Consider the following 134172-nt stretch of genomic DNA (forward strand, 5'->3'; position numbering starts at 1 on the left):
GACAACTGTTTAAAACTCCAGAAATACATCGACCAAGGTGGCACTTCCCAGTGTTTGGCACAGCGATTGCAATTGCACTGGCTATGTTTTATATGTGTGTGTATGTATATCATTTTTTACAAGGAACATTTTACAATGAAAGAAGAAACCCTTCTCTGCCTTCTCTTCCACAAATTCTGTCCCTCGCTCTTTCCTCCCCTGGATGAAAGAAGGCAAGAGACCCCAACTGTCTCCATGAAGAAGTAGGAATCACCACAAGGGAAAGGAATGTTCCATGGACTCTCTGATACCTCAAATATTTTTCTCAGTCTCTGTGCTCATGACTGGGACACGTTAGTGTTGGGACAGGGGGAGGGGTCTGTGCGTGGGCAAAGCTAAAGGTGATGAGGAAGAAGAAATAAACATTAAAGATGTCTGTTTACTACAAGGTCGCTGTGTTGTTTCGTAAAAGGAAAGTAAATGTCTTAGTTTTTCTCTAGGAGAATAAAATAATTTATAGTAGTATGATCTGATGTCAGAAAGTAATATTACTTTATGCTGTGTGTGTATGTATATATATAATGTATATTATATATATATGACTTTTCATTTTTCCAATGTATTTGCTACACTGTGAAACCTGTTAACTCCGCTACTCTCACATCGAGCCTGGAGATGAGAAGTCAGGCATCTTTCTTCTATTTTACAAATGAGAAAATCAACTGTGGCCCGCAGCAGCCCAGGGCTTACCTTTTAGCCTTCATGGAGTCAGAAACAGAGATGGTAGAGAAAGCACTATTCCATACACCATTCATTCTGATACCCATCTACTCTTTTTTGGAAAAGAATTACCATTACTTCTAAATTCTAGACTCTCAAGACAGCAAAGTCATTGGTTTAAAAGTGTCTTCAAAATATTGGTTATTTTTATATTTTAATAACTAGGCTAAGAAACCAAAGCTACCACAGGGCAAAAAAATTATTACACAATTAAGTTTTCTCATGATGTCAAAATTACTTGTGTATTTCTGAAAGAAATATTTTGTGTTATGCCCAAGTTGCCCTTGTAGATTGTTAAAGCATAAAAATATTAGTTCAAATCTTGAGCTTCATTGTAACATAAGAGGCAAATGTAATTTATCTTCACTAATAGTGTCAAGAGTTGGGGGCAGTTAAGGAACTTCACTCAGAGCATGGCTTAACAAAGTTGCCCTCCCCCTCTTCCGATCATGTTGGTGAGCTGGGAAGGATATCATGATCATTACAAGGGCCCATTACTGTTTTTGCTCAGGTGGAAGGCACTACATGCTTGTGCTGCACTAGATGTGATAACAATAGTAATAGCTAATGTTAACTGTTTTTCATATACCAGGCATAGTCTGAGGGCTTTACATACAGGTTGACTCATTGAAGTCTCACAACAATTCCATGTGATATTTATTATTATGAGGCTCACAGAGCAGAAATAATATGCCCAGTCACCTAGCCTGTCAGTGGCAGAGCCCAGGTGCCAACCCAGGCAGCCAGGTGCTGAGACTGCACCATGATCTGCTGCTGTGACTGCCTGTCCACTTCTGATTAAGTTTGGGCTTAATTCCTCCTCCCCAATAGATGATGAAGGAAGAGAAGAGTCAGGGCAGCAAAGACTGGCCCACCGTAGAAATCACAGAGCCTCAGGTCTCCAAGGAGCCATCATAGGACATTATCCAGGCCCTTCGTCAGATGCCATTACCTACAGACCAGTCAGTCAGGCGCTGATGTCCATTCTCTCCAAGAGGAAGTTATAACTGCTTCTCTTAATTCATTGCAGTATTTAATTAGCCTTCACTGCTCTGAAGTTCTTCACACCCAACTGAACCAAGACATGTAAGAGCTGGCCAGAGGTTTGCACATTGAAGCAATAGCTAAAATTAACTTTGGACTTCTCTGTGGATTTTTTAAATCCATGTTCCGTTGGCATGGATCGCTGTAATATACAAGCGTGAATAAAATTCATTAAGTTCCAGTTCGCTTTTCAGAAGATGCCATTGAGTATGCAGTGGAAACAGAAAGCACAGCAGTGCCTTCTCCGCTAGATACCTTCTCCAAGTAGTGCTCACTGAAAGGGGCTCTCTACCCACGCTCCATCTTCAGTAGCGCTCACAAGCTCTCTGATCAGAACCCACTGGGGGCATTTTCCCAGCCACAGGTAGTGATTACTGAAACCTCTCTCCTGAGCTGCATCTGGCCTGAATATCAGGTTGCTGGTGAGGAGACATTCACTGGAACTGGCCTTTGGGGCGGTCCTGAACAGGCTGTCAAGACTGCGGAGCAGGGCTCCAGCAACCGGGCCCCTAGGACACAGAGCAGAACATTTCCCTCCATGTTATACGTTCCTAAAGTAGAAATACAAGATGGCCTGAAACTGTGATTCAGTGTAATAAGAGCATCAAAGAGAATGCTGGTGAATTAATAGACCTCACTGACATTCTTTAGGCCCAACAAGTCATGCAACATAGGAATTCCCATGCTTGTCTCGCTAATATTCGTGAAACCATGCAGATTAGAGAAGGTCCTAGTAGTTGAAAAGAGGACATTCAAGGAAATGAGACATGAGAAAAGGATGACATGGGAAAAGGCAAACATGATGTTTTTACTTAGATTGTACCGTGGTGAGGGGCCTGAGAGAGATCACATCCTCCTCTGATCATCCCCATTGGGATCTTCGGCGGCGTCCTCATGCAGTTTTTCCTTTGCACTTGGCCTAGGCCAGCAGAAGGGGAGGTGATGAAAAGGGGAGAGACAGCTCTCCGCCACAGAATAATCCTTTTGCCGATTGCCCTCTGGCTGAGAACTCAGTCACCCAACTACAGGGAACTCTATCTGCTCTACTCCTTCAGTTTAAAAGGAGTTGCCATCCTGTCTCATTTCCCCTTTGAAGTTCTATTTCAATGGGTGGCAAATGGTAGCAACGACTTAGGAATCACTGGGCCTGCATGGGAGGGAGGGCTGGGGTGGTGGGTGATGGGATTCAGACTCCCTGACTGGAAGCTTCTCTGGCCACTCTTTCTGGGTAAGTGCTACATTTTCTCTGCCCCTTTTCATCAGAGGGAAACGATTCTTAAGGTAACATTAACCTCCAGTTCACTTAGAATCACAAACCCTGCCTCTATGTAGAGGCACCTACCTATCCATCTGCCAGCAAAATAAACTAAGAGCAGCTCTTTTTTTTAAGCACTTAGTGATTGGTTACTTTGGAAATAGAGGACATAAAAAAGAAAACTTAGGCAAACTGCTTTCCTTTCCATATAAATGTCATTTCCATAAAATACATTTTTAAATGTAATTCATTAGATGGCAAAGCATGGAGGAAAATGGAAAGATGTTTGAAAGGACTTTTAAAATAAAACTGGGAAAACATGATTCCTTTATAAAACTGCTTTAAGTCTGGTGATAATTTGCATGGAAATAATTCACACTGAATTGTCCAAGTCTTTGCCCTATATATTCCATTCTGCCTTGCAAGATGTTTAGCATTATTATAACTCATTATCTCTTACATAGTCCTAAAATCTGGAGAAAAAGAATATCGTAAAGGCAGCGTGGTTATCACAGTTGCCGTTTGTACTTAACAGTTTTCATATTTACACAAGCAACAGGGTTAGGCAAACATAAATTTCACATTTTCTCAACACCTGCTCTCTCTCCTCTGCCATGGATGAATGAAACTCGAATAAGGCAAGTACAATATCTGCACAATAAAATCTATTTACCTACAAATACCACACACACATCCACCCTGCTACAGGCCGAAGAAATGAGAGAACCTGGCCCTCAGGCACAGACACAAATGATTATTCTCACTTGACAGACCAACTGTACCGCTCTTTCCTTGTATTTCACTCCAGCCCCAGAGGCTGGATCAGGAAAGAGACACTTGATAGCTGCTGTTTCCGTGGTTGAAATATTTGTGAAGTTAACGCATAATCTGAAAGCAGAAGCTAATAAATTATAGGGTGCTAATTGGAACTGGAGTGGAGCTGTCAATCATGTTACCCTAAACACACAGAGACCCTCATAACCTAAAAAGGCAAGGCAGCCTTCAGGAGCAGCTCCCAGTTGTTTCAGCCTTGACCTCCACTGCAGCAGAGACGTCACGTCCAGACAGGGTGGCCACTGGCACAGTCGGCAGGGGTGATTCTGCTCATCGAAGCTCACTTTAACCAGACAGACAAATTCTCTTCTAGGAGGGACAAGTAAACTATTTCACTGAAGCATTAATGTTTAGAGAAGTATATTGTTTGGAGAAATATATTGGGTTTACCAGAATAATTATACATTTGCTAAAACATTACCTTTCATTTGGATTTTTTCACTTTAAAAAATAAGTTAAACTCAATAAGAAAAATATCTGAAGTTCTCCACAATATAATGTCATGTCTACTTCAAATTACAGTATTTCTACGAGTTGCCAGTGTACTTTTATGAAACTAAGCTCCTGTAAAACCAAAACAAAATGTCCAAAAATCCTTTGTCTTACGGAATTCATTGATTTCTCCTAGAAAAGCAGCTTCAGCATACTTCCTATTCCCTTGTTTTGTTGTTCAACCCCCCCCCCCCCCCAGTAAGCTCTCATTCTGCTTTTCCCCCAGTGTAGCAGCCGGTCAGAGTGGCGATGCTCAAACTCCCCTCCCTGACACCATTACCTCCATTTCCCAGCAAAACCACATAACTGAACAAATACATAATTATCACAACATAAGAGAAATTTAGGCTACAGGTGAACTAAACTTTACAAACCGAAACTAAATAGTTAAAATTTTCTGATTTCTAATCAATAGTTGCATGACTCTAATCTAGTTACCAATTAGAAATTTTTTTTTTACCGTTTGTTTTAAAAGTACATACTTTAGTATCTACAAGTATTTACAACTACTAAAGTATTCAGTTAATTTTATAATTTGGAACTTTCACATAAAAATAGTTTTCACTTAGGGAAAGCAAATCAAGTACCTTAAAAATTTTACAAACAGTCTTGCTCCAAGCAACAATTGTAATTGATGGGAATGTCACGAGCTTGTTTATTTTCTAGCTAATTCTCATGACTACAGCCTTGCCCTTGTTTTTGGCAACTATGTTGTTGGCCCTGTGCCAATAATGGTATTATTGAGAAATGGGATGGAAAACAAAACAAAGAAATACTTTTTGTTATTGCTGTTTATTTTTACTAGGTACAATCTTATTTCTTTTATCTTCTTTGAGTGCAATTTACTCAATGTGTAATCTGTCCAATGAAACAATTGGGTATTTTTTCCTTTAGTATCATATGACTTTTTTTTACTGTACCTACTTATTTTTTTATTGTTATTCAATTACAGTTGTATGCCTTTTCTCCCCATCCCTCCACCCCACCCCAGCTGAACCCCCTCCCTCCCCCACCTCCACCCTCTGCCTTGATTTTGTCCATTATTGTACCTACTTCTATGTAGAATTTTCTGATGTCTCTGTAAGCACTACCTAAAAGTTCTATATTATTAGTATTATTCTGCCTTGCTTTGTGGAATGTGAAATCTCCTTTCAGGCAATTTCTCCTCCAAACTTAGAAATTAAAAGAAGGGCACTGACAGACAGATTTTGGTTAAAAAAAAGAAACAGAACAGAGCTTATGATATTCTTTCTTATTTAAAGACTTCATCTAAAAATCACATCCTCGCTTGTACTTCTTTAAAGGAGTAAGAAAAGGATCTAAGGCAATGCCAGACGTATACCTTTAGGGAAAGCAATAATGAGGTTGTATTTGTTTAGAATTGATGAGAAGAACCACTGGTGGAGCAATCGACCCAGCAGGCACTCTGTAGGTTAGACTTTAGCCAGGACTTAATTTAATGCCTGGCTCCCTAAACCCCACTCTTATGGGGTGTGTGCGTAGTGATGCTTCAGGTCTCTCAATACCAGAGTTAACTCAGATCCCGTTTAATAGTCTGAAATGTCTGGGAATTCCATCCTTCTCCAGGGCACAGTCACTACACTGAGTGGCCATGGTCCCCTGTAGGGGTGACATTTCAGTGTATACTATGATGGTGTTAAGTAGACTTCTCTTAGGACCACTTCTCTAGTCAATGGGTGACAGATTTGAAAATTGGCTCAGATCTAGGATCTGAGCAAGGGTCATAATTTTAATTGGAGTGACCACATTGGCCTCCTACTCCTCCATTATTGCTTGATTATAGATGTTAAACTGCCCATGTGTTTTTTCTTAGAGACAACATGCTTTATTAACCATCTGCATAACTCCCTATGGTCAACCCCATTGGCTGCCTCTCCATCATTAAACAGATGAGGTTCCCATGGCTTCTAGTGGTCAAGTACAGCCATCTGGCTTCTATTATTTCAGGGCTGCCCCATACCCATGGATGTTAACAAGCCCAGATCTGAGATGGTCTCTGGCCTGCAGAGAAGACCAGCACTGGGCAATTGGAAGAATGGAAGGCACCACTCATTGAGATGGAGAACACTTGCAGGAAAATGATTCATTTTGAGAGGCAGGGTAGCAAACAGAGGTTCAGTCTGGGGTATGTTAGTTTTGAGATGATTGCTAGAGATGTACAGGAGAACTGAGTGTGCCATTGAAAGGAATTAAGGAGAGGTGTTTAGGTTAAAATGTTGTCAACATCTAGATAAGGCCGAGACTAGCCATTAGACTGGTTCAGCTCAACCAAGGATGTATATAAATAAAGAGAAAGTGCAAGGATGGAGGCCAGAATCACTCCCATGTTTAGACATTAGGGTGCAGGAGGAACCTGCAAACAAAACTATGAAGAAGGGGCTTAAAAAGTAGAAAAATCAAGAGAGATTAGAATCCTAGAAGCCAAGTGAACAAGATGTTGAAGGACGGAATTATGAACTGTGTCAGATATTATTCACAAGTACAGTAACCGCATGTCCCAGTTTGCCTGGGATGGTCCTCATTTATGTCACGCAGCTCATGATTCCTTTTAGGCCTACAACAGCCTGTATGATCTGACCTCCAGTACCACTCTCTCCTCACCTCACTTCACTCTTGGCCTTGGTGGCACTCCTTATCTGGGCCAAGCATGTTTCCATCTCAGGGAGGGCTTTTGAACTTGACTTTTCCTCTACTGCATATTCTTATGACCTATTTTTAAATTTACTTGAAGTCTTTGCTAAGTATCTCTTTATCAGAGTGGCCTTCCCTACCTACCCAATGTAAAATATCAACTACCCTCTCTCTCCATCTTTCTGTCTACATCTTGCCCCTTGATTCATATTTCTACTAGCATTCAGTATCCTCTGTCATGTGCTATATATAGTATGTGTCATATATATTTTGCTTGTTTATTTATTATGTTTTCTCCATGAACTACAATTCTGGAAAGTAAGCTCCATCAAGGCAGACACTTTGTTTATTACTTTCTTCCTAGTGCCTATAACAATGCTTCCTGCATAGTAAGCACTCCATAAATATTTATTGGATGAGTGAAAGAATGAATGAATGGGTAGACTTACAAGTGAACAGGAAGGCACAGCTTATCCATTTTAAGGGAGTTTTTGTGGCCATTAGAAACCTTACCAAAGAATTTTTAAGGGTAAGTGGGAAAGCATATGCTATCATGTTAAGTAAAAATGCTAGATACCACTATTCCATCCATGCAAATAAGCTCACATTTGGTATGAAAACAAACAAAGGGGGGGGGAAGCAGGAAGAAAATGTCCTAAAATATTTACAATAGAGTTCGGGTGGTGTATTTCGACCCATTGATTCTTCAGGTTGTAAAGAAGCCTATAAGAATTGGGATAGGTCCTCTAATTGGGGCATAGCCCTGGCCTACTGCAAAAAGCAAGGTTGGACTAGCTTCCTTTTACCAAGAAGAGGTTAAAGAGCAGTGAATGGCACCTTAAAATTTATCACATTTCCATAAAAATCAATATGCGGATAAAAGGTGGGTTTGAGACAGGAAACACATAATGACAAAATAACTTTTTGCTTCTTTTTGCATATATTCACCACCATTTCAAAGCTTCCAGAATTCCAGGCCCCACCTAAGTCTGATCCAAAGCTCAGAGAAGTCCTCCAACTTCTATCATCTGTCTGTCTAGGTCTTAGGAGACAACTCAGCATCAAAATAGTCTTCTTGAGTCCCTTTTGGCATTAGACCAATTTTCTGGCCTCCTTTATAAGCTGTAGGGGAAGACTTTTTGTGAAATGTGTTGGAAAAGGATGACAAGAAAATCAGCCAATTAATCCATTAAACATGAATACCTACTTAGGCTTTGAGAAGATACAGAGTGTTAAAAGGTACCTACCACCCTCTCTTCAAAAAGCTTGTACTTTACTTAAGTAGATATGATGCATAGAAATAGGATGGGATCACATGTGGTCACTGCCAGATGAGATGCAAGCACAAGAAAGGCAACAGTAATTCTGAGAAGGAAAAGAGGACGGACTTAGGGACAACCTTTTAAAAAAAACTGGGATATGGGCCTATCCGAAAGGATGAGTGGGATTTAGATGAGAAGAGAAGAATGAGGAGAGTGCAATAGGCCAGTGAGGACCAGTATGGATAAGCAATATAGGGCGTATGTGGGGCTGGGGGCAGGCTCTTCTCTCAAGGGTGTTCCCAGTAAAGCATTTTCATCAGAATGATATCGATGTTAATTTTATGTAGGTTAATATTTGTTCACTTGGTTGTGTTAAATTATGAGAAACATTTTTCATTTTCAACTTAAATATTTTCTTATGTATTATTACTTCTCCTTGAACAATTTAAAATGAAAATTAGATTTATTGATTGCTTTTGTATTGTTTTGTTTTTCATTTACCAATTACGGTTTCTGCTTTTATGGGTAATTATTTGTCCCAAAATAATGTTCCCATAATTCCATTTGTCCCAAGTGGAATACTCTCAGGTCATATTTTACAGATAAAAAAATTCATCAGTAAGATTTTATACTCCTGTTAAATTTTAGTGAGAAACACATTTTAACCAGTGCCATTTGGTGCCTCTCCCATTATTTCCCTCTTAATACAAAATCTAACTTTTACAGAATTAACTTACATGGTTTGATAACAGCCATTTGTATTTTATCAATTGCTACTTTTCATAATAAATTTTACCTTTGAGAGTTTAGCCACTATTTCATTTTACATTGAATATTTCTACCAATATTATTCATTATGAATTATAAAAAGGCTACTAATTTGCACTTACACTTTAGCTGAAACATGATATTTTGGGGCTGTTCCTCTTAGATAGTCTATACATTTCTTTACTGTCCAAATTGTACTGAAAACGTATTGTACTGAAAATTCAATTCTTGTGTACATTTCTGACCCCTTTGTGTTTTTCAAAATAAAAGCCCATGGCACTGGTAGAACAAAAGTCCTGGTTGCAAGCAGTGGAAACTGTCTCTGGCTGATTTAACATTTATTGACAGGATATGGGGGTTACTGATAGAATCCCAGACTGGGGGCTGTGGAGCCTGGAGCAATGGCTAGAAGCAGACAGCAGAACTGGCCAGTCTGGTTACCCCAGCTGCCAGAGGCACCGGGCTCTAGATTCGCTGTGCCAACCCTCCTGGCCCTAGATACTGCAGTTGTGCCAGACCATCACCAGGAAAGACTCACTGTGATCCCTGTCCCTGTGCATACTTAGCTCTCAGATGCCTGTGATGGGTGTGTCTGAGGGGTGGGGGCCAGGTCACTTGCCTGCCTTCTTTCAGCAAAGGATTCTAGAGAAGCAAAAGGAGCATAGCTCCCACCCGGAAGATGAAGGCAGAGGAATTCCCTAACTCGGAAAGGGGTGTCAGATGCTGGGCTATCCAAAAGAGTGATAAATGTCCATTAAAGGGTCAGCAGATCAGAGAGAAGATTCTGCCTTGCTCAGCGGAATGCCAGATGTGGCCACAAATCCTGACTTTTACTTGCAAGCTGTTCACCTCAGAATGCATTGACTTCCCTGTGCTCCTCACCATTCAGTCAACCATCTGTGAAGGTCATCATACACCAGGCAAGTTCAAAAATGAACTACAGTCCCCGAGGTAGAAGGGGATATGTGATCTTCTTCCACAGGAGATTTTAGCAAATGTTACCATCAAGATGTGCTTCTGTATATCTAGCAACACCCTGTGAACCCCAATATAGTAAGATGCAGAAAGCTTTCATTAGTGTTGCTATTAGAGCAGTTAAGACTTTCCCTTTTAAATGGGAAGCTGAAAAAAAATGATTGGCTTTAAATCAGAGTGTTTCACTGAAAAATATTTTAAAAGTTCTCATTTGGGTATTTATTATTTCATGTAGTTTCTAAAAATCACAGAGCTTTAATTAACATTGTATAATCATTTATATTCAGTTTTAAGGACAATTTGATACTAAACAGAATCTTAAGTATTTTATATGTAAAATAGATATGGCAAACAAAAACAATTTTCATATTAGCTCATTTCCAGGATAGCACATAAGTCACAGAGACATTTTCATACTACTCAATGCTGAACTTTAGGGTTTAGACATCTTCATGTCCCTACTTTCATTATTTCAAAACCTTCAAAATACAAAATATTTTAGAATATTAAGGCAACATTTTATTATAGCAGGAGCTCTTCAAATGGTTTCTTATGTCATAGATGCTGATTCCTTTGGGATGTGTAGAGTTATTTAGTTATTTTCTCAGCTCCTTTTGGGATGATCTGTAGTTCGGTTGGACCCCTGAGTGTGCTTCTCACCTCCAGGTCTTTGAACAGTCCTGTTTGTCACTAGCCGTCTGTCCCAGACGTTTTGGTTACCATCCAGACTGAAGGGTGGGCAGGTCTAAATGTCCTCCAGGGTAAAGAAGAACAGTTTCCCTTCCAGACTCAGGAGTCTTCCTAAGCTTTCTAAATGCTCGGTGGTCCACCTGAGAATCTTACTAAAGTTCAGACAGTTGGTGTAGGGATTGTCAGAACTGCAACCAAGCGGTCCTCAGAACCAAGATTAGAATTCAGGAACCTCCCAGTGTTAATTCAGAGTCATAGACCACCACCAGGTTTATCATGTTACTAGGGTTTCCTTTCAGTCACTACCTAATGGGAGCGTTTATCTCAACTCTGCATTTCCCAAACAGAGTTGTTAATCAGACCCATCTCCATGTCCACTGTGAGAGAGACAGGCATAGTTCAGGCCTTCAGGCTTGCCAGGAGGGCGGTAAGCCACTTGTTTTTCTTGGCAGATGCCTTTGTCTGCATGTGGTTCCTTCTCTTCTTTCCTCAGGCCACAAGATTCAGATTCCTCAGAGCCTAGAGGACCCTCAGAATTACCTTCACTTTGGCTGCACTCTGTAGCAAGTACCATATAGTTTAACCCTTCTTGGTTCTTGGTCTCCATTAAAGCAATTGACATACCATCATCCAGATTCAAACGAATCATGTTGCCATCTTCATCTGTGAAAAAAAATGTATGTTATTCTAGTATCTATTTGATTTCCTTTATTTGTAATATACAGGCTGTATGAGAATTACAATAACACCAACTGTATACATTGGTTCAGCAAATATTTATGTGGTCCACTAGGGAACACAAAGATAAACAAGACAGGCTCCCTGTCCTCAAGGCTAACGCAGTGCAGTAGGGGAGCAGATATAACGCCGTAGGTGTGATGTGTGCTATAATGACGGGATATATAAAATGTGGTGAGGCGCACAGAGCTGATTCTGCCAAAGCAGGAGGAACGGGCCGTGGTCTTTGTGATAGAAATGAAGAAATTATGGCCCTTTTTGTCCAAAGTGCTTACCCTTCCATCCTGTCATCCCAGCTAAAATATCTATCTTTAAAAATGTGTTTCTTTAAATTAAGTAATTTAATCATTTATGAAGATAATATTTATGGGATTCCTACTACATGCCAGGCTGTGTTCCAGGTATTGATAGCCCAGCCGTGAATGAAACAAACTTGCTTGTTCTTTGGGGTTTAAATTCTCATGGGGGAGAGAGAAAACAAATTCGCAGACCATTAAATCTATGTCAGGTGGTAATAGGCACTATGAAGGAAAATTCAGTGGATAAGCAGGCAAGAAAGTAATGGTGGGAAAAGGGCTGTTAATTGTAGATGAGGTGTTAGCAAAGTCCTCTCTCACAAGGTAAAATTTAAGCTGAAACCAGAATTAAGTGAGAGAATTCTCACAAGGATATCTTAGGAAGAAGATTCAAGGGAGAGAGAACAGGAAGAACCAGGGTCCTGAGGCAGGAGAGTGCTGGGTGTGGACCGAGGAAGGCTAGACAGCAGATGTGGCCGGCCCCCCTCAGCCATGCTCCCGGGACAAGTAGCTATGAAACCATTAGCAGTAAATGGCAAATTTAAAACGAGCATGCTTCTGACCTCCAAAGGCTGGTAGGAAATGGACACAGGCTTGGCAAGTTCTGATGGCAAGATGGAGGGAGGAGGAAAATGACATGATAGAACTTATTAATAATAATAATTGTTAACTCTTACAGAGTACTTCCTATGTTTCAGGCACTATTCTAAGGTATAAACATATAACAACACATTCTCCTATTAAGTAAATACAAGTATTATCCCCATGTAACAATGAGGCCATTGAGGCACAGAGGGGATAAATAATTTACCCAAAATCACACAGCTGGAATTTGAACCCAGACTGTCTGGCTCAAGTCTGTGTCCTCTTATTCACCTTCCCCAAGGGAGAGGGGAAGTTGCTGTGCTATACAAGCGGACCCATGCGGACGAGCAGTGTGCCCTAAAGGAGTCTGTGAGAAGCCCAGAATGTGTGTGTGATGTCGGGGTGGCAGCAGAAAAATGTACGGCCAGAGGGTAGTTGGCCTTCTTCACAATTATGCTCATGCTGTTTTTGTCTTTCTCCACCAAAAGGCCGACCTTCTTACATAGATAAGTATAAGAATTCTTGCTGAAACCTAATAGCAGAGCTTCTGAAATATTTCACATTATTCTAGGTAATCAAAATAATTACTTAGAATACAAGTTACACAATTGTACAAGATGAATACACAAATGTATATTACCTATAATACAAGAGTACACAATACAAGATAAATACACAAATGTATATTATGAGACTTGTTTTTTATCAATGCTTTCTGACCTCTAGGTACTAGTACCTGGATTAAAAAAATACAATCAGAACTACTACTGTCTTTTCATAAACTATATTTGAAAAATCAGAAGTATTTCAGTAGCTAGATGATGGTCCTTCCCTTTCTCCTCCCCATCCTTCCAGCATGAGAGCATCAAAGTGGGGTGAGGCCTGTGGGGCTGCCAGCCTTTAGTGCTGAACCCTGATATACACCCAGGTTGAATTTATTTGAAATGAATTTAAACTGAAATATGAGAAAATGTCGAAGGACTAAGGGAAGTATCATGGTATCTATGTTTTCTCATTGGAATTTAATGGACCTACCTATTTACCAAGTTCCACACCTGATGCAAAGCTTACTTTATTAGAAGAGCATATGAACTACTGTCTCTACTCTGTATTATTATGTGCTCGGGTTTTTTTGCAGACCCTTCAACTGAGGACAAAGAGGATGGCCGAGCTGCAGGCCCACAAGCTCTTTGGCATCATCTCACGTTCAGACATCATCAGAGCATATTTCAAAGCACACAAATGGTTGAACAGTGTTGTAAAACATCTTCCCTATAGAAATATCTTTATCGGATGCCAGGTTTGGTTAGTACTTAAGTGATAGAAGGATCTAAATGTTATGAGCATTTTCAATATGTATTAATTGCTATTGAGAAACTCATAAGATTAGTTATATATGATAATAGCAATAGAAACTATCAAAAGGAGAAAGAAATAAGATGTTTAACTTCAAATAGTCCAGTGGCCCAAAGTATTGATGAAATTAGGCTATTCTTAAAATGTATGCAAAAATTAGGCAAAGAAAAATTTAGGATTTCAACAAAAACTGAAATCTATGGTATAAAGCTAATGACTCACTGCCATATTTTTATCCCATTAAACAGCACGTTGGGAAACTTTCTAATGAAACAGGATTTTAAACTTTTTGCCTATTGGTGATTGAAAAAAAGGCAAATAAATGTTTTATAGAAATTCTGGCACATATGTCCCAGAAAAATCATTAGCTAACTACTTCATTGGTTCCTGATACTTAGAGCAATACTTAGTAACCTGACCCTGGCCGGCTTTCAGCAATCAGTACATCTTATTGCATAAAGAGATGTGGGGGGGGGGGGTGTTTGTTTATTTTTCTTTTAAAAACTACTGAATAGAAAGCCTGCAAGTCAAATCTTAAAACAGAGATTCCGAATGAAGACAGCATGTACTGAGCAACCCTCTCTTTTGGAGAGAAATATTAAAAGAAAAACTTCAAGTAAGACAGGGTATTAACAGACGAGACATATGCCGGCTGACTGGCTATGTTTAGAACAGCAGAGGAGCATTTAGATTTGTTTCCTGTAGAACTCTCTGGGACGGGTGAGGTGATGTTTACACAAATGTTGGGATGAAGTCACTGGGATATTTTTACTAGATGCCCAGATATGTTACTTCTCTCTCTATCCCCTCTCCACCCCATTAGGTCAGTAGGACCATGAGATAGGCATGGTATTATTGCTCCATGTAATCCTAATACCCTCTATTTTTTTCCAAAGAAGTCCTTCCATGACTTTCTTATCTTCTTACATGTGTCCGACAATAACAATAAAGACAGACATCGCACTGCTTTGCTAAATATGCCTACCAGTCTGCAAAGCAGCAAACTGTTCCTAAACACATTCGCTTCCACTAAAAAGGTAATTAAGATTAGGCTTGCCTTGAAGGGACTGTTCCTTGAATTCCATCCTTTGCAAATATGCAAACTCTACCTATCATTCTATTTCTCCTCTCTTCTCTGCCCCTGTGGTTCAATCACTTCTCTATCAAAATTTTCAGTGATTTCCATGTCTCTTACTATTCCTTACCTTCAGGAATTACATGCATTGTAAATAACAGAATGAGATTTTCCCTTTCCCCTAAAATCATGTGTCTGTGGCACGCAATTGTTTGTTTCTATCTAAATTATCAAAGTTTGGTTATATTCCTAGTTAATCTCTTTCTGCATCATTATTCTACATATTAATGTTTGTTTCTCTACATTTTTGAATGCTATTTAGAATTTTAATTAAGTCTGCCAAAACTTGGCACTAAATAAATTTCATATCCAATTGGTGCATCTATTCCAGTAGGCCATAAGTAATAATTTTTCACTCCTGCTAGCTGAGCAGCCCCTACTGATACCAAATCGGGGACAGCGTGAGGGCAGAGCCCTTCCCCAGCCATGACTCTGGGAAGGCCAAGAGCATGGGCTCTAGAACAGAACCAGAACTTCAACCCCGCCTCAGCGGTACAACCGTGGGCAAGTCGCTACACTTCAGTCTTCTCTTCTGTAAAATGTGAAAATAAAAATACCCATGTCGTAAGCCTAGTGTGAGGATTTAATGGATTTACCTACATAGCACAGCAAGTGGCACAGGAAAAAAGGGCTAAAATAAAATTTGCTATTATTGTCATTAAAAGCCACTTCAAAAAGTGTCTTGTTCTGTATATTTACTGTGAGCATTGTCTGTTACTTATCTCAGCCTCCTAGGTGAACTAGGTAATGCAACGTGGTAAGAAGATTTTCTCAAGGGTGCACAGAGATTTGTGGTAGAGCCAAAGGTAGAGCTGACCTGTCAGGGCAGCCTCTGTGATTACGGCAGCCTCTGATTTTTATAAGAATTCTGCACATATTAGAAGGAAAGGATTCAATGAGCAAAGAGTTGGATTTTAAAATATAATACAAGTCAACTGTAAAATCCTGCATCCCTCTGGAACTTCTGCAGCGTTTGATCGCTCCCTCTTCCCTGAGCCCCTCTCCTTTGGGTTTCCATGACAATGCAGTCTTACAGCTTTCTTTCCTCTTCTCCCGCCGGCTTCTCCTCTCCATGCCCCGCCCCTATAATACTTCGTCAGTCCTTCCTGTACTGGCGGTTCTCTGTGTCTCCCTCACTGTTCACTCCTCTTCTTAGTCTGTGCACTTGAAATCAGTGACCTCATCCACACCCCGGACATCAATTACCTATATTTACAGGACAGACCTTTCAGCTGTATACTGGGCTTCTCCACTTATCCCACACCCAGCTCAAGCCAAACATAGCAATCCTGTTCCTCCTCCTATGGCCCCCATTTCTGCGGCTCACCATTATCTCCTTTCTCTTCCTCACCAAATTAGACACCACGTCCTACAGGGTCTAGCTCTTTGGTAACTCTGAGTCCATTTCCTTCTCTCTACACCTGTTACCATTCATTCATTCAGCTTTCATTAGTTTTCATTTCCTACCTGAACTATCCCTCCAGTTTCATCACTTGCCATTTCCCACCCTCATGTGTGATAAGCGACATGCAGATCTGTGCACTCCTCATTCTCTATTATTGCTTGCCTTTCTACACACTGCTCCTGCTATTCTGAAATACAATTTTTTCCTCACCTCCCTGCAGAACTCAGCCTAGAAATAACTTCCTCCCAGTGGCTTTTATTAACTCTCCCTCTACCAGGCGGATTCAGCACCCTTCCTCTGGACTCTCACAGAACATGGATTTCTTCTCAGTGGCAACATGGAATGCCTCCTGGCTTCTAGCAGTAGATACAATATAAAATCATCTGCTCACCAAATCTTTAAAAGTAAGCTTACTTGTAAGGAAAAACATAGTGGAGAACTGAACAGAGAATTTACAACTCATGTATTCCTCTAGATTACCTAAATTTTGTCTCTGAATTCAGCCAATATACATACAAACATACTCAAATGAACATTCCTGTGAATGGCTGTATATGTGTATAAAATACCTGGAAGCATATAACCAAATTGCAAACTGTGGCTAGCACTGGGGAGTGAAGACAGGTAGGAAGCAAGAGACTTTTACTTTTTACTCTGCTTAGATCATTTTAGGTTTTTAAACAATAAACATAAATTACTTTTATGATGGAGATCTCTAGATAGAGTTATAAATAATATAACAAGAACCGTTAGTGAAATTAATTACTGGCAATGTTAAAAAGAAAATCAGAAAGAAATCAGCAATTGTTATGATTGTTGTAAAACAACATAAAATTCTTTTTAAATCTTTAAAAAGATGATTGTGTTTAATTTCATAAGGCCTACAAAAATAATGTTCACAAGCAAATCTGCATCAAAGTTTTATCAGTTAAGTGCTGCTTTTAGAGATAAGAGCAGTGATTTAGTAAGAAAATCATTCTTCCAATGCCAGGTAAGCAAAACCCGGAGCTGCTTGCCTTTCGGATATCTACACATTCAACTGAACCCAGTTACCGCAACTTATCTGTCTTAGGAACAAAAGACTTCATCTACATACTAGCACACCACTCCAGATCGTGGTTCCTCCAACATTGTCACACAGCAGGTTTCACAAATAAGAACCAAACCAAGCGGGAGCAGATTCAAATGGCTTGAGCAAAACAGTATTATTCAGTAGTGAATCAGGATGCTCATCTTTCCTGTGGATAGAGACACAGTCCTATGGGAGGGACAACTCAAATTCACCAGTAGCAACAGAGCTCACTATGAAGCTTTACATACAAAATTAAAGAAACTGACTCTAGTCTCTCAAGGGAAGGAAATATTATTGCCTCTTCTTTTTTTTAAAGCAGCCCAATGAAACACATTGAATTCAGGTGCTTAACACTACACCTTGGGCAAAAATTAATAACAATTTGTTGAAATAATTTTGAAAAATGTTATCAAAAATTCATTCAGAGAAATGCGTTAACTAAATGCTTAGAAAATGAGATGGACTTGATAGCATCTAGAATGCTTGCAGGTATGTTTTTCCGTATCCTGTGCGATCTTCACATAGGTGAGTGTATGTCCAGAACCCTCCACGAGGATGGGGCTGTGTAGCAGTTACAATTCCCCAGGTCCCGGCCCCACTCTCAGAATCAGCTCTGCCCCACAATGAGAAGGCAGGTGGCGACAGTGTGAGACCGTTAACAAGGCTCACCTGACAAGGTTATGCATGCGAATAGAAAGCAGGACTTTTCCAATCTGTCACCTAGCTGTTTATGTCACAGAAGTCACATGATCAGAGTCATATCTCCATTCATGTCACCTATTCAAAGTTACTCAAAATATGTAGTCAGAAACACAGCAAACAAAACGAGCGGCTATACATCCTTTAGTTTCTTATTTTCCCTGTTATTAGTCAAGGTGAAGTTCTCACCACGTGCTGCACGAGTGAGGAGACTCCATGATAGTCACCAGCCAATCACTTCAAAGACCAAGAGGCCTAATTTCTGAGAGATTCTGAGTCATGATCCATCTTGCCAGGTTTGTGTCTAAGCTCTTGGACTTGAAAAAAAAAGTGGGGTGACTGTGAACTAATAACGGGAAGAAGTTCTAAAGCAGCTGGAAAAGATTATTTTAAAATTCATTTTGCTGTAGCCAATTAAGCAATTGTACTATAAATCTGGTTTTGAAAATGAATCAAGTGACCACTGTGTTTTAATTACGTTTTGTACTCTTCATAAAAATACAAGCTTTAGTCTCTCCATCACCATAGAATGGCTCCAGAAGATTCTTCTCTTGATTATTCCAATACTGAAGTGGAGGAATCAGACTAGACTGTAGCAAGGTATGACCCACGACAATAATCATTGCAAAAATACTCAGCAGTTGGAACCAATGGATTAGATACATGCGTATCAACATGGATGGCTGTCAGTGCTTGATGGAAAAAGAAAAGACGCATTACATAACACAACAGCATCCGTGCATACAATGTCCAATTAGCAGGAACATATGCAGAGAAAAAGATAGACATTGAAAATGTTACAATGGTTGTTTGGCAGGGGGAGGAAGAAAGTGGAACAAGAGAGGAATATAGAGATGAAGGGACTAAACAAACAAAATAAAAGAGAAGCCCTGCATAGACCAGTGATGATAATGGACTACAAACTAAGAGTCTACAGTTAACTCAAGAGTCTACAATTAATTAAGTACAATTAATTCTGCACTTGAGGTCCAACCTGCTGTGAAGCGGGGAGGGGGGAGAACAGACCTCATGACAATGTGGTGTAACAGGTTAATTTTTCTCCTTACTACCTGAGATTATAAATGCATGGACCACATCTCTTTTCTTAATTTAGTGCACAAATCAAAATTATTTTCAAAAATAAATTAAATAAGCTCTTAATTGTTATGATGATGATGTAAGTATATTATTTTTATCCACTGTAAAATGTCTTCTACATATACCCCATTTCAACCTTGTTCAGTCCACGATGGAGAGAAAACCAGAACATTCTGACAAATAATCAAACTTACCTTCAAAGCCTTCATTTATGATTCCACTGGGTTTCTCTTCTTCTCTGCACTGGGAAATACTATTTAAGGAGAAATTTCTGAATAACTGAAGCTGGTCTTGAATTTTATGGAAAGTGGGTCTTTGGTCAGGTTCTTGAGCCCAGCACTGGGTCATTAAATTCCACCTGGATGTGTGAGTAAAGGCAGGAAAGTGAACGGCGATTGGATGTCTTTAGGCAACAATTACTGATAACAAAGCCCAGGAAAAGTCATTTTAGAAGAAAAAGATTTTGAGTTATTGCCAGTTTTCCATAATTGATATAAATGAACCAGCACCAAGTTTTTTGTCTCTTATTTAATAGTAACCTGCAAAATTACTACCTTTATTAGATAACAATTTTCTCTTGAAAAGCTGACAATATTTTAACAGTTACTAATCCAGATAGATAGATAGATAGTTAGATAGATAGGTGGAAAATGTTCCCTCAACACATAGGGGAGCTAAGAGCTATAAAAGTTATGGAAGGTTAAAAAGACTTTACACTCATACCGTAATGTCTAAAACAAAATCTAAGATTACTCCCGTCCACACAGACATTTAGTGACACAATCAGAAGCGGAAACCATATTGGATTCTAATGCTTTCCCTCTTTATTCTGACAAAAGACTCAGTTTCCCCAGACATAAATAGCTGGTTGATTAAATATTATCTTTTCCTTACCAGTTGCCTAAGAAATGTCTGTGCAACACTCTTAACCAGTGTCCATCTGTTCACTAAGAAATTAATGTATTGAACATTTGTTACACCAGCAGTGTATCAAGAGCTAGCAATGTGGCAGTGTGGCACCTGTCCTCACAGGAACACATTTGTATTGTAAATGTGAGAAGGTGATAAAATTTGTCTCACTACAATTCATACAAGCAGGAAAAAAATGTAGCTCTTTTATATTGTTTGTAACTAATTAGGTCTTTCTCAGAGCTCTCATCTGGCAGAAAAAAATTAACTTCATTTAATGAACGCAGTTCACAACCTAGTCCAATTCAGTATTTTAAATAATCTTGGTAGGCAGTGCTCAGTCTTTTCTGGGTATTAGTTCAATCTCTCTTATTTTTAGGCTACTTCTACTCCCTCAGTCCTCTTCTCCAAGATAATGTCAGGACACACGTCGGGTGAAAGTCCTCTGTTATGCGCAGGGGCACAGTGAGGCACCCTTTGGACCCCACTGTTCCTTGGATCTTCACAAGTCTCAGAGTGGAAAGATCAGCAATTCCATGGTAATGACTGTTTTGGTCCATCCTGCCGTGGGCACCAGCTGCTATCTGCAGCCTATGATCTCTTTATCTTGTCTTCTCCCCTTCCCCAGTGAACTGGTCTTCCCTTTCCTCTTTCCAGCCATAGCCCTTTCTGTCCAGAGGCTGCACTGCATACTGTATCTGCAGGCAAGGCCCAGGGAACCCATTCCTGTTTCTGCTGCATGCCCACAGGGTGCTCCCTGGCCTAATCTCTAGCTTTCATCAAAAAGCTCACCCATGTGGGAAACAAAGGAGGCTTAAAAGTTTGAACTAGACGTTCTCCGTGTGAACATGCCATTCTACCTCCTTCACGATGCTGGGTCTCCATGTCAATGTGGGGTGTCCCTTGCTTAATGATCTCCTTGCTATCCTCCCACACGGAGAGGAGTGGGCAGTTGCTCCATGCCCTTGATGTTGCCCACACCTAATCTGATTTGACCCTGTGGAGAAGGTTGCAGGACCTAGACATACAACATCTTCACCCTCCTGCCTTTATCTGTCAAGGTCTTTTCTTCCTATGCTTCTCGAGGGCTTGACAGGAGCAGTGTTTCTACTGACTTCCTTTTTTATTAGATAAACTTCCTCTTTTTTATTAGATCATCCTTATATAGACTTGTAGGTTCTAGTCTCCCAAACTGGCATTTAATACACTAACAAGGAGTTAAAAGATTCTAGATAACCCTCTCTCCTCCAGGCTTGGTTTTCAAGTCTACTGCCTTACAATAAAGGTTGAGTACCTGCTCTCTCTCTCTCTCTCTCTTTTTTTTTTCCTGGGTATATTATAAGGCTGATTGGGGGCAGGGAGAGAAAATCTCATAAAGAAACATCAATTGAGAAGTATTTAAAAATATTAGGACTACTATATCAACAGATAAATATAAAATCACAAAATACAAGTTATTTTAAAAAGTGCTAAAGAAAACAATGTAAAATCTAACCAAGATAGAACAGTCTGGGTAAGTTGCTCACAGAAGGCCCCTCTGCAGAGGTGACATTTAAGCTAGAGAACTTTGCTGGAAAATAAGATGCTAGTCATGGGAATAGGGTGGGGAAGGGAGTCAGGGAACACACTAGAAGAAGGTAAAAGCATGTGTAAATTTCTAAATTTGGAAAGAGCTTGGCACATTTTAGAATCTGAACAAAAGCCAGTGTGGCTGAAGAGCTGTCACGGAGGAGGAGAGCAGAGGAGATGAGGTCAGAGGAGGAGGCGAGATCACACAGGTCGCGTAGACCTGGCCAGGAGCTGCACTTATGATACTACAATGGTAAGCTGTTGAAAGTTTTTAACCAGGCATGACTTTTATATTTTTAAAGGATTGTTCCAGCTGATAGGTGTGGAAAATGGGTGGTAGAGGGGCACGTTGGAAGTAAGGGTGTGATTAAAGAAGACTAGGTGGAAGATAATGGTGGTTTGGCCTAAGGCAAAGGCAATGGAGCTAGAGCAAGGATATATTCAATCACAGGTGACAATGATCTGCAGATCATTATGGGTATTGTATTGAAATTAGCTAGTGTCTATTGTAGGAGTTATAATCACCGTTTCATTTTAACGGGGTGTGCAAATTCTCCTTCCACCTCTTTCATTTCTTGACAAGCATCTCAGGTCGGAGTTAGTACTGAACATGGAGGACTATGGAGAAACCTGATACTGGTCTATTTCCTCGTATTGATCTGATGTCTCTTCATATTTATGAAAAGGAATTTACGTTCTGGATACAGAGTGCCAAATTTGGCTCAATTCTTTTAAAAATTAGACTCATGGCTGAAAGCCTATCTTTTATAGAACCTGTGGCATTTAGAAACAGGGCTGATTCAATGATCCCAATGAAGAATGATTAGATTTGAAATAAGATATTTTTAAATATTTTAAGTAATAAAGTAGAATCCTGATAACTAGCCTAAGGGTTGTTTTAGGAGATGTAAGGAGAAAGTAAAGTATAATTCTTCACAGGAAGCATTTTCTTTCTGAAAAAAAAAGTTGTAATTCAAAGATATCAGCAAAAAATAGAATCTCTCAAGACTTCTTACACTTCAATTACACAATTTTTACTTATTTTATTTATTTATGACCTGCCTCATTCTACAAAGGGTTTTAAGACACTGAAAGGACATGATTTAGGACAGAGAGAAAGAAAAAGCAAGAAGGAAAGGGAGAAGAAGATGGCAGCCATGTTTACAGTTGCCACTTAGCCACACTGCACCCCACCCCTTCACACTGCCCTCCAAAAGTTCAGCCTCTTGTTCAATCTGTGCAATTTATTTAAGCAGATATTCCTATTTTTTTATTGACAGAGACTCAGTCTACATTGAATCAAATCATTATTCTCAATTATATGATGGCAAAAACATACGACCTTGGAGCCTATAAAACCTTTCTGTCCCCTGATCCAGGGACAAGCAAGCACTGAATTGCAATACATTAAGCACAGAGGAACTCTATAAAGCAACAGCCACTTAAAAGTAAAGAGTACAACTTGGGCTCTTAATAGCATTAAGCTGGCAGTGGAATAAAATGAAGAAGCTTTCAAGAACTTAATCCTGAAAATGCATTTCCTACAGCCTTCAGATAAATTAATAACAACTATTCTTTTGACATAGAAGTTTTTCCTTACAAATAGGCACTTGTCACAATTCAATATTATGCATTTGATACTTGCACTCACTTATAGTTACAAATACTCAAACATATTATTCTAAATAAGTGTATAGGTACTTTACTGTTGTTAAAATTTTTCTGGGCTGCTTGCTTCAGATCTACACATATACATACTCATTACACTTAAAATATCTCATTTAGCTAAGTGTTCAGACTCAAATTCTTTCATTCACTATGCCAGTCCTTTACTCCCCTTTGCCTTATTCTTTTCAAAATAACATGAGACCCATTAACCATGTTCATTTTTAGTGTCTATGAGTAAAGGCCTTGGATTCATAAATCAATTAAAATCCAACAGAGAAAACTCTGTGGCATCTTTCAGTATTAAGGGGGTGAGTGTCTATAAGAATTTAAATGAGGCCCATAAAATACTGATTTTAAGAACTCCCTTACTCATTATTCCAATCCTGGGGAGACTCAGTAGCATCTGGGCGCACATATTTTTAAGGGGTAAAAATAAGTTGGTGAACCTCATGTTCTCCCATTGTCACTCCATCCATTTGAGGGACTCTCCAGTAATTCTGGTTGCCACTGTGATACATCTGTCAGAGAACCCCAAAGAGCCGTCACTTGAAGTAGATTGCCCTTTGATCCTGTTTCTTCTTGAGAGTGGTGTGGTTGTTTTGTGCACTGAAAGCCGAAGTGAACACCAAGGACTGGGCTGTCCCCCATACATCCCAGGCTACGGGAAGAAGGGGCAATGCTCTGAACTCCTGCATTCCATTAATAGCTGAACACAGCATAGCCATCTCTGGGCTCACCTGACCCCGAGTGCATCCAGGTGCTGAGAATTTAAGCAGTGAATAGAACGTGCAGCATGGCTCAGTGCAGACTTTCAACCCTCTAAGCTGGGCCTGTGATCTCATAGAGCTGCTTCAAATAAAAATCAGTTCCCTCTGTACTCTAAGGAGAGTAGTTAATCTTTATCATGACAACTTAAGGCCTTGGCCAGATTGAATGGCATTGCTGAGAGCTCCATTTCCTAGCACAGCTTGTTTTCCTGGTTGGCAATGAGTTAACCCTTCCTGGGCTCTGAGAGTTATATAGCACGTGGAGAGAGAGCTGGGAGCATTGTTTACTTTTTAATTATTGGTGTTTGAATGGACTGCAAAACCACCAATGGAAAATTTGGCTTCATGATAACTATATTTTTATAAAATTAGAGCATTGTGTATCCAGCTGAATAAAGAAGAATATATTATGTAGAATATTATCTTTTCCTACCTATAATCAGGAATGTTTTTCTAGCACATATTCTCCCTCCTCCTTGCATTTTGGATACTTTTGGATTAGAGAAAAGTTTAACATACCTACATTTTTCTGCTCCACAATAGATAATTAATTATCTACCTCTCTGTTCCCCAAACAATATAAATGAACACATCAATCAAAATATATAACTCAGCGATTCCTAAAGTGCTTATGCCAGGTAAATTTTAACAACACAATGAAAATTTAATGTTATGGAAATTCTGGGAAAAATTTTATCAGTGTTTGATATATAAGTAAAAGATGCAAAATAGTGATTAGTTTGCTTATTATTTAATAAAAGTGTATTTCATATTTAGGTATGCTGGGTTTTTTCTCAAACCTTGATCAAAATTTTTCAAATTGTGTATAATTTCTTTTCCCTAACTTACAGGATTCTTCCCATCTCTCCCCAAAATATCTGAAGCATATTTTTAGGCACTATCATCAAACTTGTTCATGTATGTGTGTAACTAATCTCCCCGCAAATATCCCAGATGCTGTAAAAGCTAAATCATTAACGAGCAGTGATTCAAATCCTCCTCTTCTAGCTGGAAGGTTTAAATAATACAAAAACATCCACCAGGAAAACATCCAAACAAGGTGCCCAGTTCTTAATCATCTTTTGGCTCCAGTCTGAATAACCCTCTAAATAACACAGCATAGTCAAGGCCGGACAGTCCCGGTGTGTATCCGCATACTGCTAATTCCTTCTGCACTTGCCTGTACCACACAGTTTAGCACTTTGTTACATGTTGGCTTGTTATCCAGCTGCTCCATCGGAGTGTCTTTTCCTTCAAAATGCGTTCTGAGATGCTGAAGAAACACAACCCCATTCTAAACACCTCTGAGTGTCACACAGTCCTTGGTATGGTGTTGCGCACATAACAGATAAATTTATACTTGTTGCTTGCATGTTCTTTTAGAAACTTCTTGGGTGAAACTTCTTAGGTAAATCTCCTCTTGGGAAAAGTCTCAAGACCTAATTTTTTCTCTCAAATCAATACGTGCCTTTTCTTGCATGTTTAAAATATTGCAGACAAGTCTGAGGAATCATTTGGCCCCTTGTTCTTTCTGTAGCTGAACAACTTAGACCTTATTCATCAGCCTGTGGGCTGCTCCTTCTTCAGGCGCAACATACCACCCAAACTTTTCATGATATCTTTGTTTTTACCCTGTCGTGGCTTTCTGAATCAAAGCAGCTGAATTTGATACAAGTTCAGTGTAGTTTTCTTCAAGAATAAATTCATTTTTCTAGTCTTGGGATAATGAAAATGCAATGCCTAAACTCATCCAAACCCTGTGGATATACTTTTTACCCAAGAAATTTCTGATTTCAACAAGAGAACCATTCTCCTGAATATCCACGTTAATGGGGCAGTGGGCACACACAGATCTCATCTTGTACCGGAAGCCCAGAGTGTCCCCCTGGGTCACATTCTCTGCGTGAGTGCAGATAGTGTGAACAGTGGCCAGTTCCTTTCCATTTCCCCACCATTTGTCACCTCTCCTTTTTCCTTCCATGGAGACTGAGTTCTACATTGGTGTGACTGAAGTCCCTCCACAGGGGGCCTCTGGGGCCCTTCACAATAGCTGTGCATCCCTTCAGAGTGAGGTCGACATTTTCTGGAATGTCGACAGTCCTACTGCTGAGAAGGGCCTTCCTGCCCGCACCGCGGCACAGAAACTCAAGACAACATTTCTGCTGACGTGGTTCACAAGAAGGTGGATTAGTACTCAGCAAAAATAACTTGGCTTGTTTCCTTTTCTAATTAGATCAAAATCATCTGCTCTTTGAGGATTACAAATTTATTAGAATTCAATAGTGGCCAGAATCAATTTGATGGAGTCACTAATATTCAGTCATTACATGTTAAATTCATAAACAGATAACGATTCATATAATTTTTATTAGTACTATATCCCAATGTCAGCTATATCAACAATTGCAATCCAACTTTTAAACAATATATTCCTACTTAAACAAATCTTTTAATTTGCAGACTAAGATATTAGCCAAATCATATCTTCCAAAGTAAAACAGTATACACCCACACAGACAAAGAGCTTTTATTTATTAAAATTCCCTAACCAGGAGCATAAATATATTCTACTCTTCCAAATTTTTTTGTTTCTGATGCGGTATATGTGTGTGTGTGTGTGTGTGTGTGTATATATATATATATATATATATATATATATATATATATATAGTGAATTGTAATAATTTATATTTTATGCAAGATATACAATCTATAAATACCAGCTTTTATTTTTAAATCCCATACCAAAGAGTCATAGGATTGCACGTGCACATGGTCTTGTTTTAGGGGTACTTATGTTAACGTAATTATAACTTACAGATCATCAGGACAGTTTCTAGGCGGCTCCAGTCTCCCTCCTGTTTGCACATAGTTTAAAACATCAAGGTTAGAATGGGCTGGATAAGGCTGATGGCCAAGAGTTAAAATCTCCCAAATCAGAATTCCAAAAGACCTAGGATATTAGAGAGTTTGCTTTAATTATACATATTACAAACCTCATGTTTACAGCAGTTTCTCCAACGTAATGTTCCAGCAGTTATAAGCCTGTACTCTGTGATTGGAGTGATTGGTTCCATAAAAGGCAAATGGGAGACTTAAAAGCAAGTTGATCACAAGAAAGAGCACAACAAGCAACTGCCTACCAGAAACACTTCAAAGGTGACAGGAAGGCTCAGTGGGGACGTACACACACACACACACACTTTGCTCCTTTTTTCTGGCTGAACCTGGACTGGAGACCTCCATTATGCAGACATACTTAGGGTGAATGAGAAAGCATTTCAGCTTTTTTTTTCTCTCTGAGTTTGAGTGCTAGTAAACATGAAGAGGGAAGGCATGAATAAAAATGGGCAGCACTGAAGACCAACTTTTCCTCATCTCAATTGTGCCTAGGGCCATGTCAGCCTAAAAGTTCTTGAAAAAATCTTTATGTTTTGAGCAGCTGTCATCAAAAGTTTGAGGTCAACAGCAAAAAATACGGGGTCATATTCAAATGCTGAAGAGATTTTCAAACCTCCTCAAAGTCCTAATGTTTTTGAGATCCATGATTTAAAGTTTACTTTAATGACCAAACATCTCTAAATAGGGGGCGTTTAGACACACACTTAGACATTAATTCATAGGTACCAGTTTCTATTAGTCAAAGTCTCTACACTTTGGGAGAGTAGTAAAAAATATCTGAAGTAAATGTAGCTATTGCAATTCACTAGTAAGATGAAGGGTCCACACTGATTGGAGGGAGGAACGAGACCCAGGAATAGTGCCACCTTGGACACCCGCTTTCACTTTAGCTTAAGGCAAATTACAGCCTCTATGGTCTTCTGTTTTCTCACATAAAAGAAAAAGCTTACAAGACATTTTTAAATTTTATTTTATTTTTTAAAGATTTTATTTATTTATCTTTAGAGAGGGGAAGGGAGAAAGAGAGAGAGAGAAGTATCAATGTGTGGTTGCCTCTAGCCCACCCACTAATGCGGACCTCGCCTGCAAGCCACGCATGTGCCCTAGATGGGGAACCGGCGACCCTTTGGTTTGCAGGCCAGTGCCCAATCCACTGAGCCACACCAACCAGGGCCCTTTCTTAAAAAAAAAAAAAAACACCCTCACCTGAAGATAAGTTTATTGATCTGAGAGAGGAAATATGTGTGGGGGGAGAGAGAGAAGCATCGATATGAGAGAAACATCAGTTGCCTCCTGTACTCTCCCCAACCAGGGATCAAACCTGCAATCTAAGTATGTGGAGATGGAACCCACAACCTTTTGGTGTACAGGACCATACTCCAGCCCCACCGAGCCACCCGACCAGGGCTACAACACCTTTTAAGATCCCTTTGGACTCTGACATTGGATGGTTCTGCCCACATTTTTCTGTGTCCTTAGGCTCACCATACATCTGACTGCGTAGTGAAGATTCCATCCATCAGACTTTCTGGAGCCATCCACCGAACAGGGAGCAGACCCTCTCCTCTCTTTCTATAGTAATCATTTTTATAGATGTCCCTCGCGAGTCCAAAGTCCCCAATCTTCACTATCCGTGATGAACTGCTATAGTCCTTCACAGAGACAAGGCAATTCCGCGCTGCCAGATCCCTACGGCAGAAGCTATTTTTAATAATAATAATAATAATAATAATAATAACGATCCAGAGATCAGACAGGTAATACTAGTAGGTCTGTAGAGAAAGGAGACTTTCTTTTAGAATTATTGCTATTTTGAAGGAATAAAAATGTTTAATTATTTTCTTGTTCTACCCAAACTGCAGATGGCTATTGTGCCAATATCCGTGGGATATTGCTGTACCTGTGAATAAAGTGCAGCTGCTCCAGGTAGACACAGCCTTTTGAAATATCTACACACAGGTCTACAAGGTCAGCCAAAGTGAGTAAAGGACCATGAAGCTGTAAGAAATGAAAGGAAGATTACAGGCGCTCGTTCAGTTTGCACAAACTACACATATTCACATACATGTATAAATGGCTACATATATGTGCACGTGCACACATACACATGATGTTTTAAAGAAATGTTTAGTTATGGTTACAAGGATTCAAAGAGGAAAAGAACTAAATTTACATGTTTTCTCTCCAAATAAAGATAAGACTACAGTTAGAAAGCAGAGGCAGCAATAGGACCTTTGTTGGAAACAGGGTACTAGTTCTGACGGACCAAGGTTTGAAACTTAGTTTTGCTACTTACTTGCTGTGTACTTTGCTTTATTCAGTCAGCAACTTTCTCATAGGTATAATGGAAACCATAGACCTGATTTCATGGGATTTGAGATAAGATATATAATCTGGCTGATATATAAAAAGCACTTAATAAACAGTAGCTGCTCTCAGAGTGTTAATAATGAGAGTTTAACCAGCACTCACCAGTTTAATTATCGGCCCAATGTCATGCTAGCACTATAGTGTCAGTCCTGACAATGGGATTCTTCCTCATACGAGCCCCATATAAATTGTTAGCACCACAGACTCTATTTCTAGGTCACGGATTATTCTTCTTTTCTAAGAGAGCCAACACAGAAACTGAGAAACTGAGAACTGAGTAACTGAGCCTGAATTGCCTACAATGATTTCTACATTAAAAAAAAAAAAAAAAAGCCAGTTCAAGTACTTATTAGTACCACGTGGAAAAAAATCAAAGTCCTGGTCAGACACTTCGTAGGCATACTCTCTGCCCCTTGGCATCCCTGAAATTACCCTGGTTCAGGCCTTTATCATGCCTATCTGACTCATCCCAAGCTGGCCCTGTCCCCGGCAGCCTGTGCTTTAATTAGCTCATTCCGCTGGGACCCACTGCCTGTAGGTTTCATGACAGATTCCCGAACACAGCTTCCGTGGCAGCCCCCAGCTGCACCAGCCTCTCTGTACGTCCATCTGCTTCCCTGGTTTCTCCTCTCACAATCTGTGCTGTGGTCACACTAGAACACTAGTTTTTTTTTAATTTCATTTTTAAAAATATTTGTATTTATTCATTTTCAGAGGGAGGAGAAGGGAGGGTGAAAGACAGGGAAAGAAACATAAATTGGTTGCCTCCTGTTTGCCCCCAAATGGGGACCCGGCCCATAACCCAGGCATGTGACCTGACAGGGAACCAAACCCATGATCTTCCGGCTTGCAGGCTGGTGCTCGATCCACAAAGCCACACCAGCCAAGGCGACACTACAGTTTTTTATACTTTCTCCGCAATTCTCAACCTCTCTTCTATATTCCTGCTAGCACTATTGCCTGGAATGCCTTCTTCAGTCTTAATTTCTATACACATTCTTCATGGAGCATCTACAATGGTTCTCAACCTTGAAATCCCTAAATTTCTCATAGACAGGTTTTCTTAACTGCTGCTCCCTCTGCATCCCCAGCAACCTTGTGTCTTTTTCCCAAAGTAGGAAGAATCCTGATATTCTGGGATTTAACATTGCCATGGTCCTATCCAACCACACCTAGGTCTGATAACCAGGGTGGAACTTACTCCCCAAAATCAGTCCCCTGAAGTCTTGTTCAGGTCCACTAGATGCCTCTCATGGCCTGTGGGTGTCTGAGTATCTCATGTAAATGGAGCTCTGCTCTGCTCTTGGCAAAACCTACCTTACTTGTAAAGATTGTCTTCGCAGAGAATCCTGCTCCTGAACTTTTAGCCTGATGGCTAGCACCCTGTACGCTGCTGACAGATTTTCAGAATGCTGACTGCCTGCCTGGATTCTAAATATCACTTGCTCCTGAGAGATCAGTGACGACCTACTGGGATATCTCATCAGCCCTTGTTGGGTTTTCTTGACTCCAGATGCTATCCTGGGCTACCATCTATTATTTCTTGCTAAACCGTCTGGAACATCGAACTTCCTTCCAGATCTATTCCTTGGTCAAACCTTTCAAAACTCATGCAGCTGTAGTTTCAGAGAGCTTTCTGTCTCCTGCCTTGATGGCTTCTTCTCCACAAAGTCTTTCCAGGACTCCTCAGTTGGAAATCATCTCTCTCTGTGCCTCGGCAGTGTATTCTCTACTCCATTTTACTGGGCCCTCCCGCTTTCCACCTTAAATGGGTTATTTATATGTGATGTTCTTCCCTACCATGTGGCAAGTTCCTTGAAGAGCAATATTCTTCAGAGTTGTACAGTAAACACCCAGCAAAGATTCAATGAATTAAATTGTTTTGAATATGTATTTGTATAATTTTGATAGCTTGGTTTCATTTGCTAGTTTTTACTTTTTTCTATCTTAACATAGTCTTGGAATATCAAAGCTAAAAGTAGCCTGAGATTTAAGGCTTTGATTTAATATTCCATTGTATACATGCAGAAACTAAGATCCTGAAAATGAAGGACTATCAGGGGTGTCCAAGCTCTTGGCATCTCTGGGCCACACTGGAAGAAGAAGCGTTGTCTTGGGCCACACATCAAATACATCGTGACGCGTAATCACAAATACATCTCATAATGTTTTAAGTAAATTTATGATCTTGTGTTAGGCCACATTCATTGCTACCCTGGGCCGCATGCGGCCTGCGGGCCATGGGTTGGCCACCCCTGGTATACCAACAGTCTCAGCTCAGGGAAAAGGATGCTTGTGGTAGTTCTTCTGGAATGTGCCTGAGAGCACTTACTCTCTGTGGATAGATGGCTGGCCAAATGAACTCAGCACGATGGGGGCTAGAGCCCGTGGTGTTCCACTAAGGACCCTAGACTTTCATTCTGGCACCGACCACCTAACAGTACCCTGTCCCCTGTGACTGGAGCAAGGGAGACCAAGCCTGGAAGCTGTCCTGGGAAGCTGGCAGGAAGGGCGGTGGAAGAACTGAATATACTTGAGAACTAATCATCACAGCCATTAGGACTCTGGATGTATAGGAAGAGTTTGGAAAAAGGGGCCCCACGTTTTCTTCTAGTCTACCTTAATCCTCTCTTCTCTTGTCCAAAAAAAAAAAACCTTAAAAATATCTACAGATAAGCTTTCTTGTTAAAGATGGAGGATTGATGCATTTTTAGCCCACTCTGCCCAAACCTTACTAAAATGACAGTCCAAGGGAAATTTTTATGATCTCGCAAGGACAGATAGATCAGGAGACTAGGCACAGAACAACAAAACATGGTGGAACAGGGAACACAGGTGGAGTGGAAGTTCAGCAGAGGTGGGAGAAGTTGAAAGCTGAGTACCTACGGAAGAAGACAGAGCTAAGCTGTTCTTCACTGTAGAACCCTCTAAGGGCTCTGGAATTGGAGGTAGCCAGTATCTCTGAATGCTGGGGTGAGGGCAGGGCTCCAGGCGAGAGGAATGTTTAAAAGTTTGTATCAAGGGCTGACTAGATCCTCTATGTCCCCACTGTAGCTGAGGCTTTCCTCTGAGGAAAACATAGACACATACACACACAGAGAACCACAACAACACCAAGTTCAAAAATACCACACGTCACAAGGTGCTCTGTTGAAAATGGAGAGGGAAATTAAATAAGCATCCACATAGTGAGCCTTGAGACCCCCGGCCTCTTTCTTCCTCCTGACTCCCTGAATGGAGGCTCAAGCTTTATTCCTGGACAGGAGACCCGCCAATTCTCCTCTGGTGAAGATGGGCATATGCCAGGAAAGACATCCAGGAGGTGTCATTAAGGGACTCCAAACAGAACAACTGGGTCCCACCTGACAATCCAAATGAAGCTGCTGCAGACACATAGGTTCCAATCCGCTAGTAACTATGAAGGTCCCACTATTAAATATGAAGACCAGCCACACTTTGCCAAACATTTGAGAAAATCTCACATTACAAACAGATCCAAAGAAGAAAGGAGGAAACCAGGACAATGCAGGAACCAAAGTGACTATTTAAAAAACTATAATTAGCATCCTAGGAAAAATAAGAGAAGATTTTGCATGTATAGGGAAAACCCAGATAATTATTTTAAGATGTGGTCAAAATACAGGGGTGAGCAGAAGTAAGGCCTGCTTGAGTGTAGTTGGTAAGATAATAATATGGGTATAATAATTTATAGTTTTAATTTGAACATTCCACCTAAAATGTCATATGGTGTGCTTGAGTGTGATATTGTTATGTTACAGAATTACATGCTTACACTTTTGTAATAAAAGATCTTGTAATAAAAAGGGTCATTATTTGTGCCAGACCTTGTATAAGAATGAGTCTGTAAAATTAAAATTTTAAACTCTATAAAATAGTTTAGGAAATCTACCAGAATCGAGAGCAAAAGGACAAAGAGGAATGAAGAGAGAGCAGCTAATAAAAAAATGATAAAACAAAGCTGTTCATTATTCAACTAAGAGAATTTCTAGAATAAGGAAATAGAGGGAACAAAGGTATTTTTTACCTAAGAAATAAAATGAAAAAAATCCCAGAATTGGAAGGGATGATTTTTCAGGCTGAGTACCAAGATGTGTAAAAAGTACCACAGATAAGGAGAAGTTCCTAAAATTTTCCAAAGAGGAAGGGCAAAACACAGGTCACAGATCATGAGTCTGGGAACCAGAATGACGAAAGACTTCTTAAAGGCACTTGTAGAAGCGAGAAAACAAAGATGTAGTGGATTTATTTTTGAAAACAAGGGGTTTTCAACCTAGAATTAACCAGTTGCCTATTAAAATCCAAACAGATATGTCAGCTGGGTGGGGACATGTAAGTCTAGTGAAGACATAAGGGTGGGAAATATCAGTTTGGGGCAGATGGACATAAAGTACAGAGAAAGATGTGCCTTTTTAAATTTCACACAATCTCTGTTCTCCAGAAAACATGATTCTGGCAGTGAGGGACCTATTTTCCTGTAAAATATAGCAAACAGGCTCAAATAACCAGAAAAATGCCAGAAATTAGTTCAAGGTGCTAATTGTCCTTATCCAACATGAATGATATTTCTTTCCAAGGAAGTATTCTAAGGTTCTCCCATTGGCCAACACTGCAGCCTATTGAATTTAAAGAAAACTAATAGGACATTATAGGGCACATGCATTACAAAACCAATACTGTGAACCTTATTTCCCACCTTTGTCATCCGGGCTTTACGCAAATAGGTGAGGAGGTCTCCTCCCTCCATCAGTTCCAGGATAATGTACTGGGGTTCATTCAGCAGACAAACTCCAAGCTGCTTCAGGATGTTGGGATGATTAAACTTGCTAAATGGTGGAAAGACACAGGCAGGATGATGTGACAGAGACAGAAGTCCTAGTCGAGTGCCTTTATGGACTAGAGCAATCGCTTATCTATAGTGTCCATCAAAAGCCCTGATATTTTTTCTCTGCTAAATGAAGGCCTCCTTTTCCAAGCAAGGGCTGTTCTTTGCTCCTGCCTTGCAGAGGTGATACGGCAACCTCTAGTGGCCAGTGCATATGGATAGGATAAGGTGAGTTTTAGAAGAAATCATGTTTATATTAAAGTACTTTGTGTTTTGGAAAAGAAAGTAATTTTAAGTAATTTCCTTCTTCAAAAGATATTTGAAAACATTATGTATTTGGTCATCACAAGTATGAAGTATTATTCTCTCTTTTTAGAATAACAACTCAGACAGGCTGCAAGTGTTTTCTCAAGATATCTAAGCAAGTAACCCCCAATCTAGTAACTAGCCTGCAGTTCAGGACCACTGCCGCAGGTCTTCCCGTTAAGATGTCTTTGAGCGATTTTTATGCCCAACAACTAATTCTAACATCGAAGACAAGTTTATCAAGACAGGAGGTATTTTCATTGGCACTGTTGCACTCAAAAGAACTCTCTCTTCCTCGACCTGTTTCAACCCTTATCTTACATTGAGAAGACCATACGCATGTTTAAAGCTGAACAGCTTCAGAAGTCACTTGCAAAACACACTTCTCATTGAAGGTAAAAGGAAGGAAGATCTTTTGCCTGAGGAGAGCCTGTGCCCAGGTTTGGAAGACTGGCTTCTGTGGAACACTTGTCATTACGGACATATTTCTGTTTAAACTTCGGCCATGTTCATTTTGGGCATGATTTATTACGCCAGGTGATTTTGAATGTTAAAAGTCCACCAACCAGCTGTAAAAGCTTCCTACCCATACCAAGGGAACATTATTTCAGAGCTGCCTGATACCTCATCAGATGTGCCTCCTTCAGGAACTCAATCTTCTCCTGGTCTGTGGAGCCCTTTTTCAAAGTCTGTGCAACATAAAAACAAGCCAAGGATCAGTGTAGCAGCGCTTTCTGTGAGCTCAGTGGGTTAATGGAGATAATCTTTGCTTTGTTTTGTAATATCCATCCTGAAAGTTCAAAGTAGATAATGGATAATGAATGTGTATTGCTGTGTAAACTATTCAAAAGATAGATTCTGTTATTGAAAGTATTTAAGTAGAAAAATCTGATAAAAGATCTAGTAATATGTACACAAAGTCTCTCCAAAATATAGAAAAATTTTTAAAAGACCAAATTTGGCACCTAAGCTAATTTCTTTTTTTTTCTCCGTGTTTCTTTTTTTGTCCTCATTCGAGGACATGTTTATTGATTTTTAGAGAGAGGGAGAAGGAGGGAGGGAGAGAGGGAAAGAAGCATCAATGTGAAAAAGAAACATTGATCAGTTGCCTTTCTTACATGCCCCGTGGGCCTAAAATATTTACAATCTGCTCTACTGCCTAGGACCTTGAGAATGTGCTTAACTAGCCCACTTCTTCACAGTGTATTTGCAGGGAAAAACTGCTGGGTGTTAACTAATCAGAAACCATAACGGTTTCTGTTAATTTCAGAGTTCATGTAGGAAGTGGAAGAAAAATGTAATTTCTGTAGCCATGAATAGGCTCCTACCTTCTACTAGTTCTCTTTTCCATTAATATTACTCATCTTTTATTATAGTTGCATCCATGTAAGTCCATGTAAATGTGCAGACCTAACATGCCAAGGAGTTGAAAGATCCACATTACCTTCACTGCTACTTTGGTCTCTCCACTTCCAACTCCTAAGACGTCTACTGCTACCCCTTCATACACTTCTCCAAAGGCCCCACTTCCCAGCAGGAGACGCAGGGTGAGTTTTTCCCGGGGGAAGGCAGGAAGACTTTCAATCTCCTCTTGCGTCGGGAGAGTACTAGAAAATAATAATGTTTTTGATCTCCCAAAATATACAGTTTGAAAGTTGGTGTTGTTGTTAGTACTCGAGAGAGTATGAGAAAGAAATCTCACAGCTTTACAACACTGCCGTGCATTCTGCGTGAGATAGTGATGTGGAATTTTGTGTTCCTGTTCCTTCCCCAGGCCGCCATCCAGAATATTCCTTCCTTATTCTGAAACCCAGACAGATCAAGTCACTTTGCTTCTAAGCACCTTCATTTTGAGAGAAACATGCCCTTGTGAGTATCGCCTCAAGTTGGTTTTACAGTTACCAATGCTTAATTTCTTCAGGTTACCAATTTGTATACACAGCTATTGTAAATTAGCAATAAATACATCTGGATTTATGAGCTAAAAAACATCTACGTTAACAATTCCAAACACCTGGTCTCCTATATAAAGCAAAATTTACTATGACCACAAAAATCAACTTTGTTTCCCTCAGGTTAACTCTTAGAAAGCCAAGCTTCTCACCTGGAATACTACAAGGGGGAAATGCATCTGCACTTAAAATGCTTTGAGTCTTTCAAAGAGAATCTTGAATGTTGGATGTGCTGAGTATTTTTCTCAAGGAAAGTCACCTCTGAGTAGCTAACTTAGATCACCTCTGTGTCTACTCCAAATCCTTCATTTTTATGTGTTTAATTACAAATTTTAAGGCCTATGACTACATAACCCCCTTGTGTATGGGTCATATAATGCAGTGTCTTGTATAAAAAGACCTTTAAATATTTTCTTTAATTACGATGAGAAGTTCAAAACTCATCTTAAAGAGTTTATGAAGCCAACCAGCATACAACTTCTGAAAACAGAATTAGACTGCATTAATAGCACACCCACAAGACTCTTGAAATTCCTCTTTTCCAGACACCTCCCGCTGAACCAACCACGTTCCCATCTACTCTCTTCACTGGAGTATTTATCTCCTTGTTTCATTTATTTTTGAACTACGTGATAAAACACTGGAAAACAACTGATTTTTGCTTATTTTCCTTAGGATAGCGTGACCATGCCATTTGCCATCTGCCCCAGGCCACATTTGAGGGTACTAGGGTGCATTGTTAATAACTACGCCGGAAGAGTGGGCGAGAAGCAGGGCAGCCCCGCCCACTCCCCACCCAGGCGCCCACGATGACGACCCCATTACACACCGTATGGCACAGCAGCCATTAGCCAGTCCTACCGCGGCTGCCAGGCCTCGCAGCTCAGCCAGCTCTTTGTCTTCGTTTATGAGAACCGTCAGCCCTCCCTTGGGAGTTTTTCGATTCTTTAGTCTTCTATGCCACACTATAAAGAAAAACAAGCATAATTTACAAAATAAAGCATTGCTTATTTTTCCCATTAGGACATGTTACAATACATTTTAAGCATTTATCTATAAGAACACCACTGGTAAAATAACCAAATTTGATTGAAAAAGATGCCCAAAATAAAAAAACTAATTAGCCTTGGCAAGTATGGCTCAGTTGGTTGGATTTTCGTCCCATAAGCCTAAAGGTCTCGGGTTCAATTCCTGGTCAAGGCACATACATGCCCAGGTTGCGGTGCAGTCCCTCCCTAGTCAGGGAGCACCGGGAGGCAACTGGTCAATGTTTCTCTCTCACATCGCTGTTTTTCTCCTTCCTTTCCGCTTTCTCTAAAATCAATAAGCACGCTTTCGAGTGAGGATTTAAAAATTTTTTTAAACTAATTGAATCTAGGTACAAAGTCACAGAAAAACACATAGCTTATTCTACCTCATTTTTAATCTCATCTCATAATAATATTTAACATATTTTATTGCTATTATAAACAAGTTGAAATATCTTAATATCAGAATTTATTTTTCAAAATCATCCATAAACCAAAGTCAAACCAAAACACACTTGCAGAATAATTACTAGTGAAAAAAATTCATCTCTGAGTCCAGATATGCCCAGGTTATACTCCTCAGTAGACCTGAGGAATGCTTTCGACATAATTAATGGCTATAATGGCATGCCTTATTTAAATGCAGTGTACAACAACACAGAGCATATATCCATTGTTGTTCCATATACACAGATTCAAATACACACCAAGTGTTAGCGGTCCTCCCTAGTTGTGAAATCATGGGTGATTTGTACTGCCTTCTTCATACAATGAGCAAATATTTTCATAATCATAAAAAATAAATGATATTTTGAAGATTAAAATACAATTATGTCAATAAATCATCCATCTATCTTAGAACATTGGCTCAGAAGCTGAAGGCAGCAAGGATGCTTTGTTAGATGACCATGAAAATTTGAACTTCATTCCACAGTAGCTTCCGTGTATAACAGGTTAGAGGTTTATTCAAGGCAAATTCCATCTGAGGCACCACACAGGGATAGATCTTAAGTACTTTTGCTAATGCAATTTTTCAAACCCAAAATGCTCTCATTACCCCTCTTCATTTTTAGAGTCCAAGTTAATGTCCCCCATCTTCAGTGACATCTTCTGAGACGCGTGCAACCTCTACTGATCTCTCATCTCTGAACTTATAAGACTAAATGTGGCTCCTAGCACTTCTGTGTCACTGTCTTGTGGACTTCATGTACCGTTCATTGCCTGTTATTGTTGTTCAACACATATATCGCTATGTATCTTTTCACACAGGTAGGTCTTACCTCCCTCATTACATGGCAAGCTCCGGAGGCTGGTCTTTCACTGCTTTATCTTTCCCTCTGCTCCCAGCATATGGCTAATGTTGCACACAAGATGTGACTGCTCACCACAGCAAAGACTGTCAATGCTTATTTTTAAACCCTTGTTTCAATTTTATATTTATAAGTATGACTGATGAGAGCCTTCGGCACAATACACATTTTAAAACAATTGCTACTTTTCATCACTTTAATAACTCCGTCTTTTCTCATGCACGTACGCACCCCTACTAGTACAACCACATGCACTGTTCCTAAATAACCAGATTAGCTTATCTAAACTGAAAAATCGGTGAGTTCCAAATAGAATAAAGACCTTTCAGTCCTGAGAAAGTCAGATATCCGGGGGATGTCTTGAAAGCACAATAGGTTGTCTGAAATTATCTCATGTTCATCCACTAGAGTTATGCATTTGAACAATGGTGATGTACAAGTAGGCAAGCAAAGGTCAGATGGAAGATCCGTCATGTACTATTCCTTCCCCGTAGGAAAGCAGACAAGCAGTCAAGCCTATATGCCAACTGCCAAATATACTGCAGTCATACGCGTAACCCTGGAGGGGCTGGCTTAGTGACACAAACATCAGCTGTGCGATACTTAGACTCCCTGGAACCACAGGTTAATATCCTGGCAGGGTCAGCTGAATTTTTAGCTTTCCAAGTTAGCAGAAAGCGTTCCATATATTATATGCGTGGAATCTCTGAAAAGAAATCTGAATTCAAGTTTTAATGTGCTCTCCAATTGCTTACGATTTCAATCGGTTTCGGGAAAAATAAAGATTTAGAACACGTAAGTGAAATATTGGCTTTCTTTATCTTGAAGATTTCAATTTTATGTTTGTAACTTTTCCTTAAATGTTCTCTTCCAACCTTTTTATTTATGAAAAAAATAAGCCACAATTTTCTGAATATGTACTTGAGTGGTCTTTTCTGGTAAATATCATGCTTTTCTTGTAATGTTTCATCATGTCAGGGACTCATAATATTAATAATGATAGGGTGACCATACATCTTATAATCCAAACCGAGGCATTTTAGGGATTGAAAGAAAGAGCTACTCACGTTTATGCCGCAAGAACAGGAATGAACCAGGCTGTATGGTCACTGTAATAACCTTATAGGCCCAATATTCGACCAACACTTTTGGAGTTGTCACCATATTTACTCATCATTAAACTAAATCCTTGTAGGAAAAAAACTTTTAGGACTACATCAGTATAAAATGAATAGTGGGAAATAGCCAGTTTTCTATCCACCTAACCTAATTCTTCCGTTTTTCTGATCATTTATAAATGAGCAGAGATTTGAAATAAGCAAATCAGACATCTGAACGTAAGAGTGAAGTAAAGTAAGTAAAAGTAAAATAAGCCAGAAATGCATTTTCTGCAAAGGAGGCCCTGCTCTTTCCAAGCCAGGCTGTCTGCCTGGAGACCCAAACTATCCCGACCAAGGATTCCCTCTGGTCTTGCATTAATCCTACCCCCTTTTTAAAAATATACCCAGAGTAGTTTTTTAATTTATTTCAAACTATAAGCCACAAAACACTTGTTACATAGTCAATCAGAAACAAATACTATTTTAAAGAGAAAGTTCAAGTCGGTATTCCTGCCAGTAGTTTTATCTAAAGTACACCATGAAGTGTAAATATAGATGTATTATTCATAACATGGTTACTCCTATATCCAAAAAACAATCCACAAAGGGTAATGGTTATGAAAGTATAGCCAAAGATAATATTGTAAATTTTATTAGTTTATTTCATGTGGGAGATTAAATAAACTAAGAGATAAATCAATTAGTGTAATCAAGTAAATAATTACTTATGAAAAATAATTTTACTTACCAAAGGTCAATGGGATTATAACAACCAAAAATATCCCAATTATGATACTAAGTATAAAGCTTGTGTCTGGCATCCAAAAACCATCTAGTGAAATAAATGAGAAAAAGAAATTAATTCACAGGATAGGCCAGCTGATCTGCCTGATACATCAGAACTAGACCCTATGATATTTTTGGAGGCAATTAAACCATGTAGCTTGAAATCATATTTATGGTGAAAGTATTTACACCATTGGGAATAAAAATCAATGTTTTTACATTTTTTCCAGAGCGCCAGTTTACCAATACATCATAGGGATGTACCCGTCAAGGTTTCTACTTTAAAGTGACCGAGAAAACATGTATAATCCTTGTAATGAATTTGGGACAAAGAATATCAGTCTTCAAATATATAGTCACGATTATTATTTCTCTATAACACCATACACATTTCATCCCATGGGTACAAAACTGAGGAATATAAACATGAAAACATGGTGTCTTCTCGTACATAGTTTCAGCTCAGTAGAAGAAATACACATGAGCTTGGCAGACGATGGCTTGCGGGCTAAATCTGGCCACAGCCTGATTCCGTACTGCCCATGAGCTAAGAATGATTTTTAAAGTGTTATTAAAAAAAGAAAAGGAAAGAAGAAGAAAAATATGCTACAGAGATCAGATGCAGACTGCAAAGCCCAAAATATTTACTATTTGGTTCTTTTCAGAAAAAGTTGTCTGAACTCTTACGTAGATAACTGACTATAATTTTTTAAAAAGAGAATAATGCAAGTTTTATATAGAATATTGGGCTGTGTGTATATAAGTGCAATTATTTATCTAAGGATTATAAGTTAAACATTATGATGGGTTCATTTAAGTTAGGCCTTGAAGGATGAGAAAAATTTCAATGGACATAAAGTGAGGGAAAGGAAATGCCAGGTAATGGGGTGAATAGTAAGTTTTAGGGTCCTGCATTCTAGGCTGATGAAAACAAAGGCTGAAGACTTAGTGTCTTAAAGCTTTTTACCGATCTGGTATGGACTAGCAAATAGGGATAAATACAAGGAAAGATAAGCCACAAATGCGGGACGAATCATAGAAAGCCCTAAATGCCAGACAAAAGTTTGCACATGGTCCTGAAGGCAGTGAACGGAGAGCCATTCCGGGCTCTTCAGAGGCGGGATAAGTGATCCAGCTGTGCTTTGGCTAGATTAATTGTCAGCATGTGATAAAGCCAAGAGCACAGCCAAAACTCAATAGCTTAAGTTTGGAAAGCCAAAGTGGAAGTAGGGAGATGGGACCTCAACAGATAGAAATCAAGGTGGTAAAGCAACAGAACTTAGTGACTGAGTAGAGGGAAAATAAAACATGGTACTGAGATTTCTAGCCAATGTGATGAGAAAGATGATGTAACATAAACAAATAGGATACACAGTGGAAAATGTAAGTGTTGGGAAAGAGGCAAAGCATAGTTGTAGGCCTACAGTATAGAAGATGAGAGTACTGGGAACAGGACAATAAGGCTGGATAAGGATCAGATTCTGGACAGCCTTGGAAATCTAGGTAGGAGCATGGGACTTGATGAGGTGGACACTAAGCAGTAGCTGATTATTATTGAGGAGGAAAATGATGATGATCTTGATGTTTTAAGAAGAGCACATCAGATGAAATGAACACTTCAGTACTTAATATGATAAGTTATAGTCACCCAATTTATTGCTCGTGTTAACAATGTACTATCTTTATCTCTGAACCTTTGTCTAAGTTAGTATGAGGACAGACATGGTAATATACCTCCAGCTAATAAAATGTTCTCACTGATTCCACTATATTCACCAAATCCCAGATTATTTGCAGCTACTACTCTGAACTGAAATGTTCCTTTCAGGTTTTTGGACTTCCAAGTACAAATGCTACTGCAGGATCCATTAAATGCCATCTTCCACCTTAAATCCTGGTTCAGTGAATCATTTGAAGTGCCCTTTCTGCAAAAGAAAGAGCAAAACCATGAATATAGAAAACATATGAGGCGACATATGTGTTATTCTAGATGCTCACAGATCATTTTAACGACAACTCCAGAGCATGCCCAAGTGCACACTTTACCGTTGATCTCATTCCTCTCAAGGTTTGGCCACAGAACACAGCATAGTCTTATAAAGTCATCCCAGCAATGAATGGAGCCAACCAATCCAGCCCATCAGGAAAATAGTGAGTAAGAGATAGCTGAAGCACCTTTTCCTACTGTCAGAATGTGTACACTTTCTTCAGAATTCCAAACACCTAAGACAATTATTCCCTAATGTTTAATTGGGATTCTTTTTAACCTCACCTGAGAATATGCTTATTAATTTTTAGAGAGAGGAGAAGGCAGGGAGAGAGAGAGAGAGAAACACGGATATGAGAAGCATTGATTGGCTACCCCTTGCACATGCCCCAACTGGGACTGAACCACAACACAGGCTTGTGGTCTGGCTGGGAATGGAGCCCATAACCTTTCAGTTTATGGGATGGTGGCCTCCAACCAACTAAGCCACACTGGCCAGGGCTGATTGGAAACTTCTTATGTTTCTCAATACTTAGTCTCCATATCTATAGTTTTCAAATAGCATATCCAGACAAAATAAAATGCAAAATATAAAATTGATAAGGAAGATGTAACAGCTCAGCTACCAAAGCTATTATGTCTGAGATTCCAAGTTTTATATTGGCCTACAGTCACCTCAAAATCAACCCACATTATTCTCCACATGCAACATGGAAAGAACACAAGAGCTGGATTTAAAAGATGTGACTGGAATGGCTTTTAACAAAATCACAGACTGAAGGTCTTCCTTATGTTTTCTCTGACAATAAGATGTTGAAACTTCTCAGAAACTTTCCAGCAGTTTCAGGACTTGGTACCAAGCCACGACAAGTGTGGAGATACGTAATAGAAGCCAGTTTTGCTGCTACTAACTGAGCAGCTGTCCCAGAAGAGCAACAATGATGGCAAAGGCTGAGCCTGTGAGGGCCTGGGGACAAGCGAGAACAAGTGGAGGGTCAGAGCAGCAGACGGGGTCACAAGGAGCTGAATGTCCTAGGGAGCATCCTGAGTACATCTTTGTGACACGATGACTTTGTACATTTTGTCAAACCTCATAGGTAATGTTATTGGTTAACCCGAACAACTCTGATCCAAAAGAAAGAGACCCTGAAAAATTTATAAAGTATCTATCTCTTCACCGCTATTGGCCATTGAGAAAGAGAAGGAATTCTGACATTGGTTGAGTACTTTGTATTTACAACACACCATACTGGTGTTTTCCATATGTCATTCCATTTCACTGCCTTCACAGCAGCCTATACAAGTAGATATTATTATCCCACTTTACAGATGAGAAAATTTAAGTTTAAACTGGAATAAAGCAAGGAGTTAAACATGCTCTGTATACTAGGTTAAATAGTGATCCCCCAAATTCATGCCAGCCCAGATCCTGTGACTGTGACCTTGTGTAGAAAGAGGGTCTTTTCAGATGTAATCAAGTTAAAGGGATCATACTGGATTAAGATAGGCTCAAAGATAATGACTGCTGCGATGCCCTCTTAAGAAGACAGAGATTTAGGCACAGACACACACAGAGAACACCACGTGATGGCAGGGCCAGCGACTGGAGCCATGCATCTACGAGCCAAGGAATGCCAAGGACTGGCGGCAATCACCAGAAGGTAAGAAGAGGCAGGGAAAGATTCTTCCCTAGAACCTTCGGAGGGTTGGTTGTGCAGACACCTTGATTTTACACCTCTAGTCTCCAGAACTGTAAGAGAAAAAGCGTCTGTTGTTTTAAGCCGTCCAGTAGGTGGTACTTTGCTGAGGCAGCCCTAGGAAACACCGTCTGTTCATGCACTTGACACTGTCACTGCCACGGTATTGTGAGCAATACACAGGGTATACTAGAGTGTTTGACTGACAAAGCAGTTACTTTGAGATACTGAAAGTACAGCAACTCATCTGTTATCCCATAGTCCTGTCCCGAGAGTAGAAACTTGGGGCAAGGAAATGTGAAGTATTTGTGGAGCAGTGCACTTAAGGTGCTACTGAGGGACACACGAAAGGGGTCCTACCAGACCATGGTGAGGCCTGATGACAGTCACCGACCACCATGGCAGTACCGCAGGTCAGAATGTATTTCACTCTGTATGAAAAGCAGTAACAGAAATTTCAAGAAGGTTCCAGTTAGAAAGTGGCTAACGTAATCCTCCGGCATGAGCAGGAAAAAAATTTTAAGGTTATGGGAATGCCAGAGCAAGATGAAGCAAAAATAGATCTAAAGCTCAAGTAGCCAGGACTATAATTATGGAAGTGACTTTTGTCCTTGGAGCTTCTTAAAAGATGGCTTCATAGTCTCGTGAGAGGCGTGTCTGTGGAATTTGGAATTCTCCCCTCATGCTGGCATGAAATCAGCGCATCTGAGCCAGTTAGGGTTCACAGAGCTCCTCATACTGGTGGGGCCTGAGATTGCGTATGGTCATCAGCTGATTTGTTTTCATCAAAGGCACACTTTCAGTCCCCAGGAACACACTGCAAACAGTAATCTTCCCAGTGAATAGAGAGTCTGGTGTGACCTGCACCTGATTTTACATTCAGAAAAACACCTAGCTCATTGACAATTCTCACCAGACAGTATTCACCTAGAGAAAACAAATTAACATCAGACATTTACATGCATCCCATCATCTAATATAAATCATAGCTCGGCTTCTAGAATGGAACAGATATTAAGTAAATATAAGTTATATGTGCCAATCCTGGAATTATTTTGATAAGGTTTTGACAAGCAGTTGCAGATTTCTGAGAAGACTGATGTGATCTGCTTATAACTGGAATGCCAAGGCTGGCTGCTAAGAACTGAGCAAAGAATATAATTATATATTCAAGGTCCTTAAACTAAAGATCCTTCATGTTTACTTATAAAATACATATTGATAAATATTGTTAATTTCGATCTAATAACACCTTACAATTAACTGCTTAGTTCTCTGCAGTTTACAAAGCACTTTTGCTCACAGACATACCTTATCTCAAGGACATAGTACATAAGTCGGCTTCCATTATCATCAGCTTTATCCCACTGTATGGAATTCCTAGTGCCTTCTAGTAATTTTGGGATGCCTGGTTTACTTGGGACTCCAGCTTTGGAAATGAAAGAAAATACTAATTGATATGTTGGAAGTATAAATTTTCTGGACAACATATTTCTACAGACTATATTTACTAAGAGGAAAGACATTAAAGAAATGTTCAGAAATATTCTCATATGAGTGCATATTTTTAAATGAGTGTTTAAAGTTTTTATTAGTGATGGATTCTTATAGGAGTAATAATATATCTTAACTTGATATGAAATAAGTGATACACAAAGAAAATATTGTACGTTTTGAAGCATTTCCCCTTAATCCTTGTAAAGATCAACTTGGAGTTATGGTATACTTTTTAGAATACTAGTTAATTTAAGGTGAGTATATTTTTTAGATATTTTATCTTTAGCATGCGGGTATAGTAGTCAGCAAATAAATATTGTAACATTACTTTCATTTAGTTCTTACTGCAAAACATCAAGGCTAGACAAGAAATCTGAATCCTGAAAGGCAAAATAACTTTGCCCTGTTCAGGATCTTGCAAGAGCAGGTGAGTATTATTTCATTACTGTGTATAAAGACTCCTAACTCGTTTCAGTTTCTTCACTCAAGTTTTAGAAATGATGACTTACTCTCTTAAGAAAAATGTCAACCTCTAGGATTAGTGGAATAAGTGCTGAGAAAAGAATTGAGAAAATGTATAGGGTTTTCTGCATGCTGTAATTACTCACCTTTTGTCTTAAAACTTTCTGAAAGCGAGGTGCTTTTTTTTCCTGTCCCGTAAACCACCACGGCACGGACGCGGTACGAGGTAGCGGGCTGCAGATCCGTGATGGTACAGACATAAGCGGGACCTGGGCTGCATGAAGCTTTAACCTGGTAAAACTCATTGTACTTCCACTAAGAAAAGAAGACTCAATTAACATTTTTGTTTCTTTAAGAAAACTTTCTTAAGCATAGAAATTCGCACACCATGGCAAGCAATTAAACTTTAAATAAAATTTATTTTATATTAAAAAAGAAGAACTTCCTTATGTTTGACCTCAAACATCAGCCCTACCACTGACAGCCCTTGTATTTTTTACAGTAAGCTATAACTGACTTGAATGACAGTTCTTAGGGTAAGTCCAAGGTGGGACATGCACTTCTGGCTATGTGTCATTGGAGAAGATGCAGAGCCTGACTTCTTGATTTCTCTACGTGTATATGTCTATATTATACTTATTGGGATGGCTAAGAATACAATGATGGATCAAAACAAAGATCCCTTCAATTCCACAGATTTATTAATTTCAAAATAATATTTTTACATGCTTTGATTCCATGAAGTAGTGCACAGTTACAAATTGAAACTTTTAGTTTTTCTTTCCCAAACTCCTTCTGTAAGAACACTTCCCAAACATGTAAATAACTCATACAACTCAACACCAAAAAGACAAACAATCCAATTTAAAAATGGGCAGAGGACCTGAATAGACACTTCTCCAAGGAGGACATAGAGATGGTCCATAGACATGTGAAAAGATGTTCAACATCACTAGCTGTCGGAGAGATGCAAATTGAAACCACAATGAGATGCCACCTCACACCTGTCAGAATGGCCATCATTAATAAATCAACAAACAACAAGTGCTGACAATGATGTGGAGAAAAGGGAGCCCTAGCGCACTGTTGGTGGGAAGGCAGACTGATGCAGCCACTTTGCAAAATAGTATGGAATTTCCTCGAAAAATTAAAAATGGAACTGGTTTTTGACCCAGCAATTCCACTGCTGGGAATATACCCTAAGAATCCCAAAACACCAATTCAAAAGAACCTATGCACCCCAGCGTTAATAGCAGCACAATTTACAATGGCGAAGTGTTGGAAACAGCCTAAGTGCCCATCAGTAAATGAGTGGATCAAAAAACTACGGTACATTTACACAATGGAATACTATGCAGCAGAAAGAAGAAGAAAAAATTCTTACCCTTTGCAACAACATGATAGAACTGGAAACTATTATGCTAAGTGAAATAAGACAGTTGATGAAAGACAAATACCATATGATCTAATGAACAAAATAAACTGATGAGCAAAACAGAACCAGAGACATAGAAACAGGGAACAGACTGACAGCTGCCAGAGGACAGGGGATGTGGAAAATGATGGAAAGAAGGGGAAGGGATTAGTCAAAGAACATGTATGAGTGACCCATGGACGTGGATAATGGTATGGGGATGGACTATGGGAGCGAGTGGGTGGGCTGGATGGAGGAGGGCAAAGGGGGAAAAACTGGGACAACTGTAATAGAATAAATAAGAACAAAAATACGTAATCATCCTTATTGCCTGCTTCAGAGTTTTAATATAGAGATATACATTCATTCCCAGGTGTCCTATTATTATAAGATTGGTTCAAAAGAGATAGAAGTTTATGACTAGATATCACTCATTAACCATATCAGAACACAGCCTTCTACTGTGCTCATCAATTAGTACCTATGGAGAGTCACACATGTAGAAATTACTGAATCAAACAATTTCAGCTTCATGATTTCCTAAGTGGTCTTTCTGAAACTTGTGTTGAACAAGTATAAGAATACAGGAAGTTTTGAAACAAAAAGCATTGGGTGGAAGTCATGAGGACTGAAACAGGCAGTCCCTATCTGCTGCCCTTCTCTCCAAACTTTGAAGACTTGGGTGACTTAATGACTCACATTGCTTCTGTAGAGAGCACCCAAGGAGGAGTGCTGTAGGAATGAGTCAGCCCCTGGGGTCCTCCTCTGCCTGGCTGGTGATATCTGACTCATGTCGGCACCTGTCTGGGTCTCTGACTTCTCATCGGTAAAATGAGAGGCTAGAGATCATCCTCTCCAAGGTCCTTCTCCGTTTCATGTCTTTGATCCTGGAAATGAACTTTACATCCCTCCCTTTCACTCTAAACTGAATGCACGAAGTTTACTTCAATAGATATCCAAAACAAGGGTGATCCTCCAATTTCTCCAATGTAACTGTTCTTTATAAGATGACTATTTTTTAAAAAAGCAACACATCACCACAAACATGCTTAATGGCAAAAGTCCCATTAAACTATGCCCTTTGGTTTTATCAACTCAATATTCACTATTGTTTCAATTTTTCACAGTTTTTATCTAAAAGTACAAGATCATAAAAAAATCTTATACAGTAAAATCTAAAAACATCCGGGGAACAACTTCATTTTAAAAGGGAAATGAGGCCATGACTATACTGAATAGTGTTTAAGTTACCACTGAACAAGACATTCCTAACCAATCTTTATAAATGTGGACACACACATATATAATGATGAAAATGAAATGTAGCAATTATAAAAATGTAATAATATATTATAAGTATAGCAATATAAAATTAATGTAGACTTTCCCTAGCAATGAATTAATTAGATGAATGATATTTTAAAATTCAGTGGATATTGTTATATCAGTTAAAATATGAAGTTTTTAGATGAGGAATACATAGTTTACATGCCAAGATCAAAATGGCTTTTCGTTTTACTCTCCAGTTGCTATACAGCCCTTAAATGGTTGAAAGACCATTTCTAAACAAGGTTTTGGGTTCTTGCTTGTACATATCTTCCTTTTTTTTTCATTAGAAAACACCAAATTGCTATGGACTTTAAACCAGAGAACCTTGCTGGTAACATCTAAACTAAGTAAAATATTATGAAATCAGTAAGCCATAATTTATACCCTTTTACATGGAGCCTTTGAAGAGCAAATAAATCTCTCTGGGAATTCTTTCTATCAGAATTAGTCTAGTAGCTCACCACTTCTGTGTGGCAGACCTGAATCAATGAGTGTGGTCACGTATATCGTTGACTTATACAAGAATGAATGCTCTAGAGATATACAAAAGGACTTCCGACTTATGCTGTAGCATGAAAGAAAAACTGGCATTAAAGCTGTATGGTGTGATCTACCTTCTGGAGTTCGAACCAAAATCTGGTGAGGTTAACATCAGATGGGGCCTTCCAATCTAATTGCAAACTCGTGTTCTCTGGAACCAAGGCACACGGTTTCTCCGGTGTGTCAAAGGTTGCAACAGTGACAGGATGGCTCTCAGCACACCACAGTTCCTGGGCATGGCAGGCCAGAACCTTTTTGTAGAAAAAAAATATAAATAAATAAAATTGCTTAAACTTTCCTAAACCTTGTGTTTAAGAATGTCAATAAAAGTGCCCGGTAACCTCACTGTACCTTCAACACGTACAGTTTTCCACCAGACAGTCCTGTGACACAGACAGCAAGCCTTCCATCTGGATATTCACTTTGTCTTAGAGGAGTCTCTGGAATGAGGGCCAGGTGTGAGACTGCCAGCTGATAGCGGACTGACTCCTTAGGTCCATTTGGCTTGGGAGACTCTCTCCAGGATATAACAAGGCTGGTGTCTGACTGCACAGTGGTGTTAATATGCCAAACAGCCTCCGGTACTGAAATAAATAGCAACGCATGACAAGGGATGTTGCAATAGCACTGGAAGATGGAAAGAAGTAATGGGGTCTTGGTTGAGGAATAGTCGTATCATGTGAGCAGAATGAATGACAGATGTTCCGAAGGAAAGCCAGCCTCTTATATAATGGTACGTTACCAGGCTGCCTGAAAGGCTCTCAGTTATATTTGCCTAATGACTAACTCATTCTCTGACTCTAGCTCCAGGACCTGGCCAACGGTGCTGAATAACCAAGTTTGGGTGACTTTTATGAATGTCATCAGAGACATCTGAAAGAAATGCCATTACCTCATAATAACCGCCACCTCTAAACCCACCTTTTTAGATTCTAGATCCATTTACTTTAAGGCAATGATGTTATATTACTTTAAATCTCAGTGGCCTAGTAAAATTCACATAAAGAAAAGGCTTGTTTTTCCTGTCTCACCATGCGTACAGAGACCTATGAATTTATGGGAAGAGGGTGACACTGTGTGGTGAGACCAAAGAATGGGTTTCTTGGCCAAACAGTATTCATTCCAATGCTCAGCTTCTGGTTGCTTTTCATTTGGATGGAATATTATTTATCATCTTCCGGTGTTAGAGCAAAAATCAGGTAATCAAAGTATTTGTCAACCAATACATTTTTATTATGCTTTAAAAAGTTCATATAATAATGATTACTTAATATTCAGGTAACAACAAACAAATGTAGACATACACACCACCTATATCACTAAATTCCACTCTCACAACCCACACCAAGCCCACCACTCACCTCCACTTTTAGTTTTTCCCCAAATCTTTTTTCCCAGAGGCAATTGTTCCAAAGGGTCTGAGTAGTAATTCTTTACAGCTGTCTGTATCATATATGTTGAAAATGGCTGTAAACCTTCAATAAGGGCTATACTCTCCTGAAACTCCTGTAATTAATTTTTAAAAATCAAGATGTGATTCCTATTTTTTGTACAAATGTGGAGAAATTATTTCATCAAAGAGAAAAAATTAAAAGACTTAAAAAAGTTTACTTTTTAAAATTTGGATTGTGAATGACAATGTTCACTGTTCTAACCTGCCTGGGCCTGAGTTGTTTATCTGCAAGAACAAATGCCAATTGACTGGCAGCCTTCAGTCAGTTTTTGTGACATACTCATTTCACATAGGAAGCTAGAGTCCCAGGGGGAACACCGTTTCATTAGCATTGCATTAGAAATTCCGCAAGGTGGTACTGGAAGGATGTGACACATATGTGAATACAATAAAAGATTAGACTACATTATCTACTCATTCTTAGAAACCAAGTTTAAGTGAACGACTTTCCTTAGACCAATGTTTCTCAACTTTAATTATACTCTGGAATCCTCTGGGAAATTTTAATATAATACTGCTTGCTGGGTCCCACCCCCAGGGCTTCTGGCTGAGTTGGTCTGAGGTGAAACCTGAACCCAGAGATTGTAAAAGCTCCAAGGGTGCACAAGGTTGAGGGCCACGGGCTCTGATGCATATTAATCAATGAGAAGACAATACGATAGATGAGCTCTAACAGAGATGTCCAGGACCACAAGGCCAGTCTCGCTCAGCCAGATGATCCAACCTGCCCCTGAACCGGCTCTCTTTAGAAATGTGTGAAGATTAAAATAGACAAAATAAAGATATTAGCTGTACTTTCTGGCAAAGTATACAGTTCTTAACCTCAAATAGATGATGATCAGTTTCACCTTTGGACTTGGTTAAATAATTAGCACAAAATATTGAATGTATATGATTCCATCACAAGGACACCTAAAACATCACTGCCCATGATGGAAGGAACTATACCAATTCATTTATTGATTCAAGAAATATCTAGTGAATTCCTATACAATACCAACCATTGGGTTGGCCGAAATGTATGTTTGTTTTTTTTCCATAAGATGGCTCTAGTAGTGCTTAGTTCTCTTTAACTTCATTTGAAATAATTTTGTTAGATTGTATTGTGACAGCTGTCATACCGGCGTGCATTTTTAAAAAACTTAACAAAATTGGTAAATTTTTGTGCAGCCATTTTAATATTGAAGATGGAAGAAAGTGAGAGACAGTTTAAGCATATTATGCTTTATTATTTCAAGAAAGGTAAAAATGCAACTGAAATGCCAAAAAAGATTTGTGCAGTGTATGGAGAAGGTGCTGTGTCTGACTGAATGTGTTAAAAGTGGCTTGCGAAGTTTCGTGCTGAAAATTTCTTGCTGGATGATGCTCCATGGTCAGGCAGACCAGTTGAAGTTGACAGCAATCAAATTGAGACATTAATTGAGAACAATCAACATTATACTACGTGGAAGGTAGTCAACATAAAATATCCAAATCAATAAAGTTATTGGAGAAAATAAAAAATGTGCCTTTAATTTTATGGAAAAAAACTAAACAGACTTTTTGGCCAACACAGTATTGTGCTAAGTGCTAGAAATACAATGATAAATCAAAACATAGTCCCTGTATAGTGGCACCTTTCACAACATAGAGGAAATAGCAAAAAATATAACATACAATTTTTATATTAGATATATGCTTTGGAGGAGAGATGTAAATGGCAATGTTCTTTCTGTCCAATTCATTTCTTACCCCTCAATCTACAAACTGCTGGAGAGGCTTTATGAAAACAAATCTGTCACTTCCTGGGGGTAATTAGATAACTAGCAAGGGTAACAAACCCAGTTCTTTGGGGACATTCAGTAACTTGTTACAGGTGATCCACCCACTGGTCAGCTTAACTTATTCCCAGACAAGAAGACTAGAGCACTGTATGGTTTAATGGGTCAGCTATAAGAGGCTGCATAATAGCACGTTTCAGAAAATGATACAGAGAATACTGTGACTGAGAATTGCATATCAGAAAGGGGCATCTTATGACAAGATTTAGACTACCAGCTCCAATCTTACCAGCACTCTATATTTTGGTTCAGAGCTGTTTTTCCCACCAGTAACTTCTTTGTAATAAACCAGGTACGTTGGAGTAGGGCTGGTAATGCCGTACCAAGTGAGGTTTGTCCTGAAAGGCGGTAATCTGATTGTGAAGCTGGTGTTAGTGGTGTTAAGTATTGTTGGCTCTGTGATATCTGAAGCTAGAGACAGAAACGCTTTGTCTAAAATGAGAAAAAAAATTAAATATATACACATGTATAAAAGAGAAACAACTGATTTATTTAACATTAAGGGTAATGTAGTCTTTTATTTTTATTTAACTTATAAGATATGACATATTGAAGTGTTGGAAATGTTATTCAGGACAGGAAGACAAGTTTTTTCCATACATTTTGAAGATGCTGTATGCCTCAGAAAAAAGGGAGCAAGGTAACTGGTAAATTCTTACAATTTCCAACAGATGGAGCTAAAGTACTCTTAATAAAGTACATAGTAGCAAAGCTTGTTTTATTTTGAGGGATTTAAATGAATTCCAATTACCAAAACTCATAGTAACTTTAGGACTTTCTTTTGAGGGATGTGTGTGTATGTGTGTGTCTGTTCAAATTTAAACAGATATTACGTGAACTTTTAAACTCTCTTAAATTTCTCAAAGTGGAAAATGAATTCTTACCCAAAATGTGCATTCGATTTATTTATAAACCTTCCATTTTTAGTATTTTGTAACTTGCATAATTTATAAATGAATACATCTAAGCAAAGATTATTTGAGTTTGTTTCATTCATTTCTGTCCCTCTCTAGTGGGGACTTATACTTAATTTGGAATGACTTCATTTATTTATTTATTTTCATTTTTTCCCTCTAATTTTATTGTTGTTCAAGTACAGTTCTCTGCCTTTTCCCCCCACCCCAGCCTAACCTCCAGCCCTCCCACCTCCCTCCCATTTCTACCCCCTCCCATTTCCACCCCACTCATTATAGTCCATGTGTGCTTTATAATTGTTTCTACAAACCCTTCACCCTTTTCCCCTGAAATTCCCTCCCCTCTCCCCTCTAGTCACTGTCGGCCTTTTCTCAATTTCAGTGTCTTTGGTTATATTTTGCTTGTTTGTTTGTTTTGTTGATTAGGTTCCTGTTAAAAGTGAGATCATATGGTTTGTATTTCATCGCCTGGCTCATTTCACTTAGCATAATGCTTTCCAGTTCCATCCATGCTGGTGCAAAGGGTATAAGCTCCTTCTTTCTTTCTGCTGCATAGAATTCCATTGCGTAAATGTACCATGGTTTTTTGATCCATTCATTTACTGATGGGCACCTAGGTTGCTTCCAACACTTGTCTATTGTAAATTGTGCTGCTGTGAACATTGGGTTGCATAGGTTCTATTGGTGTATTAGAGCTCTTAGGATATAATCCTAGCAGTGGAATTGCCGGATCAAAAGGTAGTTCCATTTTTAGTTTTCTGAAGAAATTCCATACTGTTTTCCACAGTGGCTGCACCAATCTGCAATCCCACCAACAGTGCACTAGGGTTCCCTTTTCTCCACAACCTCTCCAACACTTGTTGTTTGTTGCTTGTTTATAATGTCCATTCTGACTGGTATGAGGTGGTATCTCATTGTGGTTTTAATTTGTGTCTCTCTGATAGCTAGTGATGCTGAGCATCTTTTTATATGTGTCTGGGCCCTCTGTGTGAAATGACATAGGTACTTTAGAATGGCAGAGAGAACTTGAGAAAAAAACTCAAAAACCACTTTAGGTTTAAATGTCACCCTTGAGTCTATGAATATTGTTTTTATTGTTGGTTGGTTGGTTTTTAGATTTCAAACATTTTATTATGACTCCCAGTAGTAAATATATAGTCAGTTCTGTCCATAATGTGACACATACATTCCTAAAAGCCATTGCATTATATAAAATTGCACAATAAAGTCCATAGGGTTTATGGGGGAAATAGAGTCCGGGTCACAGCACTAAAATATTTGATGAGTGACACATTTAAAAAAAAAGGTAGGAACTTGATAAAAATGGTAGCACAAATGTACGTATGTTGAATGGTTGGTGCACCTAATGCTATTATAAATAGGCATTTTACTTTGAAATAGACCTGAAATTTTATGCAGTGCCTTGTGACACCATTGGGAGTTCAAAATATCGTCAGGAGAAAAAAGACAGAAAGCAGGGAGCTGTCAGGTCTGAGAAGAGAAAGCGGAGCAGGCAGAGAGGGCGACAAGACCAGGGTTTCCTCCCACAGCCCAGCCGTGCACACACACAGAGATGCGGTAATGCAGGCAAACCGCAACGGCAGGGCCCACCCCACCCTCACAGCCCGGAGCAACACTAAGAGCAGCACAAACGAGTTGGAGAATCAGCCTGGAGAAGGAGACAGAATGAGACTTTTCGGACCCTAGACTGGAAGAACAAGCTGATTAAGACGTGACTTCGTTACCTGGAAAAGGCTGCAGCAGTGAACTGTAAGCCAAGATGCGCTCACTCCTCGGGGCCGTCACCTGAGAGAGGACAGCCCCTCCACTCTTCTTTACTTGGTAAATCCGTGTGCTGTCCTTTGCTGTGGAGATCCAGTACAGAAATTCCCTGTCCATGGTTAAGCTAACAATTGTTTTTCCTGTTTATGAAAAACATAAAATAAAGAACATATCCCATGTTTTCTACTCTAACCAGAATGTGAAGTCCTTTTCCTACATCCTAACTGCTAAATTTTAAATCTTCTTAATATGGAGAAATAACACTTATTTTATGTCATTAGGCTTAGGATTTCACAGAAGTGTTCTCATTTTAGCTCCACATCAAGCCATAAAGTAAATTCTATTATCATTGGCCTCTTTTTGTAGAAGTAGAAACTGAGGCCTGGACCAGTTAAATAATGTCAAGGCCGCAAGGTTAGTAAAGGGCAGAGCCCGGCTTTACAACTCGCCTGTGTGACTCCAAGTCGAACAATGCCTCTCTGATGGGAGGTGTTAGACGAGGCAGAGGACTGAGTGCCTTGCTCAGTACTTTTATCAATGATTTAGGATGAATGCACAGCAAACATATTTACCAGATTTGCAGATAATATACAGTTCTTACTGTCACTAGTATATTCAGTCACTGACTTGGAATTCAAAAATATCACAACAAAACCAGGACATGGATTGAAATTTAACAGGAACAGATGTAGCATCCTAGATCCAAGGTTAAAATCAACTCTAGAAATAACAAACGGAAGACACGTGGACTCTATGTGTTTTCAAATGGCAGGCAGCCCAAAGCCCTCATGCCACTTCTCACTGCAGTGAAGCATGACCCAGGAAGTCAGAGGCCGCCTGCACTGATCAGAACATGCTGAGAGTACACTGAGTCATTCTGGGGATGACATTCAAGAGGACATTGTGTAGCTGAAGTGAAACCACAGGAGGGTGATGAGGGCAAAGAAAGATCTAGGCACCCCATCACCTGAGGAGTAGCTACAGATACCTGAATTTTTCCTCTGAAGGAAATGCTGAGCATGGGCTGTGACAGCTCCCTTTACATAGCTCAATGGCTATCATCTAGAAGGTGATCGACTCATTCTTTGTAAATCAGAGGTCAGAACTCAGATTTATAGATGGGAGGAATAGGGAGAAGAACTGGGTTAAATATAAGAAAAAATATCTAATATTCAGAATTGTCCAAAAAAGTAAATGAACTACCTTGTAGTCATTTTTTTAATAAATATTCATTCAAGACTATTTTTATAGAGGGATTTCTTCCAATATCATGTGAGCCCAATGATCTTTACAGTTATTCCAATTTTAGGATTAGAAATTTAAGTTATAGATTCACCAGTTTTATACATGTAAGATAATACCCATTAGATAATTCTCAAGTATCAGATGTTAAAGAAAAATTATTCTAACACATTAAAATGCTAAGGAAGGTTTTAGTCAAGACGATTGCAATATTGTAGAAAGAGATATAATGTGGGAAAGAGGTGCGCTCAACTCTGAATACAACAGACACCGCTGACGATTACTAACCAGCATGCACAGTGAGAGGGCCAGTAGCTACATAATTGTGAGGAAGAGACATCAAGGGTAAGGGGATTCTTGCTAGACTGGCCCTCAGGCAAGCCAAGCACTTCAAGGCTGGAGTAAGAAGAGCTTAATCAGATATCGAAGGTGGGGGACATCCTCTCTACACTGACTTAGCAGGATTCCTGTGGAAACTGGACCCAGCAAGGATGGACAAGGAAGGCTAGGGTCCAGGCCTAGTTGAGAAGAGGGCTCAGAGGAGCCTCATTGAAGTCTGGTCAAGAAAAGAGTCTTTGTCACAGATTCAACAAAAATAAGCAATTTTCTAAACATTATCTGTACTCCTAAGCCTATCGCAGGCACAGCGGAACTGTCTCTAAAACACTGAATGGCATGCCAACAAACCCACTGGGCGGCTATAACCTCCACGTTCAGACACCCACAAAACACATGTGCACACACACATATCTGCAGTTTCAAAACTTCACCATGTAAATCAGTGCTGCCCAATAGCACTTTTGATGATGGAAAGATTTTATATCAGTGCTGCCCAATACAGTAGCCATCAGCCACTTGTGACTTTTGAGTATTTAAAATGCGGCTAGTGTGACTATGCAATTAAAATTTCAATTTTATGTATTTTAATTAATTTAAACTTAAACCACCACATGTGACTAGCACATACCATATTGGACAGTGGGAAATAGACTCTAAAAATACATGAGGGAATTTAGAATGTATATTTTTTCCTGTTGCAATTACTCCTAATTAGGAGACTTCCAAATAGGCTTTCAGATATTTTCTCCCCACACATGTGAATTTCAACAGATAGACCTGTCAAATTTTTACCAGCTCATGCTGAATGTGAGTCAATGGCATCACCAAAACCAAAGTAAAATAAGGTGCTGGGAGTAAGATCATGAGTTGTAGTATGGCCCAATTTCAAATCCCAGCTTGTTTACTAACCAATTGTAGCCCTTTGGACAAGTTACCTTGACTTTCTCAGCCTTAGTTTCCTCATCTACAAAATGAGGATACTAGTGTGGTAGGGAGTGAGACAGACATGAGCAGAGCAAAGACAAGGGGCCAGGTACAGAAGTCACCAGGGTAGGAAGCCCCAGGTGCATAACTGGGAAAACTAGGTGCTTGCCCTCAGGGTAACTTTTCCTGCCCTGGACCTTTCATATCGCTGGTCCTGAGGGTCAGATCCTCCCCTGAACTGTCCTCTCCTGGCTTGTCGTTACTCATTGTGGTTAGACTCCTTTAAAGGGAGAACAAACAGAGTAACCAGAGAATAGCCCTAAAGCACCAAGCTCCCAGGACAATGAGGTTGTCACCTGCATCAAATACATCTACACCTCAGTTGTGTTTCAGCTCCAGGCCCAGAAAAGACCAAAACCAGACAAGTGTTACCACAAATGACACCAACCAATCAGTGGAGACTACGACCCTGAATGGACACCCTGGAAAGCTGATGCATATTCTGAGATCCTCCCCTGGGACCTCCCCTAAAATCTTCACCCTTAAAAGCCCTTATGATGGAAGACCCTTGGAGCTCTCCCTTCCGAGAGCAAGCTGAACCTTTCCCTTCCTCCTTTTCTACCTGCTCAAACTCCCCTGCCAGGTGCGTTGATGCATTGATGCATGAATGTGTTACCTTTACCCTTATCTCTCCTAAGCTCCAAGGGCCCTTGTTTTGCCTCTGTAACTTGTTTCCTGAGCCCATTTCTTCTACCACTCACTTCTTCTACCCCTGTGACTTTCTAAATAAACTTTCTCTTATAGTTTGAGTTTCTGAATTCTCTCTTAGCCAGAACTCAAGCACCAAGGTTGCTAAACCCAGGTTTGGTCTGATCCCACCAGCTTAACACCTGGTGTCATTCTCGCCACCACCAACACTAGTACCTACTTCATCAGGGTGTTGTGAAAATTAAATGAGATAATGCATTTAGTAGCATGCTTAGAATATGCAGTTAAGGCCGATAAATTGCAGCTCCACTGTTAGTTACAAAATAACAACAAAAACATCCCCACAGATCCAGAAAACTATGTTGGATGCCTATATACAATTTGCCTGGAAACCACTTTAATTCTACAAGAGCGTTTGGCATAGTCCACAGTAAATACCAGGTGTATATTATTTTGAGTATATGTGGGATGTAAGCACTTTTCAATGAGACAGGAGGCATTGCCATTTCTAATCAAGACCTACATACGCACATGGTTTCTTACCAAGCAAAGCAGGCATTATGATAACTTGCCGACACTGGCATCCTTCCAGATCCATGGCCCAGATTTCTTGTCCTTTTACAAAGTATATCTGTGCTTCCTTTAGGTGAGTGGTATCAATAGTCATTGCTCCACTTAACTCAAATCCAATCACATTGCAAGAACATCGGCTCCTTCCATTTGGATGGTTTGTTGCTGGGGGTTGCAGAATGTGGTGCAAGGACTGGTTGATAATACTGTAGTAGAACATCTGAGAGCCCAAATCGGAAACTTCTGTCCAATACAAGCGACTATTGGGGGGAAAAACACCCTCCAACTTAATGAGTAAAACATATCATTTCAAATATTAGTTTTTTATGAAGATCAATCATTTCTAATTATTGGAGGGACAAATGCAGTCTTTGGAGAGAACATGTCCACATGCCCAATAACCTTTTTCTGAGATGGAAGAAGTCACAAGAAATCTAGTTTGTAGCATTTTCCAATGATTTTGTAATAAATGTGTTTATAACTGAAGCCTTGGACTATAAGGACCTTAGGCACTATATTAAGTGGCTCACTAATATTTATAAATTTAAAATATATTTGCAACTTTTCATCAACACCCATCTCCCTTCCCCTCCTCTCAATTTTGTTTCTGCTTCTTAATATTAGTTAACAATATAATTTTATGATAGACAATACCCATCCATATGGCACAAATATATATCTTTCCAGCCTGAGAAACAAGTGTTCAGTTGCTGAATAGAGGCCTTAAAACTCATCTGATGAGGACAGCAATTAAAGATAGACGAGCATAGAACAGATTTTACTGTGTAAGACATGCGGCCATTCTACCTCCTACTCATCTTCTGCCAGTGTCTCCATCCTGTTCTTGTCCTTACCAACTGAGGATTTTATTAAATTTTATTAAATTAAATTTTATTAAATTAAAATCTGGTGATACATCTACTTTGGTTTCCTGCAGGTAATTAACCTAACTTCAGATTAGGCAAATTATCAGTATGGATCCAGTCTATATATTTGTGGGTGTGGGCTCATAAGTAGAATTATTAAAAGTTAATGTAGTGAGGCAAGAACCCTGAGTATCTTACTTTCCCATCATTGACTTCTAATATTAAACCAAAGATATTATATTAAAAATATCTCTTCACATACCTTAAAAGAGGATACACAAAAAAAGAGATTATTGTTGAATTTCTGTTGCAAATTTTCAGCTTCCTGGGATATTTCAGCTTGTGTTCAAGATCAACATCAAATATCTGTGTTTCATTTTGTGAATCTTTCAGCACAAAGTAGAGGTGCCTTGAAATCCAGTCAACTGTAATAATTGTGATATCAAGAAGCACCGCATCTCGGAAAATCTTAAATCAGGTAGAAAACATAGCCAAGAAGAGAGTGGTCATTTTTTTTTTCAAATTTGAGGACTTGAGTGTAACCACTCATATTACTTATTTACTGCACTTCTCTTTCATAATCCCAGACCTCAATAACCAGATTGTGTGCCATTGTAACTTCGGTCCTCTTCTCACACCGTGTGTTTTCCCTGGTGATTTCAACTGCTGTGACTTCAACTGTAATCCATGAAGCAGTGCTACAAGCCCACACCTTCGGGCAAGATCCCTTGTTGCCTTACTGATTCAAATAAACTGCCTACTAAACACATGTGAATCATCTCAGGAAGTGGAACTCATCACTCTCTGCCCCAAACCCCCTTTTCTCCTGCACTTGTGTCTTTATGGGTTCTCAACACTCACCTGAAGAGCAATCCAGTAAACTGAGGTTCATCCTTGACTTCTTCCTCCCATTATTGCCCATTGTGAATTGGCCCCATTTTAAGTATCTCCCCAATTTGTCCTCTCCCTTCTCACCTCAATGCCTCTTATTTCCTGCCTTTCCTCTCTGGACTTCTATGAGAGCCTCCTAATTGTCTCAGACTTCACCTTCTCCAAGTCATTAGCACACTGTTAACAGTGAGGTCTTTCTACAACACAGCCTGATCATGTTATAATGACCCACTAAATTGCTTTAATGGCTTGCTCTTGGCTTTGAGATTGACATTTGACTCCTTAGTACAGTAAAGGAGGCCCATTATATGCAGGCTCCTGCCTACCACTCCAGCCTTACCACCTGCCTTTCATTGCGTCCTTACCTCCTTCTCCATTCCAAGCTGCCTCTATGTATAGCTCCCTGAACATACCATAAGGCTCTCTTGTTTTCCTGATTTTGCACTTGCTGCTTCCTCAGCTTTTCCCCACCTTCACCTGGTTCACCTTCTTTGTACCCAAGATGTGTTTCCATCCTACCACAACCATCACCACTCCAACCTGGCCTGAGCATGCATTCCCTGTGATTCCACCACATCCTGCTCCCAGCACAGCACATACACTATGTTCCGTCTGTCTCGTCCACTAGCTAACATTCAGTGAATGCCTACCACATGCCGGGCATTGTGCTAAGTGCGTTACATACATTATCTCATTTGATCTTCACAGGAACCCGATGATGAGGTATACATAGTGGTTAAATAACTTGCTGATGGTCACAGATCTAGTAAGAGGCGGAGTCAAAATTAAATCAAGGTTGTCAGATTTCAAAGCTCATCTTCTTAACCACTATGCAGTACTGTCTTCTTAGTGTTAGACCAATTCTAGACTGGTGTGTTTAAGAACCATGATTTTCCTTTTTCACCTCTAGTCCAGGAATTTACATAGTGCCTCAAACCCAATAAGTGTTTGCTAAATTCATCCTTAACGACATTTGCCCAACACCTAATCTGAATTCACCTGTGACTGAATAGCTGTACAGCATCTGTCTTTTACAGTCATTCTAGTTGTAACGGCTCACCCACAGGCCAGTCATTTTAACTGCAGGGCAGTGTGATATGTAAATGCTCTACTTCTTTTTGCAGCTCTACCGAAAATGCTCTTAATAAAACCATGTCAGTTAGCATCCTTCCTTTCAAAAGCATTACATAGTGACATACCTCAGAGCTAGACCTATTGCGCATGTTCAGAAGGAAGAGTGAGTCTCCTTGAGCATAATACCCCATCGCATTATCAGCTGTGTAGCCCATGGCAAGGATGTCTCCTTCTGCCGAAAACACCCACACAACTTGATTTTGATCCATATCTAACAAAACTATCTTGTTGCCAAAAAAAGTTATGAGGTGTGGAAATGGTTTGATTTCTGAAAACAAACAAACAAAAAAAACAAGTGGGCAACATGTGTGAGAAAAACAACTTTCACTTACCAAAATCCCTTAACTCAGTATCAGGTCATTTTGAAATCCAGGGGCTTCCTTTGGGCTCATCTGCTATATCAGGCTCAGTTCAGACAGGCCAGGTGGTCTACCCCTGGGTTTTCTTAAGCATGTTTAATGAGGATAAAATTGATCACTTTATTCGACTTTAACTTCTGTGAAGAGACTATGCTTACATCCTGAGAATACCAATGGTTAAAAACTTTTTAAAAACACTAATTGTTATTTACATGGGTTTTAGATAGTACCTGAGGTTTGGGACTTTACCAAGTCAGAAAATGGTCCAGGTCCTTTGGATGTGAAGGCTCTAACCTAAAGAAAGGAAAAGATGCTGAGAATTGCACTCAACAGTGTCCTCAGTGACAATAATTAAGTTCTGGGGCTAATGAATTATTGAGAATTTCATTGCCCACTCTTAATACACATTATTGGATATTTCAAATATTTATATTTAAGTATATAATAATAAATCTCAAAAGGAAAAATATTGCCCTATATCCCTGTTGATAGGTTTTCTTGTCTAGAAAAGCACAAAGAAATAGTACAAATCTCTGTTGCAAAAATATTTAATTTCTAAAAACAAAATCTTTAGCTAGTTCCAAAACTAAGTCACATAGAACATTTAACAGAAATAAAATCATACAGATTATGGTAAAATTTACTTACCTTGAATTCAACAACTAGAAATTTTAAATAAGTTTATATGCTTTTTAAAAAGATTTATAAAAAAGAAATAATTAAACCTTGTATTTAAAAGTGAATCATGCATTTCAAACCACTTTTACATATATTATCTATTTTGATCCTCACTTCTACTAAGCGTATAAACTGGACAAGGATCATAATTAAGGAAAATAACTCATCCCCAATGACATGTGTAGAAACAGGCAGAAGAACCGAGTATTCTGAGGTCTATGTATTTTCCTTCCACTGTGCCATGCTGCATCCTAATAGCAAAGTGTTTTAAAACAATCTTTATTAGATGTCTTTCATTGTGTAATAAATCACTTCCATTTCCAACCTTGTACATGTACGTACAATAGTCTATAAAGAAAATTGACATCCATAAGATGACCTCGAAAGATAGATCCTCAAGTGTTCCTTCAGTCAAGAAAGCATGGAATTATTTTCATCACACTCTAGCTTTAAATACACTTTACTATATTCTATATAGAACTACCTGTGTATGATAGTTATGTATCATGGGGCACATACATATCAAGCAGTCTTTACTTTTGCACAGAAACCTCTTAAGTGAAACTTATGCATATTCATGCACATCACTTTGCACAGGTCTGTAGTGACTGATATTTGAAATTATATATGCATATAGATGGATATACATGACCAGAATATTTATTTAAACAGAATATACACAACTCTCCACAAATGGGAATATACATTATCTTTAACTTTTATGTAATTTTTAAAAATTTTTATAGTAGACATAATATATTATGAAAGCAAGTTAGAATTTTACACACAAAAAAAGATCCTTAGGAAACCCAAATCTCTAAGATAATCTCCAAAACATTATGTTACCAAAAAAGAAATAGAAACTATCTCTGAATATATACAACATTGTCACCAACTTGGTATCTATGGAAGACATGAAAATCGTCAAGCCATCTGTGTGGCAAGTTATTTCACAGGACATCTAAAATGTCAGAACAGTGTGGCAGTAGGTTTTCCCTGATTCCTAGTCACTCTGACTTCTCCCTCTATCAGCAGCCAGGTGATAACTGTGAGATGTCAACTGCCCAGACCCTCAGTTTTGATTTCCATCTGTAGCTCTGTGTCCGGGCAGCCAGATGACTCACAGCAGTGATGTGATATGCAGGGAAGGACTCTGGAAGTTGGACTGTAGGACTCCACTTCCCAGCCATTCAGCTTTGCTAATTCATTGATATACACCCAGGGACATGGCTTTTTCTTCTCCCTACCCCCAAAAGGATAAGAATCAAGTGAAATAATAAATATAAAAGAACCGACCGGAATAACACCCTTTGGTAATTGCAACAAAAATAATGGTTTTTCTTAATCTGAAAGCAAGGAAGTTGTCGAGATGTCCTTTACCCTCTCTCCTTTGTACCTTTGATGCCCACTTGACCTCCGTGATCACAGTGAACCTCAAATTGTGGACAGAGTGGCAGAATTCTTAACCTAGTCCTTTAATCAACCTTCTGTTTGTATTATTAAGACCCCCATAGCCCTGTTTCCACTCTCATACCTGGAAGGCAACGACGTGCCCGGGACTCATGCCCTCAAGCTGAAAAGTCATCACTGAGGGAGTGACATTGACAGAAATCCAGTCTTCAAGTGTTTTGTTTGTGTCACTTTGGTTGGCTATTTGATAGAAAATTTCAAATCTTGTTAACACACCATTTTCATGCTTAGGCTTATTCCACCTAAACTCCACCACAGCTTCATTGTTGCTGTGCTGCTCTCCACTCGATAATACAAATATTCTGGGGCTCTCCGGTGCTGATGGAGCTGGAAAGCAAGGACACGGGCAAGGCAGAGAAGAATAGAAGGTTGGCTTCCACCACTCATAATGAGAGTGTGGGGCAACTTAGTAATAAATATTTGTTATTCCCGACAGTTGAGGTATGTCTATCTTGTTCTTAAATATCTTCAGGAGAGAATATTCCATGGATTTCTTCAGGATCCTATCTCAATATTTCAGCAGATCTCCCTTATGTCCAATCCAAACCCCTCTTACTACCACTGAGGCACATTTTTCTTGTCTGTGCCCTGTTCAGATGAAGGTGGCTGATTCTCCTGATAAAATACAAATTTACTCTCCTCCCAACAGGGTGGTTTAGCTGGAGGTGGAAATGGCAGTCCCCGGGGAGGAAGGCAGTAACTCCGTCTAGCCTGCAGCTACTTCGGGGTATAAAATTCAGAATCTCAGGCGTCCTAGGCTGTCTCACCTTGAACCTTCCCAGGAGACAGGATGTTTCCCAAGAGTATGATTTGAGGGTCACCATTTATTTTAGAGCCAAACCAAGCAACTTACTCTTCCTCAGTTCTTTAATTAATTTCTATCTCAATCAAGAGAAATTTTTCTGCCTGATTTTCAAGTCATTCCATCTAAGATATGCTTCTGCTTTCTTTGGACTCTTCCACACGGTGTCCTCCTACTCTCCTCTCCAATCACATCATTTCTTAATGTTCAACACTCACATTGTGTTCCAGTCTCTAGGCTCTCTTACATTATATCACAAGGGATACTCACTCTTCTTGCTTCACTCCTCAGGGCCCCGCTAGAGTTTCCACTCCCTAAAGATCTCCCCGGCCAAACCAGTGGGTATATTGCCCTCTCTTAAGAATGCTGAGGCAGCTTGTAGTCTTGTCTACTTACTCCATGCCATCGTTACTCAGTTATCACTGTCGTACTTCTATTATCATTAGCAGATGTGTTTATCTCTCTACTGTTTTATGAGCCCTATCAGGGAAAGCACCTTTTATTATTCCTTGTTAAATCCCCCCAACTCTAGTATAGGACTGGTATACTGTAAATGCTTAATAAACATTTGTCGATTTGAATAATTTCCTGACTGCATTATAAATTTCCTGATGGCCAAGGACAAATCTTATCAGTCTTCTTTATGGACTCCAGTATCCAGAAGAGTGCTGCCAGCCCTTACTACACCCCCTGATAAATGCAGTCAAGTCCATTTCCATAGAAGAATCCAACCAAGGATGACATCCCAAGGCAATCTCAAAGGTAGCATGCTTGGACCCAAATGCTAACTGCTCCAAACCTGCCCAAGCTGCACTACGTTCCTGTTATGAGACTCGTGGTAAAATATTGTTGAAAGAATCTTAACAGTAAAAAAAGAACAAAAAAACAAACAATGGTAAATGGATGACCATGTTTATTGAGATTTTACTGCCTGCCAAGTCCTGTGCTAGGAAGTTTATATAAATAAATCAGTAAGATACTATCATTTGCCAACATTTGCAAAAATAACTGAATGGAAATTTGGTGAAACTATAGCGAAGAGTCCAGATTAAGTCCCAGCCCTGTCACTTGCTAGCTGCTAGCTATTTCACTTTGGGAAACTCCTGAGCTTCTGTTTTCCCCTTCTCGTAATCAAAATAATACCCCCGTCTACCTGCCTCACAGTTGTGTGTGGACTAAGTGAAATGACGTTTATGACACATGATAGGTATGTAATAAAGGTTTAATAAAGGAGTGATACACATAAATATGCTTCTAACACTTTAAAGTGATATACACATGTAAAGATATAGCAAGTATCCATTTTTAAATATATTCCAAAGAAAAGCATCAAATTTAGACATCAGCTACTCCCCTAGAGATGACTGTGAGTTACAGTCTATGAGAACATCTCCCGATAAGCTGGCCTCCCTCAGAACTGTCTCTGCTTTTAAAGGCCCATTTTCCTTACCAAGCAAATTACCCGAAACATGTTTCTGCATCTTGTATATCATTGCATAAGCAATGGTTTTAAAGAAATCTTTGAAATATATTTGTGGAATAAATTATGCAGATTTATTTTAATGGTACTGTTCTAATCTCCAAAAAGTCACTGAAAGGGTATTGAATCTAAACACATCTACAAAACTGAAAGGTATTCCAAAAAAAAAAAAAATTAGTTTATCCATTCTAGAACATGCAAAGTGAGATTCTGTCTTTTTCTTTTTTAAAGATTTTAACCCCTGTACCTGTTTCAGGTGCTCGAAGTGACAGAGATGTTTTGGGGCCCTTTCCCCAGTAGGTATAAGGAGTGACAGAAAGATTAAATAAGGCATAAGGCTCCAGACCTTCCACAGTAAACACAGGTAACGGCTGTTGCTCACTAGCCAGGAACTAAAATATAAGCACAAAATGTTATTTTCTTAGGGAGAAAATCATAAAATCTTTTAGTCCACTTAACTAAAATCTTCAAACTTTGGTTCACATGTGAAGTCAAACCTTGGAATTTTGGAAGTGCTCTGTTGGTAAGTTCCATGTGGTTCCACATAGACCGGTTAAAGTGTCTGATGTGCCAGCTCCGAACACTAACTACAGAGTGCTCAGAGACTGGCTGTAAGCAAAAGAGCTCAGCAATAATCGTGAGGGCAGACACCAGTGGAACAACCACCGAGATGGGCTTGGCTACGTGAAGGAAGAACAAATCAGCGTGGGCAGGGCAGGCGCAGATGGTACAGCCCGTTTGAGACATGGAAGCTACTAGAATCAATGCCGTACCTTAGGAGGAACACTAAGTTCCACACTGTAGAAAATCGCACCCCAGTCCACTGCTGGGACAGCATCCCACAGGATTCGAAACCTGGAAGCATTTCCTTCGATCCTAAAGGAAGACTCTTGAACGGAATCGGGGATCACCTTAGGGGTGAAAGAAAAACTCCCTAGGAGGAGATGAAAGGAAGAATGGGGGAGAAGCAATTTAGAATTATTGATCATAATAGAAAACACGGAAAGTTAATAGTAATTACTAAGAGTACCAAAACAAAATGTTCCTTTCTTTTAATATGTCCTGAAAAATATCTTTTTCTGACTATTTCAAGCTGTAAATTTGAATTAAGAGTAAATAGACTGCAAACAAACCAACAGAAACTACTAAAACCTTTTTCCTCTTAAAACATAATTTTTAAGGAAAAATCCCAACCTAAACATTTATGTAACAGAAAGTGAGGGGGAGCAAGGGTAAGCAGGAATAAAATATTATACCTGGCAGAGGCTTGAGGGACGTCTGAATAATCGTGAACTGATTACACTTGGCTGGCTCCAAAACAGAGACACTAGTTCGCTGGCTTATCTCCTGAGTTGTTATAATCTTAAAGCCATCGATCCAGAAAAGCCGACCACTGTAGTACATCAGTGCATTCTGGGAAATTTCGGAAGTACTCCAGGCTGCAAATTCTGTGATGGTGGCATTCCCAACACTGCTGAAACATGACACCAATTAGTGTTATTGTATATGGAGTGGGGGAAGGGCGGGCGCATTCAAGTACTGGAGGAAACGTGTGTTTGTGTGTGTGTATATAAAAACAAAGAGAAAACACCTTGCAACAATAATTGTCATTATTTTTAGTTTAATATTAAGTTGATTTATACATCTTTTAAAAAGTACTCCTAAAGCAAATTTTCCAGGGCTTTTCTTATTAATGTGATACTGCCATGGTCACAGTGCTACACAGGCGTTAATAGATACTTGTGATTCTTGGTAATACTCTGCTCTCAAAGGCACCGCCCATTGACTGGTTTGTCACTGAGTCATGTCTTCCTCCTGTTCTTGGTTATTTATTTGCTTTCAGTATTCTGCCTGCCTGGTCCTTCTCTGTGTACTAACCCCAACTCTGTGGCTTCAGTGGTACTTCTCAACTTCTACAGCTTAGCCAGAATGCTTCTTTTCAGACCAGGGAATTTGTGTAAACAGACTACTGTTTAAATTGCCTTTGGAGTTTTTCTCATTGACAGGAAATTTTACAAAGATGCTTTTACTTTAAACATTTGTTTGGTTGTTTCTAAAATTACTCTAGTGACCTAGTGCCCAGTAAAAACTCGTAATGTTCTCAACCTTTTAGAGTAGAGGTTTGACCTCTTTTTAAAATGATTTCTCTAAATCTTGTTAAAGTGTAGGCATTTCCCTCTTTAGAAAATTATAAAGTATGGCATTTAACATCAAAATCAATGAAAGTTTTGTTGTGAGAATTTCACAATGCATCTTTGAAAAACATAGAGACTACCTCAGAGGCCCATAGCTGAGCATTGTGAACCTTACAGAGAAGCAAGTTCACTAGTGCTATTTCCATAGTCCTTGGTCTAGTGAAATGCCACTTACTCACACCTACTGCATTGTCAAGACAGCATCTGGTTTGCCTTGTGGACTGGCACCCACCTGACTGTCTCCACAGCGCCCTCTGTGTACCCATCACAGTATGCGCCTATGTTACTGTTATCTGTTGTCTATAAACCTATCTTTCCCCACAAGCACAATGCCTGCAACTGAGTGTATATTAGAAACTGTTTATTGAAAGAATGAATTCTCATGCATCATCATTTATAAGTGAGGGGCAAATCCTCCTCCTCCTCTCAATCGCCTTCAAGGGGTATTACGTACCTCTGCCCCCTAAGAACAGCTGTGTACAGGTGAATACATTGACTGTCTTGCACCAACCAGTACAGGAGCCCATCACTGAGGTCTAAAGTTAGAGCAATCACCTAAATAGAACATAAAGTAAGAAAATAATCAAATACACATTTAAAGGATACCCTTGTGAACAAGTCACACTTTAGCTACAGATTTCTCTTTAAGATCCTCTTTGGAATAATAAACTCACTAATTTTTTACCTTTCACTGAATACAAAAGTTATATGAATATGCCTGTTACTATGTAATTTGGTGTACTGGTTTCCTAAAAATCTTCAAAAGTTAGGGACGTTACTCATTTCTATATACTTACCTCCAGCAGCTTCAGCATCACCTGGGAATTTGTAAATACAAATGCTCAACCACACTCTAGGTGTTGCTGAATCAGGAGCTTTGAGCCTCTGTGTCACATCCCAAGTTTGGACCCTTCAGCCACATAAGCCAACGAATTTCATTGTTGTTTGAATCAGTTGTTCTCAAACATCACCGCACACTAGAGTCTCCTGTGGAGTTCTTTAAAAATCTCCATTCCCAGGTCACATCTTATTAAAGTTTGGTCTCTGCAGATGAAACGCAGGCCCCTGTATGCTCTCTAATTCCCCAGATAATTCCAACGGGTCAACAAGTTTGAGAACCAATGGTTTCAACCATTTTAAATTGTATCTTCTGTTCATTATAACCCAAAACATCCCGACGCATTTGAAAACATAATACACACAAAGTTTTTATGTGTTATAATTGGATAAAGTGCATATGTACATAACCCTATATCCAGCTGACATCTGAAAACCACTTCTTCCTACTCTCTCTTTGACCTCTTGTTACCATCCTGTCTTAATTTTATGTCCAGTTGTTTAGGTGAGGAAAGACTCCTTCTCCTACAAAACAGACTGCTTGAGACAGAAGTTACAATCCAAGAGATCTTTTTTGCTTTCTCGGCTTTATAGGGATTTTTCAAATACTCTGAGGTTGACCTCAGAGTAGTAGATTCTCTCTACAGCAGACAGAGACCAAAAGGTATTACATGGGATTAAAGTTGATGACCACATTTTTAGCAAGAAATAGCAGCACATAAACAATGTTGATGAACCAGTGAGAAATGTAAATAGAATACAATAATGTATCCGAGAACTAAAAACACTTGCTCACATGACCCGAGGCCTTCTACAAACACATGCTGTCGAAGCACATGGCTGCAAGAACCTTCAACGGCCTTGTAAATCTCAGCTTTCTGTTCTCAGAAAAACTCAACCTACTCTTTTCCCAAAAAGCAAGAAAAAACTATTCTAGCAATTCCCAACCTTCTGGGAATTGAATCACGTCCATATTTCAGGGTAAAAGAAATTTATTGATTACTCTTTCAGTTAAAGTGAAATTAGGTCAATCTTTGGTTATTTATAATGAGATGCATTAGAGTTTTCTAAATAACAGATTAACTCTTTTATATTTGTTTAAGTTTCTTTTTTATTAAAGTATAGTTGACCTACAATATTATATTAGTTTTAGGTGTGCAACATGGTGACTTGACATTTGTATACCTTATGATGTGATCACAATAAGTCTAGTAACCATCTGTTATCATACAAAGTTATTATGATGTTTTGACTATTTTCCCTATACTGTACATTATTACATCCTTGTGACTCTTTATATTATAACTGGAAGTTTGTGCCTCTTATTTCCCTTCACCTTTTTCTGCCCATCCTCCCATCCCCATCCCCTCTGGCAACCATCAGTTCATTCTCTGTATCTATGAGTCTTTTTCTGTTTTGTTTTGTTTGCTCATTTTTTTCAGATTCCACATATAAATGAAATCATATGGCATTTGTCTTTCTCTGACTTATTTAACTTAACATAATATCCATGCCCATCCATGTCGTTACAACTAGCAACACTTCTTACCTCTTAAAAAAGGGGATTCTAGAGCTCCCTTTGCTGGAATACAAGAAACTGTTCAAGCTAAAAGTAAAGTTTAGGTGTTGAGTCACTGCCCAATCCTTTTGGCCACTTGGTTTCATAAAGTGACTGAAGTGATTTAAAGAGTCAGAGGGTGTTCCATAAATCTTTGGTACCGTTGTTATGTCTAATAGTGCATATGCCTTGGAAATAATCCCTTTGATCTAAACTAAAACCTTGAAGTTTAATTCTGTGGTAAAATGTACTATGTACTATGAGCCCAACCCATCAGATGGGGCAAAAAGTGTCTTTTAGTTTTACATGAATAGCTCACTTTATGCCCTTCTTCATCACACAAATATTGTCGATTTCTCTATAAATAGCTCACTATTTCTATACACAGCTCACTATCAGTGGCTCACTATTTCATCAGAACTGTTGACTGCAGTGTGTCTTATGACTCCATGATAAATCTGTGAGGAACATACAATGGAAGGCAGCGAAATGAAGAGAACTTTAGACGTATATTACTGTTACGATCAGAAAAAAATCAGAAATTTAGATGGATATGTACAGGGTAGCTAAACAGGATCAGGAAAAATAGGCACTGATTCTAGAAGTAAAAATAGCATTTGTTTTAGAAACATTCCAACATCTGGGTGTTATTTAGACTGAATCACAATAATGAGAGTTTGACTAGCAAGCAGTTACCACATGCCTGGAACTAGTCTCCTTACTTCCCATGGATTATCTCATTTAATCTTTGTAGCAACAGTGAGAGGTGGAATAATTGTTTCTAGTCCCATTATTCAGATAAGGAAATGGACACAGAGAGGTCAAATAATTAGCCATGGAGTCAGACAGTTTTTTCTGAGCAGTCAACACCCAAAACTAATAAAAAATAATAAAACACCTAATCACTACCCAACAAGCTCTAATGTAGCCAATAGAATTCCTGAGACTATAAAAACAATCAGAAATTAAAGCACTTATAAGTGTGGATCATTCAAGATAAAGCAAACTACAAAAAAATTTCCATATTATGTTTTTAAATTTTAAATCAATAATGATAATCAAATAAAAGTTACGGAAATTTTACTTATACCAAGTTCTTACTCTAATAGTATTTCCTTTCAGAGTCTACTTTATCCACTCACAATGAGCAGAAACAGTTTTATTCAGAATTATTAAATAATCAGATCTTATTTTTAATTTGTCACCTTTTTCCCTGAAAACCAAGGCTGCGCCTGCAGGATGAGGGAACTTTCCCCATTGAGCCTGGTGCTTTCAACCGAGTAGAGTGTGGTCCAGTAGAGATATCCACCAACTGAGTCCACCACCATGTCATTCACCAACAGCTTCACGTGAGTCACTATGTCTGTGTGTCCTGTCAACACAGACCGCCTTCGGATCTGTAAAACATCATCATCTGGTCAGTTAAGGGTTTCAAATGACATCATGATTTCTGAAGAGCTGGCTGCAATCATTGTTAAATGGCTGCATTTATCCATTCATTAGTTCAACCACAAATTTTTATTGGCACCGCGTGCTGAGCAGTGTGCTGAGCTTTGTAAACACAGTGGTCATAGTATCTGCCCTCATGTAGCCCATCTCTTTTCACATCTCTCCAGGGAAGGGAGATCAATTTATTTTGAGTTAAAATATTTGTTCTCCCTAATCATACGTCCAGACAGTCAAACCACTGCTGGGTAAGAATGTATTATATTTCATTCCTGAAGGAGATGTATACATTCTAATAAACAATGATGTCTCTCCTTGCTCCTTTCTATCAACAGTGTTTTCCTAATATTAACTACTGCCATTATTAGTGAGCACCTATTATGTGCCAGGCACTATACTTCTTCCAATCTTTAAAATATAAGCTCTTGTAACCCTCACATTAGGCCTATAAAGGATTTATATTCTCTACTTTTTCAAGAGTAAATTGTGATCAAAGAAATTAAATAAACTTTCCTGGAGTTATACAGTTTTATAAGAGACTGAGCAAATACTCGAAGCCGGTTTTTACAACCATTCTTCCACGTCCTCTTTCTAAACTATTTCCAACCAACCCATTCTAGGAAGTATTCTCTGAGGAACCTCACTCAACTCTGCCTACAAGTCATTGGCATTATGGATTCAGATGATACCATATTGCTTTGCCCCTAAATACATTGCTTTGTACGTTTCTTCTATTATTGCATGTATGTATTTTTATCTCATTAAGAGATCAGGGGCAAGTGGTGATGGTTGCACAACACTAAACATACTAAAACACCATGCATTTTCCATAACAAAAGGGTGAATTTTATAGTGTGTGAATTGTATCTCAATAAAGCTGTTTTTTTTTTAAATCAGCAGGGACATATCTACTCTTTATATTCCCTACTATGCCTATTCTCGGGGATCTAAACACACTGTTAATAGATAAATGGTTATTGAGTGAATAGAAGCACAGGAAGTAACACCGTCCTGATTAGAAAACAGTACTATATTTCCTGACCTGTCAGACTAGTGTCCTCATTATTAACCGTCTTTCCTTTCAAAGTACACCACTACACACAACCCAAGATGTCTTCCTTTTGCCTCCAGGGCCACTCTCAACCCTCTCCACCCTCCTCGGTGCCCCCAGAGGCTGCCATCTATGAACTGCATCAACTGGCCTCCCTTGTTCTTTCACTTCCAGGGAAGTTCACCCAACGGAAGCACTGACAGGAGATCTGAGGGCAGAAGGAAAGAGGGGCTGGGGTACTCCTTCCCCCAGCCCATACACTTTGACAGTGATTGGGGCTCGTGTCAGCAACTGTCCTGAAGCTCCAGCCTTCGCAGCTTCTTCTCCTTCTTTCCTTTGCCCCTTTATGCCCGGAAGTAGTTGCGTCTTTCCACACTTGCTAGCCCGGGGCATGCTTCACCGTCCTTTGCTCCTTTTCCTCAGCCCTGTCCACACCTTTGAAAATAGTCCCTTCACTTATTTTCTTTTAATCATGCCTTTGCAATACACCACCTTCTTCCAGGACACTGATGCACTAGTGAACATTTTAATACATTTATTTTAAGATATTAAAAGTAGTACACCAAAGACATAAATTTCTTTTACACATAAATGAACTCTAATTTTAAGAAGTGAGCAGGCTGATAGACAAATATTACATAACTAATAGCGCAGGTGGTGCGCAAGCAGGAAAACATCATGGAAATAACGCTGAAGCCGCTGAAGTGGGAGGGCATTGCTCTAGAGCATCCAGAATGCCGGGTTCGCACTTACCACATAGGTCTTTCCAGCCCAGTAGAGATAGTGACCCAGCCACTCATAAGCTATCGCCCCTGCTCCTGCAATGTTGGGTATGTGATAATTCTCTGAGGTATTGGTCCCATTCAGCAGCCACACGTAAACATCGCCTTTCGTGTCACTGTAGTAGAGGCTGTTGTTATACCAATCCATGTCTCAAAACAAAGTGAATTTATAGCAGTTATTTTTCCACATGTGCTGACATAAACACAGCAAGTCAAGGAATCACACATTCACCTGAATCTAATTTTTAAGTATATGTTAACATAGATAGTCACTAGAACTTCAGGGATTGGTCAAGAATATTTCAGTAATGTTATCCCAAAACCTTTACCCCGGAGCTAGAGCGAGGAACTAATACTCGTTAAGCATCTCCTCTTTCCCGAACGTCGTGCCAGGCACTTCTACATGTCTCACTTAATTCTTAAAACAAAGCTGTGAAATAGGAATTATCCCCATTTTTGACATGGCAAACCTGGGACTCACTGAGAATATCTATTCTGCCCAAGGTCTCACAAGTGAAAAGAGGGGGAGCTACGATTCAAGACAACCCCAAAGCCTTCTCCCCATCAGTACCTCACTGCCCCCCAAGCCCAACTCCTTTGTTGGTCAGAAATGCTGGTGTACTTTTAATGGCCAAGCAAGTAGGTCAAATAATTAGATAATTTTAAAAGATGCCATCTTCTAGCAAGATCACTATTATATCATCCTATAATGAAGATTTTTCTTCATTCTAATATCTTCCAGGCAAAATTATCTACTCATTACTTAATAATCCCCTTTGACATGAAATTCTCATTCTTTATATTTTCCTGCAGCCTTCCCCTGCTCCTGTCTTACTGGTGACTCACAAAAGAATGACTAGAGTATGGCAATGGTTTGTTCCTGTAGGACAACTGACAGATTACAATGCACAGGAAGAATAGCAAAGCCTTTCTGGAATGGACATAAATCAATAAGTAACCTCACATTTTGGGAAATAATAAATAGCATTCCTACTTAAGAACCAACATTTTTAAAATCTTTACCCAAGGACATTTTTTTCATTGCTTTTGGAGAGAGAGGAAGGGAGAAAAAGAGAGAGAGAGAGAAACATCAATATGAGAGAAAAACGTCGATCGGCTGCCTTTTGTACATGCCCCAGTCCCAGGGATTGAACCCACAGCCTAGGGACGCGCCCTGACCAAGAATCAAACCTGCGATCTTTTGGTTTACAGGATGATGGCCCAACCGACCAAACCACACAGGCCAGGGCAAGAGAACCAACATTTTCTCAATACTCTCACTGGCATTATAGTTTAGTCCCTGTTTTTTCCTTTCATTATTGACCTAATTCCAAAGAACTCAATTCTCTTGACTTATTGAATAGCTTAGGAAGTCTTGTGACTAGAAGCCTGTCATTCCGAGTGTAAAGGGACTTGATATTTACCTGACACATTCCCTATATCAGAGGACAAGAATTCTCCTGGGCCAAAGCTATTTAATGGTTTGCTCCAAAGCCCATCCTCTTTGACAGCCATGATAAATGGTGGTTCTGTAGCTATTTGGTAAAAAAAGAAATTGAAAGAAATATCACAGGAAGCACACTTTTGGGGGCACACATCTTATACCCTAGGATTTCTTTTATAAAGTAAAAGAATATCAACATTTTGAAAATACTCTGGAAAGGTATAAGCGATTGTTTCTGTTTAATAGAATTATATATAATAGTAAACATACTTTTTGATCTTTAGGTAAATATTTGAAATGGAATGTGAAGAGAAAGGTGTGGTAATATTGCCTCTACAGCAATGTCACGGTCATGGCAGATTTTTTTTTTTTTTTTTGCTTTTGCTATTGGTTGCCACGGTCCCATTCAGAGCACCCAGAAGCAATTGTGATAAGAACAGCAGGATAAATGGCACAATTATCTTTCCATTTTCTTTCTGCCAAGAGGATGGAATTTAGTATAATTCACAGCCCCTCAACTCCTCTCTCCATGACCTTCAGAGTTCAAGGAGCGCTGTTGCTTAACAAACCATGAGAAAGAAGAAAGCCATGAAGAGGAAATTATACTGTTCCCACAGAATGTCTTGGAAAGTTTGGAATAGCAGGCTACACACAGAAATATCACACAGCGCTCTCTATGTGTTTTCCTAATCTCACATAAACACATACTCAAGAGGTCATCACACCCTCATTTTAATTTCTTTACCACTTTGGAGGTGACTCCTTTTAAGGGACACAGGAAATAAGTCTTTTGTGTGTGTGTCAGAATCATTCCTCAAATCAAGAACATTTTCTCACCTGGCACCAGGGTAGTGCCCACCGAGGGCTCTGTCCAGGGGCCTGGCCCCTTGGGAGAACTTGCTCTCACAGAAACCTCGTATTTTGTAGCACTCTGCAGCTCGGGGACATTAAGCATGGTGGCACTTATGTTAGAGAAAACACGAGCAAGTTCAGGGAAGTCTTGGGTGGATATCTTCACCTCGTAAGTCCAGTTCTGCCAGGCGGAAGGGCCTAATGGGAAGAGTTAACTCATATTACTGGCCAGGATGGTATCAGCAAGGCAAACAAAGGATTGTCAGCCTCACCTTGGGTGGAAGGGTAATTGGGCAGTAATACCTGTTACACCACCTATCGTCAAGGTTAGCTTGACCACTTTGACAGTATGACTGGGACAGCGTCCATCCCACCCATGCCACTCAATTTGCTTATTGACGGAGACATTATTCCCAGCAAATCAGAGGACACTGTTCCTCAGTCAGAGCTTGTGCCTGGCTGCAGAGAACTGGGAGAGGCGTGCTCTCTACCACCACCAGGTGGAACCAGGCTCCTAAAAACCAAATGGCCTGTGAGGAATCTCCGATGTAATTCCCACTGCTAGCTAGCACCTTCCTCCCAGAAGCCCAAACAATACAAAAAAAAAAAAAAGCCTCTTTATTTCCAGCTGTCTTTGAGATGTACAGCAAACGGGCATAATTAACTTTGCCTCAAAGCAGAAAATAGACAGTTTGCTAAATACTCTAGGAGACTAGTGGTTGGCAAACTACAGTCTGGGGCCAAAACTGCCTGTTTTGTAAATAAAGTTGTGCTGGAATGCAGCCTCAGTTACTCAGTGATATATTATCTGTGACTGTTTCCACACTGCAAGGCAGTGTTGTGTAGCTACGCCACATACGACATGACCCACAAAGCTGAACATATTTACTCTCTGGTCCATCATCTGTAGAAAGAGTTTGCTGACCTCTGTGCTAGGTACTGTTTCAAGTGCTCTGCTTGTGCATGTTAACTTAATCTGTGTGACAGTCCCATAGAATGGCACGATTAATTCCCCTTTTCCAGCTGTAATGACTGATGCAGAGTAGTTAAGTAACTTGCCCAGGGTCGTGCTGCTAATAAATGGCAAGACCAGCCTTGGAGTCCATGCAGGCTGGCCACAGAGCCCGCTACTTAACCCACCACTCCAACTGCCTCTCCAGAGATAGAAGTTCAAGCTCAGACAGTTTAAGGGAGTTGCTCAAGTTCATTCATGATCATGGTGGATACAAAATCTCAACCCAGGTGTTCTATCCCCCTGGGAAATACTCGTTCAGACTAGAATTTCAGTGCCTGGTCCCTAGTAGACACTCAATAAATGTTTGCACCATTCTTTTAGGATCGAAATGGAGAATATAGAGATCTTCCCAATGCAAAACTAATAAATGTGTAAAAACTTTCTTTTTGAGCTAAGTAGCCTGTCTGGTAGATGAGTGAATAACCACACATGAGCTCTCGAAATTGAGCCACAGTGGCAAGCAGTTCAGGCCTCCCCTTCCTTCCAGTGAGGCCATAAGCATGCCGGGGAGAGGGCACTCACTGGCTCCTATGGCGAGGGCAGGAGGCTTCCACTGCACCAGGGCCTGGCGGGAGCCAAACAGCACAGAGAGCCGCTGCGGGTGGGCCGGCAGCGGGTATGGCTGGGTGTGCACACTGAAGATGACCAAGTTACCGAACCCCAGCTCTTCTATGTGTGTCAGGTCACACCCCACGATGAACTCATTAAAAGACAAGGCGTGCTGCTGGAAAACAGCCTTGCCATCTGTGACCAGGAAGTCATTGTTTTCACAAGCAAAGCTCTTCACATCAGCAAAGGGCACATGAGGCAGGACAAGATGGGAAGCAGAGCCATCCAGAAATGTCGACATGAAGACTCGGGCAGTGTCATTGAAGTAAATGATTCTCTTGGACTGTGGCTTCACTGCAAAATCCTGTAACGAGCAACTCTCCACAATGCGCGTGGCTGTCGAGTCCTGGCCAGGTGGTACCAGGAGATCTACTCTATAAATGCCGTCTCTCAGGAGATAAAAGACATACCTGACACGGGAACAAAAAAAGCCCGGTGTGACTCATTGCAAACGTAGATGAGTAACCTCCTCGACCCAAGGCTGTATCCAATTGTGCAATCAGAATCATAAATCTCCCGAGTTGCTAAGTACAGGGTTTCCCAGGGCGTTAAAGAGTAAAGATATTTACTAAAAATATGCTCTGTTCATTTAAGTTAGAACACTGGAAAATTTCAGCGTCACTTATAATGTTTAGCATCTTCATCATTATACAAAATGTTTTAAGGAATTATGGAATTTAGAAAAAAAGTGTTTTAAAAGATTTTCTAATGCAACCCACTCTTAAAGGAAAGCATGTTACATAAAAGATACACACACAGCTAAACATGTTATTTATTATAAAATACTTTTCTCAAAAAAACACAAATTGTTGTGTAATTCTGTCAATAAATTTTCCCATGCATTGTAAATGATAAAATGGAAGAAAGCAAAACTATTTCAACCATTTTTTAAAACCTCAGTTATTATTTTACTATAAATGTCTAGCAAAACTACTTTGTATTTACAATAGATTGAGCTTTTAAAAATATTTACAATTGAAGGGGTATCATTTTATAAACCATTAAGAAATACTGCACAAGTGAGCAAAGCAGCTCGGGGCCACCCAGTAATCAGAAGAAAGGAGCCAATGGAAGAATTTTGAAAAAAAAATCATTTGGAGCCAGACATTATGGTAGTGATGCCAAAGAATTTTTAATAATGGAAAAGGAAACACCACTAAAATACTGCATTGATAATCAAATCTGTCAGAATGTTAACTAAAACATAAAACTATTAATGTGAATTAGCTAATGTTGGATTTGTGATCATGGAGGTAGAAGGTAACAAAAGTGTACTTTTATTTAGTACATCTTTCTTGTCACAAACCCACGGACCAGCAAGGTTCAGACCCCTCATCACAACTGTCAATCACTGTGCTTGTCCTATTTAGTCCCACCCTTGTTCTTCCCGATGACTGTTCCAAACCTTTATCAGTATGCCCGAGACCCCGGTGCTAGCACAATGTCCTGAGCTATAAACTCCATGTTGAGATATTCCCTTTTTTTAAGGGAGGGTTGAGGCAGGCAGAGAGCAGAAACAACCTGACTCTTAACTTCCTGCTTTTGTTTCCCAAATTCACATTGCTAAGGGAATTTGGAAGGGTTTCAGAGTAAATAAAAGGAAAAAGACATGGGGCGAAGATTACAATTCTTGTACTGAAGCAGGGAGATGCGCATGTTTCTAACGCTCCTTGCCACTTTGGAGGGAAAGGTAAAGAAAGGAAAGGTGAGGAGAGCGGGGTGTGGGAGGCAGAGTACAGAGTTGGGGGCAATGAGGCAGTGATGGGGGAGAAGGGAAAAGGTTTATATAGTAAATACGAACTCAGTAAGTTGAATTAGTGAGTGAATAATTCAATGCAAAATAACAGCATAAAGGAAGTCATTTTTAATAGCAGGAGAGTCAACTATTTCACACACCTGGAATGCATAAGTACATTCTCTAAAAGTTGTTAAAAGTTACATCTGATTTTTACAGAAATTCTGTCATTGTACAAGGAGATGATCAGAAGACAGACCCTGGAGCAGGAAGTCAAGTACTGGTTTCACCCCAAAACAGCTGTGTGATCTTGGGCAATTACTAAATCAACCTGTCCTTTGCTTCCCTATCTATTAAATTAGGATATTAAAAGTGCTTACATCATAGGGTTGAACAAGAATTAAATAAATGATTGAAGGAATGCATTTAAAACCACATACTAATTGTCCAATAACTATTATCATTATACTTCTAGTCACATTTCAAAACCCAAGTACAAATCAATTTTATCCTTATGGAAAAAAGAGCCACCAAAGACCTCACTGAAATGCATTTTGAGGGATTGATTTAGGAGGTACAGTTCATTATCCCAAGAATGAGTCATTTTGTGTAATTGCCAGCAACAAAGTTACACTTCATAGGTTTTTAGATATTTTACAAATGAGGAAAATAGGATCCAGAGAGTCCAAAGTACCTGCCCTACATCACAGAGTTTTAACAGTTGTCTATAATTCCATAATTCTTTCAAACCTAAGGTATTAAAATAAATATCTAGTAAACTATGAGTTTATATTAACAGAAAGCCTTGATTTTAAATCAATGATGAGCAATCTCTTATTTAAGAAGGTTAATTTGTGAAAATTAAAAGATATTAAGGACTTTTTTTCATTCAAAATGAAAACAACTTTATTCTTACAGGAAAGAAAAATGTTTAATCTTACAAATACTGGCCTTACCTATTAGTTACTACCTATAATTATGTGGTCATAGTTAAGAAATAGACTATAAGAAAACTTCCTATGTTTTCTTAGGAAACATCCTGCACATTGATGTGCATTTGGAGATCACAACATACGTTCACAGTGAATACCTCATTCCATCCTCAAAATAACCCAGCTGGGTAAGTATTATTCTCATCCCCATAATGCATGGATAAAATAAAGGTCACAGACATGAAGTTACTAGCTGGAGGAGCTATTGCAATTTAGCAGCACAACTGAGCTAAAATGTGTCCATTTTATTCATCGCAAAGGGAAAGAATAGTTATTTGTAATGAAAAAGTTTTGCTTGCTCTCGACCGTGGAGTCCAATCTCCTAAGGTGGATGCTGGCAGCATCCCTGATAAACCAGCCTCTTGATAGGTGTAAGAACCAGACCAGAGAAATGAACTGGGGCCGAGGTGCTCAGCAAAAGCAAGGGGGCAATGAAAGGGAGAAACAGAGCAGGAAGGGCTTCTTTCAGGGAGCAGGGGGCGGGGGGGGGGTGGCAATGACACCCTCAGTTGTACCATAAAATGGTGACAGTACTAGAACCCAGGCCCCCGAACCCTACACAATAGGTCTGTCCCATGTGCCCATATTTTGCTGAGAAAGGAAAAACTGTTTAACTAGAGAAGTTGTGGGTCACATTTGAAAGGAATTCCCTCATGGCTCTATAGAATGAAAACTTTACCTGGCTGTATTAAAAAGTGAGCTAAGATACATAGACTGGCTCATCTGGTACAATGATATTTCATTCGCAAGCAAGTTTCCCAAAGTTTCTTGCCAATGGAAGAGAATTCACATTTACAAGGCTAACTCGCTTACCCATTGTATGAATCAGCCACAATTTTCTGAGGTGCAATAATTGAGGGAGAAGTAATTTCTTCAATGTTTGAGCAGTTCTCTAAGTCACAGACATATACCTAGAGAATCAAAATCCCATCGGTAGGATTAGTGATTGTCTCTATTTAATTTGGCCAACAAGTATTTCTTGAGCATCTGTTCTGTGCTTGGAATTGTGCTAGTCGGCAATTTCTGAAAACATGAAAATGCCCTTAAAAGTCAGTTTTATATCCCATATCTTAATGACTTTGTATGCTACTGGCACCAAAGAAATACAAGTACCTATTTTCCAGGCTAATGAAAGCACTCAACTATTTTTAATATTTAGGATGATCCAAGCTATGGACTCCAGCCATAGGGATTGTGATAACCTTGTCCCTTTCAAAGAAGGAAACTTAAAACACATCAGGACTGTGTCTTCTCAAAGACTTCAGTAGTCCTGAGTTTTCAGGGACCTACTAAAGTTACCCCTGGTTATTACATAATTTAGAATGCTTGCAGCTGATTTTGACCATGATTGGCAGCCTTACCTAGTAATAACACAAATACCACCACTATCTTATGGAAGATGAATTATTAGTAGTATAAACTCACGGCTCTGAAAAATCACAAATAAGATAAGTGAATGGTAGGTCAGGACTAGTACTAGGTAAAGCCTAGACCATACCCAAGGTTCCTTGCTAACCTAGTATCTAAAACGGTAAATAATCAATGAGTATTTGTTGAATGAAAGAATTATGTTTACTTGTAACTACACCAAACTATGCATGTGAATATCAGGATCTGGTTATTCACTTGAACTTCTCAGACTAACCCGTTCATCCATGATGAAATACAGCCTCTGGTACAGCCAGTCTACGGAGATGGAAGAAATCAAGCCTGCACCTCTGTAAAAAATTCTCAGTTCAGACGCATCAGACATGCTGGAGACCTCCTTCAGCCATATGAGAGTGCTTTCGGCAAAATAAACAGCTTGCCGGTGGACATTGACTGATATTCCTAGAGGAGCCATGTAAAGACATCTGTGTTGTTATATAGACAAAAACCTTACACAAAATGGAATTTAATTCTTCAACTTTTCATAAAGGGATTAAAATAGAGGTCGACCTTGATCTTTCTTTTCACACCAAAGAAACATTTCTGTCTGTTATACTGACCTGTAATGTTATGGTGTATAGCATCTGACTCCAGGCACTGTGCTTCATCTACTAAATGCTTTAAAGATCTCTTTCTCAGAGAAGATTTTCTGGATAAAAAGAGCCACTGTTCCTCTTCTTGAACTAAAACAACACAATTTACAGAGAGGCAACCCCAATCATATACACATTGACCCAAAAAGATGAATGCCATCCACCAAAGCAAGGGGACTGGCACCTGAAAGAGGCTGCCCGGATTTTCCCTGAAGGCCTGGGGCCTTTCAACTGCTGCTCTATGAGTGGGGCAGGAAGTACAGTGTCAGTAAAGTGGGCTGCATGCGTATGTGCCCCTCAATGCCCTCAAAATAACACCACCTGGGGTATCGCCGTTCTCAACAGCCTTGTCCCAAGAGAAGTTCAGCTCATTCTGCTCAGCCTTGAGAACTTGACTGCTTGGCGGCAGGGTCCAGCCCAGGCCGGAGTGCTTGCTACAGAGCACACACACAGACATGGGTTGTCCTCATTTTGCCTTCAATTTCTCTCCCTTTGAAGCAGGGGAAAAGTCCTTAGAGGAATGAAATTTCAGGACCATAGAACTGTGCTTCACGTCCTGTTCCACTGCAGACTGATGAAGTGTGTGCCGGTGAACACTTTTAGGGCAATTAATAAATGTTACGCAACAATCACGGTAATGACAACCTTAAGCCTGCTCTATATTTAACTTGCCCTTTGGACATGTTTTTTGCATAGCAAAAATACCTCTTCTTGCCTAGAGTCTAGTAGCAGCCAAAAAAAACAAAGACTTGGTGGTGGATGACATTCAATACGCACTGGCACAGGTGTGTGCAGATTAGGGTAAGGGGCAGTCAAGTCAGGAGGTGAGATTTCTAGTGAAAACAGACAACAGACTTACTCAAAAGTCTTTTAGTAGTTGCCCCCAAATATTTCCGGTTCATCTAAGAAAGCATTTTCATTTATTATTTTGCACACCTGGGCACCATGCAGTAAGTACTCAGTCTCTCAAGGCAATTGTTAAATGTCAGAGGCCAAAAAAAAGGGTAATTATACAACAAAAAAAAAAGCTAACTGGTAGATTGAATATTCAAAATGGTAAAATGGAAATCATTAAGTCCAGATGGAATTAAAAACCTTAGGGAGACTGGAAGAACAGATATCTGATGCGTATTGTACTAAATAACAACACACAATATAAAACGGAGATTAAGGCAGGAAGGTTATATGTATCCCCTAAGTGTGGAAGTGTGAGTCACAATCACTGGTGATATCACCTGAAACCAAGGTCATTTTTTCATCCTTAAACTTTTTCATTTTAATTTTTAAATTCCTAAATTCTAATGTGAAATCTTTCCACCTAACAGCTCTCTTCTACTTGTCAAGCTGAAGGCTTACTAAGTACCAAAAAAGACTGCCCATTTGGGCAGAAGAGGTGGAGTCAGGATGAACACCAGGTGACCTGGGGCCTCTGAGATCTGAACCCACCCTTGCCACCCCCTCAGGTTCCGTGCACAGAAGAGCACCGCTGGGCCATACCTGCTGAGGATGGAGTGGTAATGCTAGATTCGGCTTCTGGCCCCTCACCAACTTCATTTACTGCTGCAATTGAAAACCTATTCCAAAAACAATTTGGAGAGATGCGTTTCACAGGGCATGGTGTGAACAGGAGATAAAAATAGAAGGGGCAATAATGTTTCTATTTAAAGGGTGACGTGCCAGCGTGTGTATCTAGGTACTTGGTGCCAGTGCTCGGCACTAAAATGACCATCAATCACATCCTTGTTTGCATTTCCCATAGAACAGTTCGGGGTCACAGAGGTCAAAATCTGAACTCTGCTATCTGCATGACCCCCATGCCTACCTTCATTTAAAGGGTCTTAGTAAATGTTCAAAAAGCTAACGTAATAAAATGACACCTCCTAATGGTTAATAAAAAATACGATTAACAGAATTTCACTTCCTTACTTCTTTATTTTGAGTTCAATGCAGAAATAATATTCATGGTATTTACGAGGGCTTTTATTGGCCCATATTTATAAAGGTCCTCCTAATATGATAGAAATACTTGAGAATGTTTCTGCTTAAGATGGTGTGACCTAGTAAGCATGCACACTTGAGGAAAAACACAATGACTTCCTCTCAACAGTACGGAATCAATAGGGTTTCTCAAAATACATTTAAACTACCTTTTAGCCATATTGCTTAAATAATGGTCATGCCTGTAGCCATGTTGGTTCCATTTTCCTTGCACCACTTAATTCTTACCTGTAGGTGGTATTTGGTAGAGTAGAGTAAAACTGGAAACTGGTTCTCTGTGTTCCTGAATCTAATTTTTGATTCTTGCTGATCAGCCTTAAGTTATAACCCAAAATAGGTCCGCCCGGGAACTGGGGTGGAGCCCAGCTGACTTCCACAGTGTCAGGACTTGAGCTCTCAATATTTGTAATGAGAGGGGCGGTTTCAGGAACTGAAAGAGATAATGGTGACAAAGTGAGCAGAACATTGTGCAGCACTAACATTTTTAAATAGGGTAGAAAACAATGTCCAGGGTTTTTTTTTTGAAAAGTTAACACAAGTGAAATACTTTTATTAATATTCAAAATAAGAGCTAGAGAGAAGGTGGTAAGGTATCTATGAGCTGCAACCCTTGACCCACAAATCTTACCAGTTAGCTACTTTTCTAAGGGACTCTTCCGAATGTCATTTTCCTCACTTCTAATTTATGAAATAGAATTACATGTGATGTGAAAGTATACAAATAGGATAAATATTCCAGGAAAAAAGCTGTCAAAAATCTCCAGCGAGTTAAAACAACGGCGAGTGGGGTGGGACAAAGTTGGGAAGGAGAACAGGATCTGTAATAAAACTGCAGTCAATGATTAACGTGAGTTGAAAGAATTAAGGCCTGGGGCCTTTTTCACTCACTAGAGTGCTGTGGCCTGACTAGCTCCAGCTTAAGATAGGGGTTCAGATAAGCCCGAATCAGAACAGTCTGCTTCACTTTTGCTGGCATCAGGTCTGATGAGCCAGCTCCCAAGGCCCCTTGGAATCCAGGTTCACTGTACTTTAGCTACACTCCTTCCCTTGCAAAGAATTAAAGGAGCACGCATGAATTAAGTAGGCACCCACTTGTAGACTTCAGAAGCTACCGAAGTGGTAAAGAACAGAAAAGAAAACAAATGATCTAACAGCCTGCCTTCCGTCCATGTCTCCACCTACTTTTCGTACCTCCCACCCCTTGGAACCACATTCCTTTATTTCCTCTTTCCATAGAAAGATGTACTTTGATGTCACTTTGCTCTTTAGTAGACTTCTCTCTGAACGCTTTTGGTAAATGCTCTGCATCACCCCTGATTCGTTAGATTTGGGAGAAATGAGATTGTTCAGCCTTCATGCTGTTTTTTAGGAGGACTTTAAATGATCTCTCAGCCTTTCTCCAATACAATTCCTCCCCACTCTCAGACTAATCTTTGGCAAACAAACATCATTGCATGCCTGCGCTGCTCCGTGCACTCAGTCACCTTGGGGAAGAAGGCAGTAGGAATCATGGACCACTGAATTACGTCGAAAAGCCTAACTCATTGTGGTTAATGCCCAGATATAATCTCCACTTCAAGCAAGTTAGATGCCACCTACATGGTGTGATTATTGTCTAAACCTCCCCGAGAAAAGCCCTCTCTGAAAGGCTGGTCAGGTTGGGCAAGGTATTCCTTGCCTAAAACCACTCTACTTGGTTAAGAAATTATCTACATAAGAGCCAAAATTGAAAGGCAGTCGTACCATCTAAAATCATGTATTTCCCATAGCTAAAAGAGAATAGGGCCATGTCGCAATGGAACACAAAACAGACAGTTTTGTAAGTTTTCATGTGGCTAGAAAAATGAGAGAGAAGTGCAGCATGAGACGCTGTCCACAGAGAGGACACCGAGAACAGGGTCTGCAACACCTGGAGTCTCCGTGGGCCTGCACGTCCAGGAGAAAGGCCCAGAAATGGAGAGCAGAGTTTGCTCTCCATTTTGAGTTGACTAGCCAAGGGCTCTGGACCATGGTGTGTCTCCAGCACTGGAAAAAATCCAGTACAATTGAAGTACATGAGGCATTTCTCTGAACAAAGAAGGGTTCTTACATCTACTCCAATGTGGAACATTGCTTACATGGTCCTAGTCCAGTGTCAGACCTGGGGGAATGGTCAGGAGAAGTGGCCACACATACCCTAAAATCTAATAAGCAAGAAGAGGATGCTAATTGGAGAAGAGGGAAAATGTTCCAATCAACTTCATCAGCTTTGCTTACTTAGGTCCAAGGCCTAGTTCAGTCTCAGGGTATCTGCACACAGCTGTGTCCAGAACTGAGGGGTAAGGACATCTCACACCCGGCCTGGAGTAAGTTCCCACAGGTGCCCTCAGCTGACTCTGAGGCTGAGGGCACCAGACAACTCACTCTGGGTGTCTGGCCTAGGCATTCACCTCCCTAAAAGGTTCTAGGCTTGAAATCTTTCCTAATGTGAAAGTTACATCTTCAAAAAAAGAAATCAGGAAATGCTCCAGTATACGTACTATGTTTTTTCATCATCTCTGATAAAATGTATTATAAGTGTATTATGAAATGTATTATCATAATCCCCCAGTCCCAGTTTGTCTCTCTACCTCTATACTTCCCAATGTCTCTTATTCCCTCAATCCATGCCGTGCATAGTTGCTAAAATTATCTTTTTAGGAAGCATGTGAAGCAATTGCTCTTCTGCTTTAAAACCACCCCTAACTCCTAACTGCTTACTGAGCCTTATACTGACCACCTTATTTATACGGCAGCCTGACTCGCCTTCCCCTCAACCCCCCATTTCCAATCTCCTGAAGGACAGACCCTGCGCAATACATCCCTCTCCCCAGGTGCGTAGCACCTCTCCATATACAATACCCTTTCCTTGTGTACCACGTGTACTGTTTAGCTTCTCTTCCCCGAAAATGTGAGCTCCACAAGGGCAGGGCTTCTTTTTGCTTTGATCACAGCGGTCTGGTGAGCACCTAGAACACTGCTGGCCACATGGGAACTCAGTTGTTACATGGATTGATTAATGAAGGAATAGTTTTTCATTGTTTAAAATAAAAATGAACTAAACCAAAGCTTTAGAAGAATAACCTCCAATTTCGTGAGCAACACGCGCACGCATACCTCCGTAAGGATGAGTCCTGTAACTGGGACTCGGGGGAGAGTACAGCTGCAGCTGGGCTGTGAAGATCCAAGCCACTCGAAAAACGTATTCAGTGAAGGGGTGCAGGGGTTGCACCACATATGACAGCCGGGACACGGCCTAGATCAACCAGAGAGCAATTGTCAGCACTTGTAGCTTCACCGTCATCCTCTGCGACTCCAGGGCACAGATTAAGTTGGAGACGGTGAGTGGCCTTTTGGATGTGGGGAGACTCGGTGCCTGCAGGCCGGACAAAATGAAGGTCTGGAGCTTAAAGTTGAGCTGTGTAGATGTCAGCCTGCTTCATTCACATAGACACTCTTTCCTTCTTTAAAACTGCAAAATTATGGATTCAATGATCTGGCATTAACCACAAGGTTTTACTTTAATTTTTCTATGTCAGTATGCTTTGTGTCTTGGGAATATTTTTCCCTGAATTGGCTCATGCTTTCCTAAAAGGGACAGTTCTGGTGACCTTCCTGCCCTCTATCCTAATTAGAATCATTTAAAGTGGGGTGGGCAGATAATGACCGATAAGATGAGTAGTTGATTATGTGATGCTGTGCTGAAGGAATAATAGGTACGTCCGATAACATATTTTCCTCAGAAATAAAGGGTACAGTCTTAACATGTTACAGAGTAGCAGAGGTTAAAATTCATCTAAACCAAACCACTCATTTTATGCTGGAATCTTCTCCAGAATGTTTTTATACCTATAATTACCTGTGGTAATGTGGCACTCTAACTAACTTGGGGAGAAAAGACGGTGTTTAGGTACATGGGCAGCTTTCATACCTCGGTGTAAGTCCAGCTCCCCAGCAGTCGTGCATATTTCCACTGAATGATGTATTTTATTCCAGAAATGTTGGCAGATTTCCATCGTAATGTCACACTTTGGTTTCCAATGGAAGAAGCAAAGGGTGCGGTGGGGAGGTCCACATGTTCTGGGGAGAAACAAGATTTCATTCACCATGCACCAGCATTCCCCAGCAGAGGGCAGGGCTCCAATTTCCCCACAGCTCGTAAACACTTTAAGTTTTCTAGGGCTTTTTTTTTCTTCTTACTTTAACTGGGGTGGGGAGAAAATGCAAACAACTGTAATTGAACAACAATTAAATAAATAAATAAATAAATAAATAAATAAGAGTAGCCATCTTAGTGGGTGTAAAGTGGTATTTCACTGTTATTTTGATTTGTATTTCCCTAATGATTAGGGATGTCGAGCATCTTTTCGTGTGCTTATTGGCTATTATTATATCTTCTTCAGAGAAATGTCTATTTAAGTTCTTTGCCCATTTTTAAATTGCATTGTTTGGGGTTTTTGTTGTTGTTGAGTTTTAGTTCTCTCTACATAATGGATATTAATCACTTGTCACATACATTATTTGCAAATATTTTCTCCAATTCTGTTGGTTGTTTTTTTTTTACTATGTTGATAGTATCTTTCTAGGCATAAAAAATTTAAATTTTCATGAAATCCAATTTGTTTATGTTTTTCTTTTGATGTCTATGCCTTTGGTGTCATATCTAAGAAATCATTGCCAAGTCCATTGTTGCGAAGCTTTTGCCCTATGTGTTCTTCTATGAGTTTTATAGTTTTAGGTCTCACATTTAGTCCATAAATCCATTTTTAGTTAGTTTTTTTATATGACTTTATATACGGGTCCAACTCCATTCCTTTGCATGTGGATATCTAGTTTTCCCAGCGTCATTTGTTGAAAACACTGTCTTTTCCCCCATGGAATGGTCATGGCAACCCTGCCAAAGTTATTTGACCATGTATGTGAGATTTTATTTCCAGACTTTCTATTCTAGTCCATTGGTCTATCTGCCTTTAATACGTGTCCGAAGATGAGTTACAAACAGAGTAAGGAACAGGAGTGATGAGGCATCAGAAAAGATGTAATTAGCTAGGCAAAATGACTAGAATTTTGTGTTAGTAAATATATATTTCATAGCTAAAAAAAAGGACATGTTTCAAACCGTGGTGATACATATGGAAAAACAAAGGTAAAGTAGGTTTACTCTAAAATATTAAGACAAGAATGAACTAAATGAGGAAAAGAAGCTAAGCTGAGCTATATACTACTGTCAATACCATACATAGCAGAGTGGATAAGAAAAGACTCCGGAATGAAATAGCTGGGTTACAATTGAAATCATATCCCTTTCCAGCTACATAGCGCCAAGCAACTCCAAGCACGTATTTATGTTTGTGTCTCATTTTTCTAATCTATAAAATCAAAATGATGATAATATTTATATCTCTGAGGACAAAAAGCTAATACCCGTAAGTAACTTAGAACAATACCTGACCCATAAATGCCTAATAACAGTTATTTGTATTTCAATATATTATTAGCTATTATCATTCTTGCCATGTAGAAAAGGCACATGGAGGGTACCTCAGATAGAATAATATAGCAGACCCAGAGGCAACTGGATCATGCACAAGAGGCAAACAAGGCCTTACGTGCATGGGCAAAAGGATGCACTATAACAAATTGGAGATACGGTCTGCAAGCACAAATGCCTTTATTTCCATGGGGTGCATCTCATTGGCCAGTGGCACAGAGACACTGACCCAGAGCCAGTGAGGAACTCAAAATAAAGCACCAATTACACTTGTGTTCTAGCTGAATTGTATAATTAGGTTGGTAGTGTAATTTCAGAATATAATAAAAAGCTATAAATCAAAGTTTCCAAAACTTTCTCAGTTCTGAAATCTTTAGTTTCTCACTAATTTTTTCAGGAGCCTCTGGACTCCTGGAAAAGAATTACCTAACAATTCCATTTATTATTATAACTTAAGTATGCATGTTCTATCAACTTAGTAGATGTTTGAAAAAATAACACAATAAAGACAAAATAAAATATTCATTTCATCCTTTAATAAAAACAACTGCAAACAGGTGGGTTTGTGTGCTTATTGGGCACTGAACAATGTCTCCAATATTATAATCAGATTGGGTACCACTTCCTCATTTCCTATTCCACGTTGAGTTTCTCATGGCACTTGTTTTTTATCACAGCAATAACCAAAATAAGCCTAGCATCACAAAGATATGATATCATGGAAAAGAATGTCGTGCAATCCATTGTTTAGACTGTTAACTACCTCTAGCTAGTAGTTCCAGCATCCAACAGATGTTGACTATCCTTGTGTTTCCCTCAGTATTTATAGTTCCCCGTGCCCCCCTGGAAGGTAGAGGTTATGCCCTGGGGCACCTTGGTGCACAGTTTGGAAATCATAGAATATAAATTTTATCCACAGCTAACTCCCAAATATACAGAAGGAAAAAAATGTGATATCACTACCTTTCCATACTAAAGGTCAGAAGCAAATGAGGAGAGCAAGACAGGATCTTTCTTCATTTTCCATCAGCCACTGAGGGCAATGAGCAAGCCATTGAAACAACTTAAGGAAGGGCCAATCCCCTCCCAGTCTGGAGGGGACTATCTCTCAGTGGGAGGAGGCCCTGGGGAATTCTGGAAAAGATAGCTGCTGACATCTAGGCCACAGCTTATCAAAGCATCGGTTCTTCAGAAACCACTAGACAAATAACACTCTAGGGCAAAGTCACCTCAGACACACCCAACCTGCTCTGAAATCAGGCAGAGGGAGCTGGTCATGCACATACACCCAAAGTCCCTTCCTTGCGTAAGACCTAACCCTGAGAAATGTAGGTTTTATACATTCTGCAAATTCCCCAGAGTCTTGTAGGAAAGCATACCTATGGCAGGTACTTTATTGAATAACTGTAGCTGAATAACTAAGTGAACATTAAACTTAAAAATTCCAATACTTTTGCCCTGGCTGGTGTGGCTCAGTGGACTGAGTGCCCGCCTGAAGACCAAAAGGTCTCCAGTTCTATTCCCAGTGGGGGCACATGCCTGAGTTGTGGGCCAGGTCCCCACTATGGGGCACACGAATGGCAACCACACAATGACGTTTCTCTCCCTCTCCCTCTCCTTTCCCCTCTCTAAAAATAAATAAATAAAATCTTTTTAAAAAATTCTATACTCTCAGTTCATTAAAACTGGCATTTCCTGACCGCAAGTCAGCTGCTTCACATTTGTTTCTCATTGATAGGAGTGATTTCATCTACTGAACTGAGGGCAAAATCTCAAGTTTTAACTTGGCTCATGTGCTATGTTTGCCCTATTTTGTTCTGAAAGAAAAGTCTCACTGAGTCCCTATCAAACTGGCTTCCACATTTGAAATTATTGAATTGTAGATAAATAGATCATGCTGACATATAGAAGTCTAGATGATTTCAGAGGTGGCTCATTATCCTTACAGAAGCATAGGTTCCTAGAGTGGTGTGGATTATTTTCGGTAGTGGCTGTCGGCACCTACTTACCTAGGACTTCCTCTTCATATGCACCTTCAGAACTGCTGCAGCCAACCTCACATGATTCTCTCTATGGGAGACAGGTAGCGCGCCAGTCAGTGGAGACTTTGTACAGCTTTAGTTGATGAGCTTCAACTAAGTTTTGAAATCTGAATGTTTGACATATAAGTATACCTGTACATCAGTTATTACAACTGCAATACTTAAAGTTGCCACTTGCCAATGGGATGAGAACAACACCTTTAAACTTTCTTGATCACGTCCCAGATTCCAAATACATGTAACGCAACAAGTTAGTACTCACATGCGTGTTGTGGCAAAATACATTCTAAAAACAGTATCTACTTTTTTCCCTTTTAACAGTTGTATTGAGATATATTTCATATATCATAGAATTCACCCATTTAAAGTGCACAGTTCAATGGTTTTTAGTATATTTACAGAATTGTGCAATAATCACTTCAATCTCATTTTAGAACAGCTTCATCCCAAAAAAGATATCCTGTACCTGGGATGCAATCTTTGTTCTATTCTTTTTTTAAGTATTTTTTATTGATCATGCCACTACAGTTGTCCCATTATTTTCCTTCCCTGTATTCCCCTCCATCCTGCATCTCCCTCCCTCTGGCATTCCCCCCTTCATTCATGCCGATGGGTTGTACATGTAAGTTCCTTGGCTTCCCCATTTCCTATACTAGTCTTAACCTCCCCCTGTCTATTTTGTGCCTACCAATGATGCTTCTTAATTCTTGTACCTTTCCCCCAGCCTCCCCCTGTCCCCTCCCCGATGATAACCCTCCATGTCTCCATTTCAGTGATTGTGTTCCTGTTCTAGTTGTTTGCTTAGTTTGTTTTTGTTTTAGGTTCAGTTGTTGACAGTTGTGAGTTTGTTGTTATTTTTGTTGTGAGTTTGTTGTTCATAGTTTTGATCTTCTTTTTCTTAGATAAGTCCCTTTAACATTTCATATAATAAGGGCTTGATGAGGATGAACTCCTTTAACTTTACCTTATCTGGGAAGCACTTTAACTGCCCTTCCATTCTGAATGATAGCTTTGTTCTGTTCTGTTCTATTCTATTCATCTTATCCTATCCTATCCTATTCTATTTCATTTGCTTATTGAGATTCTATTCACTAAATTGATTTCATGACCCTCTAATGGGTCACACCCCACCGTTTGAAAAAACACTGAGTTCAATAATGCAGATTATGTTTGCCATCTCAGTCAAAGGTTTGGTGAGCTAACAATTGAGAAGTCTAGCTTAAAATTATACTTATTTATTTCATATATCTATGCCTTCCTTGATAAATGAAAACACTGCCTACAATCTTAATAGTAAGTGAACATTTTAATGGCGGTCTTAATACCAACATTAAATGTTAAGGTCTACAAAAATGTAATGGTGATTAACATTTTACTTCATTAACTAAAAGCCGAGTAAATATTTTGATGACTGAGACACTGATGCATTAATATCAGCTAAGAAAAAAAGCTTGGAGAAAAGACACACAGTGTAAAACTACAACGTAAGGATGATCAATCTTCCTGTTCTCGTTGAGCGTGTGATCCTTAGGACAGCGTGCTGCTGTTTCTCAGGATAATAGTGGAAGCCGTGGCGCAACCCATTTGCCCCAACATCCCAGGTAGAGGGCTGTGACTTGCAAATACTACTTGTCCAATGTTTGATCTGTGCACTCAGAGGAAGTGGAGCCTGATAAGCCAGGTTTGCTTAGTTAAAGATTAATTTAAATACCTCAGTTTGGGCTCCAGATTATTTAATTTAAGGCTTTAATATGCTTTTCACATCTTTTTTCAGTAAAACACATTCAACATGTTTATTTACTACAGAGAATAAATATACTAAGTGGCAGCAAAATTATCATGTAACATGAGATTTTTTTTCCAAGAAAGAAAACCAAGGAAGAAGAAAGGAGATGCAATAATGTTTATTTGGAAATATAGCTAACACCGACTATTGCAGAAATAGTGGGCTTATTTTTTCCTGCAATTTTTTTCAGAGGGAAATACATAACAAAATTCTGATCTCTCTAGGCATGTAAATGTTTTGTTTTGTTTACTTTTCATGAAGTTTGTATTTTTCCAGCTTTAGTAAAATATATTTGACATATAACACTGTGTAAGTTTAACGTGTACACCATGTTGATTTCATCACTTTTGTACTAAAATATGATGACCACCATAGCATTAGCTAATACCACCATCCTGTACAAAGTTACCATTTCTTTAAGACTGACTCTTTTAGCAACATTCACATCTCTCTCTCTCTCTCTCTCTGGATAGAATCTAAAGGTCATATAATTTAAGGATAAATTTAGTTCAGAATCTGAGCTAAAAACCTATGTATATTCCAGGCTATTAAGCTGCCATTCACACTGCAGAAGCCGAGTTCACACTTCCCCGGGGCTCCACCAGCCTGCTGTCTCTGTACCACCCATACTCTCTATCACGAAGGCCATCTTATTATCATCCCTCTGGCTCCACTCCTCTGACCACCCAGACTGACACATGTCACCAGTGCCTTTTCATACCCTGTAATGCACGGAGGACACACCCACCACCCACCTGGGATGCCCCTCTTGCATCCTCTTCATATGAATTGTGGCTTCATTTCCTTAAAAAAAATCACTCATTTATTCAAAAAAAATATTGATATCTTTCTTATGCTGAGCACTGTTTTAGACTCTAAGGATATGGCAATGAGCAAGACGGGTAAGTTCCCTACTGTCTTAGAAGACAGTAGACAATAGCAGAATGACAAGTGTAAAATAAAGCACGTTTAGGTTATGAAACTATTATGAAGAAAGTAAAAGAAGTCAAAGGCATGAGGCCTGACCAGCAGGAAGGAGACTTAGCTAGTTAGGGAGCTCAGGAAGAACTGTGCGGTGGCCTTCAAGGCAAGACTGAGCGATCAGAAGGAGCTGGGCATGCAAAGCTCTGGGCAAGTGTGTGGGGCAGTGTCCACACACTCCCCGAAGAGGGCAAGGCCCGTGTGGCGAAGCACAGAGAGCAAGGCGGAGGGGCAAGATGAGGCAGGGGAGCAGCAAAGGTTGGTAGTTCGTAATTTTTCTCAAACAACTGAGAAGCCATAAAAGGATTTTTAGGACCAGTAGAATCTGTGTTTTAAATTATGAAGGATAAGCCATCTCATTTGCTAATATCATTTTCTAAGTTATATTTTGCTAAACTGTCACTTCCAGGATTATTTCCTCCAAGGAGCGTGTGCAGAAATGCTGAGCTTCTCGGGCTAAAGCATGAATGGTCACAGAGTTTGATGTCCTAAAGGTTATTTGAAATATACCTCTATCTCTATCACTACAGAGCGGAGATGTTCAACTGGGCACCGCAACAATTTTTAAAACATGCGCTACCCGACTATTTGTCAGGGGCACTGACCTCTTTTCCCTTCGATTGTCAAATTTAAAAATGGCCAACACAACATGGAATAGTCACCCGAAGTGAATGAATCAAAATTATACCTATTTTTTGTCAAATCAGCAAAAAATAAATATATTTTCTGGTGTGTCACAGAATTTTAGTAATTAGTTTATGTGTGGCATGAAATTAAAAAAAGGTTGAAAATCACTGCTATAAGGCATGTATTATTACTCTTTAGTTCTACGTTATTTAACCAAAACATTTTAAAGTGTAAAATAGCCAAGTAGAAATAGAAAAGAATAGAATAATTATACAAGTTTTAACACTAAAAGAAAAGATTTACATGATATAAGCACAGACAACTGGGCAGTGTCATACGTAAGAGGGAACGAGCACATTAGCAATCCAGTCCTGGGCTGCGTCAAAGCTCCACAGACTTTAACTCTTTCTGGCTTTCTACCCACAATCCTCCTGGGACTCTTATTTGTTGTCGCTGTTTTTTGGTTTTGTGTGTGTGTGTCTTGTTTGGTTGGTTGGTTTTGTCTAACTCTGCTTTTATCATATCAAAATGTGTCAGGCAGTCTTTTCTTAAATCTTAATCAGAACAAATCTTTGTCTACTTAAATATGGGGCAACTTCCCCCCTCTCTTTTATGTCTTCTTAGCCAGGCCCACCACCACCCTCTTCCAAAGAAAAATCACTCAGGTACCGAAGAGTTACAGGCTACTGAGAAAATATTCCAATTTAAATGTTTTGTTTTTATTTTTATTGTCTATTAAGAGGAAATTTTTCCATTTTACTAATGGGTGATCGTTTGTACACCTTCCTCAGGTGAGATAAGTTACTTTTGTTCTCTGGTTTTTAGGGACATGTATAAAGAATAAAACATAATTTTTAAACTGAGAAATAATGTAGTCATAAATACCTATTGTCAAATAATCTAAAATAAATTCTGAAGAACAGGTTAAGTTCATTTCAAGAAGACTGAGTAAGAAAAGGCCAAAGTCCTCAGGTCTTTCTGAAGGAGCAGAAAAAAATTAAGTGCAGCGGAGGGAGCTGGATGGGGGAGGGGACCTGAGTAGCCAGAGTCAGCACAGAGTCACTCATTAGCATAGCAAGAGGAAAAAAAAAAAGCCATGTTTCAAAATGTTGTCAAAGGAGTTTGTTGAATAAGGAAAAAAACTGCAACTAAAGTGTTCCTTTTTAATACACAGTATTTAATGATGGAACATATGCTTTACGGGGAAGAAAATAAAATCAGCACATCCCTACATCTGCTCCTGCCTCCCTCCCTGCCCCCTCTCCTGCTCAGGCTTCAGGAATTAGAACCTTTCGAACCAGACTAGACGAATGTGTGTATACATATACACATCTCCATATTTTCATGCATACGTTATATATATGCAGATAGATATATAAAACACAGAAAATATTTGAAGCGGAACTACACGGTTATCTTTACACCCAGAGTCATAACACTCCCAAAAAGAGTGTCCCTGTGTTCTGAGGATGACTCCGGTTTCTTCATTCACATTTTGCCAGCTTTTTCACAACAGATAAAGACACCAACGTTGATGACATCTTTTTTAGAAGAATTGCCAACTTACCTCACCAACTGTGGCATAGGTATCATTCTACATAGAAAATAAAAAGAAGAAAAACTACTTAAAATCTTTAAAGCTGTAATAATTTTAGTGACACTTAATGATACATTTCTTCCAAACTAATTTATTATCCCATCATCAGCAAACAACCAATAAAAAAGCAAGGGAGCCCAGAGCTGGGCCTTCTGTTCAGACAAGCCACCGAAGAAAGAGCTGTAAAAATTGGACTGTTTGCACCACTGATAAAGTGGTGAGGGTGATGTCTGCTGGAACGTCCCTGCCAAGTAAGAGGTAGTCTGTGATGGACCAGGTTAGAAAAGGAAGGGATGTTGGCAGATGCTCTGGGAAGACAGAGCCTAAAATGAGAACCGCCAATAGCTCTAGCTGAGAAAGGCCAGCAGGTTCCTCTGCGCAAACGGGCCATGCTGGCGGCCACTCTGCTTCCTGGACGGTTTCTGGCAGCAAATGGTACTCCCCCTTCATTCACTCATCCGTGCTGTCAGAGCATCTGCCGTCAGCTCCTCACTGTGTTCAGTGCAGGTGACACAGTGTGAACAGGACAGCGAGCGACCTGCCCCCATGGGCTTACATGTTGGGACAAAACATAACTAGACAAAGAATGACTCAAACTGCAATTTGTAAAAAGCACTGCCAAGGAGAGGTAGAAGTGTTTTTAGAGGTATAGTAATTCCAAGGTCCAGCTAGCACCTGCCCCACCTTTTGGTAACTTCCGTTCTATGAAGCACAGGCTCACAAACAGGAGAGTGTACGTGAGTGACTCCTGGGACAGAGATCTGCGAGGGCATACTGTACAAGAAAGCCAAGAGGACTATAGGAGAGGCTAATGTCCTTATTTAAATCTCAATCCTACAAATTTGAGTAATTAATAGAAAATGACATTAGCCGATGTTACTGTGACCTTACTGATGTAATCTCTGACCTGAACAGTTGGCAATGCAACACTTTTAAATTACACAAATTTTATCCATGGGATTGAGTAATGACAGTGTATCAGGCACTATCCTTGGTTCCATCATATCCTAATTTAATAATGAGAAAAGTAAAGTACCAAGGAGTTAAGTACTTTAACTAAGTCATACACTAAGTAGCAAAACAGAAATAAATGAAAAATGAAGTATCAGGAATGTATTCCCTACATAAAGAGAAATAAACCTAGGTGCTTGTGACCTCTGGATTAGATTGCCACCACGCTGCCTATAGAGAAACTCTGAACACGACCGAAGGTCCTGCTGTCCAGAGAGGGGTCTGCAGCCCACCAGTGCTGCGTCACCTGGGAGCATGTTATCAGTGCAGAATCTCCACCCCACCCAAGGTCTACTGAGTCAGAATCTGCACGTTAACAAGAGCCCCAGTGAAGGGTAAATTAAAATGTGAAGTGCAGGACGAGGACATTTAACAAATACCTAACATCCTCCTGAAAGGCCTTTCTAGGTGGCAGCAGTTGGGCATCCTTGGGGTTCCATGGTTTGTGTTAACCTTGCTTAATGTCCAGCTGTATTAGTAATATTGATCTCCATTTTTCCCCACTACTGGGTATTACTCAGGCTACGGAAATCCAAATGGGAATTCTCTTAGACGACTGTTCTCTAAGGGGAACATTAGTACCCAAACAAATACAGTTAATACTTACACACTTCAAAGCACAGTTTTCCTGATCTGTAGAGTTCCAAAAATGGCATCCTTGGATGCACTGCAAGAGACAGTAAGAGACAATGATGACTGACAACAGTGACTTTCTTTTGTCACCTGAAAATGCAACGTAGTAACAAAAGGTGTTTTAGAAATAGAAACATACTGAGGAATCCGTGGCCCCGAGGGAATCAGGACCTTTGGGGTTACAGGCAGAGCTGCCTCATCTCCAGACCGCGGGGCAGTGTGGTTCACGGAAAGGCAGCAAGGGTGCTGCTGAGTGGATTAGGCCCGGGGTGGGCAGGTCAAGAACCCAGACAGCACCCAAACTTCAGGTAGCACACTGTCCACGGGTGGCTGGCAGCAGGCAAAGTCTAGGACAGCATGGCATTGAACATATCGTGGGACCCATGGGATGGCATGACAAGCAAAACTCAAAGCTGGCACTCAAGCAGAAAGCAACCTATCAAAACTTAAATAAAGGGACAGTTTGAGAAGTCTGCTGCCCACCGGCCAGCTTCCATCCCACAGCTGCCCTGAAAAGCCCTCTCCCAAAGTTGCACTGGCCTCCTATGGACAGATCCGGCCCATTTCTCCTTACTTGGTCTGCCTGAGCCTGTGATCGTACAGACATTCCTTCCACGGGCCACGGTGGTCCCTGGATCCCCCTCTCCTTCCTCTCAGTTCCTTCTCCTTTAGCATCTCTTGTTTCCTCTTCCCACAACTTTTGAGTTTATATCCTACCCTCAGCTTTTTTTCTTCTCATTCTTCCAGTTCTCCATGGGTGAGCTCATCCACTACTTCAGTAATGGGAGAGTGTATGTGTCTCGGACTTTATCCATTTCTTCCAGGTTGTCCAACTTGTCGGCATACAGTTGTTGGTAATGTTTTCTTATAATCCTTTGCATTTCTTTGGTGTCCATTGTTACTTCTCTTTTATTTCTGATTTTATTTATTTGGGTCCTGTCTCTCTCTCTCTCTCTTTTTTCTTGATGAGACTGGTTAAAGGTTTATCAATCTTGTTTACCTTTTCAAAGAACCAGCTCTTAGTTTCATTGATCCTTTGTATTATTTAGATTCTATTTTGTTTATTTCTGCTCTGATTTTTATTATTTCCTTTCTTCTACTCACTTTGGGCTTTGTTTGTTGTTCTTTTTCTAGTTACTTTAAGTGTGAGGTGAGATTGTTTATTTGATTTTTTTTGTTTGTTTCTTGAGGTAGGCTTGGAACGCTATGAAGTTCCCTCTTAGGACTGTGCTCTTTGTCCCATAGGTTTTTGGTCACTGTGTTCTCCTTTTCATTTGTTTCAAGGTGTCTTTTGATTTCTTCTTTGATTTCATTGTTAACCCATTCATTATTTAGTAACACGTTATTGAGCCTCCATGCGTTTGTCTGGTTTCGGTATTTTTCCTGTGATTGATGTCTAGCTTCACACCATTATGGTCAGAGAAATGCTTGATACAATGTCAGTCTTAAATTTATTGAGACTTGTTTTGTGTCCTAACATATGGTCTATCCTAGAAAACATTCCATGTGCCCTTGAAAAGAACCTATATTCTGCTGCTTTGGGGTCAAGTGCTCTGAAGATATCGAATCCATCTGATCTAGTGTGTCATTTAAGGCCACTGTTTTCTTGTTGGTTTTCTGTCTGGAAGATCAACCCACTGATATCAGTGGTGTTAAGATCTCCTACTATGGTTGTACTACTGTCAATCTGTCCATTTATGTCCATCTAGATTTGATTTATATATTTAGGTGCTCCTCCATTGGATGCAAAATGTTTACAAGGGTCATATTCTCTTGTGGGATTGATCTCTTTATCATCATATAGTGCCCTTCTTTGTCTCTTATTACAGCTTATTCTGAAGTCCATTTTGTCTGATATAAGTATTGCTACCCCAGCTTTTCTTTTCCCTTTCCATTTGCGTGAAATATCTTTCCCCATCCCTTTGCTTTTCGTCTGTGTGTACCACCTCGGCTTCAACCATCCTAGGTGTCAATATCCCCACATCAGACTTCAACTGAGGCTCCTTCCTGAACGCCAAGCCCAGATTTGCAATTGCTCATTAGACACATCTGTTGTAGTTCCTATAATCACTGCAAAGTCGGCATGTCAAATGTCAAATTCCTCATGGTATACCTCCAATTTGCTTTTTATCTTGTATTCCTCATTAATATGTTAAAATCTGAGTTGCCTGAGCCAGAAACTAGGGTGTCTTCTCCTTCTCTCATCCCACTCACCCCCCTGGGGACGATCCATCACCAAGTCCTACTGACTCACCTGTCGATTAACTGAAATCTGTCTGAGTCCCTCACTCACTCACTGCCCCTGCTTTTCTTTGGTGCCCACCACCACCTGCTAACAGACTCATGAGAGTCCTCTTGTTTCCACATTTGAAATGATCTTTTTAAAAACAAAACCTAATCACTACCTAAAACTTTGTGCAATTGAAACCAAATTCCCACCTCGTATACCGAGTACTCCATGATCGAGCCCCACCTAACTAGGCAATCTTGTCTTCTACCTCCCCATCCTCCACAGACATACCCCATTTTCCAATCAGGCTATAACAGTCTTACTTGCCCTGAACAAGTTAGGGTTTGTTCTGACTGGTGTACCCTTTCCGCTCTAGTCCTTCTAGAAAATTCTTTATCTTTGTAGTCTTAGTTCAAAAGTCATGCAGGCAAATGAGGTATTTTACTCTTGTGTATTTTCTTCGTCCTTTATCCACACCACTATTCTGGCTCCCGTGATGCTCTCTGGTGATGGTTTTAAGTATGTGTCTGTCTCTCTGACAAGGTTGAGAGTCCTTTAAGACAGAGACCCCATTTTATTCAGTCTTACTCAGTCTTACTAGCACAGCGCCTGCTTCATACTTATGTTTTGAGTCACTAAACACTTGTTGAACACATATACAGAGGTTCAGAAAAATAATAAAACTATAATGTCATTGTTAAAAGAAACATTGGAGACGATCTAATCCAACCCTCTCAGATAACATATAATAAAATTATGTCTCAGAAATATTAATTTGCCTAAAGTCACACATGTATGTAGAATCAAAGTCGGGGGCTTGGATTGGTCCTGAGCTCTTTCTACTTCAACACACTGTCCCTGGTTTCATTTTCAAATATTCTGTAATTCAGACATAAGTATTTTTGATTGTCCTTCCTCTGGTGGGGACAAATAAATGAGATCGGTCTTAGGAATTATTCTCATTGTGATAAAACCTGGTCATTGCCCCTTTCTTATCAATGCAAGCACTTTACAGTTCTCAGTAGCAGAAGTGATTACTCACCGGTTCACTCAGGTTACATGGCACGCCACTATCCAGGTGCCTGCCCTGCAATGAAGAAAGAGGTAATAAACACCAGCTCCCAATAGTGTGCTCAGCAATAACCGCCACACCTTTAAACAGCAAACGGGGCAAAGCTTCCGGGAATAGTGCTGCCTCCGCAGCGCCTTCCAACTGTAATGAGAAAAAATGTCTTAAAGTCATGAAATCAGACAAAAAGGCCAGTGCAAGTTATAAGATGTAATGAGTAAAGATTCTGCAGAAATGAGAAAGGTGGGATGGGAGTGTGGCTTTAGGAAGCGGTAAAGGACGATGGAGACAGTTTCACACAGTGTGAAATGAGCCTGTGACGTGTCAATTAATCATGTCAAAGGGCTCTTGGATTAAACACAAAATGTGTCTTTTTTACAAGTAGCCTTTTGAAAAGCAGAAAGAAAGTAAAAGTTCAGAATTTTAAATAGAGTGAAATATCGGATTACTCTGATTATTTCTCATGTTTCCACAAATTTTAAGAACTTTTTTTTTGTGCTGGGGGAAAATGAAAGAAATAGGAACTAAGGGGGGAAACTGCCTAAATTGCTCACTCTCTCCCTGTTCCTTATTTGAATGGGTCCTTCATAAACAGAAGGGCGCACAACGGATGGCAATCCTGGACCTACGACAATCAGATAAGTATCCGAATAGCCTTGTCTAGGTATGACCTAATTGTCAGCCTGCCTCACTGATTGACTTAGAGTTATAAGCAGAGGGAAACTAAGTGAATTTTGCTTGTTAGTATTGCTCAGAACCTCCCCTTGAAAGTTGCTGAATTTGAACCACTGAATCAAAGAACTGATTAATCCAGCAAGGAGCACACCATCTGTCCCTGGCTGACTCAGCATTATTAGCAAGACATATTCCAGAAGGTGATCGAAAATCCAAGGGGCCGGAGGGATGGGGGACGGGGGTTAAGCATCTGTTGTGTCCTTCTGACCATCCTATGCTTTCAAACGGAAGAAACACGATGTTCGTCACTAAGTTTACTGAGCTGTCTCTCTTCCTTCCACGAAAGCACCATCCATTTTTCTCGTCAGTCTACCCCCGTAGCTTAGAACAGTGCTTTAGGGGTAATAGGTGTTCAGTAAATATATACTGAAGAAATAAACCCACGAATTCAGGATGGCTAACACTTCCCAGGACCCAGCCGTGTGGGGGTTACTCGAGAAGTAATCAGATGCAGGAACCGAAGAAGTAAATGCTGCCTTTTTTCCTCTCATTTGATGTGTGAATAGAGATTACTCTAATTGCCATTCCCTAACCACTCATATTTGTAAAGAGGGATGCTCAATACGTTTTTGTTTGTAGATAATGAACACTACAAACTGTATCTTTTAGATTAATTATGCAACCATGTGGTTAATATTACTTTGTTTCCATGATTTTGTTCAATAGGAAGCTTTGATTCTCCTTTATCTGACTGAACCACAATTGAGTGTAAGAAAGTGAACCTGCAATTAAAATCTTTTCTATTTCTTCAAAAATCTGTTGGCTCATAACAGCAGCAAGGTGGAACCTGGGTAGTTTTTGTGTTCCATTCTAAACAATAGGACAGCGGAGCTGTTTCTTGGTGACCATAAAGTTGTGTTTTAACACTTCTGAGTCCTTCAGCTGGCAGCTTTCCAGATTACATATAACAGGCTGCATGGAAGGCCCGTCAAGTGGTCTTGGGCAAAGGCAGCCTCATGAGTCAGGTGTAAGGGTTCTGAAGAAGCAGATTTGATCAACACTCTTTCCTAATCTCCACTTGCTCTCCATGCCCCTCGTCCTCATCATAGCGAACCATTTGTGAGAACTCCTATGTTCCAGGTACTCTTCAAGGTGTTTTACACTAAATTTCACTTAGCACCTCAACAACCCTATTAGGTAGGTACTATTATTAACTCCACTGTACACCTGAGAAACAGGGGCTTTAGTAAATTGCCCAAGAGTTAGAATTTGAAGGAGAACGGGAGGAATTGCTTCCAGAACCTGTGCTCTTAACCAAAGAACAGATGCCTTCTGTGATCTGCACCAAGTTCACATCCCTCACTTGGGAATTAGGAGGTGCCTAGTTTACCTTAGTTCCACCGGCTCCAATCATTTGCTTAAACCACAATCCCAGTCCTGGACCACAAGGCCCCTTAACCCAACACCTACTTCTTGGCACAAGATTTTCTGCCCTGCCCACCTCAGCCGGAACTAATTTCATTTACTTCCTACCCTAATAAATGAAACAGAGCAGAATGATCTGCATTTTAATCTCACTGCTCCCGATGTGACATTTTGATAGTTAACCTGTGCTGTCTATACTTAGTATTCTCACCTGAGACATAAGCAAAATAATACTTAATTCACAAAGTTCTGTGGAAATTAATTTAAATAATGCATAATTATAGTACAGTGCCAGGCACTTAGAAATCTATTATTATTATGTGCAAACTTGCTATAAACAGACTTTTGCTGACATATCTTTGGTTCGTTATGCAATAATCTCTTCAGATAAAGCTCTTGATGTTCAGGGTTATAGGTATTTTTCCTTTTATTTTTGATATTTTCTAACTTATGTTTTCTAGAAATGTATCAATTTACATTCTAATAAACAGTAGACGAGTGTGCCAATTTATCCAGATTCTGCCAACTAAATGTTTTTAACTTTGCCAAACTGACAGAAGAAAAGTTGATAATTCATTTTTACTGTAAATTTCTATATTTCTATGAAGTTGAAGATCAGCATGCTTTTTAGCCATTTATATTTCTTCTTTTCTGAAATAGGTCTTCATGATTTAAACATATTTTAAATACTTTCATATATATAAGAATTGATAAAATTCTGTTTATCATGTGCAATCCTTTTTGCTATTTTTAACTTTGTTTTTACTGTCATATAGGTTAAATTTCTAAGAATCATATTTATTAATAATTTCTTTTAGGGATTCTGGATTTTTGAATCAGGTTTCTTAAGGCATTCCCACTCCAAGATTATAGAAATATTTGCTCCTAATTTATTTTAATATTCTTATGGGGTAAAGTCTCATCTTGTTTTTGTTTTTTGTCTGGATTAAATCATACCATTTTTTAAATACCTCCTGGAATTAATTTGAATCTGATAGTGATGTAGGGAGTTGTGCATGTGTGTGTGTGTAACTTTTTTTACAGGCTATTTTTCACAGCAGTTTCCGGTTCACAGAAGAATTGACATTAAGGAACAGAGAGTTCCCATGTACCCCTGCCCTCACACATGCACAGTCTCCCTGACCAGCAACATCACTGACCAGGAGTACGTTTTTTGCCAAGGATGAGCCCACACTGACACATCGTAATCATCCAAAGTCCATACTGCACGTTCGGGTTTGCTCCTGGTGTCGTACGCTCTACGGGTTTGGGCAAGTGTGTAATGACATGTATGTATCGTTAGGCTCTCCTACAGAGTATTTCCACTGCTCTGGCAATCATCTGTGCCCTGCTTGTTCCTCTTCTCCCTCCCCCTACTTCCTGTTGCATCAATCACTGACCTTTTCACTGTCTCCATAGTTTTGTCTTTTCTAGAATGTCACAGAGTTGAAATCTTACAGTATGCAGCCTTTTCAGATTGGCTTCTTTTATTTATTGATACTAGTAAATTTAAATTTCTCCATGTCTTTTACACTTAATAGTTCATTTCTTTTTAGCTCTGAATTATATTCTATTGTCTGGATGTGCCACAGCTTATTTATTTCTTCACCTACTGAAGGAGGGAGTTATGCTTTATTCTAAATCGATAGCCCCACCTTGATATATATATATATATATATTGTGTGTGGTTATTTGGGTTTTTTTTTTGGGGGGGGGGGGGGTTATTTTTTTTGGTTTTTGGTTTTTTGTGTGGTTTTTTTGTGGTTTTTTTTTTTTTGGTTTTTTTATGGAATTTAGGATATGGTTTTGTTCCATTATCTTGTTATAAAGTTATATATTATATACAAGAAAAGTATTACTGTTTGTATATTTTTAAGTAGGACAACCTTCTGAACTCTATTGCTTCTGATAGCCTGTTAGTGAATTAAGTTGATACTTCTAACAGAGCACTTCTCAACAGTAGCTCCACAGCTGTTGGGATTCATTACTGAGAAAAAAGGGTTTTGTTGCTGAAAAAGAGAAAATTGTGATTAAACAAAGCCACTCATATGCTACTATGTCATGTGGATGTACATAAAAAAGGGTATAGCAAAAAGAATTTCCATAAATTATTTGATCATAAGTCTCTTTTGTCTCTTTTTCATAATGGATCTCACAATGCTGGGGTTCTGAAGAACATTATCTCTTGTTCTTTGCAGCACATGGCATATATAATTCAAAGATATTAAGTCAAAAATATTCCAAAATATTCAAAAATATTAATGTAAAATACTCATGACCAAGCATAGCACTATGATTTGTGCATTTTTGGACAACAATTCTAACATTCCTTTGTATAATACTCTCTTGTTTTTCTTTAAAAACAAAGATGCCTCAACATCAAGAACCTCCCAGTGAAATCAAAGATGACCTTCACAGCAAATGTCCAGGCAAAAAAAAGATGGCACAGAAAAAAAAAATTCAAACAGTGTAGTAAACTTGAACACTTTATATATCCTTTCCCCTGATTCATGGCTGTGTGCATTGTCCATTCACCTCGCTTCTGTCCTGCCAGCCCCTGTGTGGGAGTCCAGGTGGAGGACCTTTATTCCAGTCACTGGGCAGACTGGTAGACCAGGTGTCTTGCAGTCACCACCACATCAGCTGTGCCTTTCCCTGTAGGTGGTGAACGGAAGGCAACTTAGCCAAGGAACAAACTGTCTGTGTCTACTGCCAAATCCTGAAATCAAAGAGCCCACGCAAAGAGATAAGATGAAACTAAACTTAACTAAAAATAAAGTCAAATAAATACAATAGAAACTACAATAATGGAAACAACCAGCATCAGTTTTCATAGCAGCAACATTAACAAATTATGGTGACATAGTCATATGATGGAATATTCTAAATACAGGTACATTAAAGATCTTGTTTCCATAAAAGTTTCAGGAGAAAATATAACATTAAGTAAAAAAGCGGGGTGCACAACTGTGTGTAAAACTATATACGTGTTTCAGGAAACAATACTGAAAAAACACAACCAGAGATTAATCATGGTAGATTTTTAGGGTTTTTTTCCTTTATTCTCTTCTATTCTCTATCTTATAAATATTTTACAATAAATATGTAAATATTCTTATTATACACAGAGAAAATTTTCAAATTTTTTAACATATAAAACATTTAGTCATCCCATTCCTTCATTTTTAAGTTTGAATTACAACGGCAAAAACCTAAAGCATATAATTATACATTAATGCCAATGAAGCCTTCAGCAAAGATTTATATAAAATACTAAAGTTTTTTTACAAAGTGCTATTCTGCATGATAATGTCCACTATAGTTTAAATTGAACCAAAAAGAGAATAACATAAATTTATTTTCTAATCTACCTTTGACTTCTATCTCTAATATTTTAGGATAATAATGAGTACTGTATTTTATTCAGTATTTTCATTATTTTTAAAAATATGACCCTAAATAGTGTCGCATGAAAGCTATCAAGCTCTTTCCTTTGTCTTTAGATGAGTGTATCTTGTCCTGGCTGGACTGTATTTGGCTTTCAACGTTGATTCAGTGACTGTTTTAAGTACAACTAAATCACAATAACGAAAAAGATATGAAATAATACATACAAGAAGGATGACACCCAGAAATGAGAAGAAAAACAGATTTAAATCTAAAAAGAACCCTTATTACTGAAAAAAATGCAAATGCATAGATAGCAATAAAGGAACATACAGACAATTCTTGCTTTTTAACTAAAATGCTGTTCCGTATGGTCTTGCGTCTGCTCCCTCAACCGCTCACCCTTACACTCATCTGTCCACAGTATAAACAGTACTGACGTTTACAGCTAGAAGGCATTGCCTTGTGTCCAAACCTAGCCCATGTTTCAAGACAAGTATAAGTGCATTTGTAAGAAATGAGTTTAAAAATTATTGTTTTTTAAAGCATGCAAAATTGATTCCATTAAGCCTGAGGGAATCAAATTTACTCAAATCCCAGTGCTCCAAAAATCTCTGAACAGATAAAGAAATAAAATAGCCCAGCCCTACCTTCTGTAATTACAAGTGGTCCTAACATACTTTGAAAACAGAGTCCCATGAGAAAACTTCTTATAAAGTGAAAATAATGTAGTCCTTCATAATAAGCTGAATTCTGTAGGTATTAGTCCCTGCAAAGATGAATATTAGACCAGCAAAACTTACCAGGTTAGCTACACATGACTTTAGGCAGCTGTTTAAAACTGCACACTGAGCCACAGAAATCCACAGGCAGCCCAGAGCCACAAAACCGACAAGTTTCGGGATCCGCCAACAAGTGTTCTTCATCACTTCAACCTTGGCGAGTTTTTAGATGACCATCCTAATTTTCTCCATTTTGCTATATGAATTCTTTGGGTTTCATCACTTCACTTGAAAGAGTGGCTGGTGGGTTTATTTTTAAATAATATATTTAGACCTTTTAGTTTAAACCTTTGAATCCTAGATAGCTTGTAACACGCACATAGCAGCTATTTCATAACTTAGTCTTGTTTTACTCCCCTACAGAAAATCACCCACTGACTAAAGGTTAGGTCTTAGAAGAGCGCTTCACATGGAAAGTAAACAAAGCCGAAAATGCAATTGCATTTCAGCAAGCACGTGACACGCGCATCGTCTGAAGCTCGGATGTTTCGGTGGGTCATCTACCCTTCACTTTCTTGAGGTTGGTTCAGCTACACAGGAAATTGAGTTCATCATCTTTACTTCAGCAACAGTAAAACTGTTATAATAAAAAAATATGTATAAAAAATAGAAGCACTTAAATCAATTTGGCAGAGAGAAAAAACAAAACCCTTTAAGACCAAGGGCATATTTTTAAATGAAAAAGCAAATAAAGATGAAATTAATAGACAAATACTCTGAGAGTGAAGTAAAGACAAGGAAGTTCGTTAGAGTGCTTTCAGAACTTCACTACATATTAACTAGAAAATACTGCCTTATCAGGTCTGGTGAGACAGAGAGCTGAAAGGAGCCACCACAGATTCCTAAGATATGCACAAGTGTAGCCGCCTTGAAAAGGAAATATTGTACGCATTTCAATGAGCCTAGCATCAAGATAAAGTTAAGCTGAAGTTTAAACAAAGAATTTGAAGTCTGTAAAGTACAGAAGTGAGCCATTCTGGGTAATTGCTTTTTCAATCGCTGAGGGTTAACTCTTTAAGGCCAGATATTTGGGGGTTGGTGTTCTTTCCCGTGACAATCTAAAATATCAAATACACTTTCTTGTCCTCTTAAGTAAATTCTACTAATATACTTGATGTTTTCCTAATGGCGGCGCAAGATTCTCATTATAAGCAACACATGCATAAGGCTTTGTTTTGAGTTGAACATCTTTTAGTAAATGTTGACAAAACTGATGTACAACATAAAGATGAATGGTACTGACTCAGGAATGGACCCCTAAACCTTGTTTTCTTAAACATTTTTTCCCACTGTCCACTTGTTCTTTGTTCATTTCCTGCATTTTAAAGAATGTAGATTAAAGAATACACAACCATATTTAGAATATAATGAATTGCCCTGGCTGGTGTGGCTCACTGGATTGAGTGCCAGCCTGTGAACCAAAGGGTCGCTGGTTTGACTCCCAGTCAGGGCACTTGCCTGGGTTGCCGGCCAGGTCCCCAGGATAGAGCACGCGAGAAGTAACCATATTTCTCTCCCTCTTTTTCTCCCCTCCTTCTCCTCTCTCCAAAAATAAATAAATAAAATCTTTTAAAAATACATAAAGAATATACAATATGGCCCTTTTTCTACAAAATACACTTTTAAATCAGAGAATAATTTACCTTGCCCTTGGGATGGGTTTTCCCATCCCAACAAAACTTATCTTCTTCACTCCGTTACCAGTGCCTTTGCCCTTATTAGCACAAATGATATCTGTAACTCTTACTTCACTAAGAAAATGGACCACTAAGTACTTCCTTGAAAACCTAAGTACCTTTTTTAATTTCACTTAATTTAACTTTATTGGTGGAATGTGAGATACAAGTTCCTTCCAAATTCAAGATTTTGTGCTTATTCTGGCTTCTGGAATTTAAGTGGCACATAGATTTGCACTCATGAGAAATAGAGTCTGTTCAAAGGTACTTATTGCAGAACTGCTTAAGTTAGCAAAGGATTGGAAACAACCTAAAAGCCCATAATATAATGCTGGGTCCATGAATCCACACATGTTCTCCAGGGGGCTTCTCCCCGGGGGCTGGTTTGGACTTCTCCACAGCGCCCTGTCCTCCAGGCAATGGGACTGCTTCCCTGGTGGCCGGGAGCTTTGGTGAAAGTGTTCCAGTGTTAACTGTATTGTCTTTTATGATTCTGCTTTAGAAATTATCTTATTTTTGCTGCATTTTTTTGGTTACCAGAGAGTCACAAACTGCCCAGATTCAAGGAGAGGGGAATTATTCCTCACCCTTTGACATGGGAATGGCAGGGTTCCAGAACACGCAGGGTAGGAGGGACTGTGGCACCACCTTGGAATATACAATGTGCCACTGTGTAGGCAGCCGTTGTCTGCTTGTTTTTGAAATGCAGAAATGTCAGCTGCCACAGTTCAGTTAAATAATACCAGTGCCTGCACTACACAGTCCAAACTTCAGTTACTATGATAGATGAACTGTGAGTGATTGCATGCCTTTGGTTTGGTATAAGGAAGGATAATGTCACAATCAAAAGGCAGAATTTGGGGTCTTCTGGGGTTCTTCTCATATATTTATTTACCTCTGAGTGCCCAGGGGATATTATTATTATTGTTATTGTTGTTGTTGTTGTTCCGAGCCTTTTCCCCTGTCTGGCACTATTTTAGAAGCATAAAGGTCTAGAAAGCTAGTTTTTAAGTGGTTGCTCTTTCTGTGGGTGAGTTATTTAACAGTTATTAAAAATCATCTCAATGAAAAGTTTTTAATGGGTTGAGGGAATTAATGCTGTGATAGTAGGTAAATAAAGATATATTTATACTTTTGTATATTTATATACTAAGACTGGCCACAACTACAGGAGTGAGCAAATACAAATAAATAATACAAGAATAAATTAATAATAATACAAGAATAAACTCTTTGGTGTACTTACAACTGTAAACCTACTTTTGCCTACCCTGTGTGTATAATAAAACAGAAAAAAAAAGGGATAAAAATATACCAAAGTATTTTTCTTTGAGTAGTGATCTTTTTTAAAAAAAAGAAAAATGTTTCCTGGTAATTTTCTCCCTTTTCACATGTTATCTAGGAGACATACACTACAATAAGAGCGCATTCGTTTTATTACAGTCTTTATACTGTGATTTCACGGTTAAAAATGATTGCATCTTGTAGCACCCTCCTCATCTGCCTCCCCTGACCCGCTGCACCCATAGCCCGCAACTTCTCACAAGTGAACTTGTTACCGAGCAGAAGCAGGGGTGGTTCCTTCACGATAAATTATTACAGAAAGGATTCCGCCTTTCTGTCTCTGGAGGTTCCTTCCCCCCACGCCCACCTGCTAGGTTCGCAATGCCCGCCGCCAGAGGAAAGACGTCTCTCAATGCCAGAGACTGGTGAAAAGGAAAGGAATTGTTTATTCAAAAGTTACACAAACTTAGAATAATGACCTAATGTCTTCAGTAAGATACTAAAGTCCTCTAGAATACCCACAGATGCACAGTCCTTCCCTCTCCCTGTGCCCAGTCCGGGGTACCGTGTCTCAGGAAAAGAAGTAGAAGTCCGTGATTCAGGCTCCCGGCATCATCAGCTGTGTGGCTGCTGCGATCTCCAGTTAATCCAAAGCCATGTGGCACCTTCTCACGGCCCAGCAGCAAGAGTCCTTTCTCCCCTTTCTCTATGGCTGCAAAGTCTCTCCTGCTGCCTAAGCCGCGTGGCAAGAAGAAGCACTCCAAAACCTCGTGGTCCTCTTTACTCTCCTTCAGAACCGCGTGGTCCTTTTCCCCACTTCAGAACCACATGGACCTCTATCTATCTACTTGCTTCAGAGCCTCGTGGTTCACTCCTTCCTTCAGAGCTGCATGGTCTCTTCTTTCTCCCCCATAACCTTGTGGTCCTCCCTACTCTTTGAAGCCGAGTGGTCTCTCTCCTTTCTATGGCTGCCGGGCCTAGGTTTAAATCCCAGTGCCCATCTTCCTTTGCAGCCCCATTTCTGACTCCTCCTACAGTCAGCTACACCTGCCAGCATCCCTGTATTCTTCCAGCTTTGCTGGGCTGCCATAGTAAGTCTGGGCAGGTGTGGCCCCATGGCATGGAGCCAATCATCTCCAAGCTCTCACACAGGCGCTGTAACCTCGGGGAGTTGCTTTCCAGTCCCATCCTGGGTGGAATTTGGTCCCATCCCCCTGGCTCAAAGCATGGCCACAGCTACTTAACAGATCCATGAAACCAGTTAAAGGTTATAGATATGTTAAATGACTGTGCCAGGGGTTAGCTGCAAAGCTCTTGCTACCCAAAACAGCTCTGAATGGCCCTGTTCCATGTGTCCCATCCCCCTTGGCTCAGGCCTGTGGGGGTGAAGACATCCTACATACATTTTTCTAATATTTCCTGGACACCCTGAGTCCTGGACCCCATTACAAATCCCTTCTTGGGGCCCTCCTCTTGGCTGCACCCTGCTTCAAACTGACTCATCGCTGCTCCCCAGTGTGGGCTCCCAGTCCTCCCATTGGCCCGAATTTAAGGCACCCTCATTCCATAGGTGAAGACTGCCCTGAGTCAACTTTGCTGGATGTCTCACTTTAACCTTATGACTCACTTCCTTTTACTGAGTTTCTGCCCAGAGTGTGGGGTACTTCTGCTAGACGTCTCCAAGTTTATATCTTTGCAAACAATCTGCTCCTTGACACCTGGTTCCCATGCCCTGGCTGGGGCTGAACTTTCTCCAGTTACACCCAGTAGTCTCCACGGTGAAAGCTTGCCTTCCACTTGCTGGCACCCCAACAGTTCGTCCAGAGTTTTAGAGTGACCTGCCACTCCTTCCAGGCACCCGGTGCCTTATTTACTCCTGCTCATCATAAAAGCATTCATTTTATTTGGTGAATCTCCCAAATATTTGCATTTTGGAGCATTGTAAATGTCATCGTAGACTCAAAGACACTGTCTCCGTGGAAGATATTTCCAGACACGAGACCAGATACTGGATGATCACTTAGGCATTTCACCTAAAGCTCGCCCTGTAGTGAAAAGCCCTTTAGTAATAAAGTTAAGAGGTTTTCAACAGCAAAGGCAGGCTCCTGAACCTTTTCCCCTTCTCCCAGCCCTCAGATAGGAGGAACCAGAGCCTACAACAGAGTTTTCACTGTTCTCCTCCCTCAAGTGCCCCCAGCCTTTGGTGTTAGTGCAGTTTCTCCAGCCCCTGGGGCACTGAGGCCAGGTAGCTGGCTGCAGAGTCCCACCAGTCACCTTGCAGGTCGCCGCCCACACACACCACCACCACCTCTTGGGCCCGAATTGCTGCTGTTTCAAACCCTTACTCCAGTCACGAAGTACTCGGACAGAAAAAAGAAAGCCATGCCCAAGCACAGATGGTGGGCGGAGGGCCAGGAAAGCACAAAGGGCGCCCAGCCCGTTCAGGCAGGGAGCCTTGATTGGATATGGGCAGCGGAGGGAGGCAGACGCTCTGAGCCCTGAGAACCAAGCCCATGACTTTTGTCTTTCAGTGAAGTCAGACGCTTTAAGAAAGGTGTGACCATAATTGTAATTATTAAGCTGTGAGTGACATGGGAAAAACTCCAACATTGGCCTTATTACAGTGACCGAGAAATCAACTTACAAAAGAAAATGTTACTAATAACTAAGTATAGTCATACCTCGGTCCTCTTCCACTTCAAAACTTATCAAAGACCGTAATTCATCTCATTTTGACGTGAAAAAAATGTTTCAGCACTCGGCACTTGCTCGGGACTCATCACACTTGCTAGAACTTGTATGAGTCACAAAGCCACCTTGCAAGAGAAAGTGCTTCATCACTTGTCACTTGCTTGGTACTCCTAGGTTTCGGAGCTCATCATGTGTTCCAGCACGAACTAAGGACTTGCACCACTGTGTACCATTTCTGAGTGCTCACCACCCATGACTAATTGGTCTGAGCACAAAACCAAGTAGCTTGCAATATTGACTTCAGACTTAATACGTCCTTCCAAGGGTACATCAAATTCACCTAAGAGAGAGGAGAACATCACTCTTTCAGATTTCTTTGCTTCAAAAATTATTGTAGTGGTAAGTGAGGTTCTTGGTAAATCAGGAAATGGTTCTTGACCTTTAATACGTATGGAGAGTTTACTAGGTGGTAGACACGGTGGTGGGTTTCAAAGAACTTTATTTTTCTTACCCCCCACAACAGGTCTCTCATGCCAGAGCCTCACCCTTTCTGTCTCCTGCACATACACAGCACAGTGATTCCAACAGGGACTCCCATGTCAGTGTAGGTCCAATCCTGGCTCCACCTGTGAGCTAAGTCCCCTGGGAGGCACCTGAGTTCTGTTGGCCTCAAGTTCCCCTTCTGTAAATGGAGATAATAACAGATTCAATCTCAAAGTTTGAATGCCTGCCACATGGTAAGTTTTAATCAATTCCTCACGTACTTAAGGATTTTGTCACTTTACATTTTCAGGTTGTTCTAGTTAAGGCTTAAATTAAGCATGATGATTTGCTGAATGAATATCCAACAGTTATTGAGTACCTACTATTTTCTAAATATCATGCAAGAAACTGATGACAACAGGAAACCAGAGTTAAAAATCCTTGTCCGAACGTGGGTAGGGCTGGTGGAAGACAAAGCAGACATAGCCGGTAAAACACATATCAGCTACTGGAGTGTTATATGGCAATAAGTTCTAAAGAGGAAAAAGGACAGGCTTGCAGGGATAGAGGGTTAAGTCTGTGGGCTGCTGTTTTAGATATTATAATATTACATGAACTTTATATAATTTTATTACTAAATGAGATATAATATTGTGATTTTAATTCCAACAGTGAACTAGCCTTTGCTAATATAACAAGGTTATCTGCTCACAAATTCAAAACATTTGCACATTGTTTTCTTTAGCTATTTATATTTAATAAGAAGTTTTCTCAATCTGTCTCTCATACTTTCAATGAGAACACTTTGACCACTTATGGATACAAACAAAGACACCAGTGAGAACAGAGTGTTACTGTTAGAAGTTCTTATTGCTACTATGATAACAGACATACTGTTTAAACTCAGAACTCCGAGGAGATGAACGAGGAAACCATGACTTCAGATTTAGCAAGGATCTGCATCTCTTTATCTGCAGCATTGCGTGTGCAAACAGCACACCATATGTAAGACAAAGGTTCCAATTATAGCCAAAGTAACGTAACAATGAAAATGGTTGCAAAAGCCCTCTAAAGTAGTTTAGAATAATACAACTTTATATTTAAAATCATTAATATTTATTTAAATATTTCTATGATCAAGTGTTCTAAATATTTAAAAATATTTTAATTAAATACCATCAAAATATAACCAATACCTTTACTCACAATATAACCAATACCTCTACTCATTATAATATAATAATTAAATATTAATATGTTAAATATTTAATATCAATACAATATATTTACAACGTAATTTAAAATAGTATAATATTTCATTCTCTATTTCAAAGGACTAGACTTGGAGAGACAGGTGAGTTCAGACCACAGGCATCGGAGCAGTAATAGCAGACGGCCCATAGCACGGAGCTCAGTGCCTACCACCGTGGAGGCCTGGCCAGAGGGCGGTAAACGGCTTTGGGGCCTCCATCAGGGTACCTGTTTAAAATAATTAAGGAAGATAGAGCCTGCAGTTGAAGTTCTGAAAAGACGCTGTATGAGTTTTTATTTTTCTATATCAAAGTTTAATTTCCCTGTTTGAAAATATGTGTATAATTCAGCACGGTTCGCGTGGTTCTCTTCTGCCATGACTTTTGGATTGACAGAGAATCCTGGCTGCTGAGAAACAGACAGGAGGCACGTGGTCTTCACGCACACTTAATGGGCAGAGCCCGCGCACGGGACACTGAGAAACGCTTCCTGTGTATGACCTCGTTCCTTTGTCTTACTGTTCAGTAAAACCATTACCAGCATATCCATGTTAGGGTTGAGAAACTCGAGGCCTGAAAAGGTTTAAAAAGTTTCTTGGGTTTGTGCAGATAGGAGGTAGCAGAAGAATTGGGACTGAACTCCATATTTATTGACCCTAAAATCTATAATCTTAACTTTGACATTAAATTGCCCTTGGCCAGGTCATATTTGCAAATGGGCCATCAGCACTCTTTTCACCTTTTTGGACTGGAATATCTAACTAGAATGCTGCTGCTCCTTTTAAGGAGGAAATGTATGTATTTAGTATTGTGCTATCAATTTAAAGTTTAAAGTAGCCCAAGGATCTATTTACTTAAAAAAAAAAAGAAAAGAAAAAATGCTCTCTGAAATACGATTCAAAAACCGGGCAATCCACCCATTTAAAGTATGCTGTTCAGTGGCTTTAGTATCTTTACAGAGCTGTGCAGTCATCACCACTAACTCATCTGAGAATGTTGTCATCATCCAAAAAAGAAACTTCTGCCCATTAGCAGCCATTCCCCAGTTCCCTGCCCTCCAGCCCCTGGCAACCACTAATCTACTTTCTGTTTCTATAGATTTGTCTGTTCCGGACATTTCATGTAAATGGAATCATACACGTGGCCTTTGTGCTTGCCTTTCTTCACTTAATGGAACATCTCCGAGGCTTATCCATGTTGTAGCGTGTATCAGCACCTCGTTCCTTTTTATCACTGAGGAACATCCCATTGTATGAGTGCACCAGGTTTTATATATCCGCTCAAAGCTGACAGACTCCTGGATTGCTTCCACTTTGAGGTTATTATGAATAATGCTGGCAATGACCTTGTCTCTATCTACTTTTAATTCCTCAGACTCTTCTTTCGCCCTAAAGAGATTACTAAGATCTCCCATAAGTCTGTGACTAATAATTTGAAACTAAAAATATTAAAATTACTGGGTAAAAGAGTACTATTTGTCATAGTTAGGGTAATCAGCTCTTCCTGGTTTTCCCAGAACTTTTCCAGTTTTAGCACTGAAAGCCCTTTGTTCTAGGAAAACATTAATTTCAGGCAGACCAGGACAATTGGTCATCCTAGACTGGGATTGGCTTAGAAGGTAATTCTAGGAAAGCCTACTATCTTGGATGAGATTTGTGGTTTCTCTTAAAGGTATAGATACATATTTTTAAATTGGCTTATGCAGTAACTAGCATTTTACGTACTCTCACTTTAGTAGGAAACAAGTACTCTTTTAATTCCTACATGGTGACCAATGCCTGAAAATTTCACATATACTAATTTTAAAGCTATTACCTATATATGTGAATACACACACACTATTTTCACTGCTTTATGTGTGTGTGTTATTTTAAAGACATTATTATTATTTTGTTGGAATTTAGGTTCCAAGCAAAATTAAGAGGAACGTGCACAGGTTCCCTTTGCCCCAACACATGCACAGCCTCCACCATTATCAACCCCCGCACCAAGTGGTACATTTAAATGCACCACTGTGGTGCATTCAGTATTATTTTGTATGAGTTTCCAGTGTACAGGATGGTGGTTAGACAGTCATATACTTTACAAGAGTTCCCCTAACATTTCTACTACCCGCCTGCTGATGGCCCTGCCTAGATTTTAGGTGGAGCACAGTAATTAGAAGACCTCCCTAGAGCTGAGAAGTCTCATGTCCACAGGGTGGCAGTGTGACACCCATAAACCGAAAGTGAACAGAATAAAAGCCACGTGAATGAAGCCTAATCTTTTGTTTGGACTTTGGACTTTTAGGGGAAATGGGGAGGCCAATTAACTACTTGTGAGATCAATAGCACTGTGTACACTGGTAAGCAGCCACGTTGGGTTAATTATTGATGTCTCCTACAAGACAAGAAATACAAATGCAAATTCAAGCCTTCTCTAAAGCTTTTTATTTTGATTGCTTATGACAGAATTATAGAACTTTAGAAACCTTAGAAAGCACAAAATTTCATCTTTTATCCATTCTTTCCACCAAAAACCTCCCACAGAATAGATCACATTTTCAGATTCTGTACAAGCCCAAGTCATTTCACGGAGTATAGTTTTACCCTTTTCCCTCCGTTTAAGAAGGGTTACCAAAATTCTGGTGAGACACAGGAATATTATGAGGATATTCTCAGGTCTTCTCTATTTTTAAGTTAATCATTCACTAGCTTCAGTACTTGAACTTTAGAAATACATTACCTTTACACCCATTCTGAACACATCAGTGTGTTAAAATTCTTAAATTGAGAACACATAATTCTAGTACAACCTCTCCTTGAATGTTGATGCCCCTTCTAGAACATTCTTAACTGTTACCTATCTGATAAATGGACACAAAACCAATTACCTTTAATTTGCATTGGTTCTATTGTCATACACCTGAAGCTTGTAGGCCTGATATTCATAAATTATATAGATCTCCTTGTTAAGAGAGAAAAAAAGGAGTCCGGAAGAAAATGTATGCTTCCTCCTGCCAACAGCAACTGACTTAGAATTTGGAAACTGTTTCAGTGTTTGTTCACAGCGGCATTAAGGAAAGGGTCAGGAAAAGCATGGGCTTCCCTTCTGCACGACGACACTGAAAGTGCTGGGAAAGCCGCTTGCTGCTTATAGTTTCTAGACAGTGCTCCTGGCTGGCTTTCACCTTCTGCAAATAAGGAGGCACTATAGACTCAACAACCAAGTAAAGACAAATTAGCAAAGGAGGGGAAAGAAAAGCAAAGACTAAATATGAACCTAGTGATACTTACGCACGGCCTCTTCCTTTTTATGTCAGGTCACAGTGCCCATGGAATAAAACGCAATCTGATTCCTAAGGGTTCCTCGCGCTAGAATCCGTTTTCTTCCAGAAGTCTTTGGTCCTAATCTTAGTTATTTGTCTTTCATTTGCCCATGTTGACTCAGACATATATGATGGCATTGCTGAAGTTCAAGTGTGTAGACAGTGAATATCCAATCCAAGAGATAATGAGCATAGATCTACAGGCCTATCCTGCTCTATGAACTGTTGTTTTGAGGTTCTAAATGCCCACTCCTACGACTCTTCTAAACACAACCACTGCATCATTACAATTAGATGGAGCAGAGTCATTTTTGTTTGTTTTTAATATTAACAAGACCCTCCAGGGCTTCAGTCCACTTACTGCAGAAGATCTTTGAGTCATTAAATACATATCTAGGACTATGAAAGCTGTTTTCCTTAAAAAACCCATGTACTGTCTGGGTTCAGTAATACATCCTCTAAATCCCGTTGCCTGATACATGTGAAGTGATCAGTTGCTAATTAGTTAACACCATTACTTTCTCTTTTACAAGAGGCCAGTGACTTCCTATTCACAGTTTCTCAATAGATCCTGAAGTTTATGTAATAACTTCCTGTTTGACAGTGTAGGCAACGCAAACATTCTTCTGATATGGATGATGATTTTGAGAACTGTGTCTTTGATATCGATAGTTTCTTCAGGTATGGTTGCTCACCTCTCTAACAGGTTTCAAAGGCCCGTTCAGATAACTGGCTTGTCTTTGGTGCTCATTAAGGTTTGTCCCCAGGAACTTCCCCTGAGAGTCTGGGTTGCTGCTATCAGAGGGGTCCTGAGAGTCAAACAACAGCTGTCTCAAAGTGCCAATCACAACTGTCACTTGAATGCTTCACTAACAAACCTGTCTAACCTCAGAACCCTGCAAAATAGCTGTTACCCACAAGTGCAAATGAAGAAACTGAGGCTGGGAGACCCAGTAACCTACCTAGTGCAGACAGTGGTGTGAACCTGGGTTAATACTCTCTTGCAGCACACTGCTACCCTGGGGCTCCTCATACAAAGGGTGACAGGGACTTGTCTGGGAACTATCTGTACCCTTACTCAGTAGGACAGAGTGACATCTGTATCCCTACTCGAAGAGGCAGCATGACACAGGTCCTTCCTCACAAGTGAGAAAGCTGGAGAGCTCTACCCCAGTCCTAGAACTACTAGAACAGAACACTTTCCCTCCATCAAAATATAATCAATGAGGTGTGTTTTTATTTGTTTATTTATTTTTGGTGGTAAAAAAGCAAGTTACAGAGGGTTCCAGTCAAGAAGGCAAAGTAGGTAAGCACAGTGCTCACCTTCTCTCATGACCACATCAAATCACAGTTAAATTATACAAAAATCAACCTGGAGAATCACCTGAAGACTAACTTAATGGAACTCCTAAAACTAAGAATATAAAGAGGACACATCGAGACTGGGAAGAGAGGTGAGATGCAAAGCGGACTTGTCCCATAGACATATGTGGCAGTTGAGAATCAAGAGGGATGTTGAGAATCAAGAGAGATGTCTTGGCTGTAGAGGTCCCCACCACAGAGCATATGGTCCTAACCCCATGCCAGGTCCTTGTCAACGAAAGAATGTCCAGCATAAGAAAAAGCCTGAGAAAACACTCCAGAGAATAGCAGCTTTACAGCTTTTTTTATATTCTAGAATCAAAGGAGAAGACACAGGGGGAGAGTTACATGAAACCCATTGGTGGTAGATTAGGGAGGAGGTGAAGGAAAGCAAAGTGCAGAAATATCTGAGATAGGATAAAAAGTAAAACAGTGATGCACATACTTCTTTTGCACTGGTGGGTACAAGATGGTTAACATTGATAGCCTATAGAGATGGTATTTGAACAACAAGATAAAATGAGGGATTCTGTGGTCTGGTGCTCTGGTGTGAAGTTATACCCTGAGGGGTCTGGAAGAAAGGGATTATTCTGACATTCCAAAGGTATGTTATATTGATGCAAACAGATAATACACAGACTCACTTAAAGACTGACCTTTGACAAGGAAGCTACCAGCCTAGGACAGGACTAACCGCCATGACTCACTTTTAGAAAGGATTTTTTATGTTCAGACCATCCTATGTGGTTACTTTGGTCTCTGAATTTGTAAGGCCCTCCATGCATGCGTCCCCTGAGCTTGTCAGGTTTAGCAGGTAACCTCTTTTCTGTCCACATTGCCCAGCTCAGGAATCTGGTGCCAGGAAGGGTAGTCTGCACAACAGCTGGCTGTGAGATCAGCCACAATTCCATCCTATCCTGGTAGGATGGAGAGCCACTGAGAACCCACACATCCTCTTAGAGGTATGCAGACTCACCCAATGGACAGTAGCTCAAAGACGTACAGGGAGAAATTGAGTTGTGTGGCTTCAGGGTGAGGGCTGCTACTATCACGGTGCTGAGGCCTCCCCTCACTCAGCCTGATAGGCAAGCAGTCATCAAACCTGAATCTGCATTAACCAGATAAGCACCTACTCACCCTACTCTAGCAACTCCCTGAGACATTACATCATCCAACTCACACACTGCCCTTAGCTCTTTCAGCAGCTATGCCTCACAGGCAGCCTCAGCTTATGCTGCAAGATTTCTTTAAAACTCTCCAAGGTGCAGGCTCTTGGCAGGCAGTGGCTGGCCTCAGCATGCCCTATGCCTTTTGCTGAGTAGCCCCAGGCCCAGTGCAAGTGGCAGCCAGCCTTGGGTCACAGTGTGGCATCTCCTACGTGCCTCTGGGCCCAGCATAGGGATCTTCCAAGTGAGAAACATCCCATAGCTCCTACCAGGTGGCCCTGGGCTGAGCACAGGCAGTGGCTGACTTCAGCCTGCATCTGAGCCCTTCCCAAGAGGCTTCAGAACCAACACACCTGGCAGCCAGCCTTATACCACAACAAAGCACCACCCATGAGCACCCAAAGTGTGGTTTCCATAAGCACCAGAACCCTACAGGGGCAGATTCTACTCCATGTATTCAGTTCCCATGGTAGTTGTGTCCAGTCCTCACAACCCGTCAGCCTGAGGGTCAACCCCACCCACTGACAAGCAAAGAGCAATCAAGGCTCAACCACAAAAGGAGGGCGCACATGATCTATGCAAGGGACACCTACTGGGCACACAGGATACCTACTGTATAAAGCCGCACTGTCAAGACTGGTAGATATAGCAGATCTACTAATACATAGAAACAAACACATAAAGGCAGCCAAAATAAGGAGACAAAGAAATATGTCCCAAGCAAAAGAATAGGAGAAAACTCCAGAAAAGGAACTAAACAAAATGGAGACAAGCAATTTACCAGATATAGAATTCGAAACACTGGTTATAAGGATGCTCAATGAACTTAGGGGAAGAATAAATCAGCTCAGTGAGAACTTCCAAACAATAGTGTGTGTGTATTTCTTTATATATATATATATATATATGTACATATTTACATATAATGTATATATACATAAAGAAACCATTAAAAAGCACAGTCAGAAATAAAGAATACAATAACTGAAATGAAGCATACACTAGCAGAAATTAATATCAGATTAGATGAAGCAGAGAATTGAATCAGCAACTTGGAAGACAAGTAGTGGAAAACACCTAATCAGAACAGCAAAAAGAAAAAGAATCTAAAGAAATAAGGATATTTTAAAGGGCCTATGGGACAACACCAAGCATACCAACATTCATATAATAGAAGGAGAAGAGAGAGAGTAAGGAATTAAAAACCTATGTGCTAAAATGATGACTGAAAACTTTCCTAACCTAGTGAAGGAGATAGACATGCAAGTCCAGAAAGCACAGTCCCAAACAAGATGAACCCAATGAGGCCCACACAAAGACACATCATAATTGAAATGCTAAATGTTAAGGACAAAGGGAGAATCTTAAAAGCAGCAATAGAAAAACAGTCAGTTACTTACAAGGGAGCTCCCATAGGACTATCAACTGGTTACTCCACAGAAACTGCAGGCCAGATGGGATTGGCAGGAAATATTCAAAATGATGAAAAGCAAGGACCTACATCCAAGATTATCTTACCCATAAAGGCTATTATCTAAAATTAAAGGAGAGATAAAAAGCTTCCCAGATAAGAAAAAGATAAGGAAATTTATCACCACTAAACTAGTATTACAGGAAAAGTTAAAGGAACTTCTTTAAGGAGAAGAAGGGGGAAAGGAACGTAAATATGTATAATGAAAGGAAAATAAGTAAATATTTTCAATAATCACCTTAAATGTAAATGGATTAAATGCTCCAATCAAAACACATAGAATGGCTGAATACATAAGGAAAGAATATCCATACATATGATATCTACAAGAGACTTCAGATCAAAATACATGCACAGACTGAAATAAAGGGATAGCTAAAGATATTGATATTTTATGCAAATCGAAACAAAGAAAAGCTGGGTAGCAATATTTATATCAGACAAAATAGACTTTAAAACAAAGTCTATTACAAGAAAAAAAAAGACACTACATAATGATAAGGAAGTCAATCCAAAAAGAGGATAAAACCCTTGTAAACATTTACACATCCCACAAAAGAGCACCTAAATATATAAAGCAAACCTTGGTGGACATAAAAGGAGAGATCAACACTAATACAGTAATTGCAGAGGATTTTCACACCTCATCGCACTAATGGATAGATCATCAGACAGAAAATCGACATAGAAGCAGGGGCCTTAAATGACACATTAAACCATATGGATTTAATTGATGTTTTTAGAGCATTTCATGTCAAAGCAGCAGAATATACATTCTTTTCAACCACCCATGAAACATTTTCCAGGATAGACAACAAGTGAGGACAAAAAATAAGTCTCAGTAAATTTAAGTAGATTGAAATCAGCCCTGGCTGATGTGGCACTCTAGATTGAGCACTGGCCTGCAAACGGAAAGATCGTCAGTTCAGTTCCCAGTCAGGGCACGTGCCTGGGTTGCAGGCCAGGTCCCCAGTTTGAGGCAAGCGAGAGGCAACCTATCAATGTATCTCTTGTACATTGATAATTCTCTCCCTCTTTTTCTCCCTCCTTTCCCTTTCTCTGAAAATAAATACACAAAATCTTTAAAAATTTTTTTAAACAGATTAAAATCATATCGAGCATCTTCTCCAACTACAATGGCATGAAACTGGAAATCAATTACAAAAAGAAAATTGAAAGACACACAAATGCATGGAGGCTAAATAATACGTTACTAAACAATAAGTGGGAGTCCTCACCAAGAGTTGCAGTGGCTTCCTGCTTCAACAGTGCTTGAATGGAACCCCGTGCTCAAGTCCCCCTATCCCAGCCAGCTTTCCAGAAAATAAATAACAAAAAATAAATTTAAGAATATTGAAATTATATCAAGCATCTTCTCTGACCACACTGCTGTAATCAATCACAAGAAGAACCTGAAAAATAGGCAAAGACATGGAAGTTAAACAATATTTTCTTAAACAATGAATGGGTCACCAATGAGATCAAGGAAGGAAGCAAAAGATATCTTGAAACAGGTGAAAACGAGGACACAACAATCCAAAATCTGTGGAACCCTGGGAAAGCAATCCTAAGAGGGAAATTCATAGCATTAAAGGGCTATCTCAAAAAAAAAAAAAAAGACAAAGCTCAAATAAACAATGTAACTTCACACTTAAAGGAACTTGAAAAAGACCTACAAAGCACAAAGTGAGTTGAAGGAAGGAAATAATAACAATCAGAACAGAAGTAAATGAAATAGAGCCTAAGAAATCAATAGAAAAGATCAATGAATCCAAGAGCTTCTTCTTTGAAAAGATTACCTTTAGCTGGTCTCATTAAGACAAAAAAGAGAAAGGATGCAAATAAATAAAATCAGAAATGAAGGAGGAGGAGTAACAACTGACATCAGAGAAATACAAAGGATTGTAAGAAAATATTATGAAAAACTCTATGCCAACAAACTGGACAACAGGGTTAAATGGATGAATTCCTAGAAACATACAATTTTCCAAAACTAAATCAGGAAGGATCAGAGAATCTGAATAGACAGATTACATCTAGTTAAAGTGAAGCAATAATTGAAAAACTCACAAAAAAGCTTTGTGAGGCTTTGGACCAGATGGCTTCACAGGTGAATTTTACCAAACATTCCAAGAAGAACTAATACTTCTTCTCAAACTATTTCATAAAATTCAAGAAGAGAGAAGGCTCCCCAACTTGTTTTATGAAGCCAGCATTATCCTAATCCAAAACCAATAAAGATACTACAAAGAAAGAAAATTATAGGCCAATATCCCTGAAGAATGTACATGATAAAATCCTCAAAAAAATACTAGCAAACCAAATATAGCAATGCATCAAAATGATCATACACCATGATCAAGTGGTATTTATTCTGGGAATGCAAGGTTGTTACAACATTCACCAATCAATAAATGTGATTCACCACATAAACAAAAGGAAGGACAAACTCCACATGATTATATTAAGAGATGCTAAAAAGCATTTGATAAAATTCAGCATGCGTTTATCAACTCTCAGCAAAATGGGATTAGATGGAACATACCTAAACATAATAACGGCCATTTATGGCAAACCACTGCCAGCATCATACTCAACAGACAAAAACTACAAGCATTCCCCATAAGATCAGAAACAAGACAGGGATGTCCACTTTCACCTCTTTTATTCAACAAAGTACTGGAAGTCCTAGCCATGGCAATCAGACAAGAAGAAGTAAAAGGCATCAAAGTTGGAAAGGAAGAAGTAAAACTGTCATTATTTTCAGATGACATGATACTGTACAAAGAGACTCCCAAAGATTCCAAGAAACTATTAGAACTGATAAATGAATTCAACAAAGTAGCAGGATACAAAATTAATATCCAGAAATCAGTTGCATTTTTATATTCTAATAACAATCTAACAGAAAGGAAAATTAAGAAAACAATCCCATTCACAATTGCTACAAAAAGAATAAAATACCTAGGAATAAACCTAACCAAGTATGTAACAGCACTGTACTCAACAATTTATAAGACAATGAAGAAAGAAATTGAAGAAGATATAAGTGTAAGCACATACCATGTTCACGGATAGGAAGAATGAACTTAATTAAAATTTCCTTACTACCCAAAGCAGTCTATAGATTCAACACAATTTCTATCTAGATTCCAATAACATATTTCACAGAACTAGAACAAATATTTCAAAAATTTATATGGAACCACAAAAGGCCCCACATAACAATAGTGATCCTGAAAAAGAAGAACAAAGTTGGAGGAATCATGCTACCCAATATCAACCTATACTATAAGGCCAGAGTAATCAAAACAGCATGGTGCTACCATAACAGACACACAGCTCAATGGCACAGAATAGAGAGCCCAGAAATTAACCCACACCTTTATAGTCCATTACTATTTGACAGAGAAAGCAAGCTATAAAATGGGCTAAAGATAGTTTATTCAATAAACTGTGTTTGGAAAATTTGGACAGATACATGCAAAAAAATGAAACTACCCCCACCTTCTTACATCACACACAAAAAAGTTCAAAATGGATCAAAGTCTTAAACGTTAGACCCGAAATCATAAAAATCATAGACAAAAACATAAGCAGCAAAATCTTGGACATTGCTCATAGCAATATTGTATCAGATATATCTCCCCAGGCAATGGAAACAAAAGAAAAAATAAACAAATGAGACTGCATCGAACTGAAAAGTTTTTGCATAGCAAAGAAAACCATCAACAAAATAAAAGGGCAGCCTACAGAATGGGAGAACATATTCACTAATGCATCTGTTAAGGGGCTAATATCCATAATTTATGAAGAACTTACAAAACGCAAAACCAAAAAAAAACAACAACAACAACCCCAAACAACCTAATTAACAAATGGGCAAGGGACCTGAATAGATACTTCTCCAAAGAGGATACACAGATAGCCAATAGATATATGAAAATATGCTCAACTTCATTAATCATCAGAGAAGTGCAAATTAAAATCGTGAGATATTATCTTACACCTGTCAGAATGGCTATCATCAATAAATCAATAACAAGTGCTAGCAAAGATGTGGAGAAAGGGGAGCCCTTTTGCACTGTTGGTGGAAATGAAGACTGGTAAAGCCACTATGGAAAGAAGTATGGAGATACCCTGAAAAATTAAAAATGGATCAGCCCTTTGACCCAGTGATCCCACTTCTGAGAATCTATCTGAAGGAACCCAAAACACTAATATGAAAGAACACAAGCACCCCTATGTTCATTGCAGCGTTGTTTACAACTGCCAAGATATGGCAGCAGCCCAAGTGTCCATCTACTGACAGAGATGAGTGCATAAAACAACTACGGGACATTTGCACAGTGGTATACTACTTGGCCGTAAAAAAGAAGAAAATTTTACCATTTGCAACAGTATCGATGGACCAAGAGAACATTATGCTAAGTGAAATAAGCCAATCAGAGAAAGGCAAACACTGTATGATTTCACTCATATGTGGAATCTAATGAATACACTGAACTAACAAGGAAAATGATCATAGCTGGAGAGCAGGATGACAGCTAGTGGTGGAGAGGTGAGCCCTGGAGGGATTGAGCAAAAAGGAAAATGGACTCATGGACACAGACAACAGTGTGGTGGTTGCTGAGGGGAGTGAGGGATAAAGGGACTAAACAGTAATGGAAAAAAAATACAATGAAGATTAAATAAAAAATGGACAGAGCACCTGAAAAGATACTTTTCTAAATAGGACATATAGTACTTGGGGTTTTTTTTTCCTTTTTTATTTACTGAAGAACCTGCATACTGCTTTCCATAGTGGCTACACCATTTTGCATTTTTATCAATAGGGTACATGGGTTCCAAGTTCTCTATGTTTTCGTCAAAACTTTTTTGTTTTATAATGGCCACATTGGTTTTATTAAGATATCCCTGACTCTTATTCTTTTATAACCCTGTCCATTTCAAAGCTATTTCTGCTTTATTCATTTCTTTGTTATTTGAATTTTTATAAATCTATTGTTTTTATAATTTTTAAGGCAGTGAGGATATATCTTTTAAAAAATCTGTTACAAAATATTTGGCTCAAATGTTGGGGGAAGTGGATATAAGGAGGATACATGGCAATGGAAAAAATACAATAAAAAATAAATTATAAAAGGAAAAAGAAAAGTCAGCTGCCAATGGGAATGTGAAAAAAATTTTTGGCCCAAACCAACGTTATGGAAGTGTGTGATAGTTTTAAGTATAATATATGTTACAGAGTATTACTGAGTACTGAGGAAGATGATGAAATTGAATTTTGGATATTCTGCACAGTCTGGAGATGAGATCAGGGGGTCACACTGCGGACCAGATATCCCTCACACCATCACCTCTCTTTATGCAATCAGATGAGGTTAGCATTGTTAAGAAACCTACAGTCAACTAAAGCACGTTAGAATGCCAACATTAGAGTGTTTTCCTTTGTTAAGTAGATAAATATACTGACTAATTGAAACTAAATAAAAATAAACATGCAACATCATAAATAAAATCATAGAATGTGAGGTGTAACCCAATGGCAAAATAAGAAAGTTTTTATAGAATGAGGGCTGTTCTGGGAGGAGCAAGTTAGATTTACACACGAGCAGCCTGCTCCTGCGCCCGCCCATCCCAGCCCCTCACTGACCCTGCCGCGAAGGTGATTCAGGCACAGGATGATTTCCAATGTGTTGTACACGTTATTTTAAAATAAGAACACGTAACAGTTCAGTGATTGTTTTTTAGAATTTTAAAATATAGACATGTCAAATCAACTTGTGTCAATTTATCTTATGGCACTGCCATTAACTAGCTGTGTGACTTTGACCAAGTCACAAAACCTCTCTGATACTATCTCCTCTTCCGAAAATGCAAGATTGGACGAGATAACTGTGCATTCTCTTCTCGAGCCAACATTCTAGGATTCAAAGTACAGTTTCAAAACTTCCATGGGCTCTCCGAGGACTGAGAGGATCGGCCCCAGAAGGATCACCGACACCAGACAATCTAGCGGAAGGCCCTCTGCACACAGCTCCCCCTGCACGCCATCTCGTACTGCCCCCTCGTGTGTCCTCATCCCACATTCCAGCACCTCCCTGTCCTCGGCTCATCCTTCCCCACTCTCACTCCTCTCCATACCCCAAACTTGGAACAGCTAGAAAGAATATTGAGACATGAATTTATCTTGACTCACAAAAATTAACTAATTACTTTGGAACAAAATGCCATTAACAGTGTTTGCCAAAACTAAGAAAAAGGCTCCATACCTCTGAAAATGTGTGTTTACATTATTGAGGTACCTTCAAGGTGACTAATACCTTAGAAGTATGTAACATATGGGAATAGTAAAGGCTGTCGTGTATGGTGTCTCACTTAATCCTCACAAGCCTGAGAGGCGGGTTTCATTCTCCCTCCAGTATCGGTGAGGAAAGCAACGGTGAAGAATAAAGCGGTTTGTTCAGGGACGCAGAACCTGGCAGATCCAGACCTATTGAACCAAGATCTTCCAGGGTGGGGCTTTGAAGCATAAATTTTTACCTCTAATTCTCTTCAAGCCTATATAAATCAGTTTTATGACTTAAAAAAAAAAGAAACATTCCCCCAAACTCTGCTTTGGGAGTTATAACCAGAACAATGATGTTTAGCTCCTTGGCGATGCCACTGATGTTTTATGAGGTTTTTTGTTTGTTTGTTTTTTTAATTCTCTTACAGTTCCACCTCCAGAGAAGGTGTTCAAAAAATACTTTTTGAGAAGATGGTTGGATAGAAGGATGAATAAATGGATGGATGGTCGGAAATACTAACCAAACAACAAATTAGTGAATGAATTAATAAATTAATGAATAAACTTAGAACCATTTGTCTTTTCAATTGTTAGTGAGAAAATATCACATCCTTGTTAGAGTCATTTATTTATCCATTTATTTAACTAGTGCTTTAATCCATTTATTATTTTCTCACTTTAATTAAGCATTGGTAATTGGAAATATACAATTGAAAATTACTCTATTTATATTCACCCAATCTCATTTGATAGGCCAATATTTTGGGTTGCAAATTAACAGAGATCAAAGACCTACCTCTTTAATGTACTAGAAGGTATAAAATGGCAAGTTGTTAAGCTTTTGTGCCAAAGAGCTTGGTACAAACCATTCCAAAAGCTTTTCTTGCTTTGACAAGAACAGCTATTGCTTTCAACAAAGTTTAAATTACTGTCCATTCTACCTATTTTCCTGCCAAAAAAGGAGAAAAGAAACTTATTCTAGAATTATTAACAGTAAAAATATATAGGTAAGTGCAAAAACAAGTCTTAACTGGATGTATAACAGTTTCGGGTACAGCTGAATTGAGCCAGGAAAAGATTATGGGAACGAAGGAAAACAGGCCCAACCAGCTCTTCTTGTTCAAAAGAATGGAATCTAGGATGAGTCAGGCCTGACCCTGTAAAACGATTCCTCAAAGGCCGTCTCATAAATTTACATGTATTAACCAAATTTTATCTGCATTTCAAAATTTTATCTCTGTTATGGTTAACAGAGTCATAATATAATAATTATACTTAAATAGCAACATTCTTATGGCAAAATCAAGGCTCCATTCTGAAGAAATACATACAAAAATGTAACAGGTTATCTTGGGAGGGTGAGGAAAAGGAATTTAGAAAACACAAAAAAGAACTTACTTCTGTCCTTTGCTTGTGAAACTTTTTACCTTTTTACTATAATCACATATTGCATTTTAAGTAGGAAAGTAATTCAAATTTTGTTTACGTTTGGCTCCTGGAGTTTATGTGATTAACCATTCCCAGCAGATTTCGGCTCTGTGTTATGAGGGTGCCTGCCCGTACTCACACTGATTTCTTGTAGTTCAGGGTGCATAAAGACTCAAGCACCTGCGCAAACCTGACGGCTGCAGAGATTGGAGTGTGGACCTCGGCAGATGCAGGGTCCTAACCGTGTTAGGAACATTATTGCCAGCCAAAGATTTCACAGTCACAGTTTCCTCAAACTGGAACCGAAGAAATTAAAAGTTAAAAGTCACTGTGCCCTGGCCAGGTGGCTCAGTTGGTTGGAGCTTTGTTCTGTACACCAAAAGGTAGGGGGTTTAATTTCTGGTCAGTGCACATTCCTAAGTTGCGGGTTCGATCCCCTCTCAGAGTGAGTACAGGAGGCAACTGATCATTTCTTTTGTCTCTCTCTCAAATCAATTTAAAAAACATATCCTCTGGTGAGGATAAAAAAGTCATTATTATCATTCTAAGTTAGAAAGAAATTTTGCAAACCCAGATATAAAGGCAATATACATTTATTACAGATTACTATTTAACTACATATTTCTGATCAAAGTCTACAATTACATAGTACAAAATACACATGTTGCAAATTCACAATATTCTGTAAAGCAATAGAGCATTTACCCTAATGGCTTAAACTGAAGGCACTCCTTTGTTTAAAGCACTTCCATGTTTAACTGGTTTTAGCAAAGACTTTAGAAACTATGATAATGAACTTGGGTTTATTAAGTAACTGCAGAAAGGAATAAGGTGTACATTTTCAGAAGAGTACAGAAACTAGACTTTGTAAACATGCCAATGATTTTAAACAAGTAATATCAAATCATAAGTCCTTTATCAAACAAGAATGGGGAATTAGGTGTGGCACATTAGTGATTTTTCAAATAGATCAGGTGAACCATTTTAAGTGGCTTTTTATTTTTAATGGCAGTCTTTAAAATTGAGTTATGGTCTCACCTAACGGAACAGACTATATTGAGCAGAAATCACCTTCGTCCTGCCTTCAAGGACATCAGCCACCCTGCAGCAGGAGGCTCTCCACGACCGCTAAGGTTGTTACATGCTGTTGGCTCCCTCAAGACCTTCCCTGCTGTCCCTTGCTCCCAGCACACCATGGGCCCCCTTTTCTTTTTTCCTCCCAGTATACCACACCCTAGGAACGCACTGGTAACTGAAAGTGGCCCACAAAAGCCTGATAAGCAAGCTTGTTTAATCCGTAAACTTTATCCTGCGTGCGAACCTGAGTCAACGGGCTCTATTATGACACTCTGATAACTCCTCTCTGGTGGTGGGAACATTACCTTTATGCCTCAACTGCTTTTTGCCAAGTACAGGCTGCACCTTGATCCAAGTGGGGAAGATGGTAGCGAAAATGGTGCCCAAATAATAAAAACCACACAGTTCAAGTACGTTGCATGCCTGTGACAGCTGCAGTCTCCAGGAGTGCTCCCAATAAATACTACTCATCTCCCCCATCCAGTTATACACAATTTAAGTCATAAAGTAAAAATGGAAGACATTGCCAACAGACCTTGGCTGGAAGTGTTGACCCAACTGAGCCTGCTGACTACACTACAGCGTTAGGAAGGTTGCCCACTCAATTCTAGAGAGCCCTGGGCCTAGGAAGGCCTGTGTGATGGTGACTCCCTCCCTGGGAAAAGGAAAGAACTGAGCTGTGCTCATCTAACATGTCCTTCCTGATTTACCGGTTCTGCTTACCTGATGTTTACATGAAATCGTCTCAGCTTTCGATTTCATAGACAACCAGCCAGCCTTCCATTACTTCTTTATCTCTTCCTTCTTTAATTACCTCAGGTGCAGAAACCATATGCATTCCAAGCCGCATTATAATCAATGTCAAGAGTCTACGACATCCCCCCCTTTTCTTATATATTTACATATTGTCCCTCTTTTTCCCCCCACAACAGGGGTAGTTTACGTTCTCTTGAGCTTGTAGGCAACCTTACAAAAAGTGTTGTTGTTTGAGTGTGTATTTTAAAACTTTATATGAATTTGCCCTGGTCGGTGTGGCTCAGTTGGTTGGAGCGTCATCCCTGAACTAAAGAGTTTCAGGCTCGCTCTCTGGTTAGGGCACACGCCCAGGTTGCAGGTTTGGTCTGGGCGCGTGCGGTGTACGGGAGGCAACTAATCAATGTTTCTTTCTCACATAGATGTGTCTCTCTCCCCTCCCTCCCCCATTCTTCTCTCTCTAAAAAGCAATGGAAAAAACCCCACAAAACTTTATGTAAATTTATTTCTTACTCCAATACAAGGCTTTTAAGATCTGTCTCTGCTATTATATGTTGATCAAGTTCCTTGTTTCTAAACATTGCATGGTGCTCCAAGGTGTGCAACTATCACGTTTCACTCATTCCACAGTACAGACACCCTGATTCCTTGACATCTTTGT

At 39.5% G+C, this 134172-nt stretch overlaps 1 protein-coding gene across 1 annotated transcript; it reads right to left on the reverse strand.

Annotated features, from left to right (window-relative positions):
* Positions 1-11059: 11059 nt before the first annotated feature.
* Positions 11060-109415, reverse strand: ROS1 (ROS proto-oncogene 1, receptor tyrosine kinase). Its single transcript, XM_053913574.1, has 44 exons — positions 109293-109415; positions 102976-103020; positions 99678-99737; positions 98030-98056; positions 93036-93096; positions 89467-89615; positions 88653-88791; positions 85746-85947; positions 85017-85093; positions 83487-83609; positions 83144-83328; positions 82312-82409; positions 78685-79181; positions 77133-77345; positions 76276-76386; positions 74823-75001; positions 72778-72969; positions 69632-69732; positions 68239-68453; positions 67756-67916; positions 67230-67374; positions 64765-65027; positions 62783-62846; positions 62259-62461; positions 60431-60636; positions 59276-59562; positions 55483-55659; positions 53053-53255; positions 50912-51056; positions 49902-50134; positions 49625-49801; positions 46414-46582; positions 45620-45737; positions 42359-42549; positions 40587-40670; positions 37230-37365; positions 35893-36055; positions 35073-35137; positions 34014-34143; positions 28830-28927; positions 28415-28618; positions 26847-26981; positions 19310-19473; positions 11060-11394 (listed from the first exon to the last, which is right to left on the reverse strand). The coding sequence occupies exons 1-44, from the start codon at positions 109413-109415 to the stop codon at positions 11084-11086; spliced, it is 7029 nt and encodes a 2342-aa protein (XP_053769549.1). The 3' UTR covers positions 11060-11083.
* Positions 109416-134172: the final 24757 nt, after the last annotated feature.

Source organism: Desmodus rotundus, chromosome 11 (assembly GCF_022682495.2).
Source record: "Desmodus rotundus isolate HL8 chromosome 11, HLdesRot8A.1, whole genome shotgun sequence".
NCBI classification, from domain to species: domain Eukaryota; kingdom Metazoa; phylum Chordata; class Mammalia; order Chiroptera; family Phyllostomidae; genus Desmodus; species Desmodus rotundus.

Excerpts from the sequence above, each read along its gene's own strand:
- ROS1 (XM_053913574.1), bottom strand. The coding sequence starts at position 109,415 with ATGAAGAACACTTGTTGGCGGATCCCGAAACTTGTCGGTTTTGTGGCT. Across the intron at positions 49,802-49,901 it reads GAAAACTGTACGTGTTGAAG|GTTCTGGCCTGCCATGCCCA; the intron begins GTACAGTGAGGT and ends TTCTACAAAAAG. Across the intron at positions 19,474-26,846 it reads AGAAACTGTCCTGATGATCT|GTGGAATTTAATGACCCAGT; the intron begins GTAAGTTATAAT and ends TCACACATCCAG.